Raw genomic sequence first — 144,179 nt, forward strand, 5'->3', positions numbered from 1 at the left:
CAGCGACAGGAGCTCAAACAGAGCGTTACAGACAGCAGCACTAGGCTGTATGAGAAAACTGTTTTTTGAGCATTAGAGCATGTAAACCTATATGAGAAGTAACCCAAAAAGAAAATGATGAACCTGAAAATGAGCATAATATGTCTCCTTTAAAACCAAATCTAGTTGAACATGATAGATCTCAATCTCCTCATTACTCAGTTTGTCAAAAAAATCAATTTAAAGTGTTAAGAAATGCAACACATACACATATTTTCCTCAACAGCAACTCCCCCTCCCATGATTGTGCACACACTACCAGCTGTAGACGTTCAAGTATGAGGCATCCACCAGCAGAGGGTTGTGCAGTAATTCTGCGGACGAAAGATTTACACACCGACACATAAACATGATGGTTTCCAGACCCTGTGCATTATTCTAAATGTGCAGTGGACATGGTCGTTCTGTAGCGAGAGAGAATCCTTCAGAAAGACTAATAATAAGTAATCCATGTGAAAAACAAAAGTCCTCATGGACTTGGAATAACTTTATCATCTCCTGTGGATACACACAGACAAAAGCCAGCAAGGACGCTAAAAATATGCAGAAGACTTGTGGTGCAGTTTCCCAAGGCCAGAGAAAGGAAATAGACTGACAGTTTCTCCCTGACCTCTTTACTACCCCCCTGTAACCTCCTAACAACCCCCACGGGGGATCCTGTCTCTATGTGTAAAACAGACAGTCAAAAAGCATCCTGGAAACTTTAGAGCCACGAAAACAAGGGGACATGAGGAAGTCCAATAAGCTTGTATGTAGAGGGCTCAGTCGGGAGATAATCTCGAGGACACACAGACCAGGCGCCAAGCCTATAGAGCCTAAAAGCTCCGTGGCGCAGCAGAGCAGCGTGGTCATTGTTGTCTTTGGAAAGTAAGCAGCTTCACTGAGGCCAGTGGTGTGAAAGCCACCTCTCTTCTTGAGTGTCTGCTCCAGACCCTGTTGTTGACATACAGGGCAGGTGCAGCTGCACTCTACAACTGCATCAAGTAGAACCCCCTCAACCCACACACACACACACACACACACACACACACACACACACACACACAAAGCTTGGATGTCACAAGACAGGGTTATATGGACAAAGACAAATCTACCATTTTCTTTAATATCTCTGCAACAATCAGCCAGGCACTGCTGAGTTAACACAGGGCCCACAGAGATGAAAACAATGGCTGGATTCTTCTGGCTTGAAGATGGCTATGGGAAATGGCAGGGATGCCAGGGCTGATAAGTGACCGAGAGGCTCAAGTTACTTCCAGCTGTCTGCAGCCATGCATGCCTCTGCGGAATGTATGGTTCACGCATAATGCAAACCATTTCATTTGCGTAATGCTCGTAAAAATCTGGCGGACATATTAAATAAAGTCAACAGCCTCTCACTTGGGCAGGGTTTTCATCACAGGAAAGAATCTCCAATCCTCGGAGGAGCGGCGCGGTGCGTCCTCAGCTGAGAAAACACAGACAGTTGAAGACTCTGACCTTGTGAGCTATAATGTTAACTGGATCAATAAAGCCAGGCGATAGCAGAAAGCCTGGGTGCAGCATCTGGATAAAGTCTGACTCAGGTTTTGTGGACAATTATAGCAGTCACAGCCACGCATAGTTAATAGTGTCCATGAGGACCTGTTGGCATTGTTGGCTTGGCTTGTTTTTTTCCTTAAGCCATAAAAGACAGATTTCCATATAGACACAGCAAAAAATAAAGAGTATATTTGTCTTGTTGTAATTAAAATTACAGGAAATTAAAGTTAATATAAATTCAAGCCTGTAAAAAGTTAATGGCGTTTAATACAGGCTGTATTTTTGTGCTGTAAACCGAGTTACACTGAAATACTAGCGCCACACTGCATTAGCATCACCTCAATACCAGTGAGGGCCTCTTCCTGTCCATTTGGAAAATATAAGTACTTTTTCAAGCTGCTGCACACTCCAAAAAGAGAGTGCTTTTGGCAGGCTTTGAAGTTCTCAGAAATAATGCTCCTTAAAAGCATCCTCTGCAATACAGAAAAACATGAACATGTATTTCAGTAAAGAGGCGAGCACTTCTTAGCGGCCATGTAAATCCACTCCGGAGGACATGGACATGTTTGATGTCTTTCAAGTCTTTTAATGTTATACTCTTTGGACAGGCAGCATTGATAAGCGTGTTGCTACGGAATATCAGTTAATTCATTCATTCACACATTCATTCATTATCTTTACTGCAGTCTGTCTGAGGCACTGGACAGACATGTGTTGATTAATGTTGTAACTCAGTGATTTTTCTGCACAAGACAAACAGGAGGCTTTGGGAAAAGGATACTCCAAATGCAACAGAACACCAGAGAGATGGAGAAAGGCAGGAATAAAACATTTCTCTCGTTTCTTCTCTCCTCTTTTCTTTTCACTTCAGTGCACAGTTTAGTGTTTCAGTTACACCCTTCAGGCTGTAAAAACTGTCATCTAATCATATCCTCGCAGTCTTAAATGCCATATACGCCCATACCAGCCTGGAAAGGGGACCTTTTCTGTGGATTAAAACGGATATGAGGTTATTTTTGTGAGATCCATGATTGCATGAGCCACTCCCATCCAGACTTAGTGTGATGACTGAGGAGGTGAGCTAATATGGCACAGCGGTGATGCAAACCAGTTGTGTAAGTTCATCTGCGAGGGATCCTGCCCTTTGGTTGAAAAGACTAATGTTTGGGCTCTTTAATCTGTTGATCCCTCTGTAATGTCTGAAAGAAAGTTGGTACACACTTGATGTTTGTATAATGGGGTCATATGAGGGAAAATGCATTCAGGGTGTCTAAAAAAACATCATGGATGAATCATTGAAGGATCAGAAAATCTTGAATCAGTCTTTTTTTTTAATATATAAACAAGGACAGGTGAAGTAGGAGTGTTGAGGGGGCTGCAGCAAAAAAACCAGGTGTTATAAAAACCTTCAATGGGCTGTCCACATGTTCTAAAAACTTTCTTTGACAATGAAGCCTAATCGACAGTGGTTCAGTGTATCAGTCCAGTGTATGACCTACACTGCAGAATGGAGTCTCTGTTAACAGTGACAAACAGGCAGATATGCATTATGTATAATCCTATTTATGTATAACATTTGCCGAAATTACGAGAAGGCCCAAGTAATCAGGAATTGGTCATAAACAGTGTTTCATAAAGTTTGTAAAGTTTCTACTCACTCAACAACTCACAAACTTGAATGATTTTATAAGGGAGTCTGGGGAGTTTCTTTACCTCTTCATGTGCTTGCTGTTGTCGACTGCAGTTGCTGTGGCTGATTTGACCTACTGACCATATTCACACGGCGGCCATTTTCCTCTGACGTCACGCTCAGGGTGGGAAATTCAACCGTGGTACCGAAAAGACGATGGATAGTGAGAATCTGGAGGGACATTGCGCCATTTTTCAAGGTAAAACAGCATATTGATAAGTTAGCATTCAGCCATTTCTGAGCTAACTGGTAAGTGATGAAATGATGACAATTTGTCAGATTCCCCACGTTTATATGACCTGCAACACAGCAACATAACATTACCCCAGCATTCAAGCTGAGCACGACACCAGAGGAAAATGGCCGTTGTGTGAATAGGGTCTATTGTATGTTGGTGTTGGCTGTCTGCTGTAAAACATTTTTGTTAGTAACTAGAAGTTGCACACCATTTACTATGACGTCATTATATGGCCTGATCTCTCAGCACCCCCAACTGTGACTGTAAATAAAACATCTTTTGCATCATATATATAAAGATATGAGGCCACATCTATTATAATCATTTCATATTTGTCTTGGCTCCATCACACAAGACTTCTACAAAACCGCATTCTGGAGGGCTCGTTGGATTAATAATAGAACATGATACAACTTGGTTACGCTGTAAAATAAATAAAGTGAAACCTAAATCTCCTGAAGTGAGATAGATGGAAGCAGCAGTATGTTTTTTTATACAAGGGAAGAAATAACTTTGTATAACATTTGCCGAATTTACAAGAAGGCCCAAATAATTAAGAATTTGTCATAGACACAGCTTCGCAAAGTGTAAGTTACGCCTATCTTGACAACTCGCACAAAATTGAGCGATTTTATAATGGAGTCTGGGGAGGGGAATGTCTCTCCCTCCTCATCTCGTTGCAGATTCTATCTATCTATCAATCTATCTATCTATCTATCTATCTGTCTATCTATCTATCATCATCATTCCATATTTGTTATGTCATTTTTTGCGCTCCAACTCACAAAATTCAAAGTTCTCCAAACGCCAATGGAGACGTTCTGGAGGGCTGGTTGGATTAATAAAAGAACATGACTTGGTTACGCTTCAAAGACAATAAAGTGAAACCTAAGTCTTCTGAAGTGAGATGGATGGAAGCAGCAGTAGCACATTGTGTGATCTGACATGTCCTCCACACACTTTAACTAGTATCATTAGAGAGGCTGACAGGGCGGGATTGGCCTGGCAAGACATGTTGGACACACTGCAGCAGATCAGAGGGAAGACAAGGGAAATGCTTTAACACCTCTGAAACAGTGGGGCGAGAACGTGATGCAGGGATGGGAATTACTGCTGAATTAAGCACCGCTTTGATTGGAAACTGATTGACCGATGGTTGGCAAAACATGAAAGAATGACCTTGAATTCTCCAAAGCGAGTATGGATTGGCACGCAGCATCTCTCCCTCTGCCTCTCCTCCCTCTCCTGCCTTCTCTCTTCCACTCAAACACACACACACACACACACACACACACACGCACACACACACGCACACACACACACACAAACACACACACACACACTCTGAGAGGAGAAACACATACATGGGTATCGACACACATGAGTGCTCCATCTCTGCTTTTTTTTTCGCACTCTCTTTAGCGGGTAGAGGGGGGGAATGATGAACACACAGTCACGTACGACAAGCCAGAGTTGAGAGAGCAACTTCAAAGTAAGGCAGATGCAGGGACAGCACCCTCTGAATAAATTTTCTGGCCACCAGTCGATCTGCCCCCAGGCTAAGATTGTGGCTGTTCGCATCTCTCCTGACCCCTCATCAGCTCCCAGTTAGAACCGATCCCGCTTTAACAAGGCAGTCATAGAGAGAAGGGAAGGAGACATAGGTAAATATAAAAAGGAGATAAAAAAAATCGTGTTGCAGCTGCGAGGATATTAATTTTTCTTCAAATGCTCGATTGTCAGCTGCTTTGATGAATAAATCAGTGTGAGGGGCTTCGCACAGGCGCAAAACACATAAAAGATACCTGAGCTGTATCAGTCAGTAATTATATATGAGGGATTGTTTCCACAAAATACAACAACAATAATTGTGTTTTTCAAGCAAAGCTAAAAGCAACCAATTAATGTGCCTCATTTCCACGCCTGCCGCCATTTTGAAACAATAGACGTCCTTTTGTTTGTGAAATCGTGGCTTTCTCACATTGGAAAAAAACATCTCAGATACACTGTATTTTTTTTATTTATCACGTTAGTGTTATGTCTCACTGTGCTGCTACAGCTCACCGTGAACAACAGTCCACTCACTGCATGCCAAGCGGGCTTAATAACACCCTGCTGAAACTTATGCGTGTATGAGAAGTGTCAGTATTTAAGAGATATTCCTGTTCAGCAACTGCTTATGCACGTCATTATTATTTTTCTGTGTTGACTTGTTTTAATATTTGATTTCTTTATTAATCATTCATGAGGCTATGGTGCATGAGCACTGAATATTTGTAATTACACCTGCTGGGACATGCACAGTCCATTACATCTCTGACATGTGGTAAAAAAATAAAATAAAATAGTATTTTCTCTGCTTTGTGCTGGCTTTGTATACAGGAAAATAAACATCTTAGTTCAGAGTGAAACTCAGGGGTTGCGTCATAAATCTGGATGAGCAAAAACAAAATAATCTTGTCTGAGCATCATTTGGAAAAATGCCTTGTCTCGCATTCTCTCCATACTGTTGCCTAGAAAAACAATGATATGTACCCTGAGGGCAAATGTTCACCTGTGTGTGTGTGCAAGCAAGTGCAAACATGTGTACTTCTGTGTACAAGAAACCCACTATCCATAACCACCCTGTGTGCAATTCATAGAAGATGCAGTATGCAACCGTATATATTGCTTTTAACTGAATACAAATACACACACGGACGTGCACGCACACACAAACACCCAGGAGGAGTGAGGATCTAATGAGGCCCGTGGAGACACTGCTGAATTGTCAGTCAACCCTCAGCTTGCTGACACGCGGCCGACAACATCAATGACTTCTTTTCTCAAACAGGGAGAGCCTGTCGAATTGCATCAGAAGTAAAGAGAAGTCTGAGGCCCATTGGATGTGGACTGAGGAAGGTGGAGATGAGATGTGGTGAGGAATTGCTGTAAAAAGAACGAAACGGCTCACCTTTAGTTTCTGTGGTTACACGGACAACTGAAATCACTCTCACTCTTAACCATTTGCATGGTTGCTCAGTAAAGCGATGTGATAAGATGCGCGTTTACATGCCCCAAAGAATTTTATCAGAATATGCCTGTTTTTGAAATGCGGAAACATGTTCTGCCATCGATTTGTAAATACAGCTACATAGTGAACCCAAAGATGACGCCCATTCATTTCAATGAGACTTGCTCGCCTGGTGCGAGCACCAAAAAAGTATTCTAGCTTCCGGCTCATGTAGCCCGCTGAATATGCTCAGTGGAGTTTATTCTGCTGGCCCAACACGAGTTCACGCTCAGCCCAAGGACTTGACATTGTGATGACATCACAGATTTTTAAATTGCTTTTCTCAGCTCAAGGAAAGTAGCACAAAACCTCCACGGAGCAAAAATTCATAATAGAAATAATCATAATGGACCTTGTTCGCAGTCTGAAATGTCGTCAACAGTTCCACAGATGTCTCTTTTATAATGGCGGTCTGTGGGTAAAATGCTTTTTAGGCCGCAGGGACAATTTGTTGCTGCAATACTGCGAGTGGCCACTGGACAAAATTGGAAGGTCCACGTCTTATGAGAAAATTCAATTAATTCATTCATTTTTCGTTCCACCCGTTTGTGCAAGTTTTAAGATGGACCCACATCAGGTCCTGGGAACGATATTTGCATTTTTTAAGACCTCCATCAAAACGTATCAGCCACAGACCAGCTCTGTTTTGCTACCGCCACGTTTCTGTCATTATCACCTAATGTTGCCCCCAGGGGAGGCAAACATGTGCAGGAAGAAATGAGAGAAAGATCGGATGAAGCTTTTACATGGTTATTAGACGCTAACATTTTCCTATTGAGCAGATTATGAAAGTTTTACACCACGCCTCTTAACCTCTTCCGATCGAGGTGGTTACATGAGGCATTTGTATTCTTCTGATTATTAGTGGAATAATAAGGGCCATGCATATGCAGCCAGTGCTCTGTGAGCAAACACTTCATGTCTTTGTTATGCATTTAAAACACATCTCCAAGTCATCTTTAAGATTTATGTGCAGGAACAAAGAAAAAAGTTGTAACCACTTCCCTTGTTCATTCAGGGCTGCTTGCCAAACCGGGCCTCCAATCCTGTTCCTCAAATCAACAATGGGGGCACGTCTTTCAGTCTAGAGAGAGAGAGAGAGAGAGAAGTGAGCCGGGCTCGTCCTGTCAGAGGAGGCCTGGATGTTCAGAGGCTTATTGCCTACCTCTGTCATGCCTATAGTTTTGCCATAATGGGCCATGCTTATCCCAGGTGTTATTGTCTTTTCCCAGCGTATTGTTTCAGGACACACAGACATGCAATTTACATGGCAGTGTGTAATTATGACTTTCTTGCTGGAGCCCGGTCTGTCATTTCCACACACATGGAGGCAGTGTGGTCTCTGGTGCTGGAGGTATCAGCTGGTGGCACCACATGATAGACTGCTCCTCAACTTTAATGAAACTCAATTAGGGAAACACATCATTTATGCTCGTTTACAGCAGGCCCACACAGGCCACCGAGGCTCGTGGGAGGGATCGCTCCTGATGTTCCTAAAAATAATAATGATGATAAATTCAGAATAAATGTTGGCAACCACGTTTCAGCAAACCACCGATATGTTGCGACTTTCTTTAAGTTTAGTTTTCAAGTTTATGTTGTAACAACAGTGCCTACGCTCGGGTTAGGTTTAGGCATAAAGACCACTTGGTTAGGGTTCGGCAAAGATCATGTTCTGGCTTAAAATACCTGTTTTGGTCACCACAAGCATGGTTTGAAGTAGGCATGAGATGATATTAACAATTCATGTCACGATGACCCCCTCCAGCATAACTGCGATTCAAGATATTAACCCAATAATCATCAAATTATTCTGAAAAAAATAAATAAAATAAAACTAAAATTGCACTAAAACATACTGGAATCACTTTACCTTACATTTTGTTAGGAATCAAATACTTTTATTGCATCAGAGAGGACACACATCTTTTTTTTTAGTGAAAAACAATAAAAGAGTCTTAAATAACTCATCATAAATCATGAGAGCAAATAAAAGATAAATAAATCATCTCCCTGGTGTTCTTTAGTTTGGAATCAGTAACACATCTGTTTTAACTTGTTTCTGTGGGGGATACAATGTGCCTTCAGCCATGTTGAAAGGCTTAGGCAATTCAAAAATAAGTCAGGAAAACACCATAGGATATTCATGATTATCTTGTGTCACAATTATCCCAATAATGACAGTTCACCACGATCAACTTACAGGCAGTGTTTTTATTGTGAGCTGCAAACATGGCTTGAGATGTCCCGACTCCCCGTCAAAAAATATGTTTTTTGTAGCCACAAACGTCGTCCCGAAGTCTCTGTAAAAATGTCACGCTTACAAATGTTGAAATGCTGCGGTGCCTCATTAATAAAATCCAGTGGTTTACAAACGTTGAAACACAGTCCTGAACTGTGGTCAGTGGCTTGGAAGCCTTCTGGCCAGAAGTGAGGACATGAACCTGATATAAAACATGTAGCCTACAAGTGTATCAGTGGTTTGCACAAACTTTAACTGCCAACATTTTATAGGCTTTAAAAAATGTTGATTTCCCAAAGTTCAAGATGATGCGTTCAAATGTCTTATTTTGCCCACAATTAAAAGACATTTGGTTTAACAGAAAATATTCACATTTAAGAAGCTGAAATCAGAGAATTTTGACTTTTGACGATTGATTGCAGCTCTGATAATAATCGCAATAACTGCGTAATGAATATATTTGTTTGGTGTATTCCTCCATGCACGATCCGTCCACTGCTCGGTGTGCTGGCCTGAGGTTGAAGAATAGCTGATCTCCATGCTGCTGAATGAAGTGTCGGTTTTCAGCGCTGACTCCTCCCCTACGGACGGGCTGCGCTTTTCTTCCACTTGAACGACCAAGTAGTTTTCAGGGCGCATTCCCCGGCAGCAATGTGGAGGGAAAGGGCGAGCACGTCCAGCTGAACATTTTCTCTTTTTTTATACTTTTGCATCGGCTTTTTTAAAATTAATTCCTCTTTTTTTTTAAAAATATACTTTCTAAACTTTGTCAGCGAATCGTCGCCTTCTGTGTGAGGCACAGAGAGCGAGTTAGAAGTGGAGGAAAAACTGCAGCCAGACCCGTCTCGTGTTTTTTTTTTTTTTCTTTCTCCTTCTTCTTTTTCTCTCTGACTCCAGCCATTGTTTTCTCACACATGGATTATTAGGGAGATGAAATCGGACGTGTTTGCTTGCTCTTGAGTAACCTCTCGGCGGCTCGGACTGGTAGTTTATGTGGTCCCCGGGCTCTGTAGGAGGAGGAGAGACGGTCCCATTCCTCAGCAGCACAACAAGGAGACGCGCACAGGGGCCACAAGTTGTCCACAGGCTGCGAGGGAGGCGAAACTTTGCCAAGTTGCTGCGCATCCGGCCGCTGACGCCAAACATCCACCACCGATATCTGTTGTGACTTTTAAAAAAAACTGGATTATTTTTTATTTTCAAGGCTCGTCATGGACCACGAGATCCCGACCAGAGGATGAAAAGGGAGTTTTGAAACATGAACACTTTCTTGTAGTTAGTCGAGCCCGCTACTCCACGTTTGGACTACACCGACCTGATTAAAAAAAACAAACTCAATTCTTCTCGCGATTGTTGTTTTTTTTTTTTGTTTCTTTCTTTCTTCCTCTCCTCGACACTGTCTCTGCAAACATGCCACAGTTGAACGGAGGCGGCGGGGACGATTTGGGGGCCAACGATGAGATGATTTCTTTTAAAGACGAAGGGGAGCAGGAGGAAAAGATATCCGAGAATGTATCGGCGGAAAGGGATTTGGATGATGTGAAATCCTCCTTAGTGAACGAGTCGGAAAGCTCATCAGATTCAGAGGTGAGGAAAAATAAAAATACAGGGCTGCACGTTTTTTTTAAAAAAACAAACAAAAAAACAAAACATCCCCTCGCGGCGCTCCGAGCATGCAGAGGGAATAAGATTGAATGCGCTTGAAAGTTTCAACAGTTTCTCCCCCTCCGTGTGTTTATTCTCCCTCTTGTCAGCAGGCAGAGAGGCGCCCCCAAACCAGACCCGACACAGAAAGTTACGAGAAAGCGAGGGACTACTTCAGTGAAGGTAAAACACACGCACACACACAGAACACTCCCGAGTACTTTGTGTACTTGAGCTGCTAATCATGTGTCGTTGTGCGCCTTCGTTAACCCTGACTCTTCTCTGTCCCTGCAGCACTCAGAAGGCAGCAAGATGGTGGCTTTTTTAAGAGTCCTCACTATCCTGGCTACCCGTTCCTCATGATCCCAGACCTCACCAACCCATACCTATCCAACGGCTCGCTGTCCCCGAGTGCGAGAACAGTAAGTCCCCCCTCCTCCTCCCGTCCCTGTCCTCTGGATGTTTTATTGTCTTTTCTTCGTTTCTGTCGCGCTCTGCAAAAAAACAAAAACTCCGGCCGTGCGTAAAAGTTCCTTGTGCACTGCCAGACCGCCATATTCCCTCCGAGTGGCCTCTCAAGGAGTACTAACTACTTCTTTGTTCTTTTTCTGGGGATATACATTTCTCCCTGCCACCCACCCTCAACAGGCGTTTGACAACTTCTCATTTTTTAAAGTTCAGACACATTAGTCACTCTTTTCTCACTCTGAGTGATTTATGGGAGCTGCTTGTCGAAAACACTATGCAGCACTTACACTGGGTCTTGGCAGTGTACTTTAAAGTGACCTTATTACTGCTGATTGTGTGTTATATTTCCTGCAAGGACTTATATTTTACGGCCTAGAGGCCAGTTTCCCTCTGAAATGTAAGATATTTTTAAGTTGGCCCACTTCACTGTTTCCCTTTATGTACTTTAGGCCTTTAAATGGAGGCATTTCTTCACTGTGCATGCCCTGTAACTATCAGCTTAGTGTGTTTTAAACTTTCTGCACGCATTCTCTGCAGAAAACACGTCTTCCTGAAGTCACATCCTACTATAACGACAATGTAATACCCCGCTTTGACACGCATGGGAGTCGTGCCGCTGCAGCGTCCCTTACAGCTGTTGTCCAGAGGCTTTCTAACATCCAGATAAGACTGACACTCTCGACTAAGTGTTGTTGATGCAGTTTGCAATGAGTCATTTACTTGTTGCGTCACATGCATTGTCCTCGAAGCTGCGGAGGGCTTTTCACCAGTACGTGGAACATTGCTGGCAATTGTTGCGTCGGTTTGCTCTGCAGGTATTCTGCTGTTTTTCCTAACCAAAATAAGCCATAAATATCACATGTACGACATTTCAACTGAGAACAGAGACCGTGCGGTGATTTCACACCAATTAGCAGCGATGCAGCATTAACATTATTGCAGCCACGGAAGAAATATCATGAAAACTAAACCCCACATCGAGGTCAAGAGTTAAACACAGTGGAAATGAGCACAGATTCTAAGCAAACAGGATTGTTTAGAATATTAAATACAGTTTAACTATGCAAACTTCCTTGTAATAATCCCTGCTGGAGAGCTGTGTTCCTCCGAGCTCGTCCCTCCCCCAATCCATGTCACATCCCCCCCCAAAAACAAGTACTTTCGTTAAGGCCTGGCAGGCATCTGACTGAAAGGACCCCCCCACCCCCTCCCCTCCTTCTCATTCTGTCTCCTTTTCACTGTTCCAGGCCCACTCCCCTCGCCTCCCTCTACCTTCCATTCAATTAGAAAGGCGTTAGTTGACCATTGTTATTCTGAGCAGTCTTGATGGCTTCATTGGAGGTCTCCATTGGGGCTCATTAACTAAATGGCTACTCTGCTCACACTAGGTGATACATATCAGTGTGTAGATCGTCTTTCTGGTTGCTTTTGGCCACCAGAGTTTCGTGGGAATGATGTCAGAGATAAACATGCTGGGATGTAAATGCACTGTGGTGGTTTGAGCTTTTTCCCGAGGATTTCGGTTGGATACTTTAATTGATGTTTCTGCTATGATTAAGGAACAAATCTTTAGTTTCAGCTGCCTATTATCTCCTCCCGGCTTTGTTTTGTCTTGTGTCTCCGGTGCGACAGCCTCTCACTTCCTTGTGTTTTCGAAAAGTTGGAAATTAAAACGGCCGTTCCTGCCGCTTCCAGCTGAAGTAGCAAATAATTGGGGGGAGGATTTAAAATTCAGAGGTTTAATCCTTTATATTAGGAAGAAAAAGGAATGAGGTCAATGGGACAGAGTGAGCTGACACTGTCAATCATCGGCGTGGCAGAAAACATGCAGGCAGACAATAGCTGGCATACTTAGCAGACGTCTGAAGGTCTCCATATTGCACATGGCTCAGCGGGAACGCAGCGGGTTTGATTGATGAGTCGTTGGACTCAGTACCTTTTTAAGCTCGCGTTCTGTGGGTTTGGCTTGTTTACACCTGTGGATAAACTTCCATAGATTCACATTTACTGGTTGATATTTACAATCACGTCCAGCCAACAAGTTAGTTTAACCTATTTCCTCCACACTTAAATAAATCATGCATAATTGTTGCTCGGGACGTGCTGATTAGCTCGTGAGATAAAATTTGCCCACAGGGCAACCTCCTGTGTTTTGTCACCTCGCTGGTGTTGAGATACAAACAATCCCCGATGCCTGCAAACAGTTTATTACAGTGCGTGTCTTAGAGAGCCCTGCAGGGACTGACAGATTTGTTTTATAAGCACGGCGTGGTATGTGGTTGTGCTGCATGAGACACATTACAGTTATGTCTCTTAAACAGATCACGTTTACAGAGTTCCTATTTCCAGGTGGAGAGCTGCAGTTTCATGAACGCAGTGTTTTATAGGATTTACAGACAGAGTGTTGGAAGAGTGTGTGGAGGCTCTTTTACATTTCCTGCATGTATCTGTGCATATCTCCTTCCCCCGGTGTGACATCTTTGTATTTTTGTGTAAGTGCAATGTGTTTATTCCGTACACATAATGGACTAATTCATGCGAGATGTTGCTCAAGCGTCATCTTGCAGTGCTACACGATGAAGCATTTGAAGCCCCAACTTTTTAAATTTGGATGTGGCAACCTTATCATGAGCAATGAGAGACAGGCCTACATGGGATCAGCACAGAGTTCCCCTGAGGGCCAAGCATAACTGATTTAAAGCCTGCTCTGAGCTGACATTCTGCTGTAATCCACTGAGAGCTGAGGAGGAGGTTTTATGTTTGCAGAGATGTTCCACCAGACTCCTGCAGCCTGCTGAGGGGTGCAGGAGCCAGAGATGTTTCTTTTTTTTAATTCCCCCACCTCTTACGACAAATCCTGCTTACTGCTTGTCCATTCACCGATGTGATTGTTCCTGCGGTGCAAGATTTAATTGTTGCACACACACTCGCACATATTCTGCTTGACGCCACCACTTGTCAGCTTCATCAGCACTTTCAGATAACTCTGCTAGTGCATCATCACCGTCACTAAAGAGCGAAATGCCTCTTGTGTGTGAGAGGTGGCGAGTAAGCGAGAGCGAGGTTAGCCGCTCAAATATATCTTCATCAAATATACGCACGCAGCGGGTCAAGCGAGCTCCCGAGCATGATTGTTGAATAGCAAATTGTTTGAGATTGAGATATGAATGGAAAGCTTGTATAAGTCTGAACATGTCAGTGGCTGTGATTGCATGCCTGTCTGACTTCTTTTTTTCCATTCTTTCTGTTGCTTTTGGTGCTTAAAAATGTGCAGACAAAGAAAAGTCAACACAGACATTGTCCCGCAGAATAAAAGGGCCTCTCCCTGCATAAGCAAACGCTGTTTGTGTGGAGGTGTCTTTTCATCAGGTGGCTTACTTGGCACTGCGCTCACCTTGCTGCGTACGTGTGTGCGAACGTGCACACATGCGTCCATGCGTGTCTGTGTGTGTAAAGTCTGCGAGTGTGGAGGGGGAGGAGGAGGGGGAGGCGTTCAGGTGAGGCTGTGTGGGTACCCTGCAACAGAGGGAACAGTGTGCAGCAGCGCTCACATTCTGACAACCCTCAGTGTTGTATTCCTGAATGTTGGCGCGCAAATATTTTTTCAACCAAGCGCTGTGTCAACAGAGCTAACATTTTTTGACTAGGTTGATAGTTTTTAGAAGATTTTTCCTTCAAAGGCAAACACATCTACATCAATTTAGGGGCTCTGTTCAATTAAAAACAGATCGCCAGCAACCGCAGAAATGCCATTGCTGGCTGAGGGCTCTTGCCTGGAGTGATTAATTTTCATAATGAACTCATTGCTAGGGGCTCCAGGAAATTAAATTAAAATTGGCAAAAAAAAAAAAAAATGTTTTGAAATATGAAATGAATCATGATTTAGTTCGAGACTGAGGGGAGGGGGGAGCGTTCGCGCCGATGTTTGCACTTATATGCGTAAAAATAGAAGCGTTTTAATTGGTAACAGTATGCATTTGTTATGCATTTCAACAGTTGTATGTGTCAGCAATTACTTTTAGATTACACAGGGGTAATCAAGGTCAGGTCTAATTAGCGCAACACAAACCAAAGCAATTTATAGTGGTGATTATATCGGCGTAACGTGTTGCAAGTGTTCCACTTTACATGCCTAAACATGTATAAATCACCCAGTGTGAGACGGAGCTTCACATGCAGCCTGTTTTATGGAGCTGGAGAGGAACATGCAGTTTTTTCTCCGTCTTCCCCACATCGCTTTTATAGAACTGTGAGAAATGGTGTCAGTCCTGGTCTGTATCCTTCCCTCTCTGGTCTCTGTGGAAGCATGAGCTGGCGTCAATATCCTCCCGCTACCCCATAGCCTGCTAGTTCACTACCTAACCCACCCACTCGCCCGCCTGACATTAGAAATTCTGTTTATAGCGCTCTCTGGCTTCTCGAGCGGCGGGCCCATCAGGAGCATCTCAGCACCCTTTGAGGAAAGGATAACCAACATCTCCCCTCTCCAGCCGCAGACTCCCCGTGTTCAGTGACATCAATGAATCCCTTTGATGTGCCAAGATGAATATGTGTGCAAATGTGTTTTTATCAATTAATGTGTTTTTCTCATTTGCTATGTTTGGCCAGAGCTGCTGCGTAGTTTGGTACATTGCTTTTTTCCCTGTGAAAATCCGGAGCGAACTTGTGTTTGAGTTGAGAGACGTTTAGCCGAAGGTGAACAATCTCCGAGTTCACGCCAAGATCAGCTTTTGTGTTGTTGACCGTGTCTGTTCAACATCCCAACAACAACAAACGCGCTGTTGTGGAGTTAGATATCAAAAACACAAAATCTGTAGCTAATTACAGGAGAAACTGCCGGTCGTGTCTATGCATGTCCTATACATGTCTCCACTTTCAAACAGTCGCAGTGCTCGTGTGCTGGAGGGTGAGGCTCAAAGACAGAGGAGTTGAAGTTGACGCGGTGGACATCCATAGCTTGCTATCTCTCGTCCTCCACAGCTGCCCAGTCTCAAAAAAGTAAAATAAAAGCTTCTGGAGATGGAGATATAGGAGGTGGAGGCGAGTATCATGTGTCATGTGAATACCAGCTTAGTCATGTCTGTTCTGTGGTATAAACCTGGACTCCTGGTGCAGGAGGGGGAGGGTGGGCCCCTGGATTCATCAGGAGTGTAGTCAGACTCACTCCCAGGTGACCACAGTCCTGAAACTCTTTGTCCTAAAACAGTTTCCGATCATTTATCGTCCAACTCCCTGAAAACCCCTTCAATCCGAACACGAGTTCTTTGCAGCCTCTTTTCTCCTTGATTTTGAGACAATATGGCTGCAAATAATGATTGCTGTCAGGATTATTTTTTGGATTAAATGTTTAATTGTTGACATACATTTTCAGAAAATAGTCAAAAGAAATATCCATCAAAATTTCCTGGAGCCCATGTTGAGGTATTCATATTGCCTGTTTTGTCTGAGTTACAGCCAAAAACCCCAAAATATTCAGTTTACTGTCAACAAGACAAAGTAATGCCAATTCATTCTCACTGCTGAGTCATTATTATAGACTCAGTCATTATCTGCTCACCCCCATGCCAATGGAAAGTCAGGTGAGGTTTCATGGTTAAAGAAACATTTCTGGAGCTTCGGGGCAAAACAGCATTGCGACAGTCTCCTAAAGAACTGAAGTAGATGTGGGCAAAAGATACAATTGATCCATACAGCTCATCCAGCGTGATCCAAGTCTCCGGGAGCCCAAATTGATTAGAGAAGACATTATTTACCTCCCTTTTAAGGGTCCCCATCAGCTTCAGTTGTTTGGCAGAATGCTACAACACTGTTTTGCTGTGAAGCTCCAGAAATATTCTGTGGACTACAGAGCTTCTTCCAACTTTCCATCAGCATGGGTGGAATTAGATAATGATTGAATTTGTATATTTGGGTGAACTTATCCTTTAAAGTTCCAGTGTTTTGGACTCACTGGCAGTGAGGTTACAGACTGCAACCAACTGAATACCCCTCGTCTCACCCTACCCTTTCAAGCGTGTACTAATGGCCACTTAAAGCACAACTTAACTTGTCCATTCTGGGCTACTGTAGAAACATGGAGGGCTCCGAGGAAGAGGACCTGCTTGCTCTGTAGATATAAAAGGTTCATTCTAAAGCTACAAAAACACAACAATTCTTATCTTTAGGTGATTTTACACTAATGAAAACATTATTATGAATTTCAAATTCAATTTCTCATAAAAGATCCTCCTCTATCCTACACACTGGACCTTTATTCAATAATCAAACTCATCAATTCATTAAATGAGATAGAATTTCAATGAACCGTCCAGATGAGCCGATAATGAAACTCACTTTCAGCCATACTTGTATCTGTCTCACACTTAGGTGGGTGGGTGGTGTGACAGCAAACTGTGCTATTGGACTGTCCCATTTAAGTGCATGTGGCCCTTCCATAGCCATAACCACTACTGTTTAGCTCACATAAAGAAATGTTTTCCCTCTGTAATTGTACCTTAAACGCTTCGCTCCATGCTAATAAAACGTGATTGTACAGCAGGAAGAAAAAGAAAATGCTCTAAACAGGGTTTCATCAGTCTGGTATTCCAAGCAGCTGTTTTCAGTTTAAGCACTGCAGGCAGCAGGAGAGGGAGAGAGAGAGCAGGCAGGAGGAGAGATTGTTGATGAGATGTGGTGGTGGGAGCATAAACTGGGGCAGATACGGGCCCTGCTATTCCTCCGCCTGTTATCCCGAGGTGGGCCGGCTTCCAGACCTTGAGGCACTCACTTATCTGAGGGATTCTGTCTCCCACAGAGCACCGTTTCTCCACCGAACACCACAATGCTTCGCCGTTCCCTTACAGTCACAGCCCAATCAGCGAGCAGCAGGAGGCTATCAGATGGTGCACATGTTGCATCAGGACTACTGAGATTTGTCTCAGGCTTCGCTTCAGTTCACATGCAGGCCATAGAAATGCATTCTCCCTGCTCGGGGTCTGTTAAAGGCCATGTCATACAAGTATGTGTGTAGTATCAGTGAGGTTGTAGTGGTCATACTAAATTAAGAAGTGGATGGATATCCGTCCAGGATGAGGTTAGTTGACAGCGAGCAGAGCAGCTGTTCTTCTTCTAGAAGTTATAAATCAGTTCACGCTGAGTCTGTCCTGTAACGGTGGCTCGAGTGTGGACTTCTGGTCGGCTCGTGTCCCCTGACGGACACATGTCACGTCGACACATTGCACCTGCATGCACGTGCGACCTGCTGCACACAGATATTAACCGGTTTATGGTCGACTGTTGTTTCTCTTCCTCTTTTTATATATTTTATGTTGCAGCATTGATCTCTTTCACCTCATGATAGCTATTAATAAAACAAGCTTAAAACTTACACATACGATTAACTTACAGCTGTAACTGATGATGTAACTGATGAGGCTGACGTGCCATCTGTAATCTGAATTTAGCTTCAGCTCTAAAAACACAAGTAGTGTATGTAATGGATCGTCTGTTCGACTACATGAATCTTAAAGGAGCCACGGGGAACTTTTCATGTTTAATACATTTTATATAAGCGGGACACATGTTGCTGTGTGGTTACTTTTTGCGAGCTTGTCTTCAATACAAGGGGGAAATGAGTGTGTATACGGTCTTGCAAATACAGAGCATAACTGGTTTGTGTTACAAGTAGTCATGGAAGGAGAACATTATTTTGAACTCAGTTATTTTATCCGTTTGTTTGCTTGATATCGTACAAAAAACTATTTATATATATATTTTAGAGCCTGACCAATTGGTTGACTGATATTATCGGCCAATATTGGCCTGTCACAGATATATTGATATATTGATATATTGCCGTTTCTGTTGTCCGATATGAGCTCATATGAAAACTTTTTTTACAGAACATAATACAGAAAAATGATCGCCCCCAAAAATCCAGTTTCAATACGGCTCTAGTATATTTTTATTAATATTTTCTACAAGACTCCTTGTTTATTTCTGAAATAATTATTGAATTGTTTAAATTTTTGTTAAAGGGGCAACATATATGTTTTAGTCGAAAACATCTGATGTGAATGACTAGCAGTATTTACATTACAATGTCTATGTATTGTGTTGTACTAATATCTACTGAAGTTAGCATGCTAACCAGCTAGCCCCGGCCCATCCTGGTCCAGAGCTCTTGTGCCAGCGGTGTAAACACCAATACTCCCCTGGACCCTAAGCTTCCAGTCCAAACTGCTAGCTGCACTGCTAACTGAGCTAACTAGCTAAGAGCAGCTACAGTTAGCAGCTACAGTTAGCAGCTACAGTTAGCAGCAGTAAGCGGTTACTCTGGTGATATGCTGCCCTCTATTTGTTTTGAGTATGAATTTGACAGGTGGCCAAGTCTCACATGTTGCACCTTTAAGTTTAAGTTAAGGTTAATTAAATATATAACCAAAGTATTTTGGTTGAGGCTAGGATTGGGATCATATAGATGAGTCCATATGGTCTGTAATTGTTTGTTAATTATCATGAATGCAAGTTCTTCCCATTCCCGGTTTTCCCATGAGTTCAGGCTGCTTGTCCTAATATTGATAATAACTTAACCTCTGGTTGCCCCTTGCCTCCCTGACTTACCCTCATAAACCAATTGTACTTGTTAAGAAGTCACAATGTTCTGCAGTGCAGCAAATTTGATTAAAGCCAAGCAAAGCCACAAGTCATCTAAAATGTGTGGCCTCCTTATCTGAAGGCAGACTTGTGGATCCTGTTAGAATAAACAGCTGGAGCAGCAGAAACGTCTGCGGGCCTGATATTTTTACGCTGACCCCGGCCACAGAATCTCACTCCTGAGCTCCTGACCTTATCTGCCAAATTGGAAATTATGAGGCGATGTTCTTGATTAGTTATGAGTAATGGCCGCTGTCGAGCGCCTTGTGCTCCTCAGACATAAGACACTCTTTAGTGATGGTGGGAATTCCCCTTGTGCCTGCCTCAGATGATCAGCATCATTAGGTTTCTTTGTTCGGAGATTTAATCATTTGATGTACTCGTAGCTGTCTTTTGGCTGCACTCTGTCTGTAAAATGGGTATTAGCATCAGATGAATCTTGTGCTGGATGATGACGTGGGCTGGTTGGATGGCAGCACAGCACCTCTGCTGACATATTCCTTTATCCATTTACATGGCTCGATGGCTGATTATCAGATCTGAAATGCAGAATTTTTATGATTATTGGAATCTGTTTTTTTTTATCCCGATGTCTCATAAAATACATTTATTTTAAAATGCTCTACTTTCTTTTTAATACATCATCATTAGTAATTCATATGTTCTAATAACAATCTGAATCTCCTATAACTAAAGTTATCAGATGAGTGTAGTGGAGTAAAAACTAGAGCCCGACCGACACAGGATTTTTGGAGCCAATATCTATTAAGGAGTCAAAATATTTCCATATCGATACGTCAGCTGATATTATATTGTACAACATATATATATATATATATATGTATAAACACACATTTATGCAAAACTGACTCAAATGTGGTTATCAAACACTTGTGAAAAAGATACAAACATAATGGAGGAGGTATATTTTACAAGTTAACAATAAACTTTATTGTCAGAAATAGTTATTTGTTATAGCAAGCTGTTTGACACTAGACACACTTAATAACACACTTAAAACTAAATAGTGCACCTTTAAAAAGTATATGTTCCTCTTAAAATGTGAAAGGATTGGATTTGTAAAGTAGCAGAAAATGTAAATACTCAAGTGAAAGTACCTTTAAACTGTACTTCAGTGCAGCACTTGAGAATATTGTACTTAGTTACAGTCCATCAGTGTTTCAAAATGTTGACACTAAAATTGTCATTATTCCAGCAAATGTATATTTGTATGTTTCAAATATCAGCTACTGGTCACCTTGAGTACTAACATCAGTATGTAAAAACCCCATCAGTGGACTCGACACCAAATCCCTCCAAATGTGACTGACTTATTTCTCAACTTTAGAGTAGCTACATTAGGAAAAAAAGATCTAATCAGCCCTATATGACATGGAGTAGGCCAAGGAGCCCTTTTGTTTGATTTGTACATGGGTTGGAGGGGCTGGCTATTGGAAATCCCTGAAGCAGGCTTTAGGGGCAGGTCTGATTCTCGTGTGAAATGGGAAGGCTCTATAGCTCTCGGCTGACTTGACTGGGGCTGTATGGGTGTGTTGGCAGGGGGAGCGCCGGTCATGAATAGGGTCTTTGACTACCTCAGACTTGCCCTGAAAGGCAGGACAAAGACCCTAGGGCAACGGCTTAGAGCCTCACAGCTGAGCTACAGAATGCTTGGCCGAGTCTTCCTCCCTCCTTGCCTGATTTAAATACTACAGTGGCTTTCAGCATTCTGGCGACGGAGGCTCGCATTCACCGCCGCACATTTACCACCAACTTTTCTCTCTGTTTTTGTTTACAGTATACTAATGCCAGGGCTGTTTACGTAATCCATTGTACAGAATCCATCAAAGGTGCTGGTGAATATGCATCAGCGACTCTCTTAAAACCGCCTGAAGATTAGCCTCATGTTGTTCGTATTAAGCAGAATTTATTTGGATACAGACTAACTGCTGGCATATGTGTGTATCACTGCTAATCACAACTCTACTCGGAGTCGTTAATTATGGAACACTTTTGCTTATCTTCATGCAAGATGGAGATGTTGGCGAGTAAACAAGACGAAGCTCGGCGCACACCTCTAATTGCTTGATTATTTTTGACAGATCTGTGCGACTCCTCGGCTTCGAGATTTGCACGGGCAAAATAAAAAGCCATAAATCTTTTCTGCAGAGTTAATGGGGTTATTTGAGTCCTGTCCAGACACTCTCTCCCCACAGAGTGTCTAGTTTCAGATGTCACTCAGAGCTTTGTTTGCCCCCCAGGGTGAAGGGTTAGAGGTCAAGGTTCAGGGCCAGTTGGCTGAGTGGCCACAAAAGCCCAGGCTTCCCCTCAGCACATCCGATCCCTTCGTCCACACCAGCCCGCAGCCACAATGAGCGGATCGGTTTGCAACATTTGTCTTTTCTTATTATAACCTAAAATTAATTTTCACTTGTGTCAAGAATTATAAGCGCATTGTTCGCAGTCTCACAATGAGCTCATAAAAGTGCCTTAGCTTTTACGGCTTGAAACTTTAATTGTCTCTCGGTGGAAACTTGTGTAATTATTCAGTTACAGCTCTTGTTTTGCTCTTTGTTTCAGCTTCTCTCTGTCCAGCTACTGTTTAAGCCCGCTATCGCCACAGAAAACATTCTCCACTTCTTCTCGTTAAAGGCCGTCCCCTTCTCTCGTCCTCTGTCGACAGCAACGATCAAGATTTGCACCTCCAGCAAAATCTCACGTCAGCCTGTTGAAAAGAGGACAGAAAAAAAAAAAAAGAAGTTCACAGTTTCTTTGTTCGAAACACCTCAGAAACTTTGCGAGCCCACAACCTCACCCACATCAGCCACCACCCACAACCTCAACTTTTCTCCCTGCCCCACCACCCACCCACCCAAACATGTCCCCCAGCCAGGTTTATTATGCCGTTTCACGCAGACCAAAATTGCAGCTGCATGGAGAACAATCTGGAGCACATTAGCTCAGGCGCTGTGATTTATAAATTGTTTCTCAGGCCATAAATCCCTGCTGTAATTGTGCACAAGCACCCCTCTCTTTCTCCAGTCACTCCCCCTCCGTTCTCTCTCTCCTTCTCCTCTTCTCTCTCTCTCCGAGCAGCTTACAGTTCTTGGGTTAACGCTAATTGTTTGCAGAAGTGTGCAGTTTAGATTGAGGAGAAGTTTGTTGCATTGTGGTGCAGATTTGGGGCCTCGCGGAAAACAGCTCTTCACGAAAGATAAACGCTGCGACTTTTCTGTGCTGTTTGTAAACCTTTTTCGGTCACGTGGCGCGAGCCCAGCGTCCAGAGCGAGATGCGAGCGTCTTGTTTTAAGCTCCATGTTACTGTGGTTCGTGCTCTGCATTCCTGAATACTGTGTAATTGAAAGGGGGCCTCTCCTAAACTCTATTCCTGGGAATTTGATATTTGGAGCAGCCCCTGATCGTAATCACCTTGCTGTTCTCGTTAGACTGTATTGAAAGTGAAAGATAGCAACAGCTGTATATATTGTTTTAAGCAGCATGTCCAGCCTTGAGGTCTCTGTGGTCTGCAAATTGTCATGAAGACATTTTTCAGCAACTCTGGAAAAGCATGTAGAGCTCTGTCCTGAAAATGTGCAAAAAGCGATTTAATCAATATTGACATTTAAAAAAATGACATTGTCAGGAGGTAGCAGCCCCATTGTTTCGCTTTCAAGAGACCTGATGAACCTTGAAGAGGTTTGGGATCCTCATGACCCAACCTCATCCCGCCTCTAAAGGCTTTTTCCTCCAGCCCCTGAAAACCTATACGTTCCTAGTGGAGAATTTATTCCTTACAAAGTTTCAGACATGTAAGAAGATCCCTCGATGTGGACGTGAATTGCATTTACAGCCCGATGTTTCACTAGGTCATGATTTAGCACTTAATATCACTGCGCGCAGCGTGATGAAAATGAAGCCTGCGGATTGCAGGGGAATGACTTATACAAATGTTGCAGGTATAAAAATGCTTTGGCGACCGTCCAGACCTCCCCGCAGTGTGCTGACAATACGCATAACTAATCCCTGGGAATGTCATGGTAGTAAGTTGTGCGCTTTTGTCGCACATTGTGGGAGTTTGAACCTACTTCTGAAGCACTTTATTAATCAATTCGATCCTGCAAGGATTATGTTTATGTCAATGAGACTATTTTCAGTTCCAAAAGTCATTTACTTTAAGTTGATTTAGTTTGGTAAAAGTGGAATAATGGCGGCTAAGAGCGTAACTTTGCCTCAACTTTTTTCTGTGTATGCTCAGATATGAGAATGATATGAGTTTCGCCTCTAACAGGCAGCCTCTGTGCCTGCGCGACAGGCCTGAGTGTCTAAACATACCTGTGGTGTCTGAATGTGTCTGTGTGTTTGAGCAGAGCTGGAGGGGAGGGCGGCGGGGCGGGCTGGCTGGCGGGCGGAGAGGAGAGGAGACGGAGAGCGGAGAGTGGAGTGAGCGGGGTTAGCAGTGGGGTGATAGGGATGTCAGGTAGTAAAATCTGAGATGAGGCAGGCCCCAGAAGTCTGCGAGGGGCCTGGAGATTTGCGCCTGCACTCGGAGAGCAAACACAGGAGGCATCTGCAGGCAGCTGTGTGTGTGTGTGTGTGTGTGTGTGAGATAGAGGGGGGAGGGGCTGCCGCTGCTGCTGCTGCTGCTGCTGCTGCTTAGGACAGGGGGGTGGGGGTGTGGAGCTGGGTGGTGGTGGTGGTGGTGTTGGGTGGTGGTGAAGAGAGGAGGGGGGTGGACTTGCAGAGTGAACACAATCAGCCCTCTGTTTTCATAAGACTTGTGGTATGTGAGAGCAGAAACAAATGTGTTTAATTTAGACTCTTTTTTTTTTTTCCTCCCCCCCTCCCCCCTCTCTCCCTCTCTCCCTCTCGCCTCCTCCACTACTACACCCACTTATGCCCACCTCAGTTTTTTTTTTTTTTTCCAAGACTGACGTTCTCCCTTCAAGATGCCTCTCCTGCCACTCTCAGCTGCTTTTAGGAAGTTTATAAAAAGGAGCCAAGAGAAGTTAAAAAAGAGGGGGAACAATCGGCCAGTGTGCCCCGTCAGAAAAAGAGACACACTTTTAGCAGACGCACTCAAATTTACTCTCAGAGGGCGGGGGTAAATATTTATCTGCACTTTCTGGAAGAAGAAGAGAAAAGGATTATTTTTATGTCTTCGCCGAGAGTTTGGAGTGATTACCGTGCTGTGGTATTTGCCCTGTTGAGTGTGAGGGGTGCATGCTGGACTTATTATTGCCTCCTAAATGCCTTGGCAGGAAACGCTGTATTATATTGGTAACCCATGCTGTCTCCAGTCAATTTGTGTTTGGTCATAAATGAAAAATTCAGCTCGCACTTGTGTGTCATTGGCGTAGACCGGGGGTTTCGCGCGCACACACCTACGCTAAGAGACGCGCGCGCACACACAGACACATATGATTTCTAAGTCGAGCTTTACTGTAAACATCCAGCCAACCACTAGTAACCACCTCGTGTTCTGGAGTTAATTATACGGACGTTTACGGCTGTGAATTTCAATGAAACGAGGCTACTCCCCGAACAATAAAAAGTTGTGTTCCTGTGCGACTGGACAAACAATGCCACAGGACACGGAAAAGGACGACATCTCTGACATTTTTAGGTGTAGTCCGTCTTGACACCAGATCACGCTGACATTAAGCGGCGCAGTTTGTGACAATTGAAAGCAGATCTCCCAGGTACGGGAAACCACATAACTGACTTCACATAATTGACTTGAATAGCTTCGCGCCCTCCTCTCTGTCTTTATGAGATGGCCTTGCTCTTACCAGATGCATAATTATTTTCTTGTGTGTCTAATTATACAGTGAGTTTTATATGACCTGCTGTTCTTGCCCTGTAACAGAATTACTCACTTATTCCTAACCTCAGCGCGACTCAAGAACTTTTTCCTCTAACTACACCTGATTAAAAGTACCTGAAAGTCAGTGGGACTGAGTAGGAACAATTCTGGCTCCGTTTAAAGATTCATACGAGCTCCACGGTAACGCTCTCAAGCTGTGGATACAGGAAGCAGTAACTCACGATCGTGTCATGCGAAAAGGAAGAAAAAAAAAACTAAAACTCTGATACAAATAATTGCTTGGGTTGCAAAAATGCAAACTCCTGCTGAAGTGGCAGCTCACTCACCGGGGCTGAATGTTAAAGAAGCTTTTTAGGGGCGTTTATCTTGGCCTTGTGTTCTGTTAATGCTGTTTTATTACTGAAACAGCAGTAAATTCACTCCCAGGACTTTTCAAATAAACCCAGTCCGCTGGCCAGTTTGGCCTTGCACAGAATATGCATGAGGCGCTCACGTGACACCGGTGCTCATTGATTTATTTTAAAGTTTAATCTTGTGAAATTCAAAATCTGGACATACTTTCTACCTCTTCCACTCGTATAGAAGTGGACGGAGCTGCGGGCAGAGTGTCCGACCATCTTGGGAATCTTGGAAAAACCTTGCCGCGGTGTTGTTCGGACCTCCCTCGCGCTGCCTCCCCTCTCCGCTCTCCTCTCTCCCTCTTTGCACTAATAGTTCTTTTGTGTACAAGAGCATGTTAAGAGGCCAATGAGCCTGGCCTTAATAGGCCACGTTGCCATGGAAACCGCAGCACTCTGGATGTCTGACCTTTGACCCAGTTTTTTTTTACTGGCTGTGAATAAGAGTGCAGGACGACCGACCAGGTCACAATAGAGGCCCGGCAAACCGAGGGAGTGCCCCTGTCATAGTCACTTAACTTCATTCCTCTCTGGGCTAATGGACACTTCAAATGTGGTAGCCATTAGCTGGATGCTATCTCCACTGTGGGCTTCACACGGTTAATATAATGTAAATGCAGAGATTCGAGGGATGAGCTGAAGAACTGAGAAGTCCGTCTTTGAGTTTTGTACAGGCACCTGATGTGACCAGAACGAAAAAAAAACATTTATCAACAAATTATATTTTTATTGTTTCCCTCTCTCTGTGCGCTCCTTTAAGATAGCTTTAATTAATAACTTCCTCCAGCACTAATCTTCTTACTTCATAGTGGACCGGATAATAGGACATGGTCCCCATTCAGTAAAATTTGCAGTGGCCCAATAGTGCATTGTGGCTCTGACCAGCTGAGCTGCTTGTCGTTTCCCCATCAATTACACACTAATTAGCACAATGACTGCCGAGGTTTGCTTAAGAATTGTCACTGTAATTGCCTCTAATGTTGGCAAACAATGAGCTTTAATGCAAACTCTGAGACAAGGCGGGGGCTGCCTCTCGCATTGTCTTTGTCCCCGAAAAGCAAGAATTGTGTTTCATGCATAGATCAGGTTGAGGTGTCAATGGCCCCGCATGAGCAGGTGATATCAGCAGAGTAAACCAGGGAGGGCCCGTCGTGTAGGGGGCCTGACAGGGCCATTGTCTGAAGTTGCTGTTCATATGGGCAGGGGACGGTAATTAACACCTCAGCCAAACAGCAAGCTGTGCGGCCCATTTGTTTTCTGTTGGGGGGTAAAAGAAAACAATGGGGAGGGGTTCTCCACACAGTAGGTGATTGACATTATCTGCTGGAGCGATCCGCCGAGGCATTCCTGCTGCTCCGCTATTCAACACAAGTTGGGCAAAGCCATTTCACAAGCGGCAGGCCTCGTCTGAGCTGCCACTTTATACATATTCACTCCTTTGTTTGGCGTTTGACTGGGGCTGATTGTTTGCTCCTGATTGATTGAGTTAAAGCAACTCAGCATTTAACAAAATCACAATTAATCAGTTTTTATGTGACAGTGGTTACTGTTTTCATGGAGCAAGACATATCCTTAATTGTTGTAGTTCTGCACATTTTATAGGAATATAATTATTTGGCTGTTTGGGCCTTAAAATAATTTCACCATATTTTTAGGCTTTATTCCAATACACACAAAATCTCCTCATAGGCACTTGATAAATACTGGGACTGGGCGACAGAGTTAAATATCAAGATGTTTGGACCAAAAACCTCGCTGTCGGGATGACTGTTGGTACTTTCACACAATATTAACACAATTAAATTCTTCATAATCATCAGTAATGTGGATGTAATGAGTAAGTGGGTGAAGTAAAACAGTCTGGTAAGTTCAGAAAATAACATAACTTGCAGCCCTTTAAAGCAGGAAATATTGACAACATGTCATATCACAATATACAAATATCAAAAATCTAAGTTGATGTAATATCGATACATTACCCAGCCATTTATTCTGTATTAATATTATTTTTGACTTAACTATGTGTCGGATTGACAGCCATTACGACTTCTCACCACAGCCCCGGAGTCGACAGATAGTTGCGAGCAAAGTTTGTGATTTTTTTCAGTCCCTTTGGCAGAGTGTCTGACTTAGTTTGACAGCAAATGTCCAGACATCTGTCTCTTCTCCGTGCTCTGATGTTGGCCCGCAGTATGGCACCACACACTTCAGAGATGACAAAGACTCTTGGCTGTGTATTCCTTCGCTCTGTGAGAGCAATGTAACAATTAGAACCCAGCTCTGGCAGGCCACATGCCCCAGAGCATATGTTGCATTCTCTGTGTTCAAAAAACCAAAGGGCTCCAGTGTAGCTTTTTGGAAAATTTCAGTGGCATCACTGCCACCTTTGTCGCATCTGGGTCCTGTAAAAGTAGCACATTCTACTGATGTCTATTCTGAGTGTTGGAGGCAGCAGGGAAGGCTGGAAGACAATTAGAGAGCTATGAAAATGGATCAGCTAAACTTTAGTTACACATTTCTTTCAGTACTCTGTCCGAGTCTGTTTACCAGAGCTTCCAGCTCCCTTGCTGAAACAGACATTGCTATGGGCCCTGACCATATGTCTGTATTTGTTTCCAGCAAAATAAGGGCACGTGTAAAGCATTACTAAATGTCTAGAAATTAGTTTATCTCCCGCTTCAATCTCCTACGAACATTTAATATCACTTTAACCATGTCGTAAGCACTTGAATCATTCATTTTTAAGTGCAGGCTGTCCTAACTTTTTCTCTTACACTTCCCTTGTGTCCTTTTTTTTTTCACTGAGAAAGTTTTCGCTGAGCAGCATGGCCCACAATTCCTCGCCTTTTGTTTCCTGAAACAACTCACAGGCCCGAAGCACCCTCCCTCTCTCTGCCTCTCATGTGTTACAGTGAGTGGTGTGCTGCCGCAGTCTGGACTGGAGCTAATGTGACAGTGTGCGGCTGGCATTACCTGGCTGCATGTTTCAGGGGAGTGTGTGAACAGTTGCTCCATAGGGCACGCTGGCAATTAAAAGAAAAGTAGGCGCTCAGAAAAAAGTGCCTGGGGGCATGTTCCTCGGCACTGGCAGAAGCTGTCAAATAAGGGATGGATTGGGTGGGAGAGCCGGGGTGGGCACGGCCGGGCAAGACCAAACGCTCACAATAGCGCTTGTTTCATTTGTGGAAGGACTCATGATTGACATAGATTAGACAGAGAAAACTGCATTGTTTTGGATTTTCTCTCCGGAGAGCGGCATTCATTAGGCACCATGCACACAGCAGAGTAAAGTTTCAATAGGGAGCTCGCAGCCTCTAAAAGCAACTGCCTCCTGACAGTTGTATGGACTTGGGCCCATTAGTTGGAACCTACGATTCAGCCTTGAGCAGTATAGTGAAAATGAAGAGGGCTGATGTCAACTCCAAGAATTTCCCCCCTTTTCGAAGGGAAAAAGGGTCCCCTTCCCCCTGCCTCGGTGCTCTGTTGGACCCCAGCTGTCAGGAAACAATACCCTCTGCCTGCTCCGACAAACTCATTCCTGAAAATGTTTTTTTTCCCTCCTCTCCCTTTTCCCCCTCCTGCTATAATGTCTTTTCCATTTTTAACCCGCAGCCATCCAAGCTTCCTTCCTCCTTACAAACCCTGAGTGATGAATGAAGTTTTAAAAATCGAAACCTGAATGCAGGACTCCTCCAGTTTGCTTGTTTGTCATCATTTATCCTGCAAAGTAGACAAAGCATCGCGTATATTCTTTAGCTGGTTTTGTCTGTCACGTCTCAGTAAGTGGCGGATACTATTTCTCGTCCAGATGTTTGCTATGGGTGGACGTCAAACTGTTTGTGCGTAGGAATTCATAAGCTATGTAAATAAAAAAAAACGACAGAATGATAACTGAGGATACATGTTGAGATTACGCAATGGCCTCTCACAGACAGATACATAACCCTTAATACATTAAATAATGAAGTGTGATACCATTATGTCTCTGCGCTACATGAGCCTGGATGAGCCAAACATAACCTTCAATATAAAACCCTTTTAATTAATTTGAAATTGTACCAGGGAGAAAATCCACATGCATGACAAGCTGCTGTGTCCGGTATTTAAACTGATTCATAAACCAGATGGTTGAGCCGTGCTTTTTTGGAGCTCTGGCTTCATGCTATCTCCATCGCTGGAGGACAAAAAAATGCTCAGCTTGTTGTATCAAGCAGTAAATCACAAAAACCTCTTCTGGAGTACACAACTCTTTCTCCATGGCACCGTGGAGCAGTAACACGTTGGTGGAAATCTTTGTGACGCGAGGAGAAATAAAAAAAGAGTGAAAGACTTGCAAACACTTGCACAATGACCCTCTGTGATAACTTTGATACATGTGTGAAAAAATAGTGATACAGAAAGGAGGAGGGGCTACGTGCGGGTCAAAAGGCCAAACCAATTGAGACAGGAGTTAGCTGTGAGTCCGCAGCTCAACCCCTCGCTGCTCTGTACACGGGGCTTCCTTCCAGCTGTCTCTTCCCACCCGCTCGGCGATGGGCGCCCACAGCTGGCCTCTTGTTTTTCCTTGACAAACGGCAATTTCACAGTCCTCCACCAGTCCGTTGTGTTCACATCACTCTCCCTGCTCTCCCCCGTGCCAGAACTCACTGTCTGACTCCAGCAGCAATGTGGGTCCCGTACAGGTGTCTGCTGCAGATCTCTGCGGGCTTGACACCATTCATACCACTTTTTCACGCTCCAGGAAAACATCCAAACCCTACTGTTCTGTAACAGTAAACATGTAGAGATTTTATTTGCTAAGTGAAGCCTTACTTTAGCTTTTTGGCCTGCAGTTTTTTTTTTTTTTTTACTGTATTTCCTGTGTGTAACTCTGCTCCCTCTCTTCTCTCGCCCACAGTACCTGCAGATGAAATGGCCTCTTTTGGACGTTCCTGGATCTGCAGGACTAAAAGACTCCCGTTCTCCAACACCAGGACATTTAGTAAGTAGATACTTGCACAGACCAGATCAAGCTCAAATTCTCATGATGTGAAGACTCACAGAAGGATTTTGTATTGGAGTAAAGATCACGTTTGGAGTCAGGATTCATCAATATATTATCTTCACATTCATCAATGTTTCAGATGACTTGCTTGCTGGGAGGAGGGGGGTAAAGTCAGGATTTCCACAGTAAAATTCACACGTCAAATAACAGAACTTCGGTCTTTAGTTGCACCAATTTCCCCTTCCTTATTTTGTGCCGCTAATAAGATGTTTCCTCCGGGCAACATTAACCTAATTATCAGACAAATCATATAAACTTATTGGGGGAATCAGTTTACTGCGCACCATATAAATCATTTAACCAAACTATCACCGTAATGCGGTTATTCACGATAATGAAGTTATTGTGCGCATGTTAATGCACTGGTTCCCATCCCTCCATGTGCAGCTTCTCCCTCCAGCACCCGCAGGCCAGCTGCTGAACAATATGTCTGTCTTTACCACAATAACTCAGCCTCCCTCATAAATCTCTCAAGTTTGAGCCTCCTCGCCATTCCTGAACTTTCCCACACAGGTGTGAACTAGTCATCACGGTGTCTCACCCCGATTAGACAATGCGGGGCCTCAACAGACCTGTTTGGTTCGTGGCTTCGCTGGGGAATGTGTGTTCGGCGTTGAAAAACATTAGATAACATGAAGCCCAAGAGTGTGTCTATCTCGCATCTCACCTGTTTGATTGTATCGGGGCGTTTTCTGGTTCAGGAAGTCATGCTAAGCCGCGCGTGGAGCACAAAAACTACCAGCGCACCACTTTAGTTAAAAGAGCTGTTGTGACTCAGCCCCTTGACCTTACACATCCTGGCTAGACGTTCTTGCTGAGTTTGTGGTTGATTCGCTGGATCCCATAATCGCAGTGATGCTCATGACAAAGTCCTCATTGAGAGCAGTCAATGGGAAATTGTTGTGGAGGGGACGGAGTTTGCTCATGGGAATCCAGGACTGACTTCAGTCTCAAAAGAAACCAATTGAAGATTTTTTATTAGAATAAATGCTGACCCGTCAGTGACCTTTTTTTATTTTTCTCCGGGACACAGCAGCTACTGTGTGGAGATTTGTTGCAGCAAACATATTTTAACAGGGTTTGAACAAAGTCTCTTTTAATCATGTTTACTGCTGGTTTATATCTTCGAGGTGAGGATAATACTGAATTCAAATGTTGGATTTTTTTTTTTTTAATCTGATCTGGTGTTTCATCTTCACATTCTCTCTTGTGAACAAAAAGTCTTTTAATTTTTTAATTTGTAATGAAACGGTTTGTTAGTATTTGTTTGTTGTCTCCTGGCGTCAGAATTAGAAGGCATTAAATAGTCACGATCAAAACACACATTCAAAGTGAACAATAGGTTAGAATACGACACACTGTATTGTAACAATCATTAATAAGTGGTTAATTTATAGTTAATTAAAAGAGCACTATGTTGTTTTGGAGAATTTTGATATTGATAATATTAATGAGATAATAACTCAGAAATATTTATTTTTTCCATTACTGAATGAACAAGTTGTTCTCAGAGGAAAATCAGGTCCCGTAACACTGTTTGAAGCTAGAAAGGTGGCAGGGTCCGCCACATATAAACAAAGTAAAACAATATGACTGTTGTGTTGTCCTTTAAGTTTGTTTATTCTGTCATGAAGATAAAGAGTGTTTGTTTATTAAGTTTGTTTAGACATAAAAAGATCTTGACTGATTAAAATTTCTTCCCGAAACTAGACACAGTGTACCTTCAAACTTTAGTTAATACACTGTAAAATCTGACAAAGTGATTTTACTCAAAAAGAATTGATGAAACTTATTACCTCAAAATTACCAAGTAAAGTAGACTAATCATTTTAATTGTTCAAACTTTTTAGCTTGTGCACCCTAAATGTAATAGTCTACTTAACTTGATAACTCTGAAGTTATCCTACTTTTTAAATGTCAACTTTTTAATTTACAGTTAAAATTTACAGTTATTTCACTGTTAACAAACAATTGATTACTTACTAAACCATTTATTAAGCAATTCTATAGGTTCATTAACATCTGTTTTATCTTGTTAATGGCCATCCAAACAATGTTTATAGATGAACTACACAGTGTTTATTTACTATTTACCGAAGTATTACCAACATCAGTAGCAACTTTATAATAAACTATTGCTTAATAAACTTAATTATAAAACTTTGCATTGTTTATTTATAGTGAAATAAGTTTTAACTTAAGTTTTACTAACTATAAATTTGCCCTGTATTAATGATGGTTATTATAAAGTGTGACCCAAAAAATCTGTGAGAGGCACAAAGGAATTTTTGAATTTCAGTTTAAAAATTTAGATGTGATGAAAAAGGCTTTGACAGTCTGACAATTTTTCGTTTCATTCCCTTCAAAGTGCTCGAAAAGTTGTGAATTGAATTGACTTGAACTGAAGTGAAGTGAAAGCACATCGACTCAGTTCGAGTTCTCTGCTTCCTTTTCTTTTCTGTCCTTCAGTAGTTGTTGATACTTTTTATGTGGCTCTGTGTCGGTTTTTCTGTTTGGCCTTCATCTTTGTGAACTTCATTCAGCCAGAAAATCAATACAGAAAGAAACATTGTCAGAGAATGTGAGGAATCAAACTGTTTCTTTACTCACGTTACATAAAATGCTCTCACTTTTTCTCATTAATAAGTAGCCTTCACTTTTCATTTGTTGAATTAGGTTTATTTTCTTGGGTATTCAGTGTATGTATCTGTTTCTTTGTATCTTGAGTTTAAATGAAATAATTGTTACTTTTTAAGGGTGAAGTCATGCTATTTATTAACATCATTATACTATTTTTATTGCTATTGAATGGCCAAATGCCAAGTGCAAACATCTTAAACGTAACCTTAAATGGGCAGAAGAAGAAACTAAGATAAGTGTTATTGTCTTGGAACTCAAGTAATACTTTCGTTTTAAGTGGTATAAAAGGTGGGGAAGTTCACTCAAAGTGTAACAGCTTTCAGTATGTGAACCAAAACAGGAAGTCGCCGTACGCGATCTGGTGACCAGGGGTCATTTGATGTGTGGTGGGAAGCTCTAACGCCGGGCACGGTGTACCCTGGGCACGGAGGATAGAAAGTGAAACACCCCGCTGTGGCGTTACCCCCCACTCTGGGCCAGGAGCCCACATGCCCCTCTGGTGTGCTGCTGCTGACAGGGAGCCAGGCTGATTATGTGCTCATTACTCCAGCCGAGGAGAGAGAGGGAGAGTGGGAGGGGAGCAGCAGGCTGGCTCCCCAGGCCTGCAGGCTCCCCAGGCCCCAACACTGCACTAATGAGAGCAGGGGGAGCGGATGGGCACACACGGGGGGCCAGGGATTACTGCCCAGGGCCAAGAGGAGCCAGAGAAAGAGACCTGAGGAGAGGAGGCGAGGAGACACCAGCAGGGACTCCTGCAGCAGACCTGTACTCCTGCAGTCGTTCTGCAAGCATGTGTTCAATCTGACAGCGTTGTTTTGTTTTGATGATGGACTTGCATGGATTGGTATATCAGTCAGAGAGCTGCCTGTAGGTGCATGTGTATCTTATACTTTATATGCATAATGTTAGCTTACAGATAAGAGGTCCTCACAGTCGAACGCCTCCACAGATTATTAAATCATCCACTGACGAGCCACCGCACGAACACAATGTTGATATTTAGTTTGCTTCGTGAATGATATCATCTCACTGTGGAGATCAGTGCGATTACTGTTGCTTGACCTCAAATTGCTTTGACATTTTCTGCTAATTCTGCCAACGTGGAACAAGACAAGAGGATGTAAGATAGAAATCAGAGCATTCAGTGGATTCGAACATCCAGGGGAAGACCATCCTGTCACTGTGCAGATTGGGTCCATAAGGCCGGTATGCTAATCGGAGGCTGCTCCGGCCTGAGAGCCTCAATTATTCAACAGACAGGTTTGTTTAGCATTCAGTTGGTGTTGCTTTTGGTAGTAATGGCGGTGGTGGTGATGGTGGTGGTAGGGGAGTGGGAGCACTAGGAGGAAGGGAACAAGCTTTTCTATCAACATACCGCACCACACTATGCACACATGCACACATGCACACACGCAACACACACATACGTCCAGCACCCCCCTAAACCCCCATATAAGCTCCTGTGTTCAGAGGGCTGCCTCCTAATGAATAATACATCAAAGGCGCTGCAGGGCCAGGTGATGCAGTACGGGAACTTGTCAGCCCATCAGTAGTGGCTGAGCTGGACCGGAGAGGAGAGGAGAGGAGAGGAGAGGAGAGGAGACAAAAGGGAAGGAAAGGAAAGGAAAGGGAAAGAGAAGAAAGCAGAGAAGAGGATAGGAAATGAAATGAAATGAAGTAGAGATGGCGTTGCCGTCTCAGTCATGTCCGTCTCACACTCATCCTGCACAACGCACTGATTCACAATCACCAACACTCTGCTGATAATGATGTCAAGGCTGGGCACTTCCCCTGCTGAGGTCACTCAGTCACTTGCAGTAATTTGTCCATAAGGCCTATTCTCTGTGTCATTACCGTCTACACTGACTTCTTCTGTTATTCTGGATTAGACGGAGCTGTGACTATCTAATGAGGTAGAACTGACCAGGGTGTCTGTCCATCAGTTAGTTATTCTCAAATATGGGCTGATCTGCACTTGACAGGGACGCAAGAATCCCCCTCTTTGTTTCAATATCGTATTAGTGTCTCATGTCATTAAGGCATGGAGGGACCGGGTCCTGTCAGGGTGTCATAAGTCACTTAGTCACCAAATTGTTTAAGTGAATTGAAGTGGCAAGGTCTAGAGCATCATTCCAGAGATGCCTTTTGTCTCCCTGCATGTGTCCGGTGAAATCTTCAACCCTCGGGGCGATACGACACTTTAAGTGAAGATATTAACTGAAAATATGCTGTTTTTTTTCTCTTCTCTCCGAGCGATACACACACTCGCTTTCGACCCATATTTTTCAACAGACCTTTGACTGGAAGTCCGGTGAGACTTTCTCATTTTGCATTAGGCAGTGAACAACCGGGATCCATCATGAAATCAAAGGCTTTGGGAGGACTGAACTGAATACTGATCTGAGGTCTGCAGTCCTGCTGGGCCACTGCGGAGACGAGATCCTCTTCAGAAATGGAATGAGGAACCAGCGCTTTGATTCCATTTAAACTCAGATTTCGGAGTGAAATTACACGAGATGGTGTTTATAAGCGGCAGAAAAAATGTTAACGTATATGCGCCAGTTTACAAATCTTGATTTCCAGTGAGATACGTCCGTGTTTGTGTCCAGATACGCCGTGTTGATTTTGTTAAACCTCTCTCAATTTATTTAATGACCACTGGGGATATTCACTCCAGTAATATGACGCCACTCTGCCCTGTATTATTCTAAGCCAGAATATTACTGCCATTGACCCTTTCAGAGGCGATGACCAGACGTAAAGCACACGTTGGCTGTGATGAATGGCATAGTTTTGGAGCGGTTGATTTTAAAGACATACGACACGGTCAGTCCCCTCTCACGTCCGCTTCCTGTTGGCGTTGACAAACAAGGCTTGGATTTCTCAGCATGCCAGGCATTCTTTTCACCCTGTCTTTCCTGGAGTTTTGAAAGGCCTCTGAGCCTCCCACCCAGAATCACCGAGCATAAAGACACACAAAGCTGCGGGGTTATTCAGTTTGTTCTAAGCTCTCTTCCCCATCGGCTGTTTGCCTAGTAATTCAATTCAGATGTGCAGGATCCAAAAACATGTTTGCTTGAATGAAATCCACCCCTCCACCCACATTGACCAAGGACTGTGCTTTTCTTAGCGCCGTTCCAAGTTGGACAGCCAAAGCGAGGTACTGCCACCTCGGCCTTTTTAGTTTCAAACCCTCTTAAGAGACAGACATCTTTTCTCTGCACCGGCTCAGCAACTTTTTGCTGTGTTTTTTTTTTTTTTTTTTTTTCCTTTAAACCTTCCTGTTACTATGTCCAATCACTCTAAGACCAGTTCTTTGTGTTTTTACTTCCTAGCTGAGAGGCGTGCACCACCTCAGACCTGTTTGCGACAAGCACGTCTATGTAAAGAGCCTGATTTCTGTCTGTTGATGTAGATACCATCTGGTTCCAGGTCGCTCTTTATCTGTCCTATCACGTAGATGTTGTTTATATTTAAAACACGGCTCATGTTCCTTGTGGTTTCCTTATTACACTTTGCTTGTGGTCATGTGACGCTGTGGGCACGAAGATCTCCAGACATGAAGCAAGTAAAAGAAGTTACCTATCAGTCATGTTTATGTTTTATCGGTAGAAATTACGCTGACTTTGTTCGATTTTGTTAAGATTTTTTTTTCTTAACGTAGAAAGTCCTGCAAGTAGGATCAGTGTTGTCGAAAATATTGAAAATATGAATATTTGCAGAGGTAGGATAGTGCACACATTCTTTACTCAAGTAGAAGTACAGATACTTACGTGTTAAAAAAAGAAGTAGAAGTACTTGTCTGACTCAAGTAAAAGTAATAAAGTACAGGCTCTGAAATGTACTCAGAGTATAAAAGTAAACAGTGTCCCTCTGAAGGACATTTCTACCAGCCATTTCTATGCAAAGCTAACTGAACCACCCGTCATATTAATATAATTCAAAGACAATTAAACTAACAGAATCAGTAGGATTTGTCCAAAAGATAGTTGGTTGTTGAGTCTCATTCCCAGGTTGTCAGATACACGCATTTTGGGTTGGTTAAGCATCCTGAGCACAGCAGCAGACTGAGGAATAAGAGAATCCAGGCAGAGGGCTGCAGGATCTCTGCAGATACGAGACACTAACACACCTTTTCTCCTCATTCCAGTCTTCCTCTCTGTCTGTTTCCATCTCGCTACGTCTGCAGTGCACGATATGCACTGATGGGCTGAAATCAGTAGTGATGTTGGGAATGCGGCGTGCAGTGACGCAAAATAAAAAGAATCGATAATTCGATAACAATAAGTAACGAGCCTGATTTGGAAATGTAAGGAGTAGAAAGTACAGATATTTGTGTAAAATGTAGGGAGGAAAAGGAAAAAGTTGACAGGAAAATAAATACTCAAGTAAAGTGCAGATACCTGAAAAATCGGCTTAAGTAAGTACAGTAACAAAGTGTTTATACCTAAACCGTTCAGTACTCATATTTTGCAGTACCAAAACTTTGTCTGTTTCCCCTTAATATCAAATATCGATATTAATCAAGGTACTGTATCCAAGTCAGAACACCCTGTATCCTGACAACAACACTAAGTAGGATGCAGGTCAGAATAGTTTCACAACCTGCATACTTTCTTTTCTCCTCATTCTGCTGAACTGAGCGGCGGCCCTGGAGTTGGAACTAGTGCCGTCAAACTTAGAAATATGTTTGGAGCACACGATTGGTGTATTCCAGGATATGAATAATTAATAGGCATCATTTGAAATTCTCACTGAAGTGCTTCCCAAAATGTGTTGGCACCCAGGTCTAGAGGTCTCGAACAGCCCTCACAATATAGGGAAAATTCGGGCATATTGTACATGAAGTAGAACAACAAAGCACAACTCAAATATACATGACATGTGGGACCTGGGAATTCAACCCGGCAAGTCAACACTATTTCTGCCACGGAGCGTTATCAAAGCCTTCCCCGCGTTGTGTCAAATCGTGTTCTCTGCGCATCATCATATGCTTTGACCTTATATGCTCCAACTCTGGAGAAAACCAACCCTGAGCAAAGGGGTCTTAATATAGCCATGTTTAACACCAGCAAATATTTTCCTCACTCCATCTGGCATTACCAGAATCAAAGCGTGCTTTAGACTCGCAGAGAAACCAATTTGCTAAAGATTTAAAAGGAGGAAAAGGTTGGACCTTCCTTTAAATAAGAGTGGCAGAGGGGGGGAAAAAAAGAAAAAGAGAGCGCTACGATTTGGAACAATTCTAAGCAGCGTGAAGCAAGAGAGTGTACAGAAGTCTCAATGCAAACCTTGTTCCCTTAGCAGACCACGTTGGAGAGAGACGAGAGGTTGAGAAGGGGGTGGGGAGGGATATTGAAGAAAGGTTAGCCTGGAGGAACAAGACTCCTTTCTCCCCCCCGACACCCACCCCCACCCACCCCTTGACCCTCCCATGTGACAAGTTGAGCCAACAAGTGCTCTATTCAGCCAGGCAGCCAGGGGAAATGACTGCGAGGCTGAGCGATGCCTAATGAAAGTAGAGACGCTGGTTATTATTATTGTCTTCTTCGTGCTCGTCACAGGCGTAATGCCGGTCACGGTGCGGATCTGAACTTTGTCAATGTGCGTAAAAAAAGAAAAGAAAGAAAAGGCAGTTTCATCTCTGGACTTTCTGTTCATCGCCACTTATCTTGAGTTGTACAGAATTCAAAGTGTTTCTCTAACATGTAATGTGGCACTGTGACCCACTCGTGGGTGTGTGCTTAGACGGAGCGGGAGATGATGTCTCCACTTGTTTATGGGTATCCAGTTTACCTTCGCCTGATTGTGTTTGTTTGTGGCCTGCTGGTGTGACTCTTGGACTCGGTGGCACCGTTGTTTTTCTTGTTGGACTGGACAAACAGTTCTCTCCTCAACTAAATGACCGTAATGGTTTTGGCATGTGTCTGCAAGCCTTTTTAGTGTTTCTTGGTGCCGGTCCAGATTGCATCACAGGGCCGGTCACACGCACAGGCTGTGATGTTTACCGAGGAGGGCACTCACACATGATGGGCCTGTTTACTCCATGCATTTGTTTTGAACAATGGCCAACAGAAATCATGTGAATGCATACAGTGTGGCGGATAGTAACACGCTTGTCTCAGCTGCGAGCGCAGTAGCTTTTGATGGACACTTGTTGCATTGTTCACCTCCTGCTTATTAATGACTCCTGTCTCTTCTTCTCTTGTTTTTTTTCTTCACCAACAGTCCAATAAAGTCCCCGTGGTGCAGCACGCCCACCACGTCCACCCGCTGACGCCCCTCATCACCTACAGCAACGAACACTTCTCCCCCGGCACGCCGCCGTCACACCTCTCCCCAGAGATCCTCGACCCAAAGACAGGTAAAGTATATTAGAGGATTCACATAACAGTACATCTTAAAGGGATATTTCACTTCAAATCGGTCAGTAAACTTGAACGATGGCTGTGAAAGTTGCAGTTTTGTCTTTTAAGGAGCTCAGAGGCTTTAGTCAGCTTAAATGCACGTCAGTTAATGAATTAAAATAGTTAACACCAGTCCCAGTGGAAAAAGAAGTATCGAGGCAGGAGCTCAAATGTGCACAAACGAACGCACACTAATGAGCTTTACAAGGTCATGAAGTCTGAAAAGGAAACAGTGTGTTCAGACACATTTTGGAGAAAATGTGAAAGTGTTTCTCTCTGGAACATACTGAACAAGTTTCTCTGGACGTTTTCCTGCTTTCTCTCCGCCTTGAAAACTTTGGAACAACTCTGCTGCTGTACTCTGTGAAGGATGAAACTGCAGACTAAAGACAGCTACCTCCACAGATCGATTCTGAGTGGACGAAGACGATAGCAAATGTTTTCAGAGATGTAAATATGTTTTTTCGATGACTCATGTGATCTGTGGCCCACCTGCAGGTATTCCTCGGACACCTCACCCATCAGAGCTCTCTCCATACTACCCCCTGTCTCCCGGGGCTGTTGGTTCCATCGCACACCCCCTGGGCTGGCTCATGCAACAGTAAGTACGATTTTCCAGCTCTCCACGCAGACAGAACGTGCGGCTTCACCTGCATGCGGTCACGCCACAGTTCACCTCGCAGTGAGTTCAGATTCAGGAAAGCAAAGAAAAATAAAAGTTTACATTTTGGCACTTTTTGTTAAAATTTTGTTTAGATTTTTAATATCTGTTAAAAATCTGTACGTGCAGGTGCACCAGTTCAGAAGAATAATAAATGAAAACATTTGACTTCACCAGGAGGAATTTATGAACATTTATGGGTTTTGCTACGGCTCTTGTAATCAATTGCAACGGTGCTGTTCCACAAGCGGGGGATTTGAGTTGATGAGTGGAGGATTAGTGCTGGTGGGTTAGCTGTCAGCTGTGTTTGATCCACCTCACACTGGAGCTTTTTTTCACTCACTCTGTCTCCCTCTGTCTCTCAGGCAGGGCCAGCCCATGTACTCCATCCCTCCGGGGGGATTCCGTCATCCCTATCCGGCGCTAGCAATGAATGCATCCATGTCCAGGTGAGCGGATCAAGTTCAGCAACACCCCCCGACCCTCCCAAAGGGAGACACCTAATATCTGCTGCTTCTATGACATTCTGTAACCACATTACTCCGCTCTCTTGGCCAGCCTTTCTTTAAAAACTGACTGGTGTGCAGTTTTGAACTTCCATTGTTTGCATTGTCGAACAGTTTACAGAAATAGCAGAAATCTTGTTTTGACTATCATGATTTCCACTTCTGAAAAACACTGTCAGATCACAGACAGGCAGCGGTGTCAGGACTACAAAGGGATGTGAGGTCTAAGTCGACCACAGACAAGTTCGGCTTCTTAAATAGAGCGAACGTGTTATTAGCATTCAGCGCTCCTCTTCTGTCTTTTCTCTCAGAGCTAAACTTCAGTGGTCAGGCCTGTGTTCTGAGCCCCTCCACAACACACACACACACACACACACACACACACACATATGGCAGAGATGAAAGGGCTGCGAATCGATTAGGACAAATCAAAGCTCATCTGAACCTACATGTCCCATCAGACTTAACTCTCTCACCTTCTTTCAAAATTGCACAGATTTGTAGCGAGCCTTCCGGTGTTAGTCATGAGGAAATATTCAGAAGGGTTTCTGTGATCGATAGCATCTGTAGCTCCAACCTGAGGTGGACTGGAAGTAATCAGAACATACCTCACTGAAGTTTTTATTCTATTTAATGCATCGTATTAAGTGCGTGCCAAATATTTGTGGTGGCCCTGAAGCTCACAACACAGCAACATTACAGAATACACAAAAGCATTTCACAAAACGCAACAACATTGCAAGGAAACACAGCAATTCAAAAAACACAACAACCTCACAGAAAGCAGCATTTCACAAAACACGTCCCAGAAATGTTTTGTCAAATGTTGTGTTTTGACCTCCAGGGCCACCGTAAATATTGCACCAACCAACACAGTTTCATGGCTCAGAATCGTCCCAACCTGCTGGAAATGAGTCTCCGAGTAAAGCTCATAATGTGTAATGTTTTGTAAATCTGACTCAATCAGAGGATGACCGAAAAAATCAAACATGTAAGCAAGAGTCGGAGTCAAAGTGAAAAATCTCACAGAAACAACTCCTGCTCCATAAGTACGGCCGCACTGCACGAATGCTAATGGGAGCATTATCTTCAAAAATGTGGAGCTTGACTGCGTGCCATCACTTGGAGCAGCATCGAGTTATTCATCAGGGACTTGGTGGGATGTTTACAGAGATAGTGGGTATAGGTTTATTACCGGGGGAACGATATGGCACCTCCTTGTTTATACAGCATGAATTATTAAGTGTTTCAGAGGGGAAAATGGAACATAAAGCAAAATGTCAGCTCTTAATCACAGATGTTTTCACTAGGCTACATTTTTTTTGGACTATTTTAAGCTTTTGACTATTTCTCAGTATGAACATTTGTAACCTGGACTCCAGTGTTCTTGTGTTTGGTGGTTAGAAACAAATAAAAAGCCAAGTTAACAGCGAGTCGAGTGTATCACAGGGTAAAGCTGATGGCTCTGGACTCACCTCATGCATGGCGGAAGTGTGCATGACCAGTCCAAAGAGTTAAATTAGAGATATTTTCCAGTCTAGCATGGAGCAGAATGTGCGATGGAGGGATATGGAACTTAATTTTCCCCATTGTTCATTACAATGCTCCTTTGTGCTATAATTGGTAATTGAGAGAAAGGTGTTCTGTGTGGACGGCTGTCAGAACACTCTCCGTCGTCTGGAACGTGGTAAGGAAAGTGGTTTCAGGTGTCACGGCCATGCTGTCGCCATGGTAACAACACACTCCACTTTCCTCCAGCCGTTGCTGAATAAAGGGGCTTTTGAAAAACTCTTTATTTGAACAAAAAGCAAGCATTTCATTGTGTGTATGAATTTAGTCTAGACAGACGCAGTAGGAACAGAGAATTTTCACCCGGAGGGTACGGCAGGGCACGAGTTAGCACAACTTTTTTTCTAGACGGGTTAACCGAGGTTTGCTGTTGAACCCGAATGTTAAATGCTGCCCTCTCTCGCCCTCTCAGCTTGGTGTCGAGCCGCTTCTCCCCTCACATGGTGACTCCGCCGCCGCACAGCCTCCACCAGACCGGCATCCCCCACCCCGCCATCGTCTCGCCGGCCATCAAACAGGAGCCCAGCGGGGACATGAGTCCCTCGATGCATGCGTAAGGACAATTAAAACGCTTTTAACTTCACCAAAGTCTGCTTTTGTTGCGCCACAATATTTCACCAGCTCCTCCCCACTATATTAAAAGCATCTTTTTAATGTTTCGGATTAGCAGGAAGTCCCCGGTTCCTCCGAAGAAAGAAGAGGACAAGAGGCCTCATATCAAGAAACCTCTGAATGCTTTCATGCTGTATATGAAGGAGATGAGAGCCAAAGTAGTGGCAGAGTGCACTCTGAAAGAGAGCGCTGCCATCAACCAGATCCTTGGAAGACGGGTAAGTGGCACAGACACACATGGGCATGTGAGTTTATACGTTGTGTGTGTGTGTGTGTTTGTGTGATTTTAGCAGCCCTTTGATATTTTCTTTCTTTGTCCACAGTGGCATTCCCTGTCAAGAGAGGAACAAGCCAAATACTACGAGCTGGCCAGAAAAGAGAGGCAACTCCACTCCCAGCTCTATCCAGGATGGTCAGCACGAGATAACTACGTGAGTGAAACACTTCCATTCTCATCATCATCATCATCATCATCTGCTCTTGTATTAACGAGGAGAGGATGTGAGACAAAAGCACCTTTCCAGTCAAATTAATTAGCCGCACTTATCTCAAAAACGAAACTTGTTGAAGTGGTTGACTTTCGCTCTGAAAAAAAAGTTTTTAACGTCTCTGTTTTATGTGTGCAGGGAAAGCGGAAAAAGAGGAAGAGAGACAATAAACCTGACTCAAAACCAGAAGGTGAGGGGCCTTAATCATTTTTTTTTTATTCACAAGAAAAAACTGTAAAAACGATTTATTTTCAAGTGCAACCTTTATTCTTATATTTTTATTTATCTTGTCTGCACGGATCCTTTCCTTCACTAACTCTCACTAACTCCTCTCCCTGCTTCTACACTTTGACAAGCAGCTTATGAGGTTCAGTGCTAATAGTGGCAGGTATGTCTGCTGTTGTGCAACCAAGTGATCACTGCAAAATAAGTGAGCTTTCCACACCTCAGTGCACATTTTTAATGTACTGTGTCACGTTCTTTTTTTACCATCCGAATGTGTTTTACATCCTGTTTCACTTGTAACCTGTTTCCAAGTTGATTTGAGCATGTCCCGTTTCACAGCCTTCACTGCCACCATCCTCGCTCCTTCACTTCTGTCACCGGCAGCATTGAGGGACGTGAACCAGATTCGAAGCCAGCGGCAGATCCATAATTTAGCTTCTTCTTTTCTCTTTCGCCCTCCCCAGACTTCTCGATAAGGAGCAAGAAGCAGTGCGTGCAGTACCTGCCCTCGGAGAAGATGTGCGACAGCCCTGCGTCGTCCCACGGCAGCATGCTGGACTCGCCAGCCACTCCCTCCGCGGCCTTGGCCTCCCCGGCCGCTCCCGCCGCCACTCACTCGGAGCAGGCCCAGCCGCTATCGCTCACCACCAAACCGGAGGGACGCATGCACCACCACTTCTCCCTCGCCGGGAAGGCTTCTGGATCCACATCCTCCTCTTCCTCCTCCTCCTCTTCCTCCTCCTCCTCCCAACCCATCTCCATCCCAATTGGTACTTCAGGTAGCCAGCCGACCACACCCATCCTCACCCGGCCAATCCCCTTCACCTCCCTGCACCACTCCATGCTCTCCCCTCCCTCCCCCTTCCATCAGGCAGCCCTTCACTCCCATCATGCCCTGTTCCAGTCACAGCCCCTCTCCTTGGTTACCAAACCGACCGAATGAATCCGCAAAGGCAATTTTCTCCCATTTATTGTGCTGTATATTGCTTTTCTTTTAAATAGGTATTAGAACAACTTTTTTTCTAAATAATGAAAAGGAAGAAATATTATTGGTCAATATTTGACTGTCTCCTTTTCTACATCTCTCAATGAAAAACAAAATGTATTTTTTGTAAAGTTTACTGCAGAACTGGTTTCTTTTTTTTTTGATGCATTTATCCAATGAACCTCTTGTATAAAAGAACCAATGTACATAAAGTTTCTTTATAAAAACAAAAAGGAACAAAAACATGTTTTCTTTTTAGCCAAAACCTGATTAATGTTAGTATTAAGTTTAAGTCATAGTACTGGCCAATAATTGCAGCCCCCTTTTCAATTCACGAGTGTGTGCCCCTTCTTTGACATGTTAAATAAACATTTGAAATTGTTTCTTAAAAAGAAATGTCTCTTTTTGTCTTTTCACGCCCGTGTTTTTGTCATTTGCTGAGCAGACGATCCTTTAACAGTGTAACGCGGCTCGGATTAATATTCTCATAATAGTGACCGCAGTGCATAACAAGGTGAAAACTGCGTCTTGTAGGTGTTGCGAATGTAGATTTAATGAGCAGTATAATTTTATTACGGCCGCAGAAACTTGAGTTTTCACACCTGTCACGTCTTCAGTCTTATTTTATCCTTTCGTTCCAAACATCTTCATAAAAACGTTGCTGATGGTGGCGAGGATTTTAATGTTTAATAAAGCAGAATTAGGCTAACCACACTGGAAAATGAGCGCCTGACACAGGGTGACAAAAACTGAAGCCCAGAATAAATACAAATAAAAAAATAATAGACATCTGCTCCTTCTCGGCGTACAGCGTCCCACAACAATGACAGAAAAGCAGGTCAGCCCCATCCCAGCGCACCGAACCCTGCTCGGGTTCCCTGTTCCTCCTGCACTTTAACTGCATCTTTATTCACCGTTTGGCACGCTGCTTAGGCTTTAATTAACTCAGAGGTAATGGGATGGAGCCCTTGGGACCTCATTAGGCATTTCAATTAGTGAAAAATACACAAGGTAGGTTACAGTTTTTGGTGGCTTTGGAGATGAGGAGTAGTGCCAGGGATGGACCAATTATGAAGGATCGTGGGGGGGGGGGGATCACTGGCCTGGAAGAGACCACTACTGAGTTGAGACTTAATCAAGATCTCACCTACAGAGTGTTTGAGCTGATTGGACTATTCAGTGTGTATTTTACCAATAAAGATGAGTTACAGTACCATCGGGCACAGTGGACCAGCAGGGTCGCCTGAGATAATTGAATTTTGCTTCTAGATGCCACAATAATGATCTTGACTTTGTCAGAAATATCTGGGATTTTACTGAGATTTACTGACATCATCATCATCATCATCATCAATTTACACTTAACTGTCTGACAGAAACATCTTTCTTTCAATCAGGCTTCTAAAACTACTCACAGGTGGACAGACGCTGCCCTCCCTCCCTCCCCCCCCCGCAGAGGCACCAAACTGTCGAGCCTCCCCCGCTCTGTTTTAAGCAATCGTTAGCCATAATAAGTCTTTTGCTTGTTTGCCGCTCTATCTTACATCACTCTGCAGGCACAAACCGCACAGTCTCTGGTGCCACGGCTGCCTACTCGGAGCCACTCCGCCAATCCGTCAGTGAAATTACAGGTAATGAGTTGTCAAGACAGCCAGCAAATCTGTCTCCTCAAGGCCATACATCCACAGCAATGTTCGATTCTCCTAACACAGAGGGCTCATTATTAAAGTCAGTCCCCAGGTGAATGACTTCAAATGTCCTGGTGATGGTTGCTCTTCTTTTACATACATGTCCCTCCCTGTGCCTGCTTGTTTTTTTGTCTTAAATGAGCTTTATTATCTTGGTGCAAAAAATCCCATGAGATCTATTTAAAAAACATGATTATTACAACAAAATGTAATCGATGAATAAGTAGGATTTAAAAGATGCTCTGTGTGGTTGTAGAGAAACATCTTCATTTATTGATTTTCATGCTTAAACAATATAAATAAACAAACTTAAAGGACGACATGCTTATATTTGGCGGACCCTGCCACCTTTCCCTGCTTGGAGACCTTATTTTCCTTGTCGTCCACTTGTTTTCCTTAAAGGGGCAGTGTGTAGTTTTTGAGATGAAATTCAAACTCAGAATGTTAATATTTACAATATTAATGAGGTGATAATACAAATACAAATAAGGTCCCTGTTTGAAGCTAGAAAGGTGGCAGGGTCCGCCACATACAAACAAAGTAAAACAGTATGACATTGTATTGTCCTTTAAGGTTAGTTTGTTTAACCTTTTGTTTAGATTGTTAGTTTGTTTATTCAGAGTTTGTTTATTTATTTTGTTTAGGCATAAAAAAAATCAGTCAATGAAGCTCTTTCTCTACTGATTCAAATTTCTTTTCCAAAACTACTTAGTGCACCTTTATTCAGTTATGGAAATGCTATATATTTCTGAGTTTTTATTATAACCTTATCAATACTGTAAACATCGCCTCTTTTAGTTTCTGGATTTCTCCCCCAGAACGACATATTCCCCCTTTAAACCAAAGTCATTTTGCTCAGTTTTAAGAAAAATATCTTTCTGAGCTGGAATAAACGGCGCGTTCTCTTCAAATTCCCATGCTCCTCACAAAATGTAACACGCCACTGTTTATCTCTAATAACGTATCTGGTTGCTGCGCCGCTCAACATCTGCCATGTAAGCACGAGGTCAGATTTAATACATGTTAATTTTTCCTCATTAAATTCTTCCAATCTCCTGCCAAGGTTCCTTTTTTGGGCCTTCCTTTGATCTTGAATTTATTCCAGGTTAACCCTTTGATAGTTCACACACGTGATAATATTGCAGCGAGGAGCTGTCGTCTGAGAAGTCGCAAAACTCCTAAAAATAATGCAAAAAAAAATCAAATAAAACCGTGCTCATTTCATATCACAGTCAAACTAACCAGAGGAGGCTGATCCTACATCTTCCATTGACTTCTTGACCTTATATTCCCATTAATAACAGGATGCTGTGTTTGCTTCTCAAAGTGATATTAATTGATTGTTTCTGGGACGTTCGCTCAGATTAGCAAGACTCAGCTGGTGCCTTTGTGAAAATAGGTATGGCTGGCTGTGAGCTTAAGAACCTCCTTTATGTATTATTCATACCCATTTGACCTTAAAGATGGAAATGCAAATTAGTGTCAAGAATGAGAGGGATCATCGGACTTTTCAAATGTCAAACAGCCTGCCACAATTAAGACATATTCATTACAAGAACCCACAGGTCCCCCCACACCCAGCTGAGATGTAAAACACCTTCAATTAACATTTGGATGATTATCTTGCCTCAGCAGCTCCTGCACACCTTCATTTGCAATCCATAATATAGTTACGTGTGTTGCTCTGCTTTAACTCTTAGTGGCTTTATGATAATTATTTTTCCTAAAAAGCTATTTTACTATTATTTTAGGATGTTTTAATGAGTTGTGAGTTTTTGTAAATCCACACAATCGCACTCACACACACACAAACACACACACATATGGTAATCTGGTGTCATGATGTGCTGTAATCACTTTTTTCCCACTGTATGTCAATACTGCCATCTGCTGATAAGGTCAAACGCTGACACAGCCGCCTCATGTGGAGAGAATATCCTCATCATGTCGGCGCCTAACCTGTGGGTGGCAGTAATAACACAAATGTTATCTCCCCCACTAGGGTAAAAAAAATAAAAAATACTCGTATAATAATAAATATGGCATTTAACTCTTCACCAGCACTCTCCTCCACAAGTTCAGGTCAGTTGAGCACAATGAGGTTTTAGCACAATAGGAGGATGTCAGCCTCGCGTGCAGCAGCATCTGTAGCTGAATCCAGCCTAAATATTTAGTCTCCCCTCATTTCAGAAATAAAAAAAAGAGTAATGCAACCATTAAGTTGTGTCCTCCTCCCACTGAACGTCCAACAGAGATTCACAGACGCTGTGATTCCGCAATAACCTACACACCAAGATATTTTCAGGTATGTGTAAAGGAAATATGCGATGACTATTTTTGAAAAGAGGAAGTGGAGCCTTTACAACTTCCCAGTTTGAGCAACTGTCACATACCAGTAACAGCATTTCAATCACAAGTGGACGCTGGTTCAAATCACGACACTGATTGGCTGTGGGACGTGGGACGTGACTTTCCTGTAACTCTCATCACAGTGACAGTTGAGAACATTGCTTCAGAATTGCTTTAAATATGTTGTGCTTTAGCTTGTAGTACTTTTTATTTATTTCCAAGAATCTGTTCTGGTTGTGTCTGGTAAGGTGATATCTTGTTGCTTGTCTGCTTGCTTGGTTGGTTGGTTGGTGGGTTGGTTTGATTTCAGGGTCAGGAGTTCACCTTGTTTAACAAGTTTAGTCACACCTGACTGGAGCACTGTGAAATTGTTAGGAAAGGTTTTTTTTAGGTAACACTTGACAACAATAACAGGTACAATGCAGGCAGAAAACTCAATGTACAACGTGAATCCAGATCACAGCTTTTTAAGAGGAAAATTCAAGCACTTTCAAGGTACCCAAACCAAAAACTTCCAGACTTTCAAAGCTGTTATCATCATATCTAAATTGTTACTATAAATACAATTGTGAAAAATAAAGTTCACACAGTTCTTTCCTACCCGCTACAGTTTTTTTTTGTAACACTTATGATAATAACCATTTATAAATGCTGAATGTATAGTTAATTAAACTTTAGTAAATAGTTATTTCACTGTTAACTGTGGTTGTGGAAAATGTCAGCAACTGTTTGCATTCGTATGACTGAAACTTGAAAATGTCACTTGTTCGTTTGATATGCCAATATTAAATTAAAAATGTCAAAAATCTATTAATAATCAAAGTTTAAAGGACAAGTGTGTTGTTTTTTAAGCATCGTTTTTTAACCAGTGAGACATTTACCTAGTAATCGCATTGTTGTCAGTGAAATGTCACATGTGTTTGCAGAACAGGAAGGCGTGATGAACACATATTCATGCCTTAAGCAAGCAAACAGATATTCTGTATACATGCATGTGAAGAAAAGTGATAATCCACATGTGTTGTGTAAGGCAGCTGGAGTGGTAACAACTATTGAGAATAAAGTTTGACGAGAGGAGCATGAAGAAGATCTAGTCATTGCACGGGCGATTACATTTTGAAATGTTTTTAAGAAAAAGAAACGACAGACATTTATAATATTTAAAAAACAAATAACAGAAAATAAATAAAAAGCAAAGCAGACAGACAGAAAAAAAAAAAATTACATTCTCCATAAGTCATAGAATGATAATCAACCAGCCTCCTCAATGGTCTGAACATATACTATTACTAATACTATTATCTTTTATCTTTGTCATGCAAAAATATAAATTAATTACTGATATACTATCCTTATCAAACATACATTCATTATTTACACATTTTTATCAACCATTTTTATGTTAACCATAAAGTTATCTTTTTGCATATGAGTATATTATTATATTTGATTTACAGTACACAGTATATAATATAATATTTTGTATTTATAGAATATCCAATATCTGGTTATGCGTATAAAATACAGTATGTATGAATGTAGAATAGAGTAAATATAATAATAATAATAAGAAAATAAGAATAACTATGAAGTAACCAAATAAATAAATAAACAATAAATAAACAGTAACCCATGTAAGTAACCTCTTCATCCCTCTACCTTGTGAATATCATGTCTTTATGCCTTCCTATTTTAAACCGCTTTATGTTTGGATTATTTAAAACGAGTCCCCGGCTTCTTCAGTTGTTTAGGAGGAGTGCTGTTACATGTTTTTGAACTTCTCCTTTAAGCACAGCACTTGGGTCAAAAGATACTTAGGTACTTTCCATCACTGCTGCAGGCAAATACAACCCTGCAGCAGTGTGATGCATCAGCAGCCTGCAGTGTCCGCCCTCGGCCACCAGGCGGCAGTAGAGTCCACTCCTGTGTCTCAGTGTGTAGAAGAAGAGCAGGCTGGTTTGTACACGGAAGCAGGAACAGGGCTTGTCACAGCCTCCAACCTGTCGACCCGCATTTGTCAACGCGGATTGTGGTGTGAGCCCCAAGCAGCGACAGATTAAACTTATCTGTCTCGTCTTTTCGTCGTCGTGTGGACACAATGAGGGCATGTTTCCTGATATTCATTGTATTTGTGAGTTGCTGCTGCTCGGTCAGAGGTGGGTGAAGTGTTGTATCGTTTTGGCTTCCTATGTCATCAGTCTGACACCCCCACAGTCCCTGTTAGCTAGTTTAGCTAGTTATTTATCCACAAATATCACCTGTTCTCACCTGCTGTTGGGTTGGTATCATTTTATTAGTTCACTAACTTGAAATATTGTAAATGTCGTCACATGTCGCTGCTGTTTAAACGGTAACTAGTGTAAACCTGTTAGCTCAGTGGCTCTCTGGGGGGTGTAGAGTCACTGCAGAGGGGGTGTGGATTTCAAGTGAAGCTCAGTTTAATGACTCTGATTCAACGTTACGTCATGGAAATGAGGGGAATTGGTCAAGCCTGTAGAGTGTGCTGATGCTATCTTGCTCTTTATTTGACTTCAACTCGGTTCATAGCCACTATATTAAAGGGTCATTTTGACCAATTTCACACATTGAAGTGTGTTTACACACGCATGTCTTGGGCAGCATTGATGGGACGTAACTAAGTACTCAAGTACTGTACATGAGCTGAGTTGTGAGGTACTTGTACTTTGTACTTGTATTTCCATTTTCAGCCGCTGTATACTTACACTCCACTGTGTTTTGGAAGCAATTGTTGTACTTTTTACTCTGCTGTATACATTTGATAACAGAAGTTACTAGTTACTTTATAGATTTACAGATAAAATGTTACATCAGAGCCCATACATACATACATACATACATACATGTTTTGTGTACTTTTTACAACACTGCTGGTGAGTACTACTGCATATGTGAGATTTCACCTTGAGCCTACATTACCTACAATGCAATTTAACCACTGAGTGACATCACTGGAGGCAATTCAGCACAGTACATGCAGCTTCCTCTGGAGCCACTAAAGGCTTCACACTACTTGTTCACATGTGCAGTAGTCCTCCCCAAGAACTGTAAACACACTTTAAAGTGTAAGTTACCATTTAAATGGAGCAATTTATTTGTTTTAGTTTTCATGTTCAAAGTCAAACATTACACAATCAAAAACACTTATAACAAAACAAAACACTACAGGTTGATATGAAGGCAGATTCATCTGTTTCAGGACCTGGGACTACTGACACTACACCCCCATCCCACATCTACTGCTCTTCATATATTTGTCTACAAACCCAGTTGTCTCTAAGTTTCCGTTAAGTGCAGTGTACACAACAGACTATATAGCAGTTTAATTAAACTCCCAGACAAACACTCCGGAAATTATACCTTGTTTTGTCCTGGATTGCATTTTATTTAATGGAGTTTCAAATTAAGGCCATTTTTAGAGACAGGCAGACATTTTGACATGTGATTGCAGAAAAAGCACAGGTGTAATTGATAAAATTAACGATAGCGGCATTCCATTTAGATGGAATAGTTCAGATAGGTGATCTCTTGTCTAGGTATTGTGCATGCCTGCTTATGGGGAGCTGTAAATGCTAAATTAAGTAAAAGCTTTCTACTATGCCAACTATTTTGATCATCAAGTAATTATTTTAGTCAGATTTTTCAAGCAAAAATGTCAAACATTTGCTGGTTCTAGCTTCTTAAACGTAATGATTTACTGATTTTCTTTTTCATTTATGATAGTAAACGAAGAATCTCTGGGTTTTGTACTATTGGTTAGACAGAAGAAGGGATGGGCATTTTCACAATATTTTGACATCTTATAGAAGAAACAATTAATTGATAATGAAAACTAGAATGGCACTCAGTAGAAAGCATACCGCCGACATGGCCCAACAATCCTCTTTTAGACTTACTCATAGATACCAACCATCTAAATACAACTGTTATTTCTACAAACACTTTATCTTACTACGTTAAAGAAAGTCAGAAAAAAATCCTAGATTCATCCCTTTTATCTGGATCTGCACCAAAGGTCAGTGGGGTCTATCCTCTCACTACCTGTCGTCTCTCTGCTGCCGCTGTCTTCTTAAAGCATAAAATAATAACATCAATTATAAGAAAGCAAACATAATATTGAAAATACACACTTTTTTAAACTTCAATTGACATTTTAATTTTACCCTCTCTAAAACTAAAATTTACATGAAATGAAAAAAGTTTTAGTCAAAATAAAATCTAGATTAGATTCAACATTACGTGTGTCACTCTCCTCTGGTTTTAGGATACATCTCATAAATAACAGCAATTACAATTATTTTTAGTGTCACTTGTTCTTGTTCAACCTTTACACCAAAATAGTTGTCATTTTTCCAAGTGCTTGGAGGCTGTTTCTTCGACCTCAACGTTATGGCCTTTACGTTATGCTTTTTACAGCATATAATCTGATCATCTAAGGTAATCATCTTGGCTAATTTCATCAAGCTGGGAAAGCTGACAGAAAGAAGACAGAGGAGATTACTAACAAGGTGCGACAGAACAGACGAGCAGTGCCAACTAATATTCAAATGTTTGCAGCAGAGACAATGGAGAAAAATAATGAGGACAACCAAACAATTGTATCTAGGTCAGCAACGCAGAGCTCATAATGGCTGCAATTATTATTTGATGCTATTTGAGACACTGTTTTTTTTTTTTTATTGTCACCATGCCCTGTGTTCTGCTGGTTAAATCTACATTTTCATTTTTTATTAACAGGGGCTCCAGCACCAAAACGTCTGCAGGACGATAACAGTCAACCAGCAGGATCCAGTGCAAACAATAAGAGTGCAAAAGTACCTGCTACTAAGGATGTGAACGCAGAGGATGATCAATCAGGGACAAATGGAGAAATTAACCATGGAGACGTCACTGTAGCCGCTGAGAAAAAGACACAGGAAAAGGGCACCAGTGGGAAAGGGGCAGAGGGAGACGGTGCCACTGAGGTAAAGACAGAGGGAGAGGGCGCCACTGAGGTAAAGACAGAGGGAGACGGTGCCACTGAGGTAAAGACAGAGGGAGAGGGCGCCACTGAGGTAAAGACAGAGGGAGAGGGCACCACTAAGGTAAAGACAGAGGGAGAGGGCGCCACTAAGGTAAAGACAGAGGGAGAGGGCGTCACTAAGGTAAAGACAGAGGGAGAGGGCACCACTAAGGTAAAGACAGAGGGAGATGGCACCACTAAGGTAAAGACAGAGGGAGATGGCACCACTAAGGTAAAGACAGAGGGAGAGGGCGTCACTGACGTAAAGACAGAGGGAGACGGTGCCACTGACGTAAAGACAGAGGGAGACGGTGCCACTGACGTAAAGACAGAGGGAGAGGGCGCCACTAAGGTGAAGACAGAGGGAGAGGGCGCCACTAAGGTAAAGACAGAGGGAGACGGCGCCACTGACGTAAAGACAGAGGGAGACGGCGCCACTGACGTAAAGACAGAGGGAGAGGGCGCCACTAAGGTGAAGACAGAGGGAGAGGGCGCCACTAAGGTAAAGACAGAGGGAGACGGCGCCACTGAGGTAAAGACAGAGGGAGAGGGCGCCACTAAGGTAAAGACAGAGGGAGACGGCGCCACTGAGGTAAAGACAGAGGGAGAGGGCGCCACTAAGGTAAAGACAGAGGGAGAGGGCGCCACTAAGGTAAAGACAGAGGGAGAGGGCGCCACTAAGGTAAAGACAGAGGGAGAGGGCGCCACTAAGGTAAAGACAGAGGGAGAGGGCGCCACTAAGGTAAAGACAGAGGGAGAGGGCGCCACTAAGGTAAAGACAGAGGGAGAGGGCACCCCTAAGTTAAAGACAGAGGGAGAGGGCACCCCTACGGTAAAGACAGAGGGAGAGGGCGCCACTAAGGTAAAGACAGAGGGAGAGGGCACCACTAAGGTAAAGACAGAGGGAGAGGGCACCCCTACGGTAAAGACAGAGGGAGAGGGCGCCACTAAGGTAAAGACAGAGGGAGAGGGCACCACTAAGGTAAAGACAGAGGGAGAGGGCACCACTGAGGTAAAGACAGAGGGAGATGGCGCCACTAAGGTGAAGACAGAGGGAGACGGCGCCACTAAGGTAAAGACAGAGGGAGAGGGCACCACTGAGGTAAAGACAGAGGGAGATGGCGCCACTAAGGTGAAGACAGAGGGAGACGGTGCCACTAAGGTAAAGACAGAGGGAGACGGCACCACTGAGGTAAAGACAGAGGGAGATGGCGCCACTGAGGTAAAGACAGAGGGAGATGGCACCACTGAGGTAAAGACAGAGGGAGAGGGCGCCACTGAGGTAAAGACAGAGGGAGAGGGCGCCACTAAGGTAAAGACAGAGGGAGAGGGCGCCACTGAGGTAAAGACAGAGGGAGAGGGCGCCACTAAGGTGAAGACAGAGGGAGACGGTGCCACTAAGGTAAAGACAGAGGGAGAGGGCGCCACTAAGTTAGAGACAGAGGGAGAAGGAGCTAAAGCCATACATAAAGACACAAAGACGAGTCAGGTTGGCCCATCTGGTATAAATGATGAGGCAGAGAGCAGTCATTTCTTTGCCTACCTTGTCTCTGCAGCTGTGCTGGTGGCAGTGCTTTACATCACTTACCACAACAAGCGCAAGGTACTTGACCTTTCATTTTCAGTCATACCTCTTTGAAGCATGCTTCCTCTGTTTCCTCTGTTTCCACTGACCCAGATTTGAGTTGCAAAGGTGGTTTATGCATTCTTGTTGCACCAAATGAAGATAGAAATGGGAATTTTTGAAACCCAGAAATTACTCTGCTCGTCATGTTGCAGACCTTTGTTTAATACTGGTTCAGGTCTCCACTATGTGCACTGGAATAACTGCACCATAGTTTAACTCCCTCCTCTCAGTACTCGTGGCAGCATCAAAAACACTTATACGTGGCCAGCTTGTACATTTTTTCGCCCCGACAGGAGGATGAAAAGAATGGTCTTTGTTTTGTTACAGAGAGTTAGATGAGAAGATTGATTTATAGTTAGAGTTAACAACAGTTAGCAGTTACTCTGGTTATCTGCTGCCCCCTCTTTGTTTTGAGTACAAATTCAGCAGGTAGCCAATTCTTACATATTGCACCTTTAACTGTCTAGTACTGTGTGGTGTATATTAAGCACAGATAGATATGCTTGTTATTTATCCTTTGTGATGTCTCTCAGTTCTAGCTTGGGCCTCTTATAGGTCACCAGTTGATTTCAAGCTTCATAGAACGATGTAAGTCAGTTGAAAACTAATATGTCTCTCCCCAGATAATTGCCTTTGTTTTGGAAGGAAAGAAATCCAGGATCGCACGGCGACCTAAAACTTGTGAATACAAGAAGCTGGAACAGCGGGTAAGTTGTTGATATAAGAACAACAGAAATTATAGTTTCATTAAATATTTTGTGACTTTATTTTTTCATTCACTCCATTTTCTTTCAGATGTAATCTCAAGTTCTCTTGAAGCTGTTGCCTTGAGCAGTTGAATACACTGGGGGCTGTGTGAGAAGAGGGCGAATGGATACTGCCATCAGATATTTCCCTGGTGGACTCATTGATTTCACCTTGTGTTAAATGGACTTTCTTTCATTGTGTACCTTTTAGATGCTTATTGTGTGACTATGCAGATGACACTGTTGCCTTATTGAGGGAATTAGTGAAATGAAGTGAAGGTAAAAGTAAGCATGCTGTTTTTGCACTCGTGTCGTTATTCTACTTTTAAAAGCAACCTTGTACCTTCAGAAGGTTCTGACTCAGGATATTTCAGTAGCAGATGAAAATATTAGCTTTTTGGATTCCAGACTTGTTTGTACGGTGCATTAGTGATTGCACTGCATGCCTAATTAAGCCATCCGAATCTTTGTAAAATACTGGCTGTGTACATTTTCTTTGAGCTTGTTTTAAATGTCTATGAGATATAATGTATGAAGAGTCCATTTAGATGTACAAAATGATCACAGTGGGGTTTCTGCTGGTGTTATCGGCCAGATGAATGTAATGGCAACGGTTATTTTCCAAATGATATGCTAGCACAGTGCTCACCCACTTTAACTTGTTAAAGACTGACACTTTGAAGGAGACATATTATGCTGATTTTCAATTTTATTTTATTTTATTTTATTATTTTATTTTCAAAAATTTTATAGGTTTACATGCCTTAGTGCTTAAAAAACAGTGCTACAGCACTGTATCCCCCCTCTGTCTGAAACACTTTGTTTACCTCCTGTCTCTTTAAGGCCCCCCTTCTGAATACCTAGTCTCCTCCGATTGGTCAGCTCAAACATGACTGAACCAGCACCGCTAACAACAACAGAGCGGCTGTGCTAAACCTATTCTTATATGCCAAACTAAGCATGGATTGTGGAAATGTGTGACATGATGATGTCATGTGATGTCACAAAGTCATGGAATTAAAGGTGCGACTACTGACAAGGTGTTTCAGGAGCAGTGTTTTCAGTGGGAGAGAGGAGCTTCTGTTGTTGAATTTGACCTTTTTCACGTTCAAGATCTTTTACATGCACAAGAAGGTCTTCTTTAACAGATATGTTTGTTCTTACAGCAGTCTTGACATTTTGAAAAACATGATTATTTGCCTTTTTCTTGCTGAGAGTTGGATGAGAAGATTAATATCCTCATATCGTTCTGGTAAAGCTTCTGGTTAGCCTAGCCTAGCATAAGGACTGGAAATGGGGAAACAGCAAGCCTGGCTCTGCTGTAAAAGTAATATGTTAGGGGTTTTCATATATATTGTGTAGCATTTAAGCATTTTTAGCAACTTGCTAAGTGCTATAGCTTCATATTTGGCGCACAGCCATGAGAGTGGGGTCACTCGCTTTATCCAAATCTCAGCAAAGAAGCAAACAAACATTTCACAAAATGTTGAACTAGTCATTTGACATTTTGTTATCATCAATGCAAAAGAGTCTGTGTAGCATGAATGGCATTGTTAAAATGTTGGTTATCTAAAGTTTGTCTGCATGCTGTATGGCTGCCCAACACCTTCCTGGTTCTCTGGTTCCTCTTTTGGTTGAACATTAATAACTTGTGCCACTTGCTACTTTGCATTGAAAAGTAAAGTTTTGTTTTGACTGTTCGGACTGCACTATTAGAAAAAAAACAAAACCTGTCTGTGGGGATAGTTTGACCACTAAACAGTAGATTAAATCTTTCTTCTAGAGTAGATATGTGTGTGTGTGTGTTTAGTTCAGAGATGACAGACTTGTGCCAAATTGTGAAGAATATTACTGTGATACTGGTTTTGTGCCTGTCTCCTGCATAAGCTCTGTATTTCTCTGGACAGTTGTCGGAATATATGGAAGGCACTTTGCTTGAAAAGGAAAAGAAATATAACCTACTTGTTTCTTGGCAGAATCAAAAGTCCATAGTGTGCTCCGAAAATATATTTTTGTATGTTAGAATCTGCAAAGAAATTTCAGTGTTTTTATACAATACTTTGCTTTTTCTCACGAGTGACATAAGCAGCAGAATTTGTTTGTTAGTTCATGCAGTTTGACTGAAATTAGCATGAAATTAGCATGTTTGCAAGATGTTTAATGACCATATTGCTTAATAAATACGATATTTCACTCTGTTCACAAAATGGCTGTCCATAAAAAAAATCCTGCTGTCCCTGAAATGTATGATTGCACAAATGTGTGTGTACTGAACCGATTAAGAGTATTGATTCTAAATTAAAAGCTTTTTGTAATTTCTAGCCTCAAATGAGTTGAACTGACTGCCTGCCTGCACTTTCACAGCTGCTGAGCTGATTCACGGCCTGTAAGGAAAACTGAAACCTATAGAAAAAATTCTTAGATCATTTACTTAAAGTAAAAGCAGCGCTAGACTGTAACTGATTAAATTTACTAAAGTACAATATTGAGGTATGTGCTGTATTTTACTGTATTTCTGTTTTCTTCTATACTTATACTCAGCTACATATACAAGGCAAATACTGTTTATATATTTAAAATCTAATACTTTAATACTTTTACTCAAGTACTATTTGTATTGGTTACTTTTGCCAAAGTAATATTTGAACATGATATCTTTACTTTTACTCGAGTATGACTTTTAGATACTATTTTACAACACTCAGTAGATGTGTAGCAAAAGTAAAAACAAAAATGGTACCAATGGCTGATAAATCATGATTCATATAATACTTGTAGGGCTGCACGATATGGTGAATCAGTTATATTGTGATTAATACAGATATCGCCCCCCCAAAAAAACCTTAAAATCATGATTGTTGGGGTGTGTACTAAACAATCATGTATTGTTTTGTCACAAATTGTAACCTTTATCAGCAGCTTATATGCTTGTTTTAAATTGCAGGCTAAACTCTTTATTAGTTGGCTGATATTGGCTCGTCACAGACATACTGAGTATATGTTCTCTGATGTGCAGATACGGAAACTTCCAAATAGATACAGATATTTGTTTTCACCATGTAAAAACAAAAGAGAACACAGTAAAAAAGGCTTTCAAAAAACAAGTCAACAAAATGAAAATGTAAAGAACATTAAACTCATACAAGGAATTTAATCAAGAATTTCTAACAAACCCCAGAATGTAGATGTTCGAAAGCCAACCTGATTAATTAACTCATAATGTGTTTACACAAATATAGAAAAATATATCTGATATCATTTCAGATGTTGAGGGTCATGTATAGTCTTTTCTCACTGCACTGTCATCTTGGACAATAAAGTTTATTCAACTCAGGAAGCACATTAATGTAACCCATACACCCCTCCACAGTAAAGTCCTGCCCTTTTCACAGCGGCATCATATTTCTGGCCTCCTCCTCATAAATGTCTGGTATGTCTCCCATGGGGGAGGACACCATCCGGACAGAGTTGCACCCACGGAGCTCCATCTCATACCGGATGAGCTGCTTCCAGAAGCCCTCGTTCGGCCTCACGATGGGCCGGCAGGTCCTCACCCACCTGTGGGCCTCCAGGAGGGTCTCGCCGCGGTGCTTCATCAGATGGGCCATGCACAGGGCGGAGGAGCGGCTCACACCGGCGTTGCAGTGCACCAACGTGCGGCCGCCGCGCTCCGCAGTGAGCCGGATCTTATCTGACACCTCGTCAAAGTGATCGCAGAGAGGAGACCCCGGGGTGTCAGAGACCGGGATGTGGATGTACTCCTCCACCCCTGGAGGAGGAGGGCTGCTGCTCTCTGTAACGTTCACGATGCAGGTTATCTTGCACCGAGTCAGCTGGGAGGGATCATTAGCGGCTCTGCCATTACTGAGGTAAAGATGGTCGGTGACACGGCACAGGCCTGACAGACCGGCAGGACCCGGCTGATGCATGCAGGGACTGATATTTATCGCTGCAGCAAAGTTGTGTCACTAAAATGCTGCAAAGTTTCCCGGTTGATCCATCGAGGATCAAGCTCCTGTCAGCTGTAAGGCAACACAGGAAGGCCAAATCTGTGTGAAGGCGCACGCTGTCGCCCCCGGCTGGATGGGGTTTGGATGAGCTACACAACACAGCTATTCTCTCTCACATATTTTAATTTAGAATAAAAAGTTTTCGATTATAATAAGACTTATTTGAATCTTTAGATGTTAAACTGACTTTCTTTTACTCCCCTAACCTGAAAATAAGTCAGTATGTTTACACTTCCGGTTCCCTCGTCTCAAAAGTCAATGGGATTTTTGAACAGGTTTTCAGTTAACTAACTGAAGTAAGGTCTGTGGTTAATACAAGCTTAAGAGATTGTCACGTTTTACTCTACAACACAAAATACGGCAGCAAATACTCCACATGTGAATTAAAAAGCGTTTACGTGTATTAAAAGCTGCGGTTGCTAACTAGTGAGACTACAGAAGTTGTCGGGTACGTTAGACTTCAGAATCAGAATCAGAGATAATATATTGATCCCCGAGGGGAAATTGCTTGCGTTACAGCTGCTCCCATTCAAAAGTCTTAGAAATATGCAGAAAATAAAAACAATATATAAGCAAGAATAATAAAAACAATTAAAAATATTAGAAATGTACATTCTACTAGAATATATCCATATATACAGTGTAATAAACGCTACAGTTGAAATAAGGGTTATTGCACATTATTTGTCTTAGTCATTGCACATTAGAGGGACACAAAGTGTCCAGAGTCCTATTGACTCAGTGTCTGACACTCAGAGCGAGCAGCTGAGCAGTTTGATGGCCACAGGCAGGAATGATTTCCTGTGGCGCTCTGTGGTGTATCTTGGTGGGATCAGTCTAGTACTGAATGTACTCCTGTGGCTGACCACCATGTCATGGAGTGGATGGGAGCCATTGTCCAAGATGACATGTAACTTGGACAGCATCCTCCTCTCTGACACCCCCGTCAGAGAGTCCAGCTCCACTCCCACAATGTCACAAAGACTCATCTACTCACTAGTCCGTCTTTAGGCCTATTATTCTAACTCTAACTTTACAACTTGTACACTGATCAATTTAAGGCAAAGTGTGTGTAGTACAGTGTAGTAAGATGCTTAGTGGTGGTGATGTTGAAGTTATGTGACTGCAGTGATGTTCTTTGGTAGCCTAACGTTAGCTTTTTACGTCTGTTGATTTCATTCATGTTTCAATAATCATAAAAGTGGTGTTCACCTGTGAGGATTCTGTTGCTGATCACGCATAGGCCAAATATCACAAACTTGTGTTTGCCACAGAGCTTATTTTCCGCAATAATCCAAAATCCAACATCCAACAGAAAACTCCAGGTCCCGGATGGTGCCGCTCAGCCCAGCTTCCAATCTAGCCCGGTGGTCATTTACGGTATTGCAGCAAAATGTTTCCCTGCGGCCCCAAAAAACATTTTCCCCCAGGAACTTGTGGGCGGGGCCAGTGGAAACTACTAAGCATATTCAATGGGCAGCATAACCGGGAAGTCGAGGCGGAAGCCAGAGAACTTTTTTGATGTGTGTGCTAGGAGAGCAGTTCTCTTTGGTTTGAATGGGCGCCATCTTTGCATCTGGTATGTAGTCATTATATAAATCTAATCATATAATTGCAAAAATGTAACTCTTATCACAAAGTGTGTACAGTATAGTGTAGTAGTACACTAGTAGTAGTGTAGTAACACTGGTGGTGGTGATGGTGAAGTCATGCGACCGTACTGTAGTACGTCGATAGCCAAATGTTAGCTTTTAACATCTGGCAATTTCACAAACACTTAAAAAATCATAAAAGTTGTGTTCATCTGTGAAGATTATCTTGCTGATCTGTAAGTATCATAAACTTGCGTTAGCCACAGAGTTGATATTCCGCAATAATCCAAGATCCCATGGCTTTTTGACGAGGGAACCAGAGTGATGCTAACAAATGTCATTCTTGAAACAATTAGTGTTGGGAAGTTTTTACTGACTTGGATCTTTTACTCTCGAACAGTAAATTGAACAAATCTTTTTTTGAGTCATTTCGTTCATTGCGTTCATTTTTACAGTGGGTGGCGCTGTAGCCCTCTTGTGGGCATTGTAAAAAAGACCGCGGTTCTCAAACACTTAACACTGAAGGCAACATGGTTTGCTTCAGCTGACAAAGCATAATAAACAAAATGCCACAAGCAATTAAAACCATATGAAAAACCTAGGAAAGCAAATACACACCACAATAAAGTGACTGTATCCTGTATCCTCTCTGCCATTGTTTAACAGCACGACAGTGACTAGGTAGCTGTCACGTGACAAATGAACGAGAGACCGAGCCGAGAACGAACGTACTGCTCGTCACACAGCCTGAGCTGCCTGTCACGTGACAAATGTACAATCCGTATGAACGATCCGTAGGCCTATGAACGAACAGTTGTGCTTACTGCTCGTCACACAGCCTGAGCGGCCTGGCTGTCAGTGAAAAATGAACGAGGACCTGAGGACGCACGCACAGTTGAGTGAGTCGTGAACTAATCATTTCGGTTTCCTGTCCTCCTGACTGAGCGTATGCAGCTGCCATGTGGCGAGGGAAGGTACTGCATGAAAATGAACGAACCACTCATGACTCCCGAGTCATAAACAAAGGTTAGTTCATATTGAACGAATCGTTCACGAACGTAACATCGATAGAAACTATCTATTCCTAGTTTTTTTAATTTTTTTTTAATCTAATCATCTTAAATGCTTTTCTGATAATAAGTATGCCCTAATTAATTGGTTATTATTGTATCACTAGCCTACTTTATTTAGTTGGTCTATCTTCATATAAAGAAGATAGATCTAAGTTCTTCACATAAAAACAAGAACTGATAATTACAGAAATACATCCATCTATAAAAATGTCACAATAATGGATGAGTCTATATTACAATATGGACGTTCAGGCTTAAAATGAAATATTCCAGTCACCATAAACTTTAAGATGTACTGTTACTGTCACTGTCACAAATAATTATACAAACCAACATCTTCTACATAATCAGAGCTGCATATTCACAGTGCTATTGTGTAGCCTATTTGTGTGCTGTTAAACAAAAACAAAAGCAGGAAAAGAGAATGAATGTTCATCCATGTGCAGAAATCGGTTAATAATTGAGTTGAACGTTAATACAAAGCATTAGTTCAGCTCCAGCATGTCCCTTTAAGTGCAAGTACAGCAGACACTGGTGCGTGTTGTGCTGTGTGTGAGCTGGTGGTGCCTGCAGGCAGTCCTCGGTTGCCCAGGAAACACAGATGGTGGATGAAGGGCGCGCATACAAAAGACCATAAACCTGTGGCAGCAGCTGGAGACCGAGCCCGCTCATTAATTCAGCTCTGTGCAGTCCTGCTCAGTCAAAGACGTCGCTGTTCTCTTCAATACCTCCCATCCATTTCCTTTGTCCCGGGGCTTCCGTCTCCACTTTATCCCGTTTTTTCCCTCGGACTGGACGGCCGTCAGTGCGCAGCTGTTGTCGGCACTCCCACATCTGCTTCTCTCAGCTCGGCGGCCATGTACGATCAGGCGCGGCTCGTGTTGGTGCGCAGCGCGTAGGTCCAGGGGCCGAGCAAGCCTTTCGCTGCAGGCGATATCACTGCACACATAAGGCGTGAGATCGCAGGTTAGGCAGCTTTCCCTCAGCATGGAGATAAGAAGAAGAGGAAGAAGAAGAGGAGGAGGAGGATGGGATCTTTTCGCACCGCCTGATTCTGCGGGACAGGTGCGCATGGACCCTGGAAATCACTGGTAAGGAAAATGGATCAGTGGTTGCTGTCATTCAGATCTTTGTGTGCGTTTTACACGTTTTTGCTGCGCTAATCAAACAGGTTGGATTGTGTTTGTCTGTTGTTGGATTAGATAAACACTGACTCATTAATGTCCTGCAGAGGAGGGCCTAGTGTGAGGAGATGTCTCCTCAGTCTGACATTCTGTAAAGGCTGTATGAATATTAAAATATGCCTATTTATAGAGAAGCCATTTCTGGTGGGCACATGCCAGATTATAATTAAGGTTTAGTTCATGTCTGACGATATGTTGCTGTAAGCAGTGTGCTTACAGTAGGTACAGCCTTCATGGTCCCCAGATAGACAGGATCTCTAGCAGGAGCTGCAGCCACTATACCATGTCTGTGACTGGAATATCATCAGATCTGACTCAGGCATTCGTATTATGTAAAATTCTGATTGTAGCCTAGAAGTGGGCCATGAAATACTCAACAATGTGAAAAAACAGTGAACCATCTACTGTAAAGTCAACTACAGCCCTTTCACGCATTAACTATTGAATCACCAAGTAATATTTATTTAAATGTTTGTATTTGCACTGAAAGAGGTGACAAAACAGAGATGCAGGAATAACTGTGAATCCTTTTTTTTCTCAGAAAACCATACAGGTGAAACACTATTATTACTTAGTAAGAGATAATGTGAATAACCAGTTGTTAATTATTATTTTTCATTTTTCTGTGACTGAAAAGACATCCATCCCCTCCACTGGACATTATGCACCAAAGGTTATATTCTGCCCACTGGACCTGTATTTAAATCTGAAGACTATTTAATACTGCTGTTTAATTAAACAATTCAAGTTTTAATTATATCATAATTTTCAAATAAAACACAAAAAAGGCAGAATCTAAATGGGCAGAATGTTTGGCGTATTACTTTCACAGGAGTGGACGGATGATCTTTCAGTCGCAGAAAAAAAAATGTCTGTAAAATCTGAATAAATGTCTTTCTGACACCTGATTAGTTAAAAGACATTTTGTGCCTGTCTGGTTTTCTGAGAACAAGAGGATTTAACAGTTATTCCAGTGGAACTTGCATCTTGTATTTCCTCCGCCATTTTGAATTCATGATGCCATAATATTCAATGATAATACTCTTGGGGGATCCGCCACCTGGTGATTGACACATGATACTCCATCTTAAAAGGACTGTGATTAAAAATGGCATTCAAATATCTGTCCACTGTAGTGGACTCCACGCATTGAAAGGGACGGATATGATCAAGTGTAAAATGTTCCACACCCTTATCCGGCATGCTTTTATTTTGCAGGCAACCTTGCGGTCAGTGTTGCAGTGGATTCATGGACAGAGCAGCTGACATGTGACCCGTCAGGACACTGGGAGGATCCAACAGCAGGACAGGTTATGTGTACAGGCTGGATTATCTTTATTGAAATCATCATGACAAACAATACCTGATGGAGAATTTATATGTAGAACAGAGAAGATGTCAGTGATCTTACAGCAGTGGGTGTGTTTAATTTATGTTGAAATAAAGGGCAGTAATGAGAAACCAGAGAAGAAGTAATCCCTGGGGTGTCTTGGGTGGACAGTTGGGTGGTGTCCCACTTTTCTGCTGCTTTGTGTTGTGTGTTCCTCTCCAGTTACACTGATGGAAAAGCAGATTGGGGATCGCACAGGACCTGACGGGCGGCGTCGCTCCATCGCCCTCTGCTGTGCTGCCTCAGACTGGTACAGGATCTGTCAGTAGATTTACACCACGGTGACTTTTATTTCCCTCATATTCACTTTACACTCTCCACTGTGACTTGTTATATAGGTCCAGATAAATATAAACGGCCCACGTACAGGATGTGTCCCTGTGTATGTGTGCTAAGCCTCTGTGCTGGCTGAGAGTGCAGATAAATGGGGAGCAGATAGAACATGGGAGATTAGTTATGTGGTAAATCGCTGCCATATTTCCCACCATATGCTACCATCCTTTCCAGGATTATGGTTAAGAGACGAGATAAACCAACCTGAGAGTGGAGACCATGACCAAATCAGATTAGCATAATCAGCTTTTCAAGTTCATTATTCAACATTATGCGGGATTATCCTGGAAGAAAATATTTGTCAGACCCGGACAAAATACGTCTTTAAAAGCATGTCATGTGAAAGAGGCCAACGAGGAAGACGTTTGTGTTAAAAACCTGAAAATAATGTCATCGTTCACTTTGTGACTGCCTCCGTGTCATTTCTCCTGCAGTGACGGATGCCATTACAGCTGTCCCGAACCTTCAGAAGGAGACGATCCATGTTCAAGTGTTTCCCCACTGAGAGACGACTTCAGCTGCTTTTATGTATCTGAACATAAAATGTATCTAAAAAAAAAATATGTCACCGCTGCTTTACAGTCAGTCTCAGCATGATCAGATGTAGCAGGAAGGTATTTCATAGCTGGTGTTTTGAGTCCAGAGTAATTCGCTGCAGTGTTCTTTTCTGTCTCCTTAATATGTGTGTATTTCCCTGGCTGTGAGTAATACAGCTTCATCCACCCACGCTCTAGTTTTTTTTTTTTTTTTGGCTGATGGAGAACACTGACACTGCAGCCATCGAACACCTCTCACGCCTGCTTATCTCAGCCGCTGTCTGCGGTGACCTCTTCTCCCTGTTACCTTGGTTACTCTGTTAAACATTGGGTCACTTCTGCTTGTATAAGACACTTTAGATTCACCAGGAGTGCTGTTTTAACGATGCTCACGTCTCACCAAAGCTAGCTATGCGTCCATGCCAGATCCAGAACTGGAAAAGCTCTGATATTTTAATCCAGCATTGTTAGAAAAAATCTGCTCGAGTGTGTGAGAATTTTCTCACATTTTGACGGAGTGTAATTCTCACAGTATGTTCTTTGTTTGTCTTGAAACCTCTTCATTTGGATGTGACACCAACAATTTTTTATTTTTTTGAAATACAGAGCGTCCTTTGTGTATTTTAACTGTACCGCGTGGGCGCGCGTGTGTCGGCGTGAGTGCATGTGTTTTGTGTGCATGTGCTCTATTGGTGTGTGTGTGTGCGTGTCTGTTCCCGTACATGTGCATGTGTATCATGTCTGTGTGACGAAACAGACATCTGTAATGCTCTTGAAGCTACTGGCTGCTTTTCAGTGATTATCTCATCGCTGCAAAGTTTAACACAAAAAAAAAAAAAAAATGCCTGCAGCTCTTCTTTTAGCCACCGACGGGATAAAAATGTATTTACAAATGATTCTTAGCATTTGTTTCGACCTCTTTCAAGTAGCAGTTAGGTGGGGAGTTTTTGTGATTTAGATAATCACAAGAATGTCGCTGGAAATTAATGGTGTGTAGTTTTCTAAATGATGCCTGCTGGCATTAATTAAACTGTCAGGATGCCTACAGCCCCACCATCTGATACTTAAGCAAATTACAGCAAATGCTAATAATTATGTGCAAATAGCTTTTTACCCAGGTCTGGATTCTACTAACAGTACCTCACTAATATCTAACCATACTAATGTCTGCTAACAAGTCTGATGATTACTAACCTGTTCTCTGAATGCTGATGGCTGGCCTTGTTTTCTTTCTAACCCACTGACTAACCCTCTGCTTTATGCCCGCAGTCTGATGCACACACTCCTCTCTCATGATCCTGCAATCCTTCTTCCATGTAGAACCAACTTCAGATTGACTATGAAAGAGGAAAATCTGTTAGAGTGAGCGAGACAAGAAGGGTTTCAGGACTTGGGAAGGGAGATGTTGCTAACCACTCGATGAAAAGAGGAGCAGAAACAGCTGCTGATACCAAAGCGGGTTGACCACATACTTTGGAAGAATCCTTTACGAAAAAAAACCGATTGTGATCTGATTCCAAACGACTCCGTGTCGCATTTAACGGGCTAAATTCACATCCTCAGAGACTCCCTCTCTGCCTGTGTGTACTGTGTGGTCAACCTTCACAGGTGAGTGGCTGGCTCGTTTCACACGAGCCAAGCAAAACCTCAACTCCACTACTAACTTACTAAGGTGTTGATACTAACAGGGGTGTGGCTGGAAAAGTCCACCTGTTGCTCTTACTAACATGTCTGGTGGTGATGTCTGAAAATCACATTATTCTGTCTCTTTATGAACCTTTAGTTAAATCAAAGCACGCCTCGTGGTACTAAAGGACATTACTAGTGCCACGAGTATGTGCTTTTTAGCCATAGCTCTAACCATATGTCCTTTTAAAACAAGCTCAAGAGGCTACTAAAATCTCCTAAAGTGAAATCAACAAGAGACTAACCAAAGAGCTTGTACTAGCTCCCTGCAAACTAACAAACTAACCCACTAATAAACTAATAACCTAACAAACTAACTGGAATCACTAACATTTTGTTGAAGCGAGCGGCACAATCAGTGAAGCGCTCCCCTGACTTTTAGGAGCTGCATCACTCGCTGAACGTACTAACAGAATTAAGTTTTGAAGAGTTACTGACGTGACTTGAATGTGCCTGTGTGTGTGTGTGTGTGTGTGTGTGTGTGTGTGTGTGTGTGTGTGTGTGTGTGTGTGTCTCGGAGAGAGAGAGCCCAGAAGAGAGTGTGTGTGTGTGTTTTTTGTTAGCAATTATTTCAAACTGGATGAGTGTCCACCTGGTTTTGTCCTCTCAGACGATGTTTTAACACATAAATGCAGTTTGTGTTCATCAGAGCAGTTTCAGCCTAATGTATCATGTTGTATCACATTGCTTAACTAATACGTGTCTTTATCGTTTTGTAATAAACTATTCTCACATAAATATAACCTTTATTGTATTGTGTCTTTACTCCACTGTTTAAATGAAACCTACAGAGTCAGATACAGTTGGTCTCATCCAGGAAAGCATTATGATTGGCCACAACAACACTAAAAGGTTCTTACAGGAGCATATTCTCTGCACCCAGCCAGGAAATTACAAGGTATTTTATTTCTATGGTGTTGTGGAGTGCAAACTCCAGGAGTGCCATTATCTGAAATAACATCTTTCTCTCTTGATTGCTGTAATCATACTGAAGCATGATTACTGTTGCAGCACGTTCAACACATGCAGAGCCATGCAGTCATTTAAGAATCAACTAAATCGCTGTAATTCAACAATAAAAGAGTCATTTAAGGCTTTTTTACCTTCCAAGGTAAAAGAGTTAGATTGTTTTTTTAAATTATACTGTACATATAAACTATAAAACTAGAATGGCATCATTAGAGCGCACACCTCCACCGAGACTTATCATCAATCAAGCCTAAATCAATATAAAACTTGTTGGCCCTGTATCACTCTAAAGTTTAAAGGGGCTCTGTGGAGCTTCTGTGTTGTGTTCCTCTCAGCATTAAACAATCTAAATAAATTGTCCAGAGGCTTAAAGGTCTAATTTTTCAAGTCATTGTAAAGTCTGTTCACATATATATAAAAAAGGGGAATACAGGTAAATTACCTCGAATTGTTATATAGAGCCTCTTTAAACAACTCACAACCATAATTTAAGTTCATCAGATCTAAGATCGGCATCAAATTGTACTAGATACCATAGATACCAGCCACCTTAATACACCTGATTTTTTTCCATCAAGATTCATACATTATTTGCTGAGAAATTAATAAAAAATGTCTGATCTCACAGTGTTAAAGAAAGTGTGGAAAAAATGCCAGGATCTATCCGGATCTCCACCAACAGTTAACAGGGTCTATTCTGGGCCGAGAGCCATCCTCCATCCAAGTTTCAAAAAAATCTGTTCAGTAATTTCTGTGTGATCTTGCTGACAACAATCGAACATGGGCCAAAACATAACCTCCTTGGCGGACGTATTAAAGTAAAACTGCCCAACTGCCAAAAATAAGGAACAAGCAAACGAGCTGATTTGGATTACAGAGATGAAAGACACAATCGGGTTTTGCTAAAACAATTTTTTCATTGTTACACCCACCGCTGTCGAGAAGAGAGGACTTTGTGTAAAACCTTTTGTAAAATGCATGTTTTGTGCAAAGCAACTGTGGCAATGAATCAGTGGTTTTTGTGTAATCCTGCTGACAAACAAACAAACAAACAAACAAACAAACAGACTCAGGTGAAAACATAACCTTCTGTCCTGCTACTTGTTGCCATATATTGGTGGGAGCACTTCAAGATGTTCATGATTGCAGTGTTACAGCAGGGGGCAGCAACTCATCAGGTTAAAGGATTTGGTTCTCCTTGGTGCAGCGTCAGCTCCACCAGCTTATTGAATGTTCCGCTTATATTTGCAGCTTCTGGACCGATGATTTCACACTCTTTACTATATATGTGAAAGTATGTACATTCTCCGCATATTGTCTTCGTTGGGGTTACAAAGACACATTATATGAGAATGACACCAGGTGCTGTTCAACATAAAGGCCAGACGGACCTTCTTGGGCCGGGTGAGACTGGTTGGTCACGTCAGCTTTTGTCACTGTAAAAGTTTCCTTTCTCATCAAATATGCAGTAAATTCTTTTAGTTTTTCAGCTTTCAGTGGGTGAATTAATTGTAAACAGTTTCCATCTTTTTCATCTTTAAACAGAAGGCATGCGCAGTTGTATCAGTTCACTATCTGGGTTGAAGGAATATGTTGTTTCCTGTTTTATGTGAAAGACTTTTGTTTGTAATGTGACTTTTATCAGTCAGCGTTACATGCTGTTAAAGTCAGAAATGTGCCTAGTGAGAGGTGCAAATCAAAATTTCCTCATTTTCCTCCACTCCATCCCTTGTTGGATAAAGGTCAAAGGTCAGCAATCTCTATATTGGACTCTATAGGGAGAGCCATGACCACTGCGATCAATGTATTTATTTTCACTGATCTATTTATAGCAAACAATCCTCATGGTTCTTGCTGTGCTAAACCCCAACTAAATGTCAAACAGTGTGTGTGTGTGACCGACACAAAGAGAGAAAGACTGAGGGGTTGAGTTGCACACTGAAGCGCACACAAACACGCGCACCTCAGCGGACCTTCATTCCATCGTCCTCCTCCTTTGCCCCCCATTTGAGCCCGATGTGATCCAGATGACGGGGGGTTTCCAAAGGTAGGAGCAGCGGGGCCCGGGGTCTTCATGGGTCAGCTGTAATTCACCGCAGAGCTCAGAGAGCAGAGTCTTAACACACACAAAACCCCTCACAGAACAGTGAGGCTCCACTTAAAGTCTTAAATATCACACAAACTCCAGTTCAAAGGCAGGTATGTTGGGATGAAAAACATTAATCGGCTTAATGATGCTCTCTAGTGAATGGTTAGTTTTGCCGCTTCTTTGAAAACACACCAATGCTCCAGTTTACAGGGACTTGGATGCCACAGAGGCATCTGCGGCCCAGAGAGAGTCGTGGAGCAGAAACAGTGCGGGCTGGCAAGAAATAATTCCAGAATTATCTCATCGTTTCAGAATTTCTGGAGGTTTTACCGATTATCTATTTCCGTTTGACTCTTTCCTTGAGTAAAATGAGGAATGTCTGTCCTCAGTGCGTGTGTGTGTGTGTGTGTGTGTGTGTGTGTGTGTCTGTGTTTATGTGTGTGATCCAGAAGCAGCTCTCTGTAACCAGAGCCTCCATCACAGGGAGGATGTCTGCTGAAATAACAGCTCGCTGCCTCCAACGGAATTTGTCTGTAAGCTGTAAAAGATGGCGAGGGAGAAGAAGAAAAAAGTGAGCTCGGGAAGTATTTCTCTCTGTGGCGCTGTAATCATCAGCGCTCGGCCCTGCGGAGTTTAAAATAGTAAATCCGCTCAAAGACAGTTCAAGGGCTGAACATAGATTTCTCTGCCTGCAGGTACGTACGGTTGTATGTGTGTCTCTGCTTGTCGTGCGAATGAAGACGTGAATCTGCTTATTATGCTGAGGTTTCCTGTTGTTGGGGTACAAGTCTTATTTAGGCAGCCCAGTCGCCTCAATAACATGTTGGAATTTTACCTTTCTGCAAGCCACGGATACATTCAAATCTGTACGTGTCAGACGAATCACATCAACAATACAATAATATCAAATATTAAAAACAAGCTATCTTTGTTGTCGGGAGGTGTGGAGGGGAAGTCGGTGGCGTTACAGACGGCTGCAGAGCCACCTGATTGTGTCTCCCATGTCTGCAAACCAAATAAGCAACAAAGCAGAACTTAATTAGCATTTTCCTTATTTTTTGGCAGTTGCATATTTCTGTATTAGGTTATAATAAAGGCGTTATGTTTTCGCCCATGTTCTCTGCTTGGCTGGTTGGTTTGTCAGCACGATTAAACAAAAACTACTTGACGGACTTCCACGAAACTTGGACTGAGGCTGAGTCTCAGCCCAGAATGGACCCCGTTAACTTTAAGTGTGAATCCGTAGAAAGGGGTGGACACAGGAATTTAACATTGCGAGATAGGCCGTTTTTCCATATTTGCGCGAATCTCTCTTCTTGATGAAAAAACATTTGATGCTTATTCAAGTAACAATCATGATGTAGCAGATTTAAATGTTTAATTTGATCTTGGATTGGGTTTGACTGAATTAAAAGGAACTCTTGGGCCTGAGCCGAGGTATACAGGCTACTGAGTGCCACTCTAGTTTATGTTAAAGTTAGCCCTGCAGCGTCGGCTACGTAGCCGGTGACAGATTGGCCATCTGGAATTTGGGCAAATATGCCAGAAGGGCTGCCCGACTATGGGCCGCTTGGAATGGTCGGGTCATATTTTTTTTTTCTTCTCTAATAATTTTAATTCAGTCAGCTATACTATGAATGCATACGACTCAAAGTATTTGAAAACGGCACAATTGCACCATTTAATAAACATTTTATCTAAAAATTGGCTACATGGTCAAGACAGGTGGAAATGAAATTAAGCCTCCATCGCGACTTGCCAGGCTAAAAGAGAGAATAAAGAGTGACAAACAAAAAAAAATCCTCTTTTGGCTGAGGGAGAAAAATTCACTAAGATGACGGATTTACTGACATGAGGATGAGAAGGAAAAGGGAAAACTGACGTAGATCTGGGGAGCTGAGCAGCAGGTGTAAGCATGGCGTCTTCAGAGGATGGTCGGCCGCAAAACACGTGCAACTTGCAAGAACTGCGCACTGTGCTGCTATTTCCTACAGCACTTGAACGTGTTCACGCAGGCACATCACTCAAAAGGCCTGGCCTACACTTTTTTGTTGACTCTCTCTTGCACAGGCGCATGTGAAAGAAGATTTTCCCACATTGAAATGTATTAATTTGGTGTTTTGGATTTTTGGATCAAACTGAAGGGAGTTGAGACAATTCTCTTATTTCTCAAGCCAAACAAATGGTCTAGAAAGCCAGTGACTCATCTGAAAAAAGTGTTTTTCACTGGACAGCGACAATGTGGTGAAGCCACTGTAATTCTCTCTTTGTATTCTGGTGAAGCTGTTGTATTATTATGTGCTGTTTCTTGACGTCGAGCCTATGTATTTGTGCTGAATGTGCCTTGGTGGAGTACATCATGTCTGCCGCTCTCAGATTGTGTGGAATTGTTGTCCGCACATGTCTGTGACTGTGGTGATAGTTTGTGTCATTTGGGCAGAGTTTGTGTTGTTGGGTTTGAAAATCGGGCCGCTCTGTTGCAAGTGCCAGGTCCGTTTTTGATCCATAGCTGATATAGACAGACCCCAGAGCTCATGGCCGGTGCTCATATTATTTTGGGCCCCAGTACAAGTATTGAAGGAGCAGGAATGGAAGTGGAGAGCAGCAGAATTTGGGTCAGAGGTTGCGGGTCTTTAAATGTACAATTGGGGCTTTAACACAAGGGCAGGGGGAGTTCACGAAAATGGTTTGCAGACTTTTAAAACATTCGAAGGGGAGGAAAATCCAACTAATCTCCATGAACACGGCCATTTCTGTTTCGAGCAGGCAGGCCGAAGATTGTTCAGATCAACAAAACATCCAAAGACTGACATGACTCAGTGTCTGTGGTTCAAGTATTTTGGAAAATCTGAGAGCACGGATTCTTGTTCCGTGTCATGTTGATGCAAAGTTGCATTCTGCTGGCCGAGTTTCCTGCCCTTTTATCCCACTTTCTTCTTTGCTGATGAATCCTCCTCTCTCCGCTTCTAAACTTTTAAATCTTCCTCCATTAAACCATCTGACACATGATCTGATTCCATTAAACCATTTGACACATGATCCACTCGGTCACACCATTTCCTCCTCCCTCCCGCGTCGTTCTTCCAAACACTACGTTCTGTTAATAGTGCGAAAACGGTGATATTAAGTCAGAGACCTGGTGCTTCCTGAATGTCTTTCTTTTCCCTGCCTGCAGCCAACATCCAGAGACTAGATAAGTGGACAGTCGGAGAGGGCCAATCTGTCCTGCTGGCTGGTGAATGATGGACAGTAATTAAAAGTTAGCTAATAACCTCTTCACACCTGACATTTCAACAGGGAGGTCCTGGACACCATTATCTACATATAGATTAAACAGCGTAATTGGCAGGGAGATAGGGTTAGGAGGATCGCGAAGGGAAAGGGAGAAAAAAAGGCCAGGCCATCGCCAAACCATTAAGCAGAATATCTGAGTGACACTCTGATTTTGCTCCTCTTGCTAATGCGACAGGAATTGAGCTGAACTAAAATGCTAAATGAATGAAGCCTATCTCGGTGTGGTTATTACCGGGGCAAACATCGGCCATGGAAAATAGCTTTAATTTCATAATAATTGCTAGATGGACGTGACTCGTTAGAGACACAATATGAGAGTGAAAGGGGAGGAAGAGGCAGAGAGAGGTGGGGGGAGGGGGAGTGAGAGGGGGAGGGGGAGGAACTCTTCTGAGGATGAATGCTGTTAGTTTGGCTGCACCACTTTTGCTCCCACACACTGCAATTTACACAAACTCATTGATGAGTGATACTGTGGCCTGATGAGATGGAAATGGAGAGAATTAGTTGCACTGTCATTAGCACAGTGGAGATATGAAATACTTCATTTAGAAACTAAAACACTCCTGAATGAGTTTCCGCACAGGTTCACATAGTTTAACACTTTTATAGTTCCCACAGGTTTGCATTTAACACTAATAGGCTATTACACATGCATCACATCATAGCATTCACAATTTCTGATGGCTTTACTAATGAATGTGATATTTAGTTTCAGAACTACTCACTTCCTCAGGCCTGTGGGAACTGCTGCCGTCCCGTGTCTCCATTACGGCTTTTAGTCCATTTATTTAACACTTTGCCATGTTAAAGGGATAATTTGACATTTGGGAAATATGCTTTTCACTTACTTGTGAAGAGTTGGAGGACAAGATTGATACCACTCATATTTTTCAGTTGAAGGGAGACACGCAATTTTTTTTCATGCATTTGTCAATTTTGAGATTTTGGGGCGATTTTGCTTTCACGACATGAGACTTTGTGTGAGACTGGTGGAGAGGAAATGTCCAAAATACACATTTAGGTGTTAAGATTTTGTTCCGGACTTTTCGCAAATTATCACTAATTTAAACATAAAACATCACAAAACTTGTAATACAAAAAGATAATTGTCTTAATGTAATATGATATGTGATATCTGTTAGTAAAAGGGGCTCTGTGGAATTTCTGTGTTGTGCTTGAAGCCGGTTGTTTGTTTGTTACGTCGTTCACAGGCTTGTACAAGCAACCGAGAGAGACGGGGAAGGTCTCATTTTTCACGTTACAATCCACTTACGTATGGACAATAAAAAAGTGATTAATACATGTAAAACAACTACAAATTATTACATAGACCCCTTTCGAAATGTTTACTCAATTCACCTGTAGTGGCTCCCTGCCTCACACATCAGCTGGTTAGCTTAGCTTAGCACAAATACTGGGTGTATGGAGAGCCTCTCTTTGTCCAAAGGTAACAACATCTGCCAACATGTTATATCTCAACTGTTTAGTCTTGTCAGTATTGGAGGTTGCCAAACAACTAGCTTCGACACCAGGAAGTCACTGCTCCTGGCTGAGATATAGTCTGAAAATACCCTCACATAAAACCACAAAGTGAAGAAAAACTGTCAAGATTAGTGTTCATAAAAGTGCTTTTACCTTTGAGCAGGCTAGCTGTTTTCCCCTGCTCCCACTGCTAGTGGTCAGACCATCATAGTAAATGTTGTTCCAAGACCATCATTGCACCTGACCAATCATGCTGTTGTGTTGTCATAGCTTTCGTGTAGGTGTTGTTCCTTGAACATCGTCGTTAATGTTCCTCCAGACCGTCATTTCAACGTAGGAGAGCAACAAAGACTGCACCTGCAACAGGCCGTCCTGTCTGAATGGATTACTGGACTCATGTCCTGACTGGAACATGTTGTTATACTGTTCACTTATTATTTCTTTAGGGTTTTCTGTCTCTGTTGGTTTAGGTTTAGGCAACAAAAATACTTGGTTTGGGTTGAAATAAACCCTTTCACAATGTTAAACACGTGTTGGAAAGGATAACTTTGCCCATGTGTGTATTTTTTCAATCCCTTTCCCTGATTGACGAAGCCATGACATTAAAAAACATGATTGGTCAGTCGCAATTATGCTCCCGGAGCAACATTAATTATGATGTTCCAGGATCAACACCAACAAGTCGATATCCGATCGTGCGTAGTTTGATATTCAACCTACATGTGGGAGTGATAACCATGTTCTCGCCTCACGTCTGGGTCAGTATACCTCCATACCAAGTGTTTCATACAGATTACTTTCTTGATGGCACCAATTCTAGCGATTTTTCCCCAGATGTATTTACAGTAAAGCTTGTTTTACACACTGTGGGGCATTGTGTTGAATTCTACTCCAAGACAAAACTGAATAAGCCAAGTTAGATCTTTCACAATAGGATGAGTTCAACAGATGGGGAGTAGACACGACTATTTCTCAAAAGCAGAGGAAAGGAGTCTGTCCACACCTCAGTCCCAAAGACTTGATGTGCTGTTGGAACTCTCCTCACCTGTGTCAGCTCAGTGGAGAGTGTGTAAAGCTGTAGCTGAAAACAGAGAAAGAGCTATCTGAAAAACAGCCATCCTCCCATGAAAACAGCCTTATTTGCTTCCTTGAGAATAAATCAAGTTGACATTGAAAGCTGAACAATAATGACAAAAGCATCCAGGAAACTGCTTTCCGAAAGCTATCAAACATTTAATGGTTGCCTTAAAACCTGCCAGGTCACTGTTTTGTGCTATTCTGATTCTTATTATTGTTCAGTGATGAAGGTAAACTCTCTCTCAAGCTATAGGAGGGTAATTTAGTCACATTTTCAGCAGCATTTGAGTTTTGGTCTATTATTTCCACTGTCTGAAAAAAGGGCAATTAGCCTACCGCTTGACGCAATTCCTTTTACCCAATAGTTGCTCTTTTCATTTTTCTTAACGAGCCATTCTTCAAGGGATAATAATGTACACCCCCGCTCTGCCCCTCAAAAAAAAAAAAAAAAAAAAAAAAAAAGCCAAGGTAAAATTACAAAAACTGGCTTTTAGTGGCAGAAAGGGCCACTTGCTTGGGATAACAATTTTCTTCTACATCCCAGTGAAAAATAAGAACATGTTTCAAGGCAGAGTGGTCATCTTTGTTGCACAAAAAGCAGGTAAGCTGTCCTGAGGAATGTGATTTGCTGGTTGCACATTTTGACATACGTTCACATTTGGAGTACAGAATGGAAGACAGTTACTGAAGATGTCACAAAACTGAAATTAATTATCAGCCTTGATTATCCATAAATGTCTCTAAGTATGTATAACACCAAAGTCCTTTGATGAAATGTACATTTAAAGCCTCTTCACACAAAGGTTTCATGTGTTTTCATTTTACTTTACTGTGTCTTTAGTTTTTCTCCTGCGACTGTAAAACTGAGGATCCGGTTCCAACAAAATGAAGCCCACTGTACAGCGATCACACAGAGCATATTTGGCTCTCTAATTATAAGTGTTAACACATTGCTGTGAATAATCGCTCGCAAGTGCGTCAGCCAAAGACAATTACATAAACAGTCTACGCTTTCCAACAGCAAACACACTGTTTCAATCAGCTTAATGTAAGATGAAAGCAGTATCAGCCAAAAGCTGATCAAAAGATCTCAAAATTTAGATTCAGATTTTTTGTTTTCATTTTCTGAAGTCTTTATTTGTCTGTGAATTGTCTGAATTCCCTAGACACGTGTTATTATGCCACATTTTTAATCTTTATAAGTGATTTGTTTTCTTATCTCTAAGTTTAATTGATATTTTCTCAGAGTAATCTTTTCATTTAATGCCAATTAGGCAAATAAATGCAATATTTTCAAAATTCCGCAGGTTTAAAACTTGACATTTAAAACATTTGCTTGATTAAATTTCCACCAGCTCAGGAAAGAGTAGTAGTTCTGGTGGAGTTTAGCGCTCCACCACTAGATGTCCCTCTTGCTTTAGTCTGGAGGCTGCTGCGTTGTGATTGGAGTGTGTGTCTGAGCCATCTGTCCATGACTTGTCTCTTCAGACCCCGGGTTCATCCATCATGTCCAGGGGTGCTAGTCGCTCTAAAACCAAACAAGAAAACATTTCTTTATTCCTCCGCTTCATCTCTCTCCTCTCGCCTCTTTCCACTTTCCTCTCACATTCTCCACATTCTCTTTCTGTCTCTCCGTCTGTCTCTTTCCGTCCCCCTGCCTTCGATAAAAGGATCACTTTACTGTTTATACAAGGGGAATGGTGTTGTTAACAGGTGTAGGGTAATGGGATCCCTACTGGCAGCCAGGCACGGAGAGGGTCGCACCCCTCCTCTCCTCCACACACTCACACTCACACCAGCGATACTCTTCTGATGGATTGCACCAACCATTCATCTAAATTATGTCACTGGCAATGAGCTATCAGTTCAATCTGGCCTAAACGAAGCACAGGGTTTGTTTCTGTTGACACTTCCTCAGCATTCACTTCTCCTCCTGATTACTGTCAGGGCCTGTAGGAGTGACGCAGCTCGGCCAAGCACGCGGCTGGGTCCCCAGTCTGACGATGTGTGTGTGTGTGTGTGTGAGTGTGTGTGTGTGGCCCTATTTTCACTGCCACTTTACAGCTGTTGAGAAGCTCTAATCAGGAAGAGGATGAGGACTTTGAATTTGCATTCAGCAACTGCAGATTGCTTTTACATGAACCCTGACATGCTGAGAATTTACTACTTATTAGGTGAAAATTTACGCAAGGCGCAAATCGGAAAAAGTGGTTTTACTATAAAGGTCAGCGCGAGTCTGGTGCTCGACTAGACCTGTATGATGACTTCCAGAGTTAATAATGGCAGATAGATCAGTCCTGTTTGACATGGATATACATCCAGGCTAATATGACTGTGTAAATAGAAAGGCGTTCCTCCACTCCTGCCATTTTAATCCAGTCCAGCCATTTTGGATCCCGTGTTTCTCTTCTCTTCCAGCCTTCCTTGAGCTCCTCCTCCATGTGTTTAATTCCTTTTTCTCCTGGCGTCCCTTAGAAATACTCCCAGCTGCATAACAGATGTCAAATATATTTCTTTCTTTCTCTTTCTGTTCTTTCTCTTTCTTTCTGTATCCTCCTTTCCCTTCATCTATATAACTCCCTGGTGGCCGTGACGGTGGCTGAATTCATAATTTTGACCACACGGCTGACATGAGATACTACAGCTAATCTGTGATAGCAACACAAGCCTTAACATCATTTACATTTATTACACTTCTTTGTCTTTTCTGGCCTGTTCTTTTCCTCTTTTCATTTCACTCGTTCTTTCTCACAAATGTGCAGTTCGCCTGGAGGAATTCCACCCTCCTCCAGTCAATGCTTTTGGCAAGCAGAGTGATGGGGGACCGCAGACATACTGTAGTGAGAGTGCAAACAGTGAAAAGTTATTCTCTGGTCTTTTCCTCTCATTGAGTAAAATTATCCCGGGGATAGAGTTTGATTCATTGAGCAAATTCCTGGAGCTGATTATTCGACCATTATGCTCGTGTAGGTTCATTCATCATGGGAAGTTTGATAATGTGAGGCCCCTTTTTCCTGATGGCTAAAAAACAGCCTCATGGTTCAGACTTCTTAACTAGACGGGGGTGGAGAACGGCAAAACAAGCAGAAACAGAGAAAAGAGAAAATGAGGAGAAGGCACCAACATTACGCTGCTTTTGTGATTCGCTGGTTAATTGAGCCTATCTAACACGTTGTTAGCTTGTTATTTCAGATAAACAACCCAATAAATGTTCCCCAGATTACATTATTACAGTTGTAAAATGTACCCAGGGAATCAGTTCCTCTATAGAAAAAAAACTGGTGATCACGCCTCCCCCAGACTCATTGTTTTTTATTGAGTTCTTCACCCACAGGAGCCAAATATAGAACTAAAGCCGCGCTGATAGAAATAATGTGCAATACTTAGTTTTGAATCTACACTCTCAAACGTTTTAAAATGCACGTTTTACCCATGCCTGACAGCCAAGTTCACAAGACTTACAAAAGAAAGCCCTTTCACAACATTTGCGTCATCTCTTTGATGTCTAGACATTATATGTTTCTTTTTTTCTTTCTTTTTTTTTTGAGAAACTAAAATCCCTACATCTGACGGGCTAGTATGTCATCTCCTAAGAGAGAGGTACTTGACTGAAGTCACTGTGTAGACAGTACAAAGCTTCCACATTGGTCCATATTCATGAAGGTGTAGCTATTACTGACATATTTTCTTATGGGAACAAATCACCAGCAGGGTGTGAAGAAGCTGCAGTGAAGACTACAGTCTCTGGAGCTTTGTCACATTCAGCTGATCTGAGTCCAGTCTTTGTGTTTTCGCCTGTCGTCTGAGGAAGTTCCCATGGGCGGGACAGTTTTTCGCCCCTCTCCCTTATGAGAGTCGGTGGGTGGATGGGGAGAGGAAGGGCTGAGTGAGTAGCGGGTGAGCAGGGGTGACAGAAGGTAAGATGGAAGGTGAAGATCAATGAAGTTCAATGGGAAAAAAAGGTGCAAAAGTCAAAGAGAAACTAAAGAGACAGAATGAGAGAGCATCTGTTGTGTCTTGTGTACTCAGCACTTTGGGTTTGGCCTCCAGTCTTTCAGGGTTCAAACTGAAGCTGATGATCTATTCCTGGGAGGGGTGGAAAAGACAAATCATCGCCAAGTCTCTTATTTTGTAGTGTATTCAACATGCAATTCTTACTCTTCTCCATGCAGCTGTAAAGACTACAAATGGTTACTCCACCACAAAATTATTACATCAGAAAATCTCCAGAGAGGAGACACACATTCCATGAGCAAACTCCATAATAGCCTTTAGATTGCAGAGCTATTGTCTATGCATGGTGTTTTTTTCCCCCTCCTTTACCATTTTTACACCTAAATTAGCATGTACAGTACATGCAGGTTTTTTTTAAACGTGGGAAAAACTGAGAAAAGATTACGATTGACTCCTCTCCCATTCCCAGAAGACGAGTTAGCCTGTCTGCTTTTGTCTTTGGTGTGTCACATTTGACATCACAAATGTGGGAAACAGGGAACAGTAGAAAGCAGCATGGAGGCCAGTGACAATGTAACGGTGGTTAGTCTTTTAAGCAACACTTCACAATAAGGGAGACACAACTTTCAGTAGTTACTGGGGAACAAATTAGGAACTAAATATTAGTTAACCATCGGTTAATGAGTAACTCCTTAACTTAATAAAGAAGCTAACGATTACTTAATGATTACTTAATTAAAAAAATTAGTGAGGGAACAAATCAGGAAAAACTTGATAAGAAAAATGACAGGGGTATGCGTGTATGTGTTACGCATTGTGCGGCAATGGCCATGTTGTTTTGGGAATGGTGAATTACCTCAAGTAAAGTGGTGCATCGTACTGAGTAGTTACCGAGGAATGAATCATGACTTAATAGGTACCTGCCCATTAGTTAACGAGTCTCCTCGTCCCTTTCGTTCCTGATTCATTCCTCACTCATTTCTTATTTAACTATAATTGCTTAACTATAAAACTATAACTGTACAAAATTGGATGAGGAGTTACTCATTAAGTAATGGTTAATTAGCAACTAGTTCCTCATTTGTTCCTGATTTGTTCCCTGGTAACTACTCAAAATTGAGTGTTACTATTTCTTATATCTTTTCCTTTATTAAATTCAACGCTGAATAAATGATGTTTGGGTGGTGCTGGAACTGAGGTGGAAAACTACTTACAAACTAACGTCTGGAACTTCAGTGCATGTCATGTTATCGCACCGCTCTCCACCATATTGTCATGTTTCCATCACTGCCGATCGGAGCTGGAGCCAATAAGGTAAGAGATAGAACTCCATTAATCCCCAAAGAAATTATTGTCCCAGAAATTGCTCAAAATGACACGAACATAAGAATCAAAAAATGAAAACACAATAAAATGCGTAAATAATTGACATCAGTGCCAAGTAGAATAACAATGAAAGTAAGTTTCATTTAGGAAAATAGGTAAACTAGAATAAAACGGAAGAAAAGGAGGCATATGCAATGAAATTTTGAAGTATTAGCCATGACCACCGCAGAGTCATTTGACACATGTATGAATGCCCATTGTATCCTTTCCCATGAACACAGAGGCCTGATGTTAGTGGGTGTAAGTGTGTTTTTTTTGTCCAGTATAAAAGGGGTTATTGAAATTAACAGTATTTCAGCAGAGCAAAAAAAGTGTTTTCTTTTCATGCAAGCAATTAGCATCAGTGGGTGTCACCTTGATTTTTGATGAATTCTTTGTGATTAATGCAGATATGTTAACACTTTTAACTGTTTGCTGACCACCTACAGACTTCTGACCTTAACAATGCTGCTATTGATCAGTTACACTGATTGTTTTTCTTGTGTTTGTTGAGACCATTCCTCTCTTTGCCGATATTCCTCCTCCTGCAGGATGACATTGAACATGCGTCGGGTTGAGCACACACGGGACTGAGGGTTAGCAACAAGTCAATAACTGAAACACAGCAGAGCAGTGAAGGTTGTGGAGGTGTTGTATGCATGCAGACTGCTAAATGTGTATCTACCTGTGTGCATTAGTGCGCTTGCATGGCGATGGCTCCGATAGTCTGTTACGAGGCCTAGGTATTCCTCCTCTACCTCATTAGTGCTGATTTACGCCACAGCTAGGTGAAAGCAGGCAGGATGGACCTCCCACCTCCCCCACGCACTCATACACACACTGCCCTGCACTCCCCCCTCTCTCTCTTCTTTCCCTCTCTTTCCCTATCTCTCTCCTTCTCATTCTCCTGCCACGCACAGACAATGGGGCCCTGGAGAATACCGGCTTGTGCTGAATTATTCAAATCAGCAGTGGCAGCAAGCCGGAGAGCAAAGGAGAGAGGCAAGGAGGTAGAGGAGAGAGAGTGGGAGAGCTAGAAAGTGAGAGAATGCAGGATGATGGGGAGAGGATGTGGAGGGAGAGAGGAAGAGGTAGATAGAGAGAAAGGCATAGTAGAAGTGGTGAATCTCGTTGTCTCTGCATGCAAATCGCCTCTTGCTCCTCTCTCCCTCCCTCTCTCTTCCCCTCTCTATGAGTCACCCCCTGCCCTTCACTGCTTCATTAATACACATCTGTACCCCGGCCCTCCCCTCCCCTCCACCTCCCTCTCTCCGCTCTCTCCCAGTGATGAGGGAGAGAGAAACAGAAGAGTGGGGGAGGAGGGGATGGTGGGAGGCGGGTAGACAGCAGCAGCAGCAGCAGCACGCTGTTGGCAGGAGGAGAATGTGCCGGTAATTAGCCAGCACCGGTACAGACGAAAAAACCCAGGAAGGAGAAAGGAGAAGAAGAGGAAGGGAAAAAAGAGCAAAGCTCTGAAAACAAGCCTCCTGCCAGGCTAAACTCCCCAGAGGCGAGACCTGGACATGTCGGTGTGCAGTCTGGGAACAAAGGAAGAAGAGGAGAGCAGGGGGAAAGATGGGAGGCTGAAGAGTGGGCCCATGACAGCACCTGCAGAGATGGAGAATCTGATTGTGTGTATGTGTGTGTGTGTGTGTGTGTGTGTGTGTGTGTGCGGGCATGTCAGCATTATTTTCTTGTGATTGTGTATGCCTCTCAGTGAAGGATGCCTTCAGACGCACAGATACAAGATTCATCACCTGAATGTCTCCTTCAGACTGTAGAGTAACAGTTATGTTTTATTATTTTATATTCAAAACAATTACAGACTCTCCCGTCATGACAGGATCCCTCCAATGCTGATTGGTTCTCTGAATCCTCTTCCTACTACATGATAACATGATTTATTCAGACATAAAGCCAAGAGAAGTCTGTTCTTTTATAATTCATAAGCAACACCGTTGTTGAACAGGTTGATGAGCAACATAATAGCACACGAGCAATGATTTCTGGTGAAGGTGTTAATATTCGACCTGTCATTTTCTTTACAGCTTCAAACATGACTCAGCTAATCACCCTGCACCAGTATTTGACATATTGTGCAACAATTTTAGCTTAAGATGGCAGATGGCATCTCCTGAGGTCACGAAGGTGCGATTTCCCACGATGATGTGACGCGAAAGAGACACTTCATTGCCAGATGTTGTCGAAGGTTAATGAACTTAAGTCTAATGAAGAGTCTCTGACCTGTCCTTACTAATTAACTAAGAGCCTCTAAATTTTAACGCTGGGTTCTTTTATACAGAGCTTCAAAAATGAGCACAAGTGGAGACAAAGTGTGTGTGTGTGTGTGAGGGAGAGCGAGAGAGCGAGAGAGAGAGAACTTGACCCTTGAGTCCTTTGCTAGCCTCATTAGTGAGAGGACTTGGTTCATTAAATGATGTGAGCGAGCGGTGTGGGCTAAGCACGGATCACACACTGAGAGGCTGTCCCTGTGTTTTTCTTCTGTTAATTTACTGTTTTTGCAGATGAAAAAATAAAACGTGGTCCGTCTCAGACACACCTGTCTCTGCTGATTTATGCAGAGAAGGGCGTCATGGGTTCTGCGCGTCAAACGAGCTAATTGGTTGATTCAAAAGTCTGTTGGAGGGGTTTAAAGCTGAAAAGATGCATTTATTCGTTTAAATTCAAGTATTCAAGCCAAAAGGCACTTTTGAAATGTAAAAATATTTAAACTTTAATGATGTAGCTTCATGCATTTTTTTTATTTTTAACAAGTGCAGATAGTGTTGTGTCTGGGAAGTGAAAGCTTGGCTTGAGAACGTATGAGCTGATTCTCGAAGATGATACTTTCCGGTCATATTATAACTTCTGTTGGCAGCTCATGAATACTAAATGCTGTGTTTGTCCCACATAAAGATACAAAGGAGCAGGGTCTACCTGGCGATAGCTGTCACTTTTTACTTGGTACAGTTGTGGAGATGGCAAATGACCAGAGCTGCGACCGACTAAATATTTTTCTAGTCAACTAATCATTGCACATGCATGATATTAATTTGACTAAGACTCAGGTGCCAAAAAAAGGCCCTGTAAAACATGAATAAAACAGAATGTGAGTTTTGGACATATACTCATTTAAAAACAATATATATAATGTTTTACCTCATCAACCTTATTGATCTTTGTAAATGTAACCCTGTTTAAAAATCCTTACTCATAAAATAAATAATGAATAATTTATGGTTTAAAAAAGTTCATATTTGTTTGAAAATGTTATTAAAAGTGTATTAAAAATGTAAAAGGAATATTTCATGAAGGTTAAAATAGTGTGATAAGAGTAAGGTGTAAGAGATGAGATTAAAATGACACAAATGTACATGGTTAAATATTTTATTTTATTTTGAAGGAACTCATAGGGAGAGAGGAAGTACTGATTGAGAAGAAGTGTGATCCTGGTCATTGATTGGTTAAGGTGTGATTGACAGGTGTAGACTGGAAGTGAGTGAAGGTGAGAGGTGTGTGTTTTTGGGAAAAAAACTTGACGGAGAAAAAGAAGAGAGACGTGACGAAGCACAAGAGACGCATGGCCGCGAGTGTAAAGTTCTACAGAGACAATAGTTAAGTGTGTAGTTTTCCGTGTTCAAGCGACTGTCTGCTCGACACTCAGAACTCGGACATTGGAGCTACTGCTGTTCGGTGTACAGTTTGAGGAGTTTCAGTTCGGAGCTCCTGGCGAAGCTGCACTGTATTTTAGCTTAGCCTAGCTACTAAGCTAACTCGGAGTGTGTTAGCATTCGCTATCAAAGCGAACAGACTAATGAGAATAGCCGTGAGGAGCTAAACCAGCTACTGACATTGGCTGTGCCTTGTGGTCTCAACGTGGGAGCATAAGGATTCGGCTCGGCCGCTGCCAGTGTGTGTGACTCGTCGTCGTCGTCTTCGTTGGTGGACATCGTCCCGGACTGCGAGGGAGGGCCCATTGCCTGTTCACCTGCCTGTCTTCAGTCTACCTGCAGTGTCGCCTTCAGGACTTGGACCTGGTAAAGGTTGTTCTTTGGATTGGAGGTAACATTTTTCCTTTACTGTGCCTGGATCATTGGGATTAAAGTTGGATTTTCCTCGCACTCAAAAGTCACCATATCAGGCCTGCAACGGGTTATTTTGTTTGCAGGCAATGTGTGTGTGTGGGCCCACTGCTTTGTGTTTGACAGTATTATTGCAACTTAAAGGAGTATCTTGAAACTTAAAGGAGTGTTCCATATATTTTTGGGGAAGTTAAAAGTGTTCTATTTAACTAGAATGGTAGTTTTGGTAATTTTGGTGCTAAGCTAATTTTGGTTAATTTTATACCTGATAGTGAATCAGATCTTTCATGATCTAGTCTAAGTGTTGTGATAACAAAAAGAGACAACAGAGAATTTACTTTTAAACATATTTTCACTTAAAATGTATTTGTGTTTTGTTTGAATGCATTTACTTGAAGTAAATCATTGATTTGTTATTTTCTCTAAAATAGAATCTTGTGATATTTCTTTTGCCTGATGGTAAAAGAGAGCATAGTTATCGCCTATTAGATGAGTTATCATTGAAATAGTGTTATTTAGGGTATCTGGAAAGTGTTAAAGCTACACAAAACTACTCAAAGTCACTATATTTTAGGCTTTAGGAGACCGACACTGAGGTAAAAAAAACATTCTATTTAAGGTTCTATGGTAAAAAGGTGAATTCATCTAGGTGTATCAGTTGAGTGAGTATTAAAAAACGAATTCCAAATTGCTTGTGAACAGTTACTTAAAAAATAGGGTTAAAAATATAATAGATGAACCCAGAAGCCTGCCCTTAGTAAAAGGTCTATTGAGGGGAGTGCTACATAAACATACGCTTGTTTTGACTTTGATGGCAGCAACATGTTTCTAGCTAGTTAAGACAGGAGCAACAAAAGACTGGAACTGTGTGGAACGCTCTAAACACACTCCAACAATCCACAGGTAAACAGGTCCAATGGTAACAGGTGATAGTATCACGATTGGGTATGACAAGGGCATCCTCAAACAAGGGCCCATGTATGTAATACCCTTTATCAATAAAAGAGAGTTACATACAGAGTGCTGAAATCACAGTTGGAACTAAGCATTAGCTAACTGCCTTTTGTAGAAGCCAAACCATGTTATTACAAACGTCACGTGACGCACTGTGCCCCAAAAATACTTTTTCCCGTAAGCTTACATTATGAAAGAGCTGCATAATTAAATCAATTTATCCCTATTCAAGTCAGCCAGGTGTTTGGATGTTCGCCGGCTCGGTCGTCAGAAGTCTCCAGTGTGCACACTCTATGGGCCGCACAACATAGAAGATCCAGGTGTGAAATTACCTGTGAGGTCGAGCTTTTTTGGCTTCAAGCCCCACTGAGCAACGTTTATAGGAATGAACAACACAACACTGTGTCCAGGTCTCAGTGTACGTCCAAGGTGACCGCAGGAGCTAAAGGTTTATTTTCATGCCTGCACAAACAAGTCGCTAGTACCAATATTCCTCTGATGTGATGTTGTCCTTTATAAATTTCATTCTTTTATCTCCATTTTCACATTACCTTGCTTCTCCATTTCTTTTTCAGTGATCTCGCCTGCTTTATGGCTTTTATAAAACCATTACTTGTAATGACTCGTACTGTCTTTTTGTGTTTTTACGTTTTCTGTTCTGACGTCTTGTTTTAACTCACCTTAGACTTTGCTTCCTTTGTGTTTGGCTCGACTGTTGAGTGTTTATTCTGTAATATTGTCTTCCTGAGTTTCCTGCTTTTGCTTGTTTGTCAAAGTACTTTGAAAACTCTGTTTTTAAAAATCCCTACATCCCTAAAGAACAAAAATGTAGGTGGCGCAATTACAGTGGGAAAAAAAGAAATTACTGATGTTATTTTTTTGCAAAAAACAAACAAACAGACAAACAAAAATGTCTTTGGTCAAAACTTGACTTACCCTCCAGAAAAAAACAGAACTGAAAACTTCCATCAAATACTTTAACTACACTAGTTTCTTGGCAGAAATACATTTTGATTTGAGCTCAACTTTAAAGATAGAGATAAAGTTTCTGCAGATGTCTTTCATGCACATAGCCCAGAACAATGCAAAAACCATGAAACAAAAATGTCAAAAGTGGAAGTCTGACATGAAAGTACAACATGTCAAAAATCAGAGTTTAAAGGCACTGAACACATTCTTTTCCGCTCCCTCCTTGCTATCATTGATGTTTGGTGGCCTCTCATGACTTGGCTATGGATTGATTCAGCCCCACGCGTCAGGCTCGTCCAGCCGTGCGGAGCCCCAGGAGAGACTGGCTGCGGTCTGACATGCTCCATGCTTCTTTCCAGCGCTAGCAGCCAGCGGGCCGGCCGGTCTGCCCAATCTCCCCTCACACCATTTGGAGTGTCAGCCCAGTGTGCTCTACTGGGAGCTGGGCTTGGCAGTGCTGGTTACAGGGCTCAGATGGACCGCTGATGGGGCCTTCTGCCCAGCAGCCCCATGAGGGCAGGTAGAGAGGGTGAGGGAGACAGGTGTGTTTATGTTCCACTTGTTGCCCCCCCCCCTCCCCACAGAGGCCAGGACGGATGCCCATGACATTGATTTTGGAGGAGGAGAGACAGAGATTCAGACAAAGGAAACAGAAAGGGGACATGCGATGGAGGGAGAAAAAGGAAAATGGGATGTGATGGTATGAAAATTGATCTCATAAAATCTGCTCAATACAAATCAATAGAGGCTTCCTGTAGGATGCAGTTTGTGACAAAGGCTCCCCCTCTGTGCATATGATTTCCTCCACTAACGTACAGCCTTAGGCAAGAAACACATTTCCTGGAAATCCATTTTTCTCAATGCTCCCCGGGCAGTCTTGAGTAGTCCCTTCATAGTCATCAGAGCCTTTTTGGAACATTATATGAATATTACAGCATGCGTTATGCAGGGTGTCTAGGTTGATGACTGAAGCGGAGTCAGGTTGTTCGGCTCAGCAGGTTGCAAGGCTTTGAGTAATCAGGGTTTGGGGATTCTAATTAGGACAATTAAGTCCTAATTACAATGTAAACACATTCTGCTGCCAAAACCAGAGACCCCTAGAGTGAGGCCTCTGTACCGTAGCCTCCCACTCTGCTCTGCTGTCTAAAGAACAGCGTGGCCCCATACTGTACAGTCCTTTCGTTTTTTTTTTACACATTTCCACTGATGAGGAAGTTCTTTATGGTCCACGACGTATGACTCAGCCAAGCTGAAATGCTCTTTTATTGCAGGTTTACCAATATGTGTTCTGCTCATTCTGCTTGTGTCAGTGGACATAATGAAGATATTAAGAGCTATCTTATGTCGCAGCCTGGTCTCCAGCTGTGTATGTATGAGTCATACATTGTGCTTTTTGCGCCATTCACGTTATCCACATTAAGCTTTTCATGAGTCATTTTAGGCGCGAATGTAATGGACACAAAAGTCATAAAGAGTTGGCATATGGAGGAGGCTGGGGGCGTGGGTGGGTCAAACAAACACAGGACTTTCAGCCAGGGGACCGAATTCTGTGTCGCATTTTAACTTGCGTCCAAAAGTCAACTTATGTAACATATTTAAAGGTCCCATTAGTAATAGTTGGTGAGTCTCATTCCCAACTCGTCTTATATTGACTCCTTGGGATGGCAGCCGACCCGACCTACAATCCAAAAGAGTCAGTATTTGACGAGGTGGGAATGAGATTCAAAAATCAACTTTCTTACAAATTGGACCTTTAACCTCATCACACATGTAGCGTAAATCAACTTATTTTAACCCCAAAAACCTAACAAAGTAGTTTTGGTGCCTTCAAACAGCGACCGCTTCATAACGTTAACCACGTGTTTGTTATACGGCATTAAATGACGCACAAAAAGCATAAAATGTGTGACATGACAGCAAAATGTTCTTAAACGTTTTGTGCTATTGAAACACCATCCCATGAGATCACATCGGCTGTCAGGCTTGGATTCAGATTTTTAAATGTGTATATTTGTAGTCAATTTACAGGTGTCAACATTTCACTGTGAATGTACTTCCTGTTTCTTATGTGAAAAGAGGACTCCAGCGATTTGGCATTGTGTTCTAATAACACTGGCTGAGTCATGACGGACAAAAAAAGGATCAAAATCAGTAGCAGAACCAGAGATACGGACTTTTTTAGTCCATGCATTCTTCTCCCAAAATTGGCACCTACCTAACAATGCAGAGATTCAGGTGTGTTATGTGAGTTGTATCCAGTGTAGCATCGAGTCTCAAGCAGACATGCGGAGGAGGCTTAAGGAATTTTGCGCAGCTTCATGTGGAGTCACAAACTCTATATACAACTTTATTCACACACATGCAGCAGTATTCCCCAAGACCTGGTGAGGTTCCTCTTTAACTTAACCAAAACTAGAGGAGGCTAGATTTTCAGAAGAAAATGTAAGTTGCCATAAACAGGTTCAAATAGAATAAAATAAAATAGACTTTTTTGCATGTGAAAAAATGTGGGAATTGCAGGAACTGCACACGCAGCTGAAGTTTCAGTTGTAGAAACACTAAAAGGGATTTAAAGCAACAAAATGTAACTTCCTGGAGAAAGATGGTTGATTGTCGAGTCTCCTCCCAAGATCGTCAAATACTGATGCTTTGGGTTGGCAGCTCGGGTAGAACGCCGACGCAAAGCAGAAGTATTTGACGATCTGAGGATGAGACGCAGCATTCAACAATCTTTCTCCAGGAAGTTACATCTGTTCAAGTCTAACAGCCAAAAGTATTGAAAAATATGATAAAATATAGAGTTCTGAGTCGAAGCCCTGTAGGTTACTGCAGAATTTCTGAAATCTTTTAGACTTGTAGATTTTGAAACATTAAAATGTATTCTCCCATGTTATCCGCAGATTAAAGGAATATTTTATTAAACAGCGCTGTCATGTGTCTATTAATACATTGAATATGTAGAGATACATTTATGTAAATTATGAATATAAGCGGGAGAGGTGGTTATTGTTCACTGCGTGCATGCAGTGTGTTTGTGCACATGAAATATGATTTAAATATATAATATAATGTGCATGCAGAATCAGCCTGTAGTCATCATCTCTCATCCTTTCATGTGCGCGCGCGCGCACACACACACACACACACGCATCGTTTTTGTTTTTCTTTGTGTATGTGCTTTCAAATATTTAATAGCATTTCATCTTTCATTCTAAAGCAACTTAGTAGCTCTGGATACAGGCTGAATATTAATTATTGTGATCCTCTCGGGCATTCTCCGTTACAGTTCGTGTTGAAGGTACATGCATGTGAACACAGGTGAGTGCAAATGTATATGTGATATGGATCAGTTTGTGAAGGAACTGTGAAATAGCATGACAATACTGTCACCAATAGAACAGTGAAGTGATTGAACGCAAACCCATTTTCAACCCACCATCTGACCAAAACCAGCTTGTAACAGCCATGCAAAAAAACATCACCATGACACTACCCACGGCTGCTACTGAAAATGGAGGGGGAGTAAACAGACAGAGGCAGCCGACAGGACAGCGACGGTTGTTCCCCCATCAGCTCTGCAGGCTCAGAGATGAGAAACATACAACGCAGGAGCTCCTCGGAGAGAGAGCAGGGAGGTGACAGGGTGTCAGGTGGCTGTCACTACCCAGTATCAGGATTCTTTGCAGCAGAGAAAAGAAAGTGGTTTGCTGAGGTCAAAGAGCCACCATGAGCTGTTATACCTTTGAGGGGGGAAAAAAATATGCTTAGATTTTTCAGCCTCAGCTTTTTCTAACTTTTATATGCTGGTGATTTTCCTCCCTCCATCGCTTCATCATTCTCATAATTCATCATCGCCTTGTCCTTTTTGGCAGTCAGTCGCTATCGGTGTAATTGGCGGTAGGGCTCAGTATAATGAGGCCTTTAACTGTATTTAGTCCTTGATGTCCACATTCTTTCTTACAAACTCATTTTATGTAACAACTAATGTGTTAAAGTAATAATGCAAAAAATGTCTTTTAAAATTTTTATTTATATATTACATTTGAAAGTTCTTACATTTCTTACAACCCTCGAAAAATGTTGAGGCGCACATGAAGCGTTGTGTTCCACATTTTGTTATGTGTTGGGGACCGATCATGCCAGTTTTTAGAACATCAGGAATCCTGGCTGCCCTTCCACACCCAGCCCACCTCCAGAACCACATAAGCACCTTAATTGTCACGCCACTTCCCATTACACATGTCATTCCTCATGCCACGCTCCCATGCCCATGTGCCTGGCCAGCTGCTCAGAAGGGGTTGGAAAACAAGGACAGGGCAAGGTGTCACTGATACCATGCATTCATGTCACTTGAACTTCAGTGTTGTAAAGAACAATAACCAGTTTTGTTTCCTGTCTAAACAAAAATATATGTATATATTTTTTTTCCAAAACCATAGATAAGTCTCCAAAAATGATTCTGTATCATCAAGCAAGAGACCAAATATCTTTTAAAGAAGAATAACAGTTTTTATAAGGGCTGCCGCTGACAAAAATTATTTTGTAGTTTCTGGTAGTTGTTAGCTCAAGACATTAGTCAACATGTCCTGGCATGTTTGTAATATTAACTTAAAGGTCCCATATTATAGTGTTTTTCATCAATTCCACACAGCTGTCAGAGGTCCAACAACACTGTATTCGAAATGTATTGCCCCAAACCCATCAGTGGTCCTGAATATCAGCTGTCTGAAAGTTGCTCTACTGAGCTCTGCTGAGAGCAGCTGTTTCTGTGCCTGCAGCTTTAATGCTAATGAGCTCCGTCCTAACACACGCCCCTCTCAGGGAGAGGATGCCGCTGACGCTAGCGGTAGCATGTGCTAATGTTTACGGTGGATGTATCGCTATGGCTCACGAGATGCTGTCGTTCAACCACACCAGTTTGACCCAGAATCGGACCCAGAAGGAGAGGCTCAGAAAAATACAGACTCTGCGGCTGCAGCAGGGCTCCCCAACACAACCACCCGGCTCCCATCCCCCACTGACCTGCAACAGGTAACATCTAAAAACAGCTAGCGAAAGCTGTGTTTGTCTCCAACACAGTCTCCAAACTCTTGGACACTGTTCGCACAGTCTCTGTCTCCAGTCTGCACGTTTCCAGACTTTTTACTGTGACAACCAAGCTCCCTCGTAATATTATTAACATTAAACTCGCTTCAAACGCTGTTGCATAGCGGACCGAAGCGGAGCTAACTAGTTAGCCAGTTTCAAGCTGACGTCAGCATACTCGCAGGCAACTGTAAATACTATCAACACGTGGCGACACTCACCTGTGGCTCGGGTGCAGCTGCTGGGTCCCATATGGTTGGGACTGATCCTTTTACGAGGGTCAGTGTCGAGGCAAAGCCAGCTTTGTACTGACCCTCGTTACTGAAGCAGTCCGATGTGAAGTGGTTAGCACACACAAACAGACTCACAAGAACTGTAGCCGGCACGTTGTCGTTAAAAATGCAGCCACTGTCTCTTCTGTAGCTGGGACAGACCGGTCGACATCGACGACCGGTCGAAATTTGACTCGCTCATCTGGAAACTGCAGGCAAGACACCGTCAGAAATCTGTATCTCACTCAAAAAAAACACGGATGGTCTTTTTTCAAAGTTTGTATGCGTGTGGCAGCACCATAGACCCAAAATAACACCCCAAATCCCAGAAAAAGTGTGTTTTTCATAATATGGGACCTTTAATTGTTTAAAGTGGAAACAGACAACTTCTCCAAGTATTTCTTTGTGGTACTACTTTTGCTGGCGCAAACAATTCGTTAGCAACATAGCTACCGCTAGCAGCCTGGCTAGGTTGACTAAGTTGTTTTATATGTAGGAAGGTTGCGTTACTTACTGGTTTAGTAGAAAAGAATGCTGGTTTTGAACTGTCTCAAGTCCTGGTGGTAAGAGGAAACATATATCAACAAGGTAACAGACTTTGACATGACACCAGAGCGCTTTCCATTGAGTGAATGCTCATCTGTTCACTCTTGTTTTACCTCAGTTTCTAGTTTGGTCCTATTCCAGTTGTTCCACTATCCCCACCTGGGAATAGTGACCTGGGAAAACAACGCCTCTCCCCATTTTGGTTGCAATCTAGCAGACATGCTTCCTTTGTGCCGTGATCCAACCCTTATTTTTCCGTGAAAAATCCAGCGTGGTGGCAGACTGAGTAGCATAGTGAAAATTAGCTTTATAAGGAATCAACCTATAAGTGGATGGTGTCATTTTTCTACAGCAACAGTGCTAACCATACTGAAGATTTTGATAATTTATATCAGCACAGTATAACATCAGACTAGTCTTGTATCTACGTATGTATACCTATAAATCAACTCGCTCACACCTCTTGCCCCTGCCTGAGTCTGTCTTCTTCATCCCCAGAGTCAGAGTCTTGGTCCGAGCCGGCGTAAATCATCCTGGTAACAAGGTATGAGCTGTTGGCGAGCTGGCCTCTTTAGTCTCGAGTTCAGTTCAGTTGCCTGCTCACCTGGCTCTGGTGTTCATTCCACAACACCCCCACCTCAAGCTATTGTTTTAAGGGTGTAAACATCAACACTCCCCCTGGTTAGCTGCATGGCTAACTGAGTGGACTAGCCCCATCGTAAAGATGTGTTACTTTCAATAATTCTGCTCCGGCTCTAACAACAAGGTGCAGGTCCAGAATGGAGTGGATGTTTCCTTTTTGGAGACTAAGTGCCTAATGAAATCTGGGTCGGATAAGACTCTGGCTAATAAATCAACAGTTTAGTAGATTAGTGGGCAGCCTGAGCTTTTATTTCACATTTGTGTTATTCCACTCGTGTTGTTTTTTTGTTTTTAATGTTGGAGTTATCACTTTGGAGGCGACTTTGCCCAGATTTCTCACTGCAAAGATACAATCACACTGTTCTCAGCCTCTGGGAAAAAAAGCTCTGTTAAGTACACGAGGAATGCATTTGAACAGCTTGATATTAGACAGCTTTTGTTCTGTCTCATTACCTTGGCAAATGTAATCTAGGACTCCAAAAGACTCCATCCTTTTGAGCGCATATGCTCCACCGTACGCTCCTTCCTCTCCGAGAAGAGCTGGTCTTGACAACACCGTCAGCTCCACCTGCCACCGCTTGGACAAAGCAGAGACTATATTTGGCAAATGAGCCAGGGAGCGGAGGCCATGGTTGACTGGTCCTAAGGTGAAGATGAAGACTGTGTCGAGGGGAGCTGGGAGGAGTAACCAGAATCCTTTCAAAATGAGACCATTTCACAGCCACAATGATCTCACTTCCTGCTGGGCAGGTCTTCCGGAGCGACCTGTGATGTTGTTGCTGAAGCTGAGAGGCCGGCCTGAAGCCCCTGGAGGAAGAGGAGGGCGGTGCTGAGGTGTGGAGGCGATGAAGGAAGAAATATACACTGACAGAGAATACATACATGCATACATATGTGCACACATTCATCACTGTGAGATCGAAAGGGAGACTGAGAAGGAATAGAATAATATCTCAAACCTTTTTATTTCCACAAGCCATTTCAGTATCATTCATAACACAACTACAGAGGGACATTTAACCTCACCAGCCTCCCAGCATCTTAAATCATTCTCCCATTGTGTGTGTGCTCTTGTGTGTGTATCTGCTGGGCTTTAATGCGCATGGTTAAATAACTGTTTTCTGCTGGCTTGGAGACTAGAGAGACAGATTAACTGCTGCAATTGCAATTATTACAACGGCCGTTTAATTCCGGACTTGCTCATTAGCACTGAATGAAAAACATTATCAGTCCGTCATAATGAGGATGTACTGGCTATCTGTGGCGAGAGTGCAGAATGTGGTGGAGGAAACCAGCCACCAGTGATGCTTGTAAAATGTGGCTGGTACAATGCATTGAATCTGAATTAAGTTCTTTAAAGCAGCTATGATCAATGCATCTACAATAACTGAATCTGCTGTTCCTCTCAGGTTTACTGAGCTTCATAGCCTCTTCTAGCTGATTTGGCTTTGGTTTTCTGGTTTGTCTGTTGTCTTACTTTACTCCTCACTGCTCTTATTAATGTCATTTTAGAAAACAGCCGGCCTCTGTTCTCACTGATTAGCCTCATGACAACACTGCCTGTTTTTCCGGGGGCGGTCTCTTTTTGGTGGCCCGTCCCAGGCTGCAGCATTTCACCGGAAATGTCCCCAACTGTGTGTTACAAAAAGACTCAAAATGAACTATTACCTTACCTCCCAAGAAGGACCAGCCAACAGAGCTAGCTGCTAACTATAGCAGCTTTGCATCACTCTTTACCTGCCACTCTAACTACATGCTCACGCTAATTTTTGTGGAAAACTTGGTCAGAAGCGAGCAAGTTTCAGGTGAACCCGCATCATCACAAATGTCTTCCCATGTCAGGTAGAGAGGAGAGGAAAAGGGAGATAGAGGAAGGAAAGGTAAAGCCAGTTCAAATAAATTAGCTTGCTTGAGATAAAACAATTAAGACAATTTAATGAGTGACAGCTGAAATGTTTCCGGTTTTCATTTCAGATATCTGGTCACTTTACTCTTACTCTTGCTACATACTGCCTTCCAAGTAACAAATGGCAGAACTTTAACAACTTGCTGGTGAACATAGTGAAGCATTTAGCCACTCCAGAGCAAGACATCCATCTCAAGACTTGTCGGAGACTAAAACAGAGCTAAAAGCAGAGCGAAAATTGGACGTACACCTGTCAAATGGCCAGAAACAAAACTCCAAATCAATGTTGACGACCAAGCCCCCAGGACGAGCGGCAGGTTTTTAAGCCAACTTTTGTAGTGGCTACTGTATGGTTACAACATCATGTGCTGCACTGTGACCCTAAAACACTTTTTCCCCAAATGCTAACATTGTGAGAGAAGCTGCTGTAAAATGGTGGATCATTTTCTTTTATTTAACCCTCCCAAAATAACTTGTTTTGCTATCATAATTTCAGTGTGTCCCATTTCACTAACACCCGGAAGTTCAGCTTTTCTGGCTTCATACCAACGAGGCTCCACCTCCAACACTGTATCCAGATTTTAATAGTTTGATCCATGATGTTCAACTCCAACTGCTCGCTAGCATGCATTGAGGACAAATATTACTTTTATAAATGCCCTCAATCAACATTGTTAGGGTGAATCTTCTGGTACATAATGGTACACTGGTGGTTTGTTTGGAATAAAAAGACAGAGAACTGTGTAGTTAGCATGAGTTAGCACTGAGGCAAAAAAAACCCAGTAAATTTGATGTTAATGTTGAACTCATCCTCAGTTTGAAGACAGTAACAACACAAGTACGGTCACCACGGAGGGACCACATCTCATTTCAGTTGTAAATGATCTTATCAACAAGCTAAGAAGCCGTGCACTGGCCCTGCCAAGTAAACAAATAAATGAAAAAAGATGTTACCAAAGAATCTGCATTGTGTTATCACGTGTATTCTGGTATTCTGTTTCATTTTCCTGCAGTTCCAGTTGTCATTAATTTTTAAGTAAGGTCAGGTTGCAGAAACTCTGGCAAAGAGTGTGAGAAGTGGGAATGTTTAAAGTATTTATGCAATAAAATTTTAATTCAAACAAAAGAGAGAGTCTGTATTTTATTAGGCAGACACAGACGGGCTACATAGATTTTAGATGAGGCAAAATAGTTGCGCCCATTTGTCACATCTTTATAGCCACAGACATTTAAGTAAGGGTGATTATTGTGAACATCAGCAGTCGTGTTGGTTTAGTTTTTGCAGCGGAGATCATCCTCAGGATATACAGGCCTTTTGTGTACAGCATGTTGATTTAATTCCTTCTCAGAAAGTTTCTCTTTAATTCAATATACAGTGATGCTTGAACAGGATTGGGCTGCCAATTCCCCTGCAGCTGGACATAAACTTTTATTCATCTGAATAATCATCTATGAATCGCGGTTCATAAAACAAATTGTCGTTATAAAAGACATAAAGACATTTTGCGAGCAGCGGAGAGATTGTGGAGTAAGAGATTGTTGAAGAGGAGGAGACGCCGTCGCCTTGTGTGCAGAGCCTTTCCTGTGCTGCTTCCTCTTTTATGGCCTGACCTTTCTCTTAATTGGCTGCCATGTCTTTACACTGAGATTCTGTTGGTCTCCCAGCCAAGTAATTTCTCCCCCTCTTCCAGCTAAAGCGTCTCCCTCTGACCCATAAATTGGAAGTGCTTTAACCTTTCCTGAGTGCTCACTTTATTGTGCTCTCTTTATTCTTTTATTATGCAGATGAGATGGATTTTCAAATTTCAAAAAGTGACTGGTATCACTCTCACCTGCTTTCTATTAAATGCTTTACATGCTTAGATTTGTTTTTAAACTACATTTTTTGCAGAGCGCACATAATAAATGACAGAATGGCGTTAATTCGCTCACTGCAGTTAGTCTCTTCGAAGCTGAAAATCATTTGACTGTTTAACCGAGCGCATGTGCGTTGTGCTGCCTGTTTTGCAGGTTCTGCCAAGAGATGAAAAAATTATCATCTCCTCATTATCGTCAGTAATCCCTAATTCACTTAAATCAGTGGGCATGTAATATTCTCACAAAAACAGATCATAATCAGAAATGATGGCCTAGTTTGCTTATTTCATCCAGTTATCCATAAAAGTCATTACGTGTGCATTAATCAGCCATCTATTAGGCTAAACAAGGTTCATAATATATCTGTGAAAGTGTATGTGTGCGCTCGGGGTGTAATACACTTGATGTATTGATATGTTTATTTCAATTTATTTCAAGACCTCATCCTGCGACTCTGACCCTGAAATCAATACCTTCATTTATGGTCCACCACCTTCAATCAATTCTGCCCCCGTCTCCTCTCCACGATGGACTGCCTCTGACTGGACACATGTAAGCAGAGCTCCATAGCTCTCTCAAGCTCTCAGTTTTGTTTTTTTTCCCCCCACTGGCTGCCTTCTGTGTCGCTGTGCAGTGGGAGGTAACTGGTCACTCAAATCCAAGATTGGCTGCTGGTCATCATCCCACAGCTTTACCCGGCTCTTTGCTCTCCTGCCCTCCTTTCTCGGCGTCCTCCTCCGGCTTTCACCTCCCTGCTCTGCTCATGACTGGCAGCTATATGGCTCTGATTCATGATAAACAAAGCACACAGCCAACGGCAGAATGAGAGAAGCACATGCAGAACAAATGCAAATGGCCCTCAGTTCTGTCATGAGCTTCTTCTCTTTCCGTGCGGCGCTCTCTGTCTCACCGTTTCTGGAGCACTTATCGGCAGAAAATGTATAATCTCATTCCTGAGAAATATAGCTGCTGTGTACATGGGGATACAGTGTGGCATCCCTTTGACCACACTGCAAAATTGTGTTCCTAGCAACATAATAAAAGCCATTGAGAACAAAGCCTGGGCCAGACGAGGGAGATTTAGCTATTTAGCCTGGTCACCTCTTTTTAGAAAAGCATAAGGTTGAGGAAAGCCAGGAGGTTTTATTCTTCTTAAAAAGCATGCATGAGCTGGCAGTATTGCTCAAACAGCCCTTTGCCTCCTCTGGATTTATTAGCCAATTTCCACTACCATTGTCTTTCACTTCAATCTCAGAAGTGAGGGTGCACCGGGCAGAATATAGGGCTGCAATCATCCGAGTGTGTGGCGACAAAACCTCCAGCGCTCGCACCTGGAACTCAATAGATATTCATGAACATTCTCGTATTTAGAGAAGGAAATAACTTAATACCGACAGTGTCGATGGAATAATAGCCATTTCCTGCCTGACTTGCAGCCCCTCAGAAAATGAGATTGCGCTGGCCGTCATTTTTCTTGTCTGCTGGGTGTTTCCACGCAGAGGTCTATGGCTGTGGCTATGCTCCCTGCATTGGCAATGAGGCACAGATAGAGAGAGGTGGAGGGAAGAGGGAGGGCGAGAGAGGACGAGCATGACAGCGAGAGAGAGAGCAAGGGTGACTGAGTGAGATAGGCCGACTTCAGCAGGAGACGGAGGATTTGTTGTCGGATTGGCCATGAATAAAAATGGAGGTTAAATAGAAAATAAAAACATAAAATATAACAAAATCATAATGTGTCTCATTTTCTAAAACACCATCACGGTGTCTCTCGTCGCACCCTGCTCTCCCTGAGGTAAAAGACCTCTGGGGCTTTATAGTAAACAGGACTCGGCCCAGAGATGCTGCTCCCCGGCTGAGCCAAGGCAAATATTTCATTACCATGATTAAGATTGATTACTTCTACATGGGATGGGAAGAAAAGAGTGTCCACTAAGGAAGAGAGACCGAAAAAAGGAGAGTGAGAAAAAGAAGATAGAGGAGGGAGCTGAGTGACGTGAATGGATGCCTGACCTGAGAAACAAAGGAATCTTTCAAACTATTCCTTACCATTACTCGGCCTGTCACGTTACCCCCGCCACCGCTCTTATAAATTAACCATCTCACAGAGGAGCTCAATCCTGCAACCCTCTCTCTCCTCCACAATTAGGTTTCTCCTCTTTGTAAGCCTTCCTTATCTCTTTGCTTTTACTCCGGCCTTCATCAGCACAGACATATATCACGATTTTCCTCTTCGTTCCATTCTTATTCAGGCCTACATCCTCAGGAGTGCGCAGCATTCATCATGAGTTTGAGAAGATCCGTTTAAGATTCTTGTAAGGGTTGTTGCATCAAGTGCTAGTATGGAAAACCTCCAGAAAAAGGGTTTTGGAGCTCTAACAAGTGAGAGCACTCACGATATGAATGCACACAATTCCAAAATGCATTTTTAGATTGTTATTAGACAGAATTAAGAAATCTTGGTGCTAATTTGAGTGCACAAGTGGCCCCGATACCCGTCATGTGTGTGTTTCAGGAAATTAGAAATGTGTCATATCACGTTCATGTTACATGTATATGAGCTGACTGTCATGTCAGGAGGGGATGATAATAGCTTGGCGGCACAGCTTTCATTGTTTCACAGTTTTCATTTCACTGTACGAGGCGGCACGGAGTGAGTGAGGAGTGAAACCACTGGATAACATTTGTAAGTACGGTATGAAACCACTTGATACTGTCATTGGAGACCACTGTTTGAGGCGGTGTTTCAACATTTGTAAGCGTGAAACCACTGGATCTTTTTTTTTTTCAATTCTGCTGTTCGAGACGTTTTAACATTTGTAAGCGTGAAACCTCTGGATCTCTTTAACGAGAGTCCACTGTTTGCAATGATATTTCAATATTTGCAAGTGTGAAACCACAGGCTATAAGGGGCCACTGTTTGAGACCGTGTTTAAACATTTTATAAGCATGAAACCACTGGATATTTTTAACAAGAGCCCAATGTTCAAGACTGCATTTAAACATTTTATTTTTTTAAGCACAAAACCATTGGATATTTTTAAGGAGGTGTTTAAACACTTAATCATTTCAACCATGGTCCATGGCATTTAAACAGTGGTAAGTGCAGTGGCTTAAGGAGAGACTACTGTACAAGAGGGTTTTAATTTTGTAAGCCTGAAACCACTGGATAATTTTAATGAGGCTTAAAGATATTTTTCTGCCTATGTTAGTGGCAACAAAACCAGATATATTTGAGGAGACAGTGAGTCAATTTCCATCTGTGTTTGTGGTGCTGGAGCCAGGTGAGCCAAAACACGATCTTTTCCAAACCCAAACCAGGTTGTTTTTGAACTTATACAATATAATTGATCGTAAAGAAACGTTGCAAAAGTTGCAACATAAAGAGTTGTAAAGTTTCAACATATCCATGGATTGCACAAATGTACAGTGCCAGTATTTATTCTGTAGATTGAGTTGAATAAATACAGGAATAAGTGGCTCAGCTTTGGCCATGTCATGTCTCTGCTGGGCACACAGACGGCAGTCTGAAGGGGAAACTTCTGCTATTTTTGGCTGTTAGCTGAGAGACTCCTTTCTGTAGGTTGCTCTGTGAGAAGCAGAGATGGAGAGAAAAAGTGTTGGTGGGTGTTTGTGGTGAGTTTGTGTGGGATAATAGCAATTTGTGTTGTAGGGAGAGATTTTTCTATAGAGAGTTCAGAGTTGCATTAAAAGGGGTAGAGACAGTGAAAAAGTGGAGAAGTGGTGGTGGTACTCAGGGAGTTGGAGGCGGGGGGTGGAGGAGTGCTTAAATTAATTTGATCTTGGATGCCTCAGAGACATGGCCGGTGTGAGCTAGCCACGCACCCGGACAGAAACCTGAGCAGATTGCACCGCTGCTTTGTATTCCAAATTAATTGGCCTCTGAAGATTGCCCTCCGCCCCTCACAACACTACTGATGCACATTTTCCTCCCCTCAATTAAAAGTGTGTACCCCACATGCAGCCCTCTCCCCCTCGTTCCCAATGACTTCTCGCTCCCCTTGTTACCGAGAACAAACTGGGCCTTCACATCGGAGCTTAGCGGGACTGTGGGGGTAGAGGAACAATTAAACGCAGGAGGAATTATACAATTCATCAGTTTGAGTTAGTGGTTGTCAGTAATTGCACTTAAAGGATAAGGCTGCCTATTTTTTACCTTTTCTCTTCTAAACAAATCCAATGAAAAGACCAAAACCAGCGACGAATTGATCTTACTGACAAGATGCCTGTGCAGCCAGAGCCTGATGTAGCTAATTCGTCTGTGCCATAGATGTCCATTATTATCTACACACTATTAAAGACACATGACTGAACCACTCTGCTGCACTGGGTGACATGTTCCTTTACTGCAGTGTGCGTGGGTGCTGTCTGTTTTGCGTCAATACCACATTTAACATCCTTCTGCCTTAAATACTCCCTAAAGCACCAATTATGTATTGATCCGCCGCTGAAAATAGTCCCAGACAAATGTGCTTTTTGTTTGAGTAATATGTGACAAAATCTACAGTGTCTGTTGTTTTCGGAGGTTACTGAGCCTTGGTAAAGAATTAAACTATTTATGTCCGATACATAATATGTTAGCAAGTGAATATCAGCTACATTACCATCTTCATTGTGTCCCACCTGCTCAGCAATCTCAAGCCGTATATGTCCTTGACTTAGCTGTTGAGGTAGTCGTTGTGGTGTTTGTCATACGATATTGGATGTTGGTTTTCTCTCATTTTGACTTGGAAAGCAGCTGAAACAAAGGATTTTATTGGTTAAACGTACATTTCTACAGGCGGAAATCCACTGACATTAGGGTCCGTCCGAATATTTTTTTACCCTGTTCGAATGTTGTGCATGTGTGTGCATAAGAACCCATAAAATAATATTCTTAAATAAAGTTCCACACCAATTTTTTGTACGAAGTCCATGCTTTGAGTGAAAAGGCTTTAAACAGGAAGTATTGAAATACAGACTTACAAATTGTTGGTTTTGTTTTTTTCATAGGAGTCAATGAGAGTAATATAAGACAGCCTTTAATCTACTTAACAGTAACTGAACTGTTTACATCAAAAGTCGGAGAAACACAAAATTAATTATGTAAATAATAAGACTCGAAGTCGTGAACATCTTTTGATTGTCTTCTCATTTGTTGTCTTATATTTTATGTTTTTCTATACGGCTAACGATGAAACGCCCCACAGAGAGACACTTTTGGGAAATTCTAGCTTTCAACTTCCTAAATTATTTTGTGTTTTTACCCCCGTGAATCGAGCCTCTCAGGAATTCCAGTCGACTCAAGAGCATATTGAACATTTTTATTTCCTTCACGAGGGTTAATTAATGAAAAGCTCCTATTTAGCAAACGCAAACAGGCACAATTAATGGAACTGCTGCAGTTTTAACATCCATATCAATTACCAGGTTTAATGCGTGGCAGGGTGCATTACATGTGAAATGTGGCCTGCATAACAGGCCTGATTGTTTGGCTGTTCTGTTCTTTATGAACTGTGAAAGCTCCCTGAACAGCGGGGGGGCAGTTTACAGCTCCACCTGCGACACACAAAAGACATTATTATCCCGCTCCCTATGACTGAAAATGCCTCTTGATACACTCACAGGAACAATACCATACCGTAACAAAACGGTGACGATAAACAAGCAAAAAATCTCTTGACTCCGGCTTACATCCGAGGTCTGTGTTTGATCTCTTATACCATACATAACCTTCTCTGTAAAGTCGGCGGGATGAGGAAGTGGAGAAGTGATCCGTCTTGAGGTAAAAATAGTGTTCACAACTGACATATTTATTTATGAGAATTCAGAAGTTTTTGAGGGGGGGAAGTAAAAATGTAGGATGAATCTATTTATTGAACAAAGGACAGCAAAACACCACAACAAACACCAGGCGAAAACACTCAAGATCCAAGATATTTCAGTCAGGAGAGATGTGAAAATGTTCTCAGAGGAGAATTGCCCCTGCGGACGACAAATGCCAAAACAACTCTGACAAAGAACGAAAGGAGGAAAATATGAGTGAACAGAAGGAACAACAATTATTTATGTAAATAATGTGCCATTGCTGCTTATAATTAGTGGGAAAATTAAGCAGAAAAGAAGAGGGAGGGGGGGAGGAAAAACATCACGCATGTCACCCAACTAATTTTTCTCATGCAAATTAACAATTGAAATTATAAATGGAAATGGTGTTGTTGTGATCGAGAGAGAAAGAGGGAGAGCAATGAGAGATGCCCTGCTTTTTTTCCCTTCTTTTCTTCACTCTGTTTGGAATTCATTAGCTGCTGAAGCAAGCCCAGGCAGATGTAGTTTGACACAAAGGGTGAAGTCGATAGCAGCAGCAGGAGGCAGGAAGTTAGGATTATTGTTTCGGACAGAATGGCCCGAAAAAATATGACTGTTTCATGCAGGAGGGGAGGAGGAAGAAAACAGTTGTGTGATTTTTAATACACTTAAATCTCCATCCATCATTCCTTCTATGAATTATTAAACCTTAATTCCTCATTGGGTGCGTTGAAACCTGCACACCTGGCCTGACACACCACCCATTTTCATTTGCGTCAGTGTAGCTTTTTTCTGGTATTTTTCTTGTCCTGTGTTAGAGCTGACCTGTGCTATCCACTAAATGTTCCCCGTCCGTAACGGCACAGCGTGCACGGATCAGATGTGCCGAGGTGCTGACACAGTTATCAGACACAAAATCCCCGCCGCTCTCCCAGCGAGAGGTGCTGGTTGCAGGGACTATAAAGGCAGTGTCAATGAGGGTGTGATAACTGTGAAAGTCTGTCTACATGTGTCTCCTGTCTGCTCGTCTCTCTCCTGTTCCTTCCTCGCTCACCACCGGCAAACCTCACACACACACACACACACACATGCGACCTGCTTTCTGCCTCCCCTCTGTCATTGGGAAGTGTTTTTTAAAAGGAGCCGGGATCAAACGAAGTCGGAAAATGCCTGTCTGGCGTTCATCTGACAGCCCTGCATCCTGAACCCTTTTAAAAGGAGGGTGCAGAGGAAAAAAGGGAGAGAAAATAGGACATGTTTCGCACAATTTATGCAGCGTTAATTTTTCCAGCCCACGCGTCGACTGTTTACAGAGTCCTGCGCATCTCAAACCTCCTCTCTTGTTCTCCCCCCCCCACACACACACTCCCTATCTCTCAAACCACAATCCCTCCTTTACTTTTTCCTCCCACCCCCCCTTCACTTTTTGTGGCTTATGTTATTCTGATTTTTTTTTTTCTTTTTCTTCTTCCAGTCTTTTTTGTGTCACTAGTGAGGATGCTCTCCCTTGGGGTGGCTAAATTTACATCTCTCCATATGACAAACACAAACAAAGAAGCAAATAAATCAAATGTGAGGTAGGGAGAGAGGGAGAGGGAAGGAGGAGGGAGGAGGGAGCAGCCGTGGATGTTTATCACTCTCAGAACATATATGTGTATAAAACAGTATAGTAATATTGATCATCTATGAATAGAAACTAATGCTTAGCTTTGTGTTTTTTATTTAAAGAGACAAAGTACCACCATTAAAACCCAAACCGTCTTCAGCAATGACACCAGGTGACAGCTGGCTTGTCAGCTTTTGGATGATCAGACTTGATAAGAAAATAACATAAAATAAAAAGAAGTTTTAAATAGAAGTGTGTGTTTTTTTGTTTTTGAGGCCTCGAATGTGTGTGTGTGTGTGTGTGTGTGTGTGCTCCAGAAGAGAGAGACAATCGGCCGGGCAGGAGGAGCCATTACCTCTGCACCAGCACAGTGTCACCTGTCATCTCTCTCCGGGGACCACGCTACACACATCCAGGTGAGCTATGTGTAGGTGTGTGTGTGTGTTTGTGTCAGAAGAATCTAGAGAAGCTAACCCCCTTCACCGCTCCCACCACTCTCTACCCGAGCTCAGTTTACCATAAAATCTTACTTATGAAAATTCATGCAGCGGAAATAAAGCCCAAAAGAATCAGCTGTGCTCAGTTCCTGTTTGTTGCCGGTAAGTATGTACATATATGTACGTACAGGGCTTCAGCTGGATGGAGGATTCATCAACAATACACTGTACACATGTATTCAGAGCCTGGTGTCTATTTCCTCCACCGCTTTTTCCTGCTTCTATATCTGAATATTGAGAGGATCATCGGGCGGGGGCTTCTGTGGAAGAGGGGTAGGGGAGGCTTGATCAGTCTCTTCCCAAATGTGTGTATGTGTGTGTGTGTGTGTGTGTGTGCTTGTGACAAGCAGAGGAGCCCTGCTGTGTCTCAGCGCGTCCTCTCTGATACATTATTAATTAGGCAGCGTTTAGAGTAACGAGCAGAGCATTTGAGCCCCCTCTCCCCCCGCCCTCGGTGACACGCTCCCTGGGAATCCGCTGTGTGACTGCAGATCAGAGGAAGCGACAATCCGACACTGCATCACCACCTTCCAGGAATACCAGAGAGCCGGGCTCCCAGGGAGATGGAAGACAGGAAGTATCACAATACATCCAGATGCATCACACAACAGTCACGGTGGTCCGCTGGAGTTTGTCCGCTCTCTGACGTAGTACAAGACCTCTGAAATCCAGATGTGAAAAGTTAGCACTTTACTTCCACTTTGTGCCTCCTTATATCTCTGCTCTGCTATTGGAAAAGTCAGTTTTGTGCCTTCCGTACAGTTTTCTGATTTATGTTGCAGATTGTTTTACACACAAAGCACATAATAGCAGCTGAGTTTGAGTTTGTTCATGAGATCATGTCCTGTATCATACTTCCAGCCAGTGTTGACTTGTTCAATACAATCTGTCACTAAATTTAAAGTTCCCATGGACTCAAAGTGTTTTCATCACAGATGTCTTGCTCTATATCTCACTTAAACTCTAGTATCAGGTCCAACAAAGGAAACAAAGTATATATATATATATATATTTTTAGACATTCTTAATGGTATTTTAGAGTTAGTTATTTCCTGGAAAACAATAAAAAAATGTTAAAGATTCATCCTGCTCTTGGGGGCGTATGCTAATTTTGCCAATAAATGCTCACTTAATTTTTATGACCCTGCCATGGATGTATAAAGAGCAACCCGCCAGAGCAGCGGGCCTCATGGATTACTGTGAAAAAAAACACAACTTTGTAACTTTACTCAGTGATTTGGGTGAAACTGGATCATATTTTATGGAGAAAATATTTTCTGGTTTTCCCTCTGCTGTCCTGCAGTTGCTGTCCCTCAGCTCATTACTTGTTGCTAAAGTTACTGCTAATTACTGGCAAGAAAACCACCTTGGTACTGTATCAGGCCATGTTCAATGGTAGCTTCCAGTCCGACCAGAGTCAGCAGACCGCTAGCTCCGTGGCAGGGTGGGTGTAGCGCACATGCAGCACTATTGGCTACATATCAATCAGTATCCGTGACAAGTTCCTCCTCAGCTCTCTGTTTTCATCAGAAACATGTAACTATGCTGAAGCAAATAGCTCAGCACTAACTGTTTAATGGGAACATTACCAAGTGCTGTTAGTGCCTCAACATAATCCTAATAAATGTTTCCTCGTTTTAGTTGCTGTGCACAGATATTGTATCGCAAGAGTGGATTAAGCATAAAAAAGGGAAATAGTCAGAGGACTTTTTGCAAATACAGTTACTATGAACACATTTTTCTTATGTTATATTATATAAATTCTGCAGCTTTATGTTTCTCTTGAAGCTCTCTTGAATATTTACTGTTGTAAACTACTGTAGTAGTATATAAATACCATTTCTAGGAGAGAGGGTTGATCTGTCACCAAATCAAAATAGGGCTTCAATGTACATGCATCAGTAATTTAACATTTTAAAAGGGGCTTTTTTATTTCGATATTTCAGTGTATATATATATATATATTGCTACTAACAAAGTGAAATGTTTAAGGCTGAATGTTAGATTTTTTTTACATTTCTAGGGGAGTGCTCAGTTTTTGTTTATATTTGGTTACATGATTTCATTGAAAATGAATTAGTCGTATGCTCCTCATCCTGAATGATATCATCCAACATTATTTCCAAAATCTCTACAAGAGAGTCAAATGTTATTATCACCTATAGCTATAATGGACAAATATATGACAGTAACAGAAGGTGGCAAATGCTGGAATTTCCCTTTAATGGATCATTATGACTTTGTGCCAGTGCAGCAGTATTACCAGCACTAAACACTAAACTGTGTTCGATAACCCATAATTCATGTACAGCTTCTGTTTTGTATAATATTTTACAGTATAACTTATTGTAAGATACAACATTTGCATGCATATTTCTAATTCCACAGATAGTGCTCGTTTATATTTTTGATATTTCAACTATTTAAATGTTCAACATTATTTTTAGTCATGTGTAATTCTGTCCTGTCTGTTGTGTTTGTTATCGAGCAACTCCACAACTCTATTGCTCAGTTTGACCACAACTGCTGATATATCACATCTCACCAGCCTATATATTCCTATACTATGTCATACATTCTGCATATCCAACATTACTTTGTCAGTGATAACTTAAATGGCTTTGAAGTTGTGACAGTGTGTTTGTGAGGCTGGAAAAATGGTGGGCGAGTTGTGGCACTTGGAGGATCAACAGCATGTTAATGAGTCACAAATCCTCCTCTCCTCTCCTCTCCTCTCCTCTCCTCTCCTCTCCTCTCCTCTCTTCCTCTTCTTCCTCTGATTCTGATAAATTAACATTGGACTGTGCGTCTGCTTTTTCCTATTACTCTCCACCTCTCCCTCTGATAAATAATCCAAATGCAAACCTTCACCTACCAATTCAAACCTCTGCATCTCTTCTCTCTGCTGCTAGTTCTGTTATTGTTTAGCATGAATTCATATTTTGGGTCATAACCCCCCTCCCTCCCTCCCTCCATTGCATGTTCACATTATACTCATCTCTTTCTGCTATTACTGTCTGACTAATTCAATAATTTTCTCTCCCCTTTGTCATCCCTTCAGCTCCCCCCCTCCTCTCCTCCGTCTGCCCTTCAAATCTTCTGGGTCTGGCTGAGTCTCTGTTGTCTGCCTCATTACTGACTGTTCAGCCATTTGATTTTGTGAAACGGCTGTGCAGCCACGCTGAGACCTCCTCATCCCTATTATTGTCCACCACACAAACAAGCACATACCTGCACACACACACACACACACACAAGCACAGAAACGTATAAAGACACAAGCAGCCTTTCCATTTTTCTTATATGATGCACGCAGCATCGATGAGTATGTGGAGTTCCTGTGTTTCTGTGTGCTACATGCGGAGCGCCCTAACACTGGACAGTGTTATAGTGCAGAGAAGCATGATGGTGACAGCTAAGATTTAGCTTTTATTTTTCCAGGGCTACTCAGCAGAATGTAAAAAGTGCCTCCATAAAGAAGTGCATCGTAGAGCGACTGCCTGTGATTCCACACCACAGTTGGTGATGACACCGCCATTCCTCTTGGTGACGGATGCACTGTTGCATCCTCCCAACTCTCTGCCCCACTCAGGTTATGAATGCTGCTGGCATAGCAAGGAAATACTAGGGCAAGTGTTTTTATTTACTAGTTTCTGTTTAAGGCAGGAATTCTAGTCCGAAGCAAAGAAAAGCATCAGAAGCATGGTATCATCTCAGCACAAAACTGAAATGTAATCACACGCAAAAATAGCAACATGTCTGATTCATGTCTCTCTCTCTCTCTCTCTCTCTCTCTCTCTCTCTCTCTCCCTTAAAGTGATAGTTTGGGTCTTTTTATGTGGGGTTGTATGAGTTACTTATTCCTTGTCAGTGTGTTACCTGCAGCAGACGACCGTCAGCTCTGCGCCTGTGTGGAGAGGAAGCCTGTAGTGCCGGCAGGAAGCAGAGCATTGTACTGCTGTAAACCGAACCAGCAGCAAGACGAATTGTAGCCACCTTAAAAAACAGTCCCACCTAAAAAAGATTGATCTGTTTAAGTGTACGCTATTTTTTGAACATTTTTGGCACTTCACGCTCTACACCATCAGACTGGACTACATGCTTCCTCTCCACACAGGTGGAGAGCTGACGGTAATATACTGAATAGGGATAAATACCTCATGCAACCCGACATCAAAAGACCCGAACTATCACTCTAAGGCCTTTACACACCGTGAACTACTTCAAACTCATTTCTTGTTTTTTTTTTGAGCTTCTCCAAGCTATTCTTTCCAGTAGAACCTCGTACCCATCCATCCCCAGCCCAATAGTGTTGGGGGTAACGTGTTAACAGCAGTTTTTTAGTTTTTTATCTTTTTTATCAGTAAAATAGTGATATTAACATACTACTAAAAGGATTTTACTTAAATTATTTAATTTACGATGTCAAGACATGCGTTGCCACCCGACTTCTTCATTAACAATGTATGTCATACACATCATCAAAACATGGCATATACGGCAGCTAAATGTCACTGGACTTTGCTACTTTTTTTGCCCATACAGTCGGGCTAATGAGGCCGACAGTGTGATCGTTCCCTTTTCAGCAGATTTGTAATCTGCAGTGTCTTTTTGGAGACTTTGTAAAAATAAATCCAACGTTGAATGTATTCTGTGATTATTTATCCACTTTTCGTGTTGAAAACAGTTATTGCTGTCCCATGAAGCCTTGGGCTGCGTCTATCGACCAATCAGAAGCTGTGCATGGGCTATGCTTTTGACCGAGAGACTTCATTAGGCTACACGATATCGCCCACCACTGGATTTGTAATGAATTGCATAAACTTGAGCTGCATTGCCTTGATTACTCAATGTGAAAAATTACCCTCTTCCATTTTATAATGCCTAATTGTATTTAAGAGCATCATTGACTCTCGTGACAGTGCTAACATTCATTAGCTGCAAACCTTTATGGTCAGTCCGCCTTCGTCATGAGCTGTGATGTGACATCTGCACAACATGATTCGTTGATGCCTTCATTGGTTGTGCAAAAGCTCAAATACCTTGTTAGGAAAAAAAATGACGGTGCACTACAGTTGAAAAAAATATTGCCGTGCAAATTAATGGCACAAAAAAAAATATCCCCCCAGTGTGTAAAGGCCTTTCGATTCATTTTCCTTGGACTGGTAATTCCTTGACCACAAGTGTCAGCCTCAACCCCTCACATCCCTCTGGACCGCGGTGAGGGACGTCTCAGCATTCCGGCCATTTACAAGCATCTCACAGCTGACAGCAGGTAACACCATATGAATTTGCTTGTGTGAGCTTGAAGAATTGCCGGAGCGTCCTTCTCTTGCCTCCTGAGTGATTGGCTGTCATTTTTCTGCACCTTGCTTTGTTTTCCTTTTCTGTGATTGAATCAGCATACAAATCAGGCTCAAGTGATTGAGCAGTGAACTGCAGGTTTGGAGGCCTCTTGTCTCTCCCAGTGACAGATGTGACCAGATGAATCTGCTGTTATTGTCCAATATTCACCTGAAATTCTGTTATGAGATTTAACCGAATGATTCAGAAACATCATGTCTAAAGACGCCTGTGGAGGTGGCTTTGCCCCGATATGAAATGCTAAAAACATTTTTATATTCATTACCTATTTATAATTCATGTACACACACACACACACACACACACACACACACTCGCACCTCCACAAACCTGCATTCAGACCATTCGTTATCTACCCCCCTAGAGCAGTCCAGAGGGGCAAACTGTGTGGCCACTGCAAGCCAAACATGCTTGGAGGCTGCAGGCCAGAGCCAAATGGGCCAAGCACCTGCCCTAGGTGTCAACAGGCCCCCTTGGCCCTGAATGCCAGGCTTCCTCCTGAAAGAGAGAGGAGATGGAGAGCCAGATAGAAAGCCATCTCATTACCTACTCCCTGGGGCTGCAACTAAGCAGGGGATGGAGAGTGTGAGGGCCATGTCACCTCTGTGGATGGCCCTCGTGAACTGTGGTTAATTGAAATCTGATATATCTGAGTCCCTACTTGGCGCACAACCAGTCGAACAGCAGGCTGGGTTTCATCCTGCCAAGTGAGGCTGGAAAAAAACTGGAAAGAGCTCCATCCTTCACTTCTTTTTTTTTTTCTTACATCTTCCCCAGCTCACTGTCTCTTCTCCAGTCATGCAATCCACAGAGTTATTGATTTGTTTGTGAGCTGTGAACATGGTCCATCATTGGTGGTGCTCTAGGATGGTAAGAGCTGATCATAGTGCACAGTTTGATGCTAACTCAGTGTACTGTGAGCTGACCTTGGCTGAGGCACACAATGCAGGCTCGCTGAAATCCCAGCCTCCCACAGAGGTGGATGCCAGGTGGGGATACAGGCGGTGAAGATGCATCTACACAAAGAGCTGTTTAACTGTCCAGAGGCCCTCTGGGTACTCCACCTTTCACTTTATCGTTTTAATATTTCATATCCTGGCCCCAGCCATGCTCTGGCCAAATGCCTCTGCCTGGGTTGCTGGAATATGGATGAGAGTGGAGTGCACGTTTACCCATTTACCTGGATGTCAGTCGGAAGCAGCTCTAAACAATACACCTCTCCCCCCGCAACCTCACCTCTGCTCACCTCGCCGGGCCCAGAGCTGGCTTGTTACAGAGAGGAGCAGGGAGGATTGAAGGCAAAGGAAAATAGACAGAAAAATCCTACAAACAGGAGCCCTGGGATAACAAATACACAACACCTATGTGGAGGGGATGTTGGACTTAGAGGAGGGGGATTATAGATGAATATAATGGTGACTGAGGATGTGGACTGATTCTTCATGATCAGAAAAAAATTACAAATTATAGGGATCGTTTGGCAATTATTAACGTGTTGGACATTTACCCAAGTATTATATTTAAATGTACAACATGTAATATGGACTTTTAACGTTTTAATACTGATTGCATAAGCAAAGGAGACCAGCAGGTAGATGAATTGAAGAGTCTCACAACCTGAGGAAAGAGCTGCTCTGTAGTCTGGTGGGATGGTAGAGGATACTTCTGTGTTGCCAGGCAGTAGCAGGGCAGATGGCTTATAATGTAACTTTTTATGTCAGCCTTGCTACCCGGCAATATCTTTCTGGCTTATTATTAGAAAATACATAACACAAGCAGGGCATTACCAGGGTTGCATTTTTTTCTCAACAAAATTGCTATGTGCAAGCAGCTAATCTGTCAGCTGGAGGGTTACATGTAACCTAGGGGTATGAATGGTAACGTTACTTGGATAGAGTTTACTTCATTTAGCCATCACAATATTATTATGTTATTAATCTTACATAGCCACGAATATTTACATTACCTCATTGCCATGTACCCTGCAAACAGCTGTGTTTAAAAAAGAAAATAGTGTTAATAAGACATTTAATCTCCTGTCAGTTGTTTTCGAAATTGAGTGCACATGCTAGCCAGATCATGATCTTAACGACAGGACGCGGTGGTGTTTTCCGTCCACAGGGGCCGCCAGAATCAACACAAGAAAAACAAAGAAAGTTTATCGTAGCTGTAAAATTTTGAGGTATTAGGTAATAGTCTTTCTTCTTCTGCTTCTTTATACTTATACTCAACTATATTTCAGGGGTAAATATTGTTCTTTATACTCCACTATATTTATCTGACAGCTGGGAACATCTGGACTGAATGACTGAATTGTACATCACTACTCACACAATCTCTTAACAGAATATAACATTTTCTGTAACAGATACTTTTACTTCTAATACTTGAAACACGCAATCTTATAGATGTCAGTCCTGGTTGATTTGGCGACACCTGTGGTTACCATAGTAACAGTACAGTGCAGTCTAATACTATAGCAAACACTTATTTGAGCAGCTATGTCAGAAAACAACAGAAGGGTAACTGATGTATCTGATTACAGTGCAGCCAAACAAACTAATGTTGTTTTAATGAAGAAGTCAGTCAGCAACACTGATCTATTTTCACACTGCACTTGTAGCAAGTAGTTTTCCACACAACAGCACAGTGAAGCTGGTTATCTTCATCTTACAACTCAGTGTGGGTGCTCCTTCCTGTTCCATTACTCCTTTGCAAAAATTAAAATTGATCTGCCTGGTGAAAAAAAAAAGTAAATTGCTCTAGATTGCATGCATGCATCGTTTCCGGTATCAATCTAAATTCAGCATGGGAATAGTGGACCCTGCCACTAACAATGAAAATGACTATATACAGAGGTAATTATTGATTGTGAATACAATGAAAGACTGTTGCAGGATACAAAGGGTCGGAAATACTAACAAGTAGAAGAGTGCACTCCGTAGAGTTCAGACCTACTCCAGGTGTGTCTAGAAGCAATCTGAAGCATCTTCTACCGGCTAGCAGGAGTGAAGAGACAGCAGATAATGGTGCTATATGATAAAAATGGATATAGGTCACATTTAGTGGAGAATATCGCCTTTGTACTGTTTTCAATTGAGTAGGCCCATGGTCGTAGATAAAATAGCTTGTTCAAAAGGTCATATATAGCATACAGTCATATATTTGCTCAAATAATATGAAACTGATGGTTTCAGTAGTATGCGATATTAGCTGCTGACAGTTTCACATGGGGAACCGGACACAAAAACACAGACACACATGACCAACGGATGGGATCTGGGCATGGCAAGGCAAGTTTGATGCCTTGACCTATTTGTCAGGTACCTCGGACTGTTCCTTAGTCGTGGCAGGGAGCACTGTCCTGCTAGGGGGGCACTACCATCAGGGAGTACCATTGGCATGGGGGTGTGAGTAAGTGGTACATGTCAAAAAGTCCCAAGGTTTCCCAGTAGCACATTGCACTGCAACGAGATGACCAATGTTATTCGCTTCACATGTCAGTGGTTTCAGTGTTGTGGCTTATCTGTGTATATTAACTATAATACGGTAAAGTACTGCACCTTTGGGCTGGATTCACATTGGATCCGGCATTGCGGCGAAAACGCAGGTTTTCCCATTCATATTAATGAAGGTAGTCCATTTTGGCTGTGGCGGTGCATGTTGCAGTGGGTTACGCAAAAAAACGCTAACGGCTGTGGCGAAATAGTTTAATCCGACTGAATTTGTGGAGAAACGCAAGCCAACGTCAAGTTTTGGTGGTGAACAGACTATGACTGAAGCCACAGTGAAGTATCTGTACTGTGTCATGTGTATTCACTCAGTTTGGCTTTGTGCACCAGTTAAAGCACATCTGTGGGTGCTGACAATCACTGTAGGACCGGCATGTTTAACCTACTGTGGCTGAGGCATGACCGGAGATCAGAAGCAGAGTAGAATGGGTCAGTAGCAGAACGTGTATTTAGCATGTATAAATACTACAGAGGGAACACAACAGACATTTCTGTGTGGAGTTAAGTTTTACTTTCACTTCAGTTCAGTCTTGTGCCCCAGTTTAAAACACACAGTAATGATCTGTCTCATCCTAGTTGTTGACTGTTATTTTTAGTCTGTCGATGAAGACAAATGGTCACTAGAAGGACTAGTTTGTCTTTCGAGAAACTGATCAGAGGGGGTTCCCAACACGTCACACACACGGACCGCCGGAGCCAATGTGAATCCAGCCTTACTGAAGCAGGACTTTAAATGAAGGACTCATAATTAGAACTTTTCGTTTTGTTTTTACTTCTTTAATAGATCTGAGCAGTTCTTCCAAAGCTGCATTTTAATTTCTGCCTACTGCACTGGCCTGGTTGGTTGCCTCAGTATAGCAGTACATCTCCAAACACTAATTGCATGTGTATAGTGTATAGTTTAAGATTGGGCAGCCACTGTACACGACTTCACTTAATGCAATTAGACTGTGGTTTAATTGTTCTTTAATATCTATGGATAAAGCCAATGTGTTACATAGAGTAATTATGGCTAATGACTGCAGTGGGAGAGAGGAGCAGAAAGTGGGGTGTGTGTTGAAAGAAACCAGTGAATTCATTTTTGTCTAATAGACCTTTTGTTGAATTGGTTCCGTCCGCATGTGATAAGGGTGTTAAAAATTAATGATTTATAACTATTGAGCCAGCAATCACATTTTAATTAGGCAGTAATTTATGATAATTTGTCTTCTTTCACAGCAGAACAGTTAATAATTGTTAATTAGCCGTTGATGATTTGTCCTTTGAACATATACCCTAATGGCCAATTCTCAGCCTATATGAGCAAAGACCCCTGCGAGAACCATCCGAGGATGTGTTTAAACACATGTGAGAAGACAGACACGGAAAGAATATAGAAATATTAGACAAAAACAGAAAACAGCAACATGTCAAGTCCATCTGTACCATCTCTGTATTGGCACAAGATTTTCTCACATTACCAGGCTGGCTATGTGAGCCTGCCAAGTCCATCCATCTATCTCTGCCTCCGTGTGCCAAGCCAGCAGAGAGAGACAGAAGACAGGAACACACTCTAGGAGAAGTTATGCCAAGAGGAGAAAAGTGGAGAAAGTGGAGAGAATGTAAAGACTCAGAGAGGAGGAAGGCAAAGAAAAGAAGGGAATCATACCTTTCCCAGTCCTTTCTAAACAACTGTTATTTGTTGAACAATTTCAAGTGGCTGAAATTGTCTGTGTGTCTAAGTCTTTGGCTTTAGATATTGACCCCGGGCTGCTTTCACTCTAAGTGCTAGCAGATTGCTGCTGGGGCTTTCCACTCAATGCTGCACTCTCCGCTAACCAGTGCTGTTTCTTATTTGCAGTCTCCATTCCCTCACTTCCCTTTCTGTGAACTCTCAGACTCTTTGGATTTACTTCACATAATGATTTGTGCAGCAGGACTCGTACAACTTCTTGAAATGAGTTGCAAAAAAAGATAGCGAATAATAGGAATTAAATATGTTAAAAATGATATCAGCTCCTCTTTGAAACAAGGTAAGCTAGCGAGGTTAGAGGGACTGCAGGAGGGAACGCGGCTTTGGTTACGTGGGCGAGTCAGTAAAGGACAGAGCTGTTAAAAGACTGCACGTCTGCTGGATGAAAAGCAGCGAGGTGAAGTCAAGCCAGCCCCTTTTTAAACACTCTTACTGATTTGAACTATTCATTCATTCCACCAGTATATTTGAGTCTTCAAAGGGGCCGTGTCAAAGAGGCAGAGAGGGGGGTGTTCAAAAGGCTCTGACAATCAGGAAAGTCTGCGGATGTGAAATAAATTTAGGTTCCTTTGTAGGATCGGTCCTCTGTTGGCTGCTCCGTTTGATAAGTAAAATACATCTTTAAGATATTTAGCAGGTATTTAAATTAATAACAGGATTTCAGATATATAATACATACTTTTAACTTCTCCTCGAGGACATCTCTTTTTGATTAAAATACCTCTCCCCAGTTGTTGCTCGTAATGTGGTTCAGATTGCTGTAATGGGAGGGCGCGTGTCAGGGAAGGATATAGCAAAGTTTTATGACAAAGATTCATTTAATTCATAGTCATGAAGACAGACATCCAGAGTGTCTCTGCAGCATTTGTCCCATCAGATAGACACAAAATGTGAGGAGCTGCTTCCTTAAAGGTGCACTATGTAGTTCTGGGGAAGAAATTTGAATCAGACAGAGCTCTGCGGACCTTATTTTCCTCTGAGAACAGCTTATTTATTCAGTGATGGACAAAATAATTATCTCTGAGTTTGTATTATTACCTCATTCATATTATAAATATTAAAAAGTTTGAATTTCTTCTCCCAAACTACATAGTGCCCCCTCTCCTGCATGAATTCATGGGTGCTTGCTCAGCTGTCAAATTCACCCCATCTTCACACACTCGCACCTTGTACTCCCTATTCCCGTCTCTCACCACCACACGCAACTTGTTTTTCTACGTAGGTTTCAACCATCTTTTCCACCTGCGAAGCTCAACCTGCGATCATCCTTTTAGCACTCTCTCAACCACTTCATGCGTCTGTGTAACCCATTCACTCTGTTCATAGTGCTCTTTTGTGCCTCGCTTTTTTTGAAAAAAGCTCTGATGTAAACACAGCAGTCTGTACGGTCACTGTAAAAGGAGAGCGGGACAACAGAACCCATTGAGACAATTATTTTAATGTATTCACCTTCTGACGTTAAGAAAGTATTTTTTGCTAATGCGCATTTTCATGTGTTTGTCCTTGTGTTGCCACCCTCGCTTGACGGTTGCTCACTTTGCATGTGTTTGTAAAAACTGGGCCTGTAATTATATTTAAAGGCCTGGAGACGCTCTTCAAAAACAGGAGGCCTCCTTTCAGATATTTTCTATTTAAATAATGTTTATGGCGAAAGCAGTTTACCCGAGAGAGCAAACAGGAAGCTTGACTCCAGCTCCGTGCAGCGCTTCAACTCTTTGACCTGCTGCTCTTCATGCCTGGCTTCGTGGCCTGTGGTCGAAACACATTTTTATTTGTGTCTGTGTGTGCAGGATCGCACGAGGGTAATTACAGTGACACAGCTAAGTGTTGTCATATGACATGCTTTATGCTTATTGAGTAGGCTCCAATACAGCCGAGTATATGCATCTTTTGTTTGAAGGCATACCATAACCGTGAGCACACAAGGCAAGGCAGCTGCTAATTAAATCAATATGAGATAATGAAGTGCAATTAGAGGCACTGGCTGGGCCGATCCTTTGCTGTAAGCACTGCTTCCCTCCCTCTGGGCTCGCGCCTCTTTAGAACCTGTTAGTTTTTCCACTTCCAGGAGCCACAATCCCCACAGCAACCGTTTGGAGGAGTGATCACTGAGCTCCCGAGGCTGCCAACGCATTCTCACACTCAAACAGAGTTCTGCTCTCCATTTATCCTCACCTACCTCTCCGAGCACAGCGCGCACACATGCTGTTCTCCCCCCCTCCCGTCCTCCCCGCCCGCGCCTTTCTCCAGTTTCTCACATTTTCACCTCTGCCTCTTATTGCTTCCTCTCTCTCCTCCAAACCGAACAAATTGACTGGTGATTTTTTTTTTTTTGGAGAATCAGTGAGTTTATTTCAAAAATTCTTTCTAATGTTTCGACAGATGATGAAAGGTGCAATGCTCTGCAGTATGAGGTAAATGTTTGAAACTTGTGTTGATGAGACACAACACCTGTTTGAACTGAAAAAGTGGATTTTTCATATGCTTAAATTACAGATGTCTTGTTCATCAGCACTATTCTTCATATGAGGACTCTGAATGAATACTGAGTACTGTGTCTTATTATTATACTTCACATTATCACTTTAATTATCTCCTGCGTTTGCCACCTGATTCTCAAAAGTCACCAGATGGCACTATTTAGCTTCCACATACTGCATAAAGAACTCAACGAGGACGTGTTAATAGTTGCTTCCGCTCATGCAGAACTTCACCGGCAGCTTCCACCCTGAACTCGGTGGTCATGATTGACCTCCAGGATCGTGCTCGACTCCACGGTGCTGCACTGTGAGATGCTACCAGCCAGCGAAGAGCGAAACACTCTGGAGGATTGAGCTTTCACCAGCTAAACATCTGTGTCACACTGTGAACATGAAGAAATGTCACACACTGATCTGAGATTCGCCGCCACTCTCTCAGATATTTACCGCATAAAATGAGCTCAAAAGTCAACAAACATATTCAGATGGAAGAGGGGGAAACAGGTGAAAACAGGAATTGTTCTGCATCAGGTCTGTCTTCATGCTTTCCCTTTGGCATCAGGAGCACTTAGCAGTGGCATATTCAGCACCGCGCGTGGTGATGTCTAATGGGCTTTTAAGAGCTTCGCAAGGGGACTATTTGTGTACCATCAGTGGAAGCCTGTGATCGCTATGTGACAACAGTATTTTAAGCTAGCTCCACAGCAGCGTAGGATGAGTACCCTGAGCTGTGGCTTTCCCCAGGGGAGCGTATGCTACTGAGATCTAACAGCTCAACTTCTCTCCCACTTTCCAACTCAGGTGTCTGTTTCCGGCGAGACAACTGAAAAGTCTTGATTCCTTTTCACCAGAAAATGCATGTTTGTGAAGAAATAGAACAAGACTAAACAGGGCGTTTTCGACACGCGCTCCGCAGAAGAGAGGGAAAGTTTTGCAGGAGATGTTTGGTTTTCCCCAGAGACGTCGGAGTCACACTTCTTTACAATTGACATTGAAAACAATAATAAGGGCATTGAAATTGTTCCCTGTTTGTAGGTAAACTAATGCTGCTCAGGGGCTTTACGAGTAATGTGAGGTGGCGTTATTACAGGGTGGCCAACACGCAGAGCAACCTCGCCTTCATGGACAACCTTCAGATTTACAAAGCTTGCATCAGGTGTAAGTATAACTGAAGTTCAGCACAGGTACATATTTATGACAGGCGGCAATCATTGTCTTATACACTGTATCCTAATGCACAAGAAACAGTTGCGCGAAGATGCCTGAGAAGTGAGAATGTTCCCCGCCGTGTGGATGGGCTGTAAAACTTTGGCATTCTGAATGTCACCTGTAATTGTTCTCTTAAATGGGTTTTCTGAGTTGTCTGCTGTGAGTTGTGAGTTAAAATTGTATTTCCTTTGTCGATTGCCTCATTGCCATAAAAGCGTTGGCTTTGCTTTTATATTGTACTGTACATGCTTTTGTTGCATACAGGTCTCTCTCGAAAAATAGATCTTTATCTCAATGAGACCTTTTTGAAAAAATAGGGTGAACTGGTATGCTCATGCACATATTCACTCTGCAGTGTTGTTGTATTGTTGAGAGAAGAGGATGTAGACATTTTATAAAGAAATGTTTAGGATGTTTAGGAAGCTACCAGGTGCTTTGAGCCAAATGTTTCATCCTTTCCATGTTTGAAACACATAGCTGATAAGAAATCTCGATAATAATCCAGATTTAATTTACTTTTTAAATTCAATTTATTGGTTTGTTTACAGACAGAGATGCTGCTACATCCTGTCTGTGTTGTTGAGAGATTGTATGCAGGTATTTAATGATGAAGTGTTTGTTTGAGCAGCAGATTCAGTCTCCTTTGTGTTATGTTCCTGCACCCTCACTGAACTATATAGGAAACAGAAATAAAAAGTTGGTCACAAAAAAAACCTGACTACAAAGCTCCCTCACAACAATTATATAAATACATATATTTACAAAAATGTGACTGCAAGAGCTTTGAAGGAATGAATAAACACTAAGGGGTCAAGGTTGGCCAGCAATGCACTTTAATGTATTAAAAATATAACGAGAGATAGAATACGTTGTAAAAATGTCAGGTTCTCCATACTTTTACCAGCTACACTCCCCAGTCCATGGAAATAAACAGTGTTGGGAACTAGTGAACTACATGTGCTTGGAATAATAACTTAATTTTTTCAGAAGCTTGATGATAACTATGAACAATTTGGCATTTTCTGTGATGAGGTGCCCCCACAGTTTTGTTTCGAGACATCACTGTCTTAAATACAAATCCCAGGTCTGTAACAATTTTTCAGATGTAATGGAGGTGCTAACTACAAACAAAACTCCTTGCAACATAACATTATGTGTTGGAAACTTCTTGAAGTACACATGTAGGTAACACTGCGATCAATTCATAGTGCAGAAACAAGTGGTAGGAAGGCTGAGTGGCTGAGACAGAGACACTATTCACGGTATTACAGGACACTGTACCATCAACATGATTTGAAGCTGAGATCTTAAGGTCAAAAAAGTTACAAAATGTTGCTTTAATCCCTGAAACTAAAAACAATATTTAATATTTATATTAAGAAACATTTTTAAAGTGTACCATTGCTTCTCTAGTGTAATTTAACCCCTCTTTGACCAGCAACCCTGACCGCTGTGAAGGCACGACAGGGCAGTGCAATCATCACTTGAAAATATTTGGTGACATTGTCGCTCTTTATTCTACCTCATCTGACTACCTCCTTTGCTACTGTGATTATTACGGTCTCTAGAGGTCACCGCCTAGCGAGAAACGTAAATACGGGTCATAATACACATAGTCGTATGTGGTCATTTTTCTGATGGGGATGGATTTATGTATGACCTGTAAACAGGTGGGCACTTTTTGCAATGACCTCAACTCATCTCTTTTTGCTGGCGTGTGACCTTATTTTATTATAATTTTGAATGACATGCACATTGTCAGTTTAATCATTTTTTTAAACAAAGTAGTGTGAACTACTTTTTCTTAGCAGCTTTAGTTAACCAAACCAGATTTCTCCCGAGGGTAGCTTTGCTGTAGTTCAACTTCTTCCAGTGTGAAGTAATTGGTACCTTGCAAAACATCAAAGCTTCAGACACTGAAAATATATATTGAATTTCTCTGTTCACTCATTTCACTAAGTTCACTAATAAACTCACTGATTCTTTGGTTGCAGATGTTGTCGCCTCCCACCAGCACATAATATCCACTCATACCCAACAACCATGCAGAGTTTTCTTCTAATTACTTCTAATAGGTCACACTAGGGAACATGTTCGCACAGACAGTGGACTCTACACTATAACTAGAAGAAAAAGAGTAATTAGTGGTGTGTATGGGACCTGTCATTATGTATACATGTTCATGTCTGATATAGAGTTTGTGGAATAAAACAATTAGCAGCAGTGAGGGTATAACGGTGCAAGCTAATTGTTTACTCTCTTATTGGCTAGAACAAAGTTAAATGTTGTCTTGCATAATGAATTCCTGGAGGAGTGAAGTGAGTGAAGCGACGAGTGGACCTGAGCCCAGTGTGTTATGAGTGTCAATCAGTTATCAGCTCCAGCATTACTTTAGCAGAAGTGTGAGATGCTGTCATTGAGTTTGACATGTTATCTGTGGTAAAAATATCACCTATCTGAACAACTGCAGCCCGGTCCCCAGAATATAATGTTAGCAGGAAAAGCTTCTACATACCACAGATACAGCCGAGGTTGACATTTGTACCAAACATGGTATATCAGGTTCACATTATATGCTTATTAGCCACCTTTCACTTAGAAGGTGGAGGAGAAGGTGGTGGTGTTATTACAACACAGCCTGGTGTTTTTTAAGGAGGCCTGTGGACATTTCCAGACCATTTTTCTCTAGAAGTCAAACCACCTCCATCCGTGATTGTGGTGACCAAAACAGGTATTTTAAAACCGGGTATTTTCAAAGGAGGCCTGGAGACATTTCCAGCTGTTTTAGTGCCATCAGTACAGGGCGTTTGTTTGAGGCCTAGGGATGTTTGTGCCGACCAAAACTGACTGTTTTTCTTCGGATGTCAAACGACCTCAATCCGTGATTATGGTGACCAAAACAGGTATTTTAGGGGGAACCATGATGTTTCCCTAACCCTAACCAAGCCAGCATAGGCGCAGCACTGTGACAAGGAAATCAAAAAATCAAAATGAACAAAAGCAAAGTTGCAACATATAAAAATGTTAATTTTAAGTTTTTATTTTCTAGCTTTTTGTCCCTCGAAATGGAAACACTCTGTTGCATTGAAAGAAAGTTGTCTCAATGATGCATTTAGCTGAGACGAGTGATCAGTGTTATGGTTTCTTGTTTCATTTGCTTAAAATGTTAAATTAACAATTTTGACTGCAACAGAAATTAGAAGAGTTATCTTTGCAGATTTTGTTTTGAAAGAAAATACAAGACTACGTTACATTTTCAGATGGCTGTCATTTTCTGGTGTGAAGTTTGTAGAAGCAACCCAGTACAGCGAGGGAGCTGAGGGAGAGCGGGGAGAGATGGGAGGGAGATTAGGGATGTAGAGTGTGGGATGTTATCTCAGCTGTGAATGAGACAATATAATTATGATATGGAAATGATGCTGAAAGAGGAACGTAGGGCAGACTGGAGCTTATCTTGTTAGAATGGCACTTTGGCTACCATCTCCAATATCAACTACTAATGTCTCAATAACAATTCCAAAATAATTCATCTATTTCAGATCCTATTCTGGCCCTCCTGTAATCATACTGTATACTTGAAATCAATTTGCCGCGCGTCTTCAAACAGATAAATGAGTTTGATGCTATTCATGCATTGTTTACTTCAGTGACAGCCAATAACGCCGAGTGTGATTGGCGATACATTAGCGCGACAGAAATAACTGAACAGTGCCGCAGACTTTCTTTGAACTTCTCCCACCAGGGAGAACTTTTGGCGAGTGTGTGCACAGAATACACAAACAGTCTCTTCTCAATCTTTCGTCGGAGAACAAATTCAAACTCTTTTCACCCTGCATTTTAACACATGCAGGAGTACACACACACGCGCGCGCACACACACGGAGTGAATCTGCCATTTAATAATTATGAGGCGTAAAATCCTTGCCGACGGCGAGCATACTGAAGGATGTAATTATGACCCCTTTCAGAGAGCCCACGCTCAGTGGCAATGCCTACATTTCCACCCAGAGAGAGAGAAAAAAACTCCCAAGGAATGACGGGAAAATGTGCCCTTCATTGCAATTAAGGACAATAATTCTCTGCAAGAAAATTGTTTCAATTGCTTTTCAGCCCAGAAGCAAAATGGCACTGATGGGGGTGAAGGTTTGAAATGGGGGTGACGGTGGGATAAGGAGTGACATTTGAGATGGTGGAACTGTTGGTTAAGTGTGTGTTAGGAATTTAACTATACGAGAGGTTGCAGCAAAATCAGGGGGTGTGAAGTAGCAACATGAAAAAGAACATGTAAGCACAAAAAAAAAATGTGTATCAACATGATACATGTATCCTTCAGGCGGGGATCAGGCTCAGTAAAAGTAGAGGATGTGTCATACAGTATGTCCCTGTGTTTCACTAAGCTGAAATAGATCTCTGCACGCAGAACAGAGCTCTGTTGTCCCTCAGCTCACTTTTATCTCAGTTGTTTTTTTCTGTCAGCTGATGAAAGTCTTCTCATCATTTTAATACTTAAATTAATTCTTTTTTTTTTTTGCTTTAAACCTACTGAACAAATTTAAATATGAATATGCCGTTCATTCTGTGTGTTTGAAGATAAAGATTAATGCCTAAAACAAAATGTACAATTTTAAGAACGGCATATTTCGCAGAACTTTCTAATAGCAGATGTCTGGTTAGATTATCCTGCGTGTCGCACTTCCTCTCTGCTGCATTTGTACATCACCCAGCTGTGTTTAGCACCACGAGAAGTTGGTGGAAAATTCCTCAGGTTCTTCGGCACTACGCTGTTTTGTTTGGTAACAGCCACAGTGTGGGATTGAAGGTTTATTCAACTGAGAACAGCGAGTACTGCACATGTATCCACTGATAAATAGATGACGGGGCACCAGCTTGGCCTGGTGTGTAAAGAGAAAATCCTTCACCTGGAGGAATCATATATATGCTCCAGTATTGGGGAACAGCTCTATGGATTCTTAATGGCTCGAGAGGCGGTGTGCTGTGACCGACCGAGACCTCTGGCCCTGCTGCATAAGCAAAAGGGGAATTTCCTTTAAAGATCAATACAGTATTGCATATGTATTATGGTACAAAGGCCTGTAAATTCAATCTGGAAATGATTAGTGAGTGAGGAGGAGCATATATAAATAAAACAGTAATTCACTGTCATTTTGTGATGTCTGTACACTTAAATAAAATTTGATTTACTGTAATCAAGTCATGTTTTAAACAGGCTGACAACCAAGCAGGACCAAACCTATTTATACTGTCAAGCTGGTGTCTACATGACTTTTTTTTTTTTAATCTCTATTTTTATATATTTTTATTCCATTTCGTACCTGCACCAGGAATATTTAAGAATGCATTTTGTCGTGCTGCTGTCGCTGTAATTGGACATTTAAATCTTCTCCTGTTTGATTTTTTTATTTCTTTGTCATCCCCATTACCATTTTACTTTATTCTGTTTGATCTCATTCTGTACTCAGGTCTCACTTGTAAACGAGATCTTGATCTCAATGTGACTTCCTGATTAAATAAAGTACATGTATTTTCATCTCTTAATGTAGCTGCTTCAGCCAGGTTAGCAGCTCTGGTAAGCAATCAAGCAAGCAAACAACATCAAACATCTGGATTCTCAAAAAGACTAAGTGGGTAACTGTTTCATATAAAGTTGTGACTTTGCTACTTGTCTGTTGGGAAGGCAAAATCTTATTTTCTTTACAAAAGTCCCGTCTGTGGATCATCATGATTACCTGGGACATTGTTTCTGGAAAGACAATAAAACTTTTTCAGATGAATTTCCCTTCATTTTATTTTTTTATATATAATGTGGCAGCACATTTCTGTTTGAGATCCTGAAAACTGAGCTTGTGTGAGTTGTAAATTCATTTTATTGTGATTTGGGTAAACTGGCATCTTTATATTCTTTATATATACTGTGTGACCAATAGCTTTCATCTTATTTTTGTGGCTGTAACTTGAAGTAAAAAAAACAAAAAAGATACCTGTCTCTTCCATTTGCTTCTGAAAAAATAGTATTATTATAAGAGAAGAGGGTGTTTAAACATTTAGAATACAATAATACAAACGATTAACTACTGAAACAGACCTGCTCCTCTTCTTCTTGAATCAAATGTATAAAATGTCTTTTGATATAATTGCTTGTGTGTGTGTAAGAGTCACCTAAAGCCCCTGCTGTCTTTACAACACGATGGTGAGGACAGCTGGACTCGGAGAGGGGCGGTCTGCAGGCGAACGCTGTGTTTGTGTATGAAATCCTGTGGTGGGATTGCATCTGTGGTAGCTGGCGGAACAAAGGTCTGAATGAGGAGAAATGGGCACCAGGGGGAAATGGAAAGCAGCTTTAGAGGAGGGAGGCATGCACACACGTGTGCTGGCTGTTTACATTGGGCCGGGACGCTACACGCCGATGCATTCCAGCGCTCACGGTGGGCTCACCAGATCCGGATCCATGTTTTCACGCTTGACTTTTCATTACCTAAACGTGTGTATATGTGTGTCTGTGACACAGGATTCTGCACTCCCTCGTGATATGTAAAGGCTGAAAGCTCTTTAGCTTCTTAGCAGGGAATGTGTGAGGACCTGGTGTCTCTGCCTCCACCTCCTCACACTAGTTTCTCTTTGTTTTCATACATCTCTGCATGTCTGTCATCTCCCTCTGGTTGGTGGTGATTTGACAGGTAGAGGGCCCGCTGCAGGGGTCACATACATCCCACATCCCCTTTTTCCTGTCTCTAAACAGTTAACACACACTCTTGTCCTCCCCTCAGCAGGCAGAGGGTGCGCCGTCTTTACTGCAATCAAAATTCAGAAGAAAATGGAATCCTTTATATGCAAAACAAACAATGCGGAGGAAATAAAACATTCAGGCGAGCTGTCAGGTCCTTTCAAGAATCAATACGAGGCCTTTCATCTGCGTCCCAACCTCTTCCTGGTAATTATCCTTCATATTTTATGCCCCCCTCTATGCCTGCTTACACACAAACATATAATGTACCACACGCATGCACGTAAACACGCACACACATTCGCCACTGGCACCGACGATTTCGCATGCGCACATACAGAATCTAAATACACAAAAAAAATTACAGTTTTGCATAATTCTTTGTTCTTTTGGAATTATAAATCAATTCTAGTTTCCAAAAATCACACCTTCAGTTTATTATGAACAATTATCTCGTCACTAATTACACGCAGGTGCCTGTGGGCTTTTGTGTATACAGTATGTACTGTACGTACAGTAGGGAAGCACTGGGAGAGAGAGCGAGCAGCGGCCAGTCAGACACCTTGATCAGGATTAAAGTGTTGTCAGTGACAGAGTGACGTGCCCTTGAACAGAATCACCCTTAAAGTGTCCTGTCATCACATTCCTGCCTCCCATTACCAGGGCCAGGGGGGCCGCTGGGACGACAGAGAGTGATTGGGCAAAGCCTTCCCTCTCTAACCAGGCCTGAGTACCCTGTGATGCCAGACAAAAGATAAAAAGGAGAAGGAATAGATGGGGTCTTATTGGTCCCATGGCGGAGATGGTTATGAAACTGTGAGCTGAGTGGAATACCTGAACTGTTGCTGTGTGAAGAGACATAATGTGGTCGACTGGCAGTGGATAGTTGAGAGTTTAAGCCTCCACAGACTATGTGCCCATTCTGGCAAATATTAAACTACTGCCGAGGCTTTTCTCACCTGTCTCACCGCTGGAGACTCTCTGTGAAAAGCTTCAGCCAGTAAGAGTAAGGTTATGTGCAGAACCGCTAACGAGATAATCATTTTCACTGCCAGCTGAGCTATAGCAATATCATCTAACTGAATAGATTGTTAAATATGAGATTTGATGGTTTAAACAGTGGAACAGAGCTGTTGGTGAAGCCTTTAACTGGGCAACAGACCAAGATGTTGAGGTTGAATGTGTGTTCAGACAGAAAACGAAGCAATGTTTTTGAATGTGAATTTGACCATTGGCCCATTTATTTTTTCAGCCCAAACACCCACTGTACCAACTTACAGGGTTAGCTGTAAGCTAGCTAGCAGCAGTGTGTTTGTATGGCAGCTCAGCCTCTGACTGAGCTCAGAACTCACCGGGAACTCAAGTCTTGTGTTAGTTTCTTTCAGTTTTGGCTCAAGTTGAGATATGTTTGAATCACTTAGATGTGTCGTGTCAATTTCCTTTAAATTTAGAATCTGAATTAAAGAATAAGATATATGACCTGCTGATTAACAAGCTCAATTGTGTTTTGTCATTAATTGTCCAAGGACAATTGTGTACTTCCTCACTGTTTTCTTCTACACTGCAAGTAGCCAAGCTAAGGTAAGGTAACTCGCTTTATCTGTCTTAACAGATAATGACCCGGTCGCCTCCGGACATTTACATTTAGGGCATTTAGCAGACGCTTTTGTCCAAAGCAACTTGCAGTAATTCATACATTCATACACTGATGGCAGAGGTTACTATTTCTGTTGCTTATGATCTGCTTAAGTTTAGGCACAAAAACCACTTGAATACGGTCAGGAAAACGTCACACCTTTTTTGGTCGACACTGTTATGGATGGAGATGATCAGAATTCCCATGAAAAATAGCTGGCTTTGATGGGACAAACATCGGCTGTAAATATCCCCAGGTTTGTAAAGTAACATAGTTATTTTAACCCAAACCACATTCTTTCCCTAAACCTATAATAAGTAGTTTTTGGGCCTAAACCTTACCAACCAGTACGCCTGTCACTGGAACGCAGCGATGGTCATGTTGTTTTGGGAGTGACCTATTCAGTCGCTCAGGTATGAGTGTGTGTGTTGCTGTCAGAGAGGAAGGAATGGCCACACATCTGATTATCTCCTCTTCCATATTTCTAATGACAGCACAGCTCACTGTTGATGCAACCCAGTCAACACTCCTGAAACAAATCAATCCGGTATAACACAGAGGGAAAAACAAAAGCGCTCAGCAACTGACAAACTGTGGTCGAAAAGAAAAACTCTGCATTTCTTTCTCATCTTTTCAGCTTGATTTTTCTGCTCTGAAACAAAAAAATCCGCCCAATGAGAATCCTCTGAGACAGACGGAGCGTGTGGTGGTGCGTACGGGCCTGCAAGGGTGTGATGGAAGGGCTCTAATGAGGCATAGCAGAGAATGAAATATTAAAGTTTCTAATTAAATAGAGAGACCTCTTCCACTCTCGTCAAGGTTGTTTGGACCATTATCTCTGCCATGTGATCAGCAGTGACCCGATCCGTTTAGGAGTTCCCTTGTGCTGGAACTGACAGGGTGCACACACACACACACACACACACACACACACACACACACACACACACACACACACACACACACACACACACGGTCAGTGCAGGCACATATACTGTACACACAAAGTACTCACGCACACCCATCACAAATCACCATCAACCTGCAGAAGGGATACTCCCAGTTCAACGCTTTTGAGCTTTCCAACTGACAGTCAGGCGTGGAGTTGGAGCCACTCACACATTCCTATTTATTGAAACAAAAGAAAGAAAAAGAAGAAGAAGAAGAAAAAAAGTTTCTGGAGCGAGGGACCGCTGCTCTCCTTGACATTCAGACCTGTTTGACTTTCTGTTGTTTTCTGAAGGTGAAAGTCGCCTCTGGGACGGACATACAGCGAGAAGAAAAGAAAGAGAGCGACGGAGTGCACTGTAAGAGAGACAGCCAGACAGACAGACGGAGGAAAAAAGAGAGAAAGAAAGACAAGATGCTTTCAGGTGCTGTGGACTGGAGCTTGCGGAGTGTGTAGGTGAAGCACTCCGCCGTCCAAGACTCTCCTCTGCTGTGGAGCATGAATGTGTGAGCAGCTTGTTTTCTCAGACCCGGTGAAAATGTTAAAAAGACCTTGCTCTTTACAAGCGCTGAGGCCTGGGACAAAGAGACCTGGGGCCTGCATACTGTATGTTAAGCAGACAGCCATTGTGTGCAGAATAACTACCATCCTTGCTTGAATTTTAATCATACTGTTTTATTAAGCTCACTGGGATTTTTCCTTGACACAGTTTTAATGATTTGTCCAGCATGCCGGGGCTGTTGTAACTACATTCTGTGTAGGTCAAAGTCACAGCATAAAGCAATATTTTTCTCATGGAAAATGTAGCAGTTTTATCCCATTATTGGCTTTTTATGTCCTTCAAAGTGTGTACTATAGCTTTATATAAGAGTTAGGGTTCATCAGGTGCTACTATTTTATTCTATTTATATACACATGCTGAATTACTTATCCACAAACGAGTTTTGAATAAAAAGACAACAACCTGACACTTTTTATATAGGTATCTGTATGTGTCATGTACGAAACAGTTCTACATAATGTATCATATCACGTTCACATTCAATGTTTATGACCTGACTGTGATATCCAGAGGTGGAGGGGATGGTGGTAGAAGGTTGCCTGGCCAGTGACCACAGTTCGAGCCTGTGTTTTGAACATTTTCAAAGTTTGAAACATCTTGGTATTTTTAAGGAGACCTCAGGACAATTTCTAGCCATGTCTGTGGCGACAGAATCTGGATGCTTTTGAGGAGAAGTCGAGGCATCGCCTGCCATGTTTGTGCCGACCAAAACAGGTATTTTAAGCTGAAATTTGATCTTTTCCCAACCCTAACCATGTGGTTTTTGTGCCTGGACATAAAATCAGAAGCACAGTGCTGCTGCAAGATAAAACAGAAAATTCAACCCAAAGAAGTTACATCATAAAGAATTGTCAAGTTTCAAATTATCTGTGGTTTACGAGACGTACGTTGCAAACTTTATTCTGGCGATTGGGTTGCTGATGCAAGGTGAAACTTCAAAACATAAACTGTTGGTCTTTGCACACATCTGTAATCTGTTTATTACCTCACCAAGGAGGTTATGTTTTGACCCGTGTCTGTTTGTTGGTTGTTTTGTCTGCAGGATTACACAGAAATTACTGAACAGATTGCCACGAGACTTGGATGTAGGGACTAGGATAAGTGAAAGGTTTTCTAATGTTCTTAAACTTTGTATGATAGGGCGTGTTTCATGACATTTTTCATGAGGTTCTCAGGGAATAATGAATAGATCTTGATGGAAAAAGTCGTATTTAGGTGGCTGGTATCTATGAGGGAGTACAGTTTCATGTGGATTCTAGATCTAGTAAAACTATGGTTAAGCAGTTATGAGTAGTTTAACATTTAGAAGGTATTTAAAGGGCTATTGAGATTGATATTGGATTCGGCTTGATTGAATTAAAGGGGACTGGTGGGCCTCGGCGGAGAGTACCGGGTTCAATTCTATTTTTGTGCGTGCTAGAAAGGACTTTTCCAGGACACTTGGACTGATTTTGAGGACTCAACAACTTTTTTATTCAGCAGAATATTGTAAAATTCACACTGGGGGAAAGCTCTTTGAAGTTTCTGTCTCTGTTTACCGTCTCCTCTGCCTTTCAATCCACCCATCCAGCCTTTCATCTGCCTGTTCATTCATAAATTGTCAAAGTCTTTCTTCCCATTCACAAAGTGGCATGAGGCAAACAAATCAGATCAGATCTAAACAGAACCCTCCACACACACACACACACACACACACACACACACACACACACACACACACACACACACACACACACACACGCACACACACACGCACACACGCACGCACGACACGTCTCTTTCCAGTGAACTGCCTCGGTCCTGGCAGGCAACAATAAGAACATTATGCTGAGCACCAGCTGCCCCTGAGCACAGCCACGGTGGCATACATGGACATATACAGTATGTGTTAAGCTCCTGTTGCTCTCTGACTCCATGCTCCTTCTTCCTCCTCCTCCACCTCCTCCTCTCTTCTGCTCTCCCTCTGGAGACTTCAGCCTGATTGGATTCTGAAAGAGAGATCGAACATAGAGGTCAAAGAGAGCCTCGAGGACCATCCTCATCTGAGTTGTATGTGCGCGTGTGTGTGTGTGTGTGTGTGTGTGTGTGTGTGTGTGCTGCCACAAGCCTCTGGTCAATTCATGTGCACTTTGACAGCGAAAAAGCATCTCACGAACTCTAAACCTCATTACAGGTTATATTGGGATTTATTGACATCTATCTATCTGCAGCGTAATGAGCTCAGATCATATGCGTGCATGTAGATTATTAACCTTTCGTTTACAGTGTACCATTGAGGCGATTTATCACTATACGCTCGCCTTATTAATCATACTATACGGGACATCAGGACACGTTTTTTGCTGACTTGAATCGCGCTGTGTCCCTCCAATTTTGCAGCTCCACGAACATGCAGTACAATACTAATAGAGGCTGCCGTGCCTGGGTTAAACCCACGCTCAGCCACATAAGCACCGTGAAGTCAATTAATTTCTGGCTGCTTAATGACTTGGAACCTCGGTGGTGCAGACACCCCTCCCCTCGCCCACATCTCCAGATTGATTGAGTGGATTTCTTGGACATGGTGCAGAATCCACAGATATGCTGTGAGGAATGATGATATTCAATTTTCCTATTACTGCGAGTTAAAACACCATCAGGATCCTGTAAAAAAAGAAAAAAAGAAAAACACTGGCAGAATTCATACATTTATGTCAAAGAGGTGAATTTCAAATAGGTCATTTTGCTGCAGAGAGAGCTGCCTGACAGGACGGGCTTTAGGATATGTTTGCCTTAACCTATAAACTATAATGCACATGACATGCAGGTATAATGTGAAGGTCACAGTGTACTCTGTGTACATGTCACATGTGTGCACGGAGTGGACTTTTTTCCCCTGGATATCATCATTCTAACTGCACGACGCAAGGAGGCGAATAATTACGTCACTCAGAAAACCATCAGTCCTCCACGCTTGGGTAACTTCCTTGTCCTCCCTCTCGGCCCCGCCCCTCTCTGTTCTCCTGCCCCTTCACCACATGGATGTCTCCTTGACGGGGGTTGGAAAACTGCCCCTCCGCAAACTGTCCGCTTGTTTATTTCCTGTGATTCCTGAGAGAAGCAAAAAAATGCACTGATCACTATCCCTGCTGTTCAAGGCTACCTGAAGGTTCTTGTCCTCTCGGTCTCTCCTGGGCATAGGAGGACGGAGGGAGGGGAAAGACAGGGGAGGGAGAGGGAGAGAGAGATCGAAAAAGAGAGGGGAAGAGAGAGAGATAAGGGAGATGTGGGGAGGCAGGTTGTAAGTGAATGAAAGTGTGTGTGGGTGAGGGAAGGTGGGGTGGGCAAGCCGTGAAATTGCTCCAACACCGGCGACACCGCTGTGCACACTGCCTCCACCAAGGCCTCGGTCTCCTGCAATAGGAATCCCCACCACCACCACCACCCCCCACAAACCCTCAGCTCCCAAACCCCAGACCCCCTCCTGTCTGTCTTTTTTTTTTTTTTTTTTCCAGGTCTGTTGCACACGGGGCGGAAAAGATCGTATTTATCACCTGTCAGCATTTGGCAGCCCTGAGTTACGCGACGCAGGACAGCATAAAATTATCATACACAGGCATGAAATTACAAAACCGCCCGGGGACCCCACAACAAAATTATTTCATTTTTTTCTTCCCAAAAAAAAGGATGGAGGGTGTTTGGTTGTGAGGTGAGGGGGTGACAGGTGAGAAGTGGGGGTGACAGACGGAGGGTGCAGCAGAGATGTTGGAGGCGATGTGATAGAGAGAAAACTCCAAGAGGACATTTCGGGAAACTGTCCTTCACACCCAATGTGTGATAAAAATAAAGGCTGACTCCGGCTCAGTGGTGGTGCCGCCTCCACCCCTGCTCCAACCTAACTTCTGTGGTGGTGTTTGGGGGTGGGGGGGGTCAAATGTCCATCTGCTGCTCACTTTTGTTGTACATCAGCAGTCTTTTACCACCTTTTTTCATCACTGCATCAATAAAGGGAAATTAAATTATTTATTCAGTGACAGACCTCTGAATGTTTTGTGAAGTGAGCAGGATGTCTTTAGCTCCATGCACCAAAAGTGTTTATTCCACAGCAGCAAGGCAACAAGCGGTCGTTCTAGGGGATAGAAAATGACGTTAGGGTGGACAAGTAGATGAACTAGAAGAAGCTTCATAGTAAGTCTGGACAATATACCGATCTGAAATCATTATCATGATATGAGACGGTATTTGTCTTAGATTTCAGATATTGTTATATCCTGATAACTATTGTCTTTTCCATTTAATTATTTAAGTACTGTGCTGTATTGCTATTTTAGGACACTTGTACTTTACATTACTATTTTCATTTCATGCCACTTTATACTACCACTCCACTACATCTTGGAGTCAAATATTGTGCTTTTTACTCCACTATCTAGAAGTTTTGTAGTCCGCAAAGCATTTCTGGAGCTTCACGGCAAAGTAGTGTTGCTGCAGTCTCCTAAAACAACTGAAGTAGATGAAGACTTGTTTTCAATGTGATTAAACAACTGAAAAAAAAAAACATTAAATAGTGTAATCCAAGTCTCCAGAAGCCCTATGATCCCAAATTGTTTTGACAAGACGTGATTTAAACACTTTTTTAAGCTAAAATCTTCACTGTAGCTGCTAAAAGCATTAGCATGCATTCTGCAATGCTGTTTTTGCTGAAAAGCTCCAGAAATGTTTTGTAGACTGCAAAACTTCACCAAACTTTCCATCAGCATGGGTGTAAGTAGATAATAACTGAATTTTTCGTTTATGGGTGAATTTATTCTTATATCCATTGATTTCATTGCAACTGGATAAAAAACTATTGCAATAATCCAAAAAATGTTGAAAATTTGTTCTGATGATTGGTCAACCCATAATATACATGCAGTACATACTGTAGATACGGGTAGAAATAAGTATAATTTACTTGTACTTTTGATACTTAAATACTTTTAATAACAGATACTTTTACAGAAGTGCTACTAGTATACGTGACTTTCAGTGTTACTTTGTAATGCTTTAACATGACATCTTTACTTCTACTCAAAAATGACTTCTGGGTACCTGTTACATCTCTGACTGTCTCAGTATCAATATTGCAGTATTTGGTTAGAAAAATTGTGATATTTGATTTTGTCACAATTTGAGATTTCTAAATATCGGGATAAATATTGTGTTTTCTTGATATAGCCTTAAAATATCTCAATATTATTTTATTTTAAGGCCATATCACCCGCCATACTTCATAATATTGTCACAATTTTCCATTTTAAAGACAAATTCATAAAGTGTTGAGAACTTGTTTATGTTCCAGCCATTAAAGAGCGTTTAAAGTGACCTGTTTCACCTGCCTTTTGGAAGTCTGCTTCCTTGAGACCTTAGACCATCTATTGTGTGTGTTTTAGTGTGTGTGTGTAGGCGGGGATGGCATTGACAGAGGGAGAGGTGGCTTTACATAGGTCCTCCATAATGCTGTGGGTATACTAAATGCTTCATTAACGCCACACACAGGAAATGGAGGGTCAATATTTATAGACCCCTGCGCAGAGCACTATGTAGATACGGGATCTATTGGCTTGCATTCTAGGGAGGGGAATCAAATTAAGTCAACGAGGGACTGGAGTTTTTCTCTCGGTCTCTCTTCCTCTATGAGGCGGTCAATTTCCCAACGATCGCCGGTGGTGGCTGGCCGCCACAGGCTTGACCCCGAATCTGTGGAGAGGAGGGAGAGCGGCGCTGTTGCAGGAGTCAGTGAAGGTGGCAGAGATGATATTCATCTTTTCCATTATCCGCCTTTATTCTATTTCTCTTCCAACTTATTCTACTTTTTCCAATCGGTGTCAGTGTATTTTAAACTCTCGTTTAATGTGAAAACTTTCAACATTGAAAATAAAATAACCAACTCTTGGACTTTTTACTCCACGGGGTGAGGAACGTGCGAGGTAAAAAGCTTTGGTTGAAGAAGTAGAGAAGGTGAGACTCTATGTTACATTAGCACAAAGAGAGGGATGAGGGAAAAGAGGAGGGGAGAGAGAGAGCTAGAGAGTGTGTGATATTGCCATAATTCCTGTGTGTCGGCATGGCTGTTAGGAGCTCAGGTGGTTGAGCGTTTGCCCCGGCCAGGCCTCATCAACGTGAAGGGCGATCTCATCCTTTCTGCATCTCTCCTCTCCTCTGCTTGATTAATTGGGTTCCAAATACGCCGGTGGAATACGTAATGCGCCCCCTCACAACAGCGCCCCCTCCCCACCTGAAGACCCCCACCTCCCCTCCCTTCCCCACCACCCCTCCACCTGCTTCCCAACCTCATTGCTCTCGTGCTCCTCTTCCCACCCCCACCCTCCTCCCCCTCTCCTCCTCCTCCTCCTCCTTCTCTGTGTCTCACCTCCGTCTCCCACCCTCTCCTCATCTCAGGCCCCTCTCTCTCTCATTCTCATTCCTCTCTGCCGCTCTCCATCTCTGTGTGCGCTGGCAATCTCCAAAACACATTAGCATACACTTGGTATTCCGGGCAGGCGGAGGGGGGGAGAAAAAAAAAAATGAAGAAATATGAAAAACAATTTAACAATAATAATGACGCTGATGATAAAATTAATTATGCCCAGGGATGGCGGATGAGAAAAAAGAGTAGGAGGCCTCGGCAGCAGTCGCTCACTTAATTTGATTCCCAGACGCTGGCGGATATCAGGTGCCATTTGACAAGCAGACACAATGAGTGTGTACTGCAAAATCTCGACATGGCTGTGTGTGTGTGTGTGTGTTATCCTCAACAAAGGTGCCGCTACAAGCCTCTAAGACAACACATGGGGTAGTTCTTTTTCTTTCTCACAGTATGTGTTCATAGTGACACTGTGTATGACTGCACACCCTGCAGACAACACAGCAAATGTACATGTGGGCATGCGTACGTGCCAGCCCACCCACATCTCTGCCTTGCACATCCCCGCTTAAGAAGGCTGAGAAAAAGAAAAAATACATTCTGCCTTTTTTCAACTGCAAACCACATCTGTAGCCGGCACCGGCACACAACTCTGCAAACATGTTGCAGTGAGTGATGTTGCCTCCATCTACCAAATGTAGATTTTCCACAACATGTTTTTATTTCCTTAGTCTTATGAAACATGCAGCCTCTCCCCGGGGACTGTGATTGACACATACAGGCTTTAGGGATCGGAGTCAAGCATGACTGGCTCTCTTGGGGGGTTAACATTTTAGAGTATTTTTCTCCATAACTACTGCCGTAGTGATGTCTTCTGTAGCAAAGCCGCCTCGTGCTGCTATAGTAACTCGTCTCATTAAGATAAACGGTGAGATCATCCTGGGTGGGGTCTGTTTCAATCTCCCTGCATCTCATGTTGCATTATCACGCCTGTCATCATGCATGTGCCACGCTGTGTCCCTTTGTGTTATTTACACTGCGGCTTAGCACTTCCAGCTTCTCCTCTTCGTGTTTCCAAAACCTCACAGTGTGCGAGCGGAGTAATAAAAACATCCTTATCTTCCTTATCCGGAGAATCTTTAAGGTTTAGGCTCTCACTTTCCGTCTTCCTCTGTGGGTATCTTTACGTCCGCGTGGATATGTATGTGTGAGAGGAGAAAGATGAGAGCGGGAGAAGGAGAAGGAGATGGAGATGGAGAAGGAGGGGAGGGCTTGATAGAAGTGAAAGGGGGCAGAGACCGGTGGCTGCATTGATTTAATTTGCGGAGGTTTGCACGACGGCGAGGCCTCCCTTTTAACGATCACTAAATTGTTTTCTGACAGAACCCCACCAAGCAATTTCTCCCCCCCGACATTTGATTTACATATGATCTTTAAACACCGCCGAGGCCGCGCTAGCTATTTGGTTATCATTCAAATCACTCTCCTCCGTGTCACACTCCGGGATAGGTCACTCTCCTCATGCCGGCTCCGGAGACGAGACGGTGGCGAGGGAGGCGAGCGGGAAAAAGAGGAATGTATAACTAATGAAATAAATTGATTAAGGTTCGAAATCAATTGGTTTGCCGCCCGCAATGAAGATCTAGTGCTTAATTTAGCATGGACCCTGCAAGGGTGGGCATTAGCAGCAGAAAAGAGAACTGGAAATCTAATTGGTGCTAAATGAAGTAGTGTACAGTAATGTGCACAGGGACACTAAGAGGGGTTCCCATCTTCTCCCGTTTCATGCTCCAATCACCTCCTCCTCTTTGAGTGCATTCAAAGCACACCTCAACTTTGATTCTCCCTAATGCATTTAATAAGCCCAGTTTATTGGAATGAAGGTAAAAGACAGAGAGGGAGAGCATTTGCATGTCTTTGAAGAATAAAAGAAGCGCACCCTTTAACCTGAGAAGTCAAAATCTCAGAAATTTTGAGCATGCTGATGGGGAGTAATGATTGCAGTGGATTTTTGAAACGTATGAAACATCCCGACAGAGGTGGATAAAAAGAAATGTGAAAGTATTTCTGAGTAACAAGGCGTGTGCGACCGAGGCCCCTTGATTTCATTTTCTTCCACAAAATTGCATGATACGCACTCACGCAACATGCTCCGGTCTATCCGCTTGGTTGCAGTGACGGACGGAGGTGTGCGCTGATTTCTAATATTGTGATGCTTTACAAAAGATCCATTTATCATGTCGTTTTGATTGCTGCTCGCACGACGAAGCTGCAGAAAGGTTAAGTTAAGTTTAAGCCAATTAGAGTCCCGCTGAGTACGACGGGGTCCCCCTGCACATTGGCACAATTAAGGCTGATCTTTAAGATGAGACACGCTGCCAGGCGAACCTCTCCCCGTCAAAATGGAGAAGCTGTAAAGCACAGCGACAAAATGACATTATCTGTCTGCTTGTTCTACACCCTGACTAATGTAAAGTGAGGCTCTGACATTAAGAGGAGTCATTTTAAAATGTGCTCCGGAGAGGCCTGTTTCATGTTGACTCGTCCCATTTATTCTAAATGTTAGCACTAAGAGGAAAAAGTACAAATCTACTACTTGGATATGATATATTCTTTCTTTCAGCTTGCTCAAGTAAAACTGGCAAATTTGTGGCCAAGTGATGGGTGGGAGTGGGCAGCGTCAATAAAATTCATAGGTGGTGAAGAAATGGGCATTGATTTTTTTCCCCCTTCCTCTGTCTTTTATGAATGTGTTCCACCTTTTCTTACCTTCCCCGGACTGCTTTTTACAAGACAGGTTTTAGTGAGTCGCCATAAAAGCAATGAGGAGCTACTTAAGTGCACAACGGGGACAGACCCCTGTAAAGATCATCAACAACCTTCCTCAGCCTTCACTTCCTGCAGAGGAGGGTGCGTAGGAGGAGGAGGATATAGGAATGTCAAAGATAGTAAATAAAAATGAAAGTAATTGTGAAAAAAGCCGTTTTCTAAATCCTGCTTTTTAGTGCCTCAGTCATGTTAAGCAGCTGGAGGGAGAGTTTCTGCACGGGGTCTGTTCACGCATAGAGGCAATAAACCACCTGGATGTTATCTAAAGCAGACCACATGCAGCCTGATTAAAACTGGTGGAGTTTGTTTCCATCTTTTTTGATTACAAATGCAGTTGTAAATTGTGAATCGCTTCCCGTTATAGCTGGGCAGCCTCTCGCTATAGTTTCCAGAAATGGCTTTTCCATCCAGATGTCTGCAGAGAAAGCAAGTAATCACAGATCTGCTGCTGCGGGTCACTTCTGCTCACGATCTATCAGTCGCCTAATAAACAGCCTAATTTCTTACTTTAATGAAGTTAGTGTTTGGAAGGAATGTCACCTATTTTCGAAAAGCATGCTCGGCTCCGAGTGTGCGTTAATGCTGCAGGAGACCGGGGATCGGTCCATACCTCGGCTGCAGCAATGATTTTAACAATTATGGATCCAGTTAGTCTCTGCATCAATATTAACAGTAACTAAGAATGGAAGTTATCGGACATGCACTCGTGCCCATGCAAGCTTATGCACTGTAATAGTGATTTAGATGAATTATGGATTGGAATATGCTGTCTGTCATCTCAGGGATTTGTACAGTTGATTGTAAGTGTCTTTACACATATATATATTTATGGGGATACAATAATGAATGATGTAGAGGAATATGTCAAGCTATTGGGATGGAGAGAGAGAGAGGGGGAGAGAAGGATGCTATTGCGAGTGGCTCAGAGTAGGAGAGTTATCAAAGTGGCTCTATGCATGTGAATGAGTCTATTGATCGCGGGGCGGATCGATGCTGTATTTATAACACAGGGGAAGGCTGAATCAATGCATACTTAATGTGTGGAGAGGCGGGGACGCTGGGGCAGGGGTGCAGGACGAGGGCAGGAGGTGGGAGGAGACGAGGGGCTGTGAGGATGGAGGAGAGGTGCAGGCTTGTTAAATAACCGCCGTTTACATTTTCTGTTTACTCAGCACTAGCCGGGGCCGTGTGTTTGGAATGTTTTAGTGCGGGAGGTTACGCGTCCCTCACATCAGAGCCTGTTATTCTGATGAGCTGTCAATCACAACTGCATGTGGCGATCCATGCGATAGCAATAGTTCATCCGGAGTCGAAGCCTTCACGGTAATGTATGATTTAAAGATATAATTAGGAATTCTGCTTTAATGTGTCTAAAAACAATTAGACCTTTGTTATATATTTTGTACTTACATTATCCCGAGTGTTTCCAACAAGGTTCAGACCAGAGAAATCCACAAAGGAACTCAAGATAAAGGTGCGTTTCATTTGGTCGCCCGTCGCTGCTTCCGGGACAGAGAATTGGCGAACGACTAAACTCAACATGAATAAAAGTTTAAAACATTACCTCGTCTGTGAACATTTTTGCCTGAGTCACATCAGATAGATTTTCATTAGCAGCTGTGGTTGTTTAACGGTTTATTCACCACAAGCAGAGCGATCATTTGTGTTTATTTGAGTTAATCAGATTACTTTGCTGCACATTAGCCCTTAGCTAACATTAGCGAGCAACAGTGCACACCAACTCAGACACTAACCAGGGACTCCAGTTCCCTCTCTTCTTTTGCCCTCTCCTCTCTGTAACCATATGTTCATGAAGTATTTGAATTTCCCCTTGGCATCCAACCCGATCGCTGCTGCAGTCAGATCGATAAACAGGAGTGAAGATAAATCCACAATTTAATCCGAAAAGTTAAAAAGTAATCTCTGAGCTCTCCTCCCGGCTGAGTCCGATGTAACTCGGGTGCTTTCTGGCTTTGCACCTGACTCTCCTTCTCTAGCCGGCTCTGAGAAGCTACATCCCCAAATGTCCAATACGTTTAGACTCAATGATCTTTCAAAATTCGACCAGATATCTCTGTTTTTCCTCACTTCCTTTCACAAAAATTCACACAGCACTCCTCTGGCACTCAAGCTGCAGATGCAACAGTGGTCCATGTTGGAGGAGTCTCTCAAGGAAGGCCTCCAGACTCCCCTCTCCACATGCTGCTATCATACAAAACAATTAGCATTTTAATTGTTCCGTGTTTTCTTTCATTTGTTCCACTTTGTTTTCTCTTCTCCTGCATGGGTGTATGCCTGAGAGGGTGCATAATTACGATAATATCCTCTGGTTTGAGAAACATTTCCTTTGAAAGAATCAGCGACTTTCCTTTTAATCAATTTCAATTAACTGAAAGTGTAATTTTGGCTCTGAAGAACTGACTCTGCAATGTAAAGGCTTCGAGGAACCTGGAGAAAAAAAAACTACATGTCCGATACAGTTTTGGAAAAAAAGAAAAGCAGACTTAAATAAAATGCAGTTTAGACTCATTTAACATGTGAAACACAGGCAAATTTCCATGTTTTTACATTCCTCTGATAAGACAGGAAGTGACGAATGCGACCGGCCGTCCCTTCCCTGCGGACACATCACATGTTGACGGCAGGAGTGGAGCTCGAGCATCATGTCGTGTCGAGATTCTTCCGCTCAAAGTGCTCCCAGAGAACACATAACGTTTTACTGCTTTCTCCTGGCTGGGAAATTTTTTGGTAAGAATACTCCTATGGGTCTGATTTGGTTTTTGACTTTTATAGCGTCCTACTGAAGACTGAAGGAGTGGACTCACTCACTGCCTGCTGTAAACACACACGCAGGTGTACACACACATGCTGATATTTATAATAGGAAAGGGCTATATGGACTGTTTCCTATACCTTTTCCTAAAATGTCATCTAGTAGACGGATACCACCGGTGTTAAAGGCTGTTATGTTCCCTAGAGTGACCATGACCTGAGGCGGTAAAGTCATTAAACTAGCCAAGCGTCCTGGTTAATTAAAGGTTAAGTCAATATAACACAGAGGCCTTGAAGCTAACAAACAACAACCAGCGGGCTAGTCTTGTGTGAGGGGTTAAGAAACCAGATATGACTGACATAAAAATCCAGATCAGATACATTTACAGTATTTGGATGTTATTGCTCATCATAAAACAATATGGCTGTAGCCTTGACCAAATGCTACAGTGTACATCCAGCTCATCTGTTGCTGTTGGGGATATCATTAGGTGTGTTTTAGTTTGACCTGCATGCAGCGAGACGCCTTGAGAAGTCGTCACAGCTGCTGTTAAAGGGGTCTGGCCAAGGTGAGCAGTCTGGCCGTCCAGCAGGTGCTCGGCAGGATGACTTTTTCCCAGAGATTTATGTCCCTGAAAACCCACAGGGAGGGTTCATGGAAAGCTTACAGAGGTCAGGGAGCTGAGTTTCAGCTCTGTGTTAATTTTTATTTCCACGTGGATCAAATTCTGCAAGAGGCAGGCTAGTAGGAATTACTATATCTTTCTGGTTTCAAGTTTTAAGTCCTTACAGATATAAGCAGTGTTGTATTTTTCCTAACAGCACATGTATGGCAGTGATACAAGAGACAAAAACAACATTGTAAAATCTGGCTATCTATCAATAAAGGAATGGTTTGACATTTTGGGAAAATAGCTTTTTTGCTTTCCTGTACTGTACAGGGTGACCGTATTTTGATTACCAAAAACCAGGAAACTCGGCCCAGCAACGAGATAATGATACTCAAAATTTACTCAAAGATGACTTAAAATGAACATACATTTAAAGTATGCCTCCTCTGTATGGATAGAAAATTGATATATTACGAACAAAATACTATCTATAACCAAAGACACACATTCAGACATACTTCTCAGAGGTTACTCAACATGTTTTATAATAAGTTTCAAAAACAACTAATGAAATAATGATAGAAATAAGGTCTCTTCTGTATTAGAAAAATAAATAATAATAAATAACTGAAAAATACCTCTGCTATATTAGCAATCCAACTACTACACTCACCTCGCACACTTTTTTTTATGTTTTTCGGTGTCCATGTGGGCTTTGAGGTCCCTGGCACCCCCATTGGACACCGAAACATATGTACCGGGTTTGCACACGGTGCACGAAGCCTCCCAATTGTCCCGACCGGGACGGTAAGTGGGGAATTTCT

At 42.4% G+C, this 144,179-nt stretch overlaps 3 protein-coding genes across 21 annotated transcripts; 2 read left to right on the plus strand and 1 right to left on the minus strand.

Annotated features, from left to right (window-relative positions):
• The first annotated feature begins 9,035 nt into the window (after positions 1–9,035).
• On the plus strand, positions 9,036–45,268 carry tcf7l1b (transcription factor 7 like 1b). Of its 5 annotated transcripts, XM_084359035.1 has the most exons (13): positions 9,036–10,369; positions 10,537–10,609; positions 10,721–10,848; positions 30,648–30,731; positions 39,663–39,798; positions 40,340–40,442; positions 40,868–40,951; positions 42,990–43,130; positions 43,245–43,407; positions 43,513–43,620; positions 43,816–43,867; positions 44,037–44,065; positions 44,367–44,442. In XM_084359035.1, the coding sequence occupies exons 1-12, from the start codon at positions 10,193–10,195 to the stop codon at positions 44,054–44,056; spliced, it is 1,269 nt and encodes a 422-aa protein (XP_084215161.1). In that variant the 5' UTR covers positions 9,036–10,192; the 3' UTR covers positions 44,057–44,065; positions 44,367–44,442. The 5 variants fall into 5 exon arrangements, with proteins under 5 accessions (XP_084215161.1, XP_084215159.1, XP_084215160.1 ...); XM_084359033.1 differs by lacking the exon at positions 44,037–44,065 and having other exon boundaries at positions 9,045–10,369; positions 10,540–10,609; positions 44,367–45,268; XM_084359034.1 differs by lacking the exon at positions 44,037–44,065 and having other exon boundaries at positions 9,045–10,369; positions 10,540–10,609; positions 43,248–43,407; positions 44,367–45,268.
• A 5,627-nt stretch (positions 45,269–50,895) lies between these two features.
• tgoln2 (trans-golgi network protein 2) lies at positions 50,896–58,638 on the plus strand. Of its 15 annotated transcripts, none has more exons than XM_084359421.1 (5): positions 50,896–51,080; positions 53,680–55,316; positions 55,347–55,547; positions 56,195–56,278; positions 56,367–58,638. In XM_084359421.1, the coding sequence occupies exons 1-5, from the start codon at positions 51,023–51,025 to the stop codon at positions 56,370–56,372; spliced, it is 1,986 nt and encodes a 661-aa protein (XP_084215547.1). In that variant the 5' UTR covers positions 50,896–51,022; the 3' UTR covers positions 56,373–58,638. The 15 variants fall into 15 exon arrangements, with proteins under 15 accessions (XP_084215547.1, XP_084215549.1, XP_084215540.1 ...); XM_084359423.1 differs by having other exon boundaries at positions 53,680–55,286; XM_084359414.1 differs by having other exon boundaries at positions 53,680–55,196.
• A 710-nt stretch (positions 58,639–59,348) lies between these two features.
• Positions 59,349–60,810, minus strand: LOC311261737 (dual specificity protein phosphatase 18-like). Its single transcript, XM_084360633.1, has one exon. The coding sequence runs from the start codon at positions 60,244–60,246 to the stop codon at positions 59,704–59,706; it is 543 nt and encodes a 180-aa protein (XP_084216759.1). The 5' UTR covers positions 60,247–60,810; the 3' UTR covers positions 59,349–59,703.
• Positions 60,811–144,179: the final 83,369 nt, after the last annotated feature.

Source organism: Pagrus pagrus (genome assembly GCF_965226575.1).
Source record: "Pagrus pagrus genome assembly, chromosome: 8".
NCBI classification, from domain to species: Eukaryota; Metazoa; Chordata; class Actinopteri; order Spariformes; family Sparidae; genus Pagrus; species Pagrus pagrus.

Excerpts from the sequence above, each read along its gene's own strand:
- tgoln2 (XM_084359413.1), top strand. The coding sequence starts at position 51,023 with ATGAGGGCATGTTTCCTGATATTCATTGTATTTGTGAGTTGCTGCTGC. Across the intron at positions 51,081-53,679 it reads TTGCTGCTGCTCGGTCAGAG|GGGCTCCAGCACCAAAACGT; the intron begins GTGGGTGAAGTG and ends TTTTATTAACAG. Across the intron at positions 55,548-56,194 it reads CTTACCACAACAAGCGCAAG|ATAATTGCCTTTGTTTTGGA; the intron begins GTACTTGACCTT and ends GTCTCTCCCCAG.
- LOC311261737 (XM_084360633.1), bottom strand. The coding sequence starts at position 60,246 with ATGCATCAGCCGGGTCCTGCCGGTCTGTCAGGCCTGTGCCGTGTCACC.
- tcf7l1b (XM_084359031.1), top strand. The coding sequence starts at position 10,193 with ATGCCACAGTTGAACGGAGGCGGCGGGGACGATTTGGGGGCCAACGAT. Across the intron at positions 10,849-30,647 it reads TGTCCCCGAGTGCGAGAACA|TACCTGCAGATGAAATGGCC; the intron begins GTAAGTCCCCCC and ends TCTCGCCCACAG. Across the intron at positions 40,952-42,989 it reads ATGAATGCATCCATGTCCAG|CTTGGTGTCGAGCCGCTTCT; the intron begins GTGAGCGGATCA and ends TCGCCCTCTCAG.